The following is a 144179-nucleotide window of genomic DNA, read 5'->3' on the forward strand; positions in this document are numbered from 1 at the left end:
GTTCAGATCTAGAGTCCCGATAGCATTGGGTTTGGCCTTGCCAACACCAAGTGATTTTAAAAAACTCCAAAGCTTAGTGGGAGGACATTCGTCAATAGAGCGATGTATATATTTGCGCCTAGCGTCCCTGCAAGCCCTATTGCAACGGTTACGAAGCGATGTGTAAGCTCGATGATTAAGTTCCGAGGGATCGTGTCTTAGTCTTAGGCGAGCTCTGTTCCTTTTCTTCATTAGGTCCCTAATGTCTGAAGTAAGCCACGGGGCAGGAAAGTGTTTGACACGTGTGGGTTTTAGAGGAGCATGTCTGTCAAAAATCGCAAGCAATACGCTGTTAAAAGTCTCTAACTTCTGGTCAACATCAGCTGCAGAATCCAGCAAATCCTTCCAACACACTCTGCTTAAGTCGGTAGTAAGCGCTTGTTGATCAATATCTGCAAGGTTACGTCTCATAATAATTTTATGACGTCTTTTGGGGGAGCGAATTTTGAAGGAGGCGAAAATTAAGTCATGGTTCGAGAAAGCAGAAGCACTGAATTGACCATGATGTGACACATGCTCAGGAGAAGAAGTAAGGATTAAATCGAGTAGAGAGGGGGGGCCATTATGCGGAAAATGTGTGGGACTAAGTGGTAAAATATGAATATTGAGGGAAGAGGCGAGGGACTGAAGCCTAACTGACCGATGATCATTTTTAACAAGGCAAGTGTTAAAATCACCCATTATTATAAGATGCTCAAACTGCGGGGAAAGATTAAACAAAGTATTTTCGAAAGTGTCAAAGTAGTTAACGTTAGAAGAAGGGCTGTAAAAAACCCCGAGAAGGACTTTAGTGTGATGTAATGAGACATCAAGAAATAAATACTCAGGAGAATTGGAATAAACTGTGGGAGACTGAGCTGCGATCTGGCAAGGAATGTCACCTTTTAAATAAATGGCAACCCCACCGCCTCGCACAATGCTGTTTCCGCCATCCCTACTACCCGTTCTGTCATTCCGAATCAAACGAAAACCGGGCAAAGGATAGTGGGTAGATGGAAGTGACGGTTTTAACCACGTCTCGGAAATCAAAATGGCGTGAATATTTTTACTGTCAAAAGTAGCCAGAAGATCTGGATAGTGGGCCGGTATGCTCTGCGCGTTAATGTGTACGACATTAAAGTTTTTCGAGGCGGCTTTGAAAGTGCAATGTAAGCGATCGGATAAATCAGGCGCATCAGACTCATCGCTCAAGGAGTCGTAAAAGCTGGTGGATGACAAAGAGAAAAACTCGCTATCAATGCTTGCGTTAAGTACATCTGACATGGTAAGTGCTGATAATTGTTTCGGTTAAAATAATGTGTAAAATGTGTAAATAAATACAGATATAAAAAAAAGGATTTCTAATTGTGTAAATAAAAAGTGCTGATTTTATATAATCGGTTGTATATATAAACTTGCTATCACCTCATTTACTCGCCAGCAGCTGTAAAAACAATAAAAATAAACTTTAAAATTGACAATACGAAAATCGTTACTCATATAACTAACATATTTAAGTATACCATCACTTAAACCGGCACAACTATAATTACTAAAAAGTTACACATTGTTAAAAGAAAAATACGCCTTTACTTCAGCAATAACAAAACGTACTGTCAAACTGACACATGCCAAAGTGATATTATCATGATATTATCGTGCTGAATTTGACGTTTGTCTATAGTTGGCAATTGGGTTGGGTATAAATAAAATAATTATCAATTAAAAATAAGGAATGTCGGTAGAAGATGAGATTAAACTGTACATAATATAAAACAGGATACATTGAAGTTTATACGGTAACTAAAAGTAAAGTAATACAACTAAACATAAACAACTATCGGGACCATGGGTCAACGGGCTTCTTCCTTGCGGCCCGGTTTGGGCGAGGGACTACCTGCGCCGACGCACCGCCAGCTGGAGTCGCGCCTGCGCCTGCGGCAGACGATTGCGGAGTCACTCCAGGTTGCTCCTGAGACTGCTCGGAGCTGGCCGCTACCCCTGAAGGCGTTGGCAATGCCTGCAACTCCGCCAGCGTAGTAATTTTACGCCGCGAACCATCCGGGCACACCACAACTATCCTACCATCACTGGTCCAGCTGCCCTTGACCCCATAAACTCGCCTGGCTTCGACAAAGACTGCATGCCGGGCACTAGTGAGGAACTCAGAGGCTGTGTAGCCCGACCCCTTGAGCAGTTTCTTTGCTGACCACACAGCATTCCGGGTGCGCAGACAGACAAATTTAATCAAAATTGCCCTGGGTTTCTTTTTGGACGTACTCTTCCCAAGACGATGGCAGACTATAAAGGAAGACTCTGATATACCTCGCAATTGAAGTTTATCCCAGCAAATACTTGTCACTTTTTCGACTACTACCTCATCCTGAGCCTCCGGGACTCCATGCAACAGCAGGATGTTGGATCGTGACCGGGTCTCCATGTCCTCAAGGGTGTGCAAAACAAGGTCCATCTGAGCCTGCAAGCCCGTTACAGCTTTCCAAATAAAACTTTTGAAATCATCAAATTGGTCCGTCACTGCCTCCGGGGCGCCTGAATCTTGTGCGGGGATGGATTTCTCAAAGTTGGCCATCCGGGTTTCAAAGAGCTTCTTCAGCTCCTCCATGTTTTTTTGCAACTTTGACAAGTGATCCATTTGCTAACTGTAACACTATGACTTGCACAAACAGGAAATGAAATTTAAGTTTAGTTCTTCAATAAAGAGTGGTGAAAATAACTGTGGGCGTGCTGAGGTGATTATTAACACATATGTAATATTGTCAAGAATTAGAAAAACAGTTAAGTATTTTTTATCTCAAAATAAAAATCCGTAAATAAATTTGACGTTTGCTTCTTCTGCCTACCCTTTTTTTAGCTTAAAGGTCTAGAATCCAAGCAAAAAAAAACTGGAATTCAACACTATTACATAGTACAACTTGACTGAGGAAACCCTATGCTGGCGCTATCTGTAAATTGGAGAAGTAATGTGACTCACCGACGGCGGGGTGTGGCGGGGGCGGGGGCTGGTGGGGCTGCGGGGGCGGGGGCGGGGGCGCGGCGTCGAACACGTCGTCGCTGCCTGCGCTGCAGTTCAGGAGGGAGCCCGTTGACGCTTGCTACAGAAACAATGTAATTATTGGCTTTGCACCACAGATTTAATATATACGCTGACGCAAATACCACGATTTGTATTGAAACCAAGCGTGCCGACTTTTTCATACAAAATTTACACATAATATAATTTTAAAATTACTTATCGGTGATAGGAAATATGTTCTTGCCTTTGGGTGCTCGCAATTATTGGGCTGTTGCAGTTAATTATCATGCAAGCATATTTTAAGTTTTCACGGACGTCCGGCTGCAACAACCGGCGGCGTGGACTGTAAATAGCGACGGTCAACCTCGACGCTTGGTCGGGGTTCAAACACGCAAAGTAGATGCATTTACGTCTTCTATGGTATATTTATTGCTGTGCTTTGCACCTACTCAGCAGGTGACAAAGTATAGAACAATGTGACGCATGTAAGTATTATACGTTGGCACGAAACATATAAAGGGTCGATCGATGCTTTTTCTGTGAGAATGAAATGGGAAACCTTTACCTATGGGAGCGATGGCATTAAAATACCTAAACAAGAATATATTACACAGGGTTATATAGGACTTATAGGAGTCAAAGCACGTATTCATAGAGCACCCGAAACTTCTGACGAAACAATATTATTTTCTGTAAAATATTATGTTTGAATATGAGTCATATGCAGTGTGGCAAAAAAATAAGTACATTCCCGTTGCCAGGGAGGCTTTGGGATCATACTGAACCACTTTTACTATGGGACCGACCACGAAATCGCGAAAAAAAAAAATTTACCCTCCCATAGAAAATGGACCAGCCAAAATGAATGAAACAGCTTAATCTTTTTTCGCGATTTCAGGGTTGGTCCCATAGCAAAAGTTGCTCGGTATAATCCCAAAACCTCCCTGGCAACGAGAATGCACTTATTTTTTAGCGACCGTGTAGAAGCAAAGTCAGCAACATATACTAGTGGATGTTGCTGACTGTTTTATGACATATGCTTTGGCTGCTTTTTATGTAGGATATAGTATAAGGGACACCCACCTGCAGACTGTCCTTGCTCTCGTGGCTGAGATACGTCGACACGGTGTCGACACTGTGTCGCCGGCCGCCGAGAGAGAGCGACGCACGGGGTTCTTCCGAGTCGGTACTGTGTTGACTTTCTAGACCTGGTTTGCTGCTGTTGTGACCTGTTCAAATAAGAGGTATTAGCAATTCTTTTTTTGGGTGTAGGGCTGAAGGAAGCTTGACTCCGAGCTCTATCTAATTGAATTGTTTTGTTTGGTATCAAATTAGACATACGTATGTGACTTATTGAATATATTCAAATTGTGTAGGATTTGTCTCGCTTAGCCAGGTGTTCCTTGCTTGGCAAGGCGCTGCGGCCGCTTCGAACCATACTTTGGGGCGGGGCGGAACGAACGGACATTGTGAAGGCTACAGACGCTAGACAAGCTGTGGAGTGCACTGGACCCTGTGTGTTGTTGCAGGATGTGTGTGTGTGTACGGGTTTACTGATGTTTCGGCGAAAATTAATTAACAAACTTGCAGTTCCCAAACTATTTATCCCATATTATTAGTGGGGCCGCCCGCTTGGGCGAAATTTCATTTCCCAACTTTACATAATCCAACCTAACCTAACCCAACCTAGAACGTCATTTTCATTTCCCAACTATGGGGTTGGGAAATGAAATGATTGCGAAGTAAGGTTATGCCAACGATTGGTTTATCATATGAAACTTTGGCGAAAAGTTGGTTGAAAAGTGAAATTCGGCGAAATAAATTTCGCCAAAAAGGGAGTACACCGTGTGTACGATAGAGAGAGACAGTACTCACTGAATATATTCAAATTGTGTAGAATTTGTCTCGCTAAGCCAGGTTTGCGCTCCTTGCTCGGCGAGGCGCTGCGGCCGCTTCGAAGCATGGTCTGGGGCGGCGCGGAGCGAACGGACATCGTGGAGGCTCGGGACGCCAGAGAAGCGGTCGAGTGCACGCTGGAACCGGTGTGTTGCTGCGGGATGTGTGTGCGGGGCGCCGGTACTGCGGAAAAAACAATCAATAATACACCAATGTTTTGTGTAATGTAATCATCATATTTGCCAGGTAATGCGGTCCGTAAATCCTAGCGTGAGATTAAGCAGAAGTTTTATCTTTTCCCCTTTTTTCCTTACAAGTGTGATAAAAAACGTGTGTGCCACAGGCGGGACAGGGATTTCGCAGCCATTTGGCAAATCCTTAATTCGTCAAGTTAGCCATTCGTCTAATCCTTGATTCGTCAAGTTAGACATTCGTCAATTCTTTGATTTGTCAAGTTAGACATTCGTCAAATCTTTGATTTGTCAAGTTAGACATTCGTCGAATCCTTACACCACCCTTCATACACATATACACAATGCACTTTAGTAATAATACCACCATCTGACCTGCCCTAGGCGGAACGGCGGGCTGCTAGCGGGACTTGCGGCGCGCGATATAGGACCCGCAGGGCTCCGCTGAAATAGTACCACCATTACTGACCTGCCCTCGGCGGCACGGCGGGCTGCGAGCGTGCGAGGGGGTAGGAGGGCTGCGGGGCGCGGTGCAGGATGCGCAGGGCTCCGCTGAAATAGTACCACCATTACTGACCTGCCCTCGGCGGCACGGCGGGCTGCGAGCGTGCGAGGGGGTAGGAGGGCTGCGGGGCGCGGTGCAGGATGCGCAGGGCTCCGCTGAAATAGTACCACCATTACTGACCTGCCCTCGGCGGCACGGCGGGCTGCGAGCGTGCGAGGGGGTAGGAGGGCTGCGGGGCGCGGTGCAGGATGCGCAGGGCTCCGCTGTAATAGTACCACCATTACTGACCTGCCCTCGGCGGCACGGCGGGCTGCGAGCGTGCGAGGGGGTAGGGGGGCTGCGGGGCGCGGTGCAGGATGCGCAGGGCTCCGCTGTAATAGTACCACCATTACTGACCTGCCCTCGGCGGCACGGCGGGCTGCGAGCGTGCGAGGGGGTAGGGGGGCTGCGGGGCGCGGTGCAGGATGCGCAGGGCTCCGCTGTAATAGTACCACCATTACTGACCTGCCCTCGGCGGCACGGCGGGCTGCGTGCGTGCGAGGGGGTAGGGGGGCTGCGGGGCGCGGTGCAGGATGCGCAGGGCTCCGCTGTAATAGTACCACCATTACTGACCTGCCCTCGGCGGCACGGCGGGCTGCGAGCGTGCGAGGGGGTAGGGGGGCTGCGGGGCGCGGTGCAGGATGCGCAGGGCTCCGCTGTAATAGTACCACCATTACTGACCTGCCCTCGGCGGCACGGCGGGCTGCGAGCGTGCGAGGGGGTAGGGGGGCTGCGGGGCGCGGTGCAGGATGCGCAGGGCTCCGCTGTAATAGTACCACCATTACTGACCTGCCCTCGGCGGCACGGCGGGCTGCGAGCGTGCGAGGGGGTAGGGGGGCTGCGGGGCGCGGTGCAGGATGCGCAGGGCTCCGCTGTAATAGTACCGCCATTACTGACCTGCCCTCGGCGGCACGGCGGGCTGCGAGCGTGCGAGGGGGTAGGGGGGCTGCGGGGCGCGGTGCAGGATGCGCAGGGCTCCGCTGTAATAGTACCACCATTACTGACCTGCCCTCGGCGGCACGGCGGGCTGCGAGCGTGCGAGGGGGTAGGGGGGCTGCGGGGCGCGGTGCAGGATGCGCAGGGCTCCGCTGTAATAGTACCACCATTACTGACCTGCCCTCGGCGGCACGGCGGGCTGCGAGCGTGCGAGGGGGTAGGGGGGCTGCGGGGCGCGGTGCAGGATGCGCAGGGCTCCGCTGTAATAGTACCACCATTACTGACCTGCCCTCGGCGGCACGGCGGGCTGCGAGCGTGCGAGGGGGTAGGGGGGCTGCGGGGCGCGGTGCAGGATGCGCAGGGCTCCGCTGTAATAGTACCGCCATTACTGACCTGCCCTCGGCGGCACGGCGGGCTGCGAGCGTGCGAGGGGGTAGGGGGGCTGCGGGGCGCGGTGCAGGATGCGCAGGGCTCCGCTGTAATAGTACCACCATTACTGACCTGCCCTCGGCGGCACGGCGGGCTGCGAGCGTGCGAGCGGGTAGGGGGGCTGCGGGGCGCGGTGCAGGATGCGCAGGGCTCCACTGTAATAGTACCGCCATTACTGATCTGCCCTCGGCGGCACGGCGGGCTGCGAGCGTGCGAGGGGGTAGGGGGGCTGCGGGGCGCGGTGCAGGATGCGCAGGGCTCCGCTGTAATAGTACCACCATTACTGACCTGCCCTCGGCGGCACGGCGGGCTGCGAGCGTGCGAGGGGGTAGGGGGGCTGCGGGGCGCGGTGCAGGATGCGCAGGGCTCCGCTGTAATAGTACCACCAGTTCGGTGCTCGCACTCGCCGCGAACGCACATGCGCACAATATTACTTCACTTTATTTGAATTCTTGCCAGTGGTTCTCAATCTTTTATAATTTATATCATTAAATATGCAGTGTGCCTTTTGTAAGGAAGTCATTAGTGACGGCGCTCAGTGTGTGAGCTGTCGTAACGAAATAGGTTTTTGCTGTGCTCAAATTACGGAGGCGGGATATAGAAAGCTTGGAGCTGACCGCAGATCGGCATGGAAATGTCATAAATGTCGAAGGGATGCATCCCCGGCTCAGGTTAAACCAGCTGACAAGAAGGAGGCGTTACCAGTTCCAGCCAAAGCAACTGACCTGGATGACGTCATGAATAAACTGCTAAGCATGGAACGGCATCTCTCCAGTATTCCTGGACTGGCTCGAGATGTTGGAATCCTCAAAACTGAATTGTCTGAGGTCAAAGACTCCCTCAACTTTGCAAGTGCGAAGTTAGACGAATTTTCCGAACGTCTGGTTGAAGTGGAGCAAAGAATACCTGAATTGGAAGAAGTCGGTGGCAGATTCCAGGCGCAGGACAAAGAGATACTTCTAATGAAAGAGGAACGCGCGTTAATTAATCAGCAGATGCGTCTAAATAATATTGAAATAAAAGGAGTCCCATTAAAGAAGAACGAAAATCTTTTCTCAATCATGATGGATATTTGTACGGCTGTGAACTTTCGTGTGGACAAGAGCCATATTAACCACATATCCAGAGTTCCTATTCACAACTCCAGTGATAAGCTTATAATTGTGAGCTTTATTAATCGGCATATCAAAGAAGATTTAGTAGCGGCAGCCAGACTTAAGAAGACCCTCGCGGCGGAGGAAATCGGCTTCCAGGGAAACACCCAGAGAATCTACATTAATGACCACCTTACACCCGAGAACAAGAAACTATTGTCACTAGTTAAATCGTCACTAAAGCAGAAGGGATACCTCTACGTGTGGGTCAGATACTCTAAAATTCACGTACGGAAAGACGACAATTCTAAAGTGCACATAATTAATACCGAACGAGATTTAAACAAATTGCTTTAAATTGGTGTATTTTCAATTTATCGTCTAATTATGTCACTTGCTTGACGTTTTTGCTTTTGTTATTATTGTTTAATATTAACATTAAGCGAACTTGCCCAAGTTTGACGATCACTGACCGGCCCACCTGGGCAGTCTTTTGTTTTGCGCTCGGTCTTATCGCCATCTGCATTTGCTACCTCTTGTTTACGCCTCGCTCACTGTTCACTACCTACCTCTTTTCTTTATATTCATTGAATATTGCCTTTAATCATTTATTCTTTCGCGCTTATTACAACGTCCTTATGGCTTATTATAACTGTATGATTGACTCGCAAGCATCTAGTATTTTTTTCATAATGATAATACCGTTGTTTTGTCAATGTTGGGTGATGCAGTATTATATTTACTTCTATTTTTACTCAATTTTAGTCATTAAATTAATCTCAAATGGGTAGTTCAGTAATAGATAAACATCCTTGTATTTATTATCAGAACGTTAGGGGGTTGAGGTCTAAAACTTTTACATTTTACCGTAATCTTAGTACGGCATCTTTTGACATAATAATTCTAACGGAGACGTGGCTGGTGGACGGTGTGTTGGACTCGGAATTGTTCGACGACCGGTATGTGGTCTGGCGGCGGGACCGGGATCTCGCCCTGACCGGTCAAAGCCGCGGGGGCGGTGTGCTCATCGCCACCCGTCGGGAACTACCTGTGACCCCGCAGCCGACGTTCCAGTCGTCTGCTGAGGATTTGTGGGTTACACTTTCGCTTAAGGACACCTCCAATAGGTTAGTAAAAGTTCATTTGTGCGTACTATATTTGTGTAATCAAAATAATGGTAACTCATTTTCACAACAATTAGCTAACTTCTTAAATAAATTAAGTGAGTTGATGTTACATCGTCCAGATGACAAGTTTATAATAATTGGTGATTTTAATATGAGCGGTATCCGGTGGATAGGTCGAGACTCGGTGATGGTTCCGTCTTCCTATGCTAGTAATGATGAATGTAGCCTAATCGATGAAATTCATACTCTGAATCTAAATCAATATAACGGTATTTTAAACCGGTTCGGTAAGTTACTGGACTTAGTATTATCTAATGATTTTGTATGCGTTAGTAGTTGTGATGTACCCCTAGTTCCTATTGACCCGTATCATGACCCCTTAACTATTCGAATTAAGTTAACCACTGTCCTCCCGCTTCATACAGCCCCTCGGGTTAAATATTTTTACAACAAAGGTGACTACACGTCTATTAATAACGAGCTAGCTACCATCAATTGGGAGACTGAGTTTTCCGACCGTACTTTAGACCAAGCTTTGGATTTCTTTTACGTAACTTTTAAGAAACTTAGGGATAAATTTATACCCAGTAAAATAATTAAAAAGGATAACTATCCGGTATGGTATTCCGTTTCCTTGAAGAAAGTAATTAAAGAAAAATACAAATATTTCAGGAAATATAAAATATACAAGAATCTATCAGACTTAATTTCATATAACGTTCTTAGGGAAAGAGTACGTAAATTAGAAGATACATGCTTTACTTCGTATATACACCGGGTAGAAAATAATATTGCCACTAACCCTAAACAATTTTGGTCTTTTGTGAAGTCTCGTTCATCCTCTCAGAGTTTACCCAGCAGCCTTAAGTATGGAAACAGAATATTTAATTCAGGCTTAGATATTTGCAATGCTTTCTCAGATTATTTTTCTACCACCTTCAGAGCCTCAAATAATAATAATACCGATCATTCACCCTATCCCAGGTATGACTCAGTGGCTAGTTTAAATAGCATTGAAATTAATCCGGACGTTGTCTCTAATATACTACTAAAATTAGATCCTTCTAAGTCAGCGGGTCCTGATGAGCTACCTGCCCAGTTCCTAATTAACTGTGCTAAGAGCTTGGTGTGTCCCATTGTTTTACTCTTTCGGCGTTCATTCGCCGAGTGCTCAATTCCCTCAATATGGAAGTCGGCTTTTATCACCCCCGTTCACAAAAAGGGTCCGAAGACGGAAATAACTAACTATAGACCAATATCGAAATTATGTATACTTTCAAAAGTGCTAGAAAAAATTGTGTTTCAACAAGTATACGATACTTTTAAACTTTCTTTTAGTGATTATCAGCACGGTTTTTTGCAACGAAGGTCAACTGTATCCAATCTTGTTTTACTTAATGATTATGTCACTGAAGCTATGGATAGTGGGCTTCAGGTTGACGTCATATATACTGACTACAGCAAGTGTTTCGATAGAATTGATCATAGGTTGCTTATATCAAAGTTATATGACATGGGAATACATGGGGATTTACTGAGGTGGTTCTCCTCTTATATCAATAATAGGTCTCAGGCTGTCGTGGTCAACAACTATATATCTGGATGGGTATCAGTCCCAAGCGGCGTCCCGCAAGGGTCACTGCTCGGTCCGTTATTATTCAACATTTTTGTTAACGATATAGGCAAGTGTTTTTTGCACTCTAAACTTCTCTGCTTTGCAGATGACATGAAGATCATTAACGAGATAAAATGCAACCATGACTCAATATTATTGCAGTCCGATCTTGAACGTCTCGATGAGTACTGTGAAGTGAATAAGTTAGAGCTTAATCCCTCAAAGTGCTTTTCAATTACATTTTCCCGTCAACGCAATGTAACCTCTACATCATATACAATAAAGGGTCACCCGCTTGAGAAAGTAACTTATATGAAGGATTTGGGTATTATTCACGATTCTAAACTTATATTTGACAAGCACATAGATAGTATTATTAGTGGAGCACTAAAAGCGCTAGGCTTTATAATGAGAAATTCTATATACTTCACCCAAGCTAAAACCCTGAAAGTGCTTTATTGCGCATATGTGCGGAGTAAACTGGAGTACGCGTCACAGGTCTGGAACCCCTGCTATAATACTTACGTTGACCGAATCGAACGCGTTCAAAAAAAAATTATAAAATATTTATGCTTTAAACTGAAATATCCCTATAGCTCATCCAATTATTTAAGTATTTGTAAGAAACACCATCTAGTCCCATTGCAAAAAAGACGTGACATATCTGATATTACCTTTCTCCTGAACATCACCAGTGGTGTAACTGACTGTTCCGAGCTACTTAGTAAACTTTCTTTTATTACCCCCTATCGCTCTAAAAGGTACCATCCCCCAATATCTGTTAAGACTGCATCCTCCAAATATAGACAGAACAGCTTCCTGGTTCGCGCGAGTCGAAGGCTAAATGAGCTATCGAAAGAACTTGATATCGATATATTCAACTGTAAAGTTCCTAATGTGAGGCATAGTTTGGTTGAGCGGTGTTTTATGTGAGCGACATTTCTATTAATGTAATGTTACTCGTAGATGTAATCTTTTTTTCTTTTTTTTTTTGTTTCGTTTTCATTACGCGATGAAATGCATGGAATTTATCAACTTAGTGTATTGGCGCCTTGTCACTAAATATGTATTCTTCATTTGAATCTGATCAATTTTACTTTAGTGTTTTTTATCTGGAACTATGTGACCTCTGTTGTTATTGAATAAGTATACCTATAAGTAGAAGCCCCTAGAGGGGCTAATGAACTAAGTGTTCAAAACTTAGGATTATTGTAAGGCTTCCATCGCCATTAATTTTCAATTTGTATTGTTTTTTATTTTATGTTATTTTTTCTCTCTCTTTTGTACGCATGTGTGTGTGCGTAAGTGTTAGCATTAGTTTAAAATTGAATATTTTGTTACTACCTGTGAGTTCCTGTAATTGGCTTCCTGTTTTAATCTTGTTGTTTATTGTAAGTGTATAGCTGTTGGTTCTCCTTAACATAAATAAATAAATAAATAAATAAATTACTGACCTGCCCTCGGCGGCACGGCGGGCTGCGAGCGAGCGAGGGGGTAGGGGGGCTGCGGGGCGCGGTGCAGGATGCGCAGGGCTCCGCTGTAATAGTACCACCATTACTGACCTGCCCTCGGCGGCACGGCGGGCTGCGAGCGTGCGAGGGGGTAGGGGGGCTGCGGGGCGCGGTGCAGGATGCGCAGGGCTCCGCTGTAATAGTACCACCATTACTGACCTGCCCTCGGCGGCACGGCGGGCTGCGAGCGTGCGAGGGGGTAGGGGGGCTGCGGGGCGCGGTGCAGGATGCGCAGGGCTCCGCTGTAATAGTACCACCATTACTGACCTGCCCTCGGCGGCACGGCGGGCTGCGAGCGTACGAGGGGGTAGGGGGGCTGCGGGGCGCGGTGCAGGATGCGCAGGGCTCCGCTGTAATAGTACCACCATTACTGACCTGCCCTCGGCGGCACGGCGGGCTGCGAGCGTGCGAGGGGGTAGGGGGGCTGCGGGGCGCGGTGCAGGATGCGCAGGGCTCCGCTGTAATAGTACCACCATTACTGACCTGCCCTCGGCGGCACGGCGGGCTGCGAGCGTGCGAGGGGGTAGGGGGGCTGCGGGGCGCGGTGCAGGATGCGCAGGGCTCCGCTGTAATAGTACCACCATTACTGACCTGCCCTCGGCGGCACGGCGGGCTGCGAGCGTGCGAGGGGGTAGGGGGGCTGCGGGGCGCGGTGCAGGATGCGCAGGGCTCCGCTGTAATAGTACCACCATTACTGACCTGCCCTCGGCGGCACGGCGGGCTGCGAGCGTGCGAGGGGGTAGGGGGGCTGCGGGGCGCGGTGCAGGATGCGCAGGGCTCCGCTGTAATAGTACCACCATTACTGACCTGCCCTCGGCGGCACGGCGGGCTGCGAGCGTGCGAGGGGGTAGGGGGGCTGCGGGGCGCGGTGCAGGATGCGCAGGGCTCCGCTGTAATAGTACCACCATTACTGACCTGCCCTCGGCGGCACGGCGGGCTGCGAGCGTGCGAGGGGGTAGGGGGGCTGCGGGGCGCGGTGCAGGATGCGCAGGGCTCCGCTGTAATAGTACCACCATTACTGACCTGCCCTCGGCGGCACGGCGGGCTGCGAGCGTGCGAGGGGGTAGGGGGGCTGCGGGGCGCGGTGCAGGATGCGCAGGGCTCCGCTGTAATAGTACCACCATTACTGACCTGCCCTCGGCGGCACGGCGGGCTGCGAGCGTGCGAGGGGGTAGGGGGGCTGCGGGGCGCGGTGCAGGATGCGCAGGGCTCCGCTGTAATAGTACCACCATTACTGACCTGCCCTCGGCGGCACGGCGGGCTGCGAGCGTGCGAGGGGGTAGGGGGGCTGCGGGGCGCGGTGCAGGATGCGCAGGGCTCCGCTGTAATAGTACCACCATTACTGACCTGCCCTCGGCGGCACGGCGGGCTGCGAGCGTGCGAGGGGGTAGGGGGGCTGCGGGGCGCGGTGCAGGATGCGCAGGGCTCCGCTGTAATAGTACCACCATTACTGACCTGCCCTCGGCGGCACGGCGGGCTGCGAGCGTGCGAGGGGGTAGGGGGGCTGCGGGGCGCGGTGCAGGATGCGCAGGGCTCCGCTGTAATAGTACCACCATTACTGACCTGCCCTCGGCGGCACGGCGGGCTGCGAGCGTGCGAGGGGGTAGGGGGGCTGCGGGGCGCGGTGCAGGATGCGCAGGGCTCCGCTGTAATAGTACCACCATTACTGACCTGCCCTCGGCGGCACGGCGGGCTGCGAGCGAGCGAGGGGGTATGGGGGCTGCGGGGCGCGGTGCAGGATGCGCAGGGCTCCGCTGTAATAGTACCACCATTACTGACCTGCCCTCGGCGGCACGGCGGGCTGCGAGCGTGCGAGGGGGTAGGGGGGCTGCGGGGCGCGGTGCAGGATGCGCAGGGCTCCGCTGTAATAGTACCACCATTACTGACCTGCCCTCGGCGGCACGGCGGGCTGCGAGCGTGCGAGGGGGTAGGGGGGCTGCGGGGCGCGGTGCAGGATGCGCAGGGCTCCGCTGTAATAGTACCACCATTACTGACCTGCCCTCGGCGGCACGGCGGGCTGCGAGCGTGCGAGGGGGTAGGGGGGCTGCGGGGCGCGGTGCAGGATGCGCAGGGCTCCGCTGTAATAGTACCACCATTACTGACCTGCCCTCGGCGGCACGGCGGGCTGCGAGCGTGCGAGCGGGTAGGGGGGCTGCGGGGCGCGGTGCAGGATGCGCAGGGCTCCGCTGTAATAGTACCACCATTACTGACCTGCCCTCGGCGGCACGGCGGGCTGCGAGCGTGCGAGGGGGTAGGGGGGCTGCGGGGCGCGGTGCAGGATGCGCAGGGCTCCGCTGTAATAGTACCACCATTACTGACCTGCCCTCGGCGGCACGGCGGGCTGCGAGCGTGCGAGGGGGTAGGGGGGCTGCGGGGCGCGGTGCAGGATGCGCAGGGCTCCGCTGTAATAGTACCACCATTACTGACCTGCCCTCGGCGGCACGGCGGGCTGCGAGCGTGCGAGGGGGTAGGGGGGCTGCGGGGCGCGGTGCAGGATGCGCAGGGCTCCGCTGTAATAGTACCACCATTACTGACCTGCCCTCGGCGGCACGGCGGGCTGCGAGCGTGCGAGGGGGTAGGGGGGCTGCGGGGCGCGGTGCAGGATGCGCAGGGCTCCGCTGTAATAGTACCACCATTACTGACCTGCCCTCGGCGGCACGGCGGGCTGCGAGCGTGCGAGGGGGTAGGGGGGCTGCGGGGCGCGGTGCAGGATGCGCAGGGCTCCGCTGTAATAGTACCACCATTACTGACCTGCCCTCGGCGGCACGGCGGGCTGCGAGCGTGCGAGGGGGTAGGGGGGCTGCGGGGCGCGGTGCAGGATGCGCAGGGCTCCGCTGTAATAGTACCACCATTACTGACCTGCCCTCGGCGGCACGGCGGGCTGCGAGCGTGCGAGGGGGTAGGGGGGCTGCGGGGCGCGGTGCAGGATGCGCAGGGCTCCGCTGTAATAGTACCACCATTACTGACCTGCCCTCGGCGGCACGGCGGGCTGCGAGCGTGCGAGGGGGTAGGGGGGCTGCGGGGCGCGGTGCAGGATGCGCAGGGCTCCGCTGTAATAGTACCACCATTACTGACCTGCCCTCGGCGGCACGGCGGGCTGCGAGCGTGCGAGGGGGTAGGGGGGCTGCGGGGCGCGGTGCAGGATGCGCAGGGCTCCGCTGTAATAGTACCACCATTACTGACCTGCCCTCGGCGGCACGGCGGGCTGCGAGCGTGCGAGGGGGTAGGGGGGCTGCGGGGCGCGGTGCAGGATGCGCAGGGCTCCGCTGGGGCCGCGCGCCGACATGTGCCGCGGCCGCACCGCCCAGCCGCACCACCAAACTACTTCTACGCCCGAAGTCCAGGCTTCTTCCAGTTGGCATTGAAACTGAAACAAAAAAAGCATGTCGTACCCTGAATCAGACCCCAAAAGAAAACAATCGCGTCAACGCTTTCCCGCACATACTATTGCTCCTACTCATGTTGTTGCCCGAGCTGACCGTCAAGTCAAACAGAATAGTAACAGAAGTCGAGGGACCTGCAACGTTAGCAGCGGCAGCGGGCAGAAAGTAAGTGTTTATGCTTTTCTTTTAGTGACACCTCGTATGAGGGTCAGCCGCATTCGAGGGAAGCCAGTACTGTCAATCTGGTTTAATTTGGCAGACATTCAGATGTACTCTATGAGTAACCACAATTGAAATGAAACAGTAAAGACGCAGTCCCTTCCTGGCACAGGTATGAGTAAAATGTACAAACGCTTCCTACCATTCACCAATGATTTTATGTCAACACACTGGCACCGCAGGGGCATGAGTGGAATGTAGGCCCCCGCATAGCGATAAAATTACCGCGCGTAGCGACTCGGTCTGTGAAGACGTGCCGCGTCCGAAGCATTGCAAGGTACGTCTATACGAACCGAGCTGCTGCGCGCGATAAATTTCTTGCTAGTAGATACTCACTGTTGATAGCCAATACGTAATCCTTATCACAAAGACATAAGGCTCACCGCACCGATGGCGAGTTAAGTGTGTTGCTATTATTACCCCCACAAAAAATAAATATACCATGGAAGACGCAAATGCATCTACTTCGCGTGTCCGAACCCCGACCAAGCGTCGAGGTTGACCGTCGCTCTTTACAGTCCACGCGCGTCAGTTGTTGCAGCCGGACGTCCGTGCGTCGTTGCATGATAATTAACTGCAACTGCCCAAAAACTGCTAGCACCCAAAGGCAAGAACATATTTCCTATCGCAGATAGTTAATTTTAAAATTATATTATGCGTAAATTTTGTATTAAAAAAGTCGGCACGCTTGGTGTCAATACAAATCGTGGTATTTGCTTCATCTAGCGTATATATTAAATCTGTGATTACCTCCATAGGCAGTGCGGTGTAGTAACCCTCATGAGCGGCCCACTCCCAGCGCACGCCGCGCCCGCCCGCCGACGTGACGCTGTAGCACGCGCGCCGCACGCGGCATGTGGCCTCCGTGCCGCCTTCACCTTCTACAACAAAATAATGCCTTTAATCTTCTCCTCTGGGCACTCTTCTCTAAATTTATTAAACAATTTGCGGTCAGTACATACTGGTACAATCGATCACCTTAATGGTTATTCCCACTAGGTACCACCAAGTTGTTACCAGTGTTAACAACTGGGAATTTTTTTGGGAAAAAGAAACCTTTTATTACTTACTATTGTTTCTAATCAACTCAGTATCTATCAAAGCAAACAGTATTGGCTATACGGAATATTATGCGAAAATCTGCGCAGAGGGCGCCACTACCACAATCTGAGGGTCTATCGCGATCTCGAAAATCAAAATCTCTGTCATATCTGAGCAATAAAGAGGCAGATAGCGAAATTTCGGATTCGCGTTTCCCGGTAGATACTCTGTAAACAAACCGCCTTGATGCATCAATGTCATATTTTATTATCTCTGAAAACTTGTCAAAAAACTGTTAAAGGCACAGTATGTATAAGTTACTCTATGGTTTACTAAACGGGCTAGTGATACCCTCTGGTGGCAGGACATTGCAGTAATATTGTTTGAGTCAGGAAAGGTCAGTTGAACATTATGTGGGGATTAATTTATTTGTCCTACTTTCTGATCAATTACTTAGGCTGATAGTGTATAACACAACAGGCTTGTAATAGATCCATTTAATTTTATTATTTTAAGATAAAAATGCTATTCAATTATATTATTAACATATATAGTAATAAGGGTGTTAAATTTAGAAACAAATAATATAAAAAATACAAGGCCTTAGAACTATCTTTCTCCTTACATGAATTTTGTTCTCTTTGTACATTATTATTTGTACGTATTTTTATTTTTATTTTATTTATTTAAAAAAAAGTTACTATAAAAAAAAAAAAGTTTTTTTTATGCAACAGGCCGGGTCAAAGTTATATCTGAGTGACTTCTGCTAGAAAATATAGAATGACAGTTCTATTTCTTAATTAGCCATATTTGTCCAATCCAACTGTGATTTTAGTAAAAATTCAGATTAATTGAGTAGTAGTTTGGTCAATTATTGTCATTTTAGTATTTGGGATATAAAAACAGTTTAAATAAAATAAGTTATAATATTCACTAGTATCATCGTCCTCAAAGTAGACCCCAGATGCGTTGGGACGACGACATTAAGAAGACTGCGGGGAAACAGTGGCTCCAAGTAGCACAGAACCGCGACGAATGGCGCAAAATGAAGGAGGCCCACACCCAAAGGGTAGAAAAAGGCTAAAGAGAGAGAGAGAGAGAGAGAGATTCACTAGTATATGTACATTTAATAAGTTCCACTACATAAAGGTGGAAGAGTTCGCATTTTAGCGATAAGAGTACCTGTTTCTTTCTGTATTATTTTCTTTTATTGAGGTGTGCAGTAGAGTATTTGCATTGTATTATCTGAACAAAATAAATATCATATACAAAGCAAAAAATGACTAAGGCCTCCAGTGCCCGGGGCGCGAATTGAACCAGCATCCTCCGTTTATGCAACAGATGCCTCAACCGCTCGGCCACCCGGGCGGGTTGTATTAGCTGTTGTAGTAAGTACTCACCACTAGCATCAGAGCTCTGTGTAAGTGTCCTCAAGTTGACATAATGCCCCTTGAGCTCCGGGTCTGCATCGGCCAGCACCACTCGGGTCAGCTTCTTGGCATGTGCCCGTTCTAATGTCCGTGCCACACTCGGTGTGTGTGGGATCCACTGGTCCTCGCACTGCCATTCCCACACCACCACACAGTGCACGGAAGACATTGTTAGCTTGGCATGTCCTGAAAATAAAATAGGAATAAGCTTACTTTTTTATTGGTAACATTTAAACTAGCTACTGGTTTTTATATCCTACCAAAACTTGGTAAATGAGTTGAGACTGAGGGTTTCTAAAGAAAGGAAGAGGAAGGGGAATGATTAACATAAAAATATTTAGATTTATCAACTAGTCACACTGGTTACCTATTTAATAATTGGGAGTAACATTTTATGATTAAATATCAAGTTTTCTCATTTACAGAAGTTGGGTGACTACTGCTATAGTTATTGGCCACTCTTAACAAATCAGAAAGATACAAGCCCATTGAAATCTTAATGTTAAGAGTGGCCACTTACTATGTAGTGGCCATTGGCATAGCAGTCAGCAGTCACCCTATGCATGTTAGACAGAAACTTGGATAGGAATAGAAATAGATCCCATAAACTTTAAGCTAAAGACGGTTACACTAAGTAAGCAAGGTAAATTATGTAGTCAGAAACTGGTATGACAAGCCGCCAAACGAGTCTTGTTTCTTATTTGACGAGATCATCTTCGCACCATTTTACCCACTTGCCAATTCCCTTAGTACCTCAAAAGCCTTCTCAAGTTAATTCAAACAGCCAAAACGACTAGTAAAACACCCAGATTGATTCACTTGTACGATTTCCTGACTAACGACACACCTACACCACAAGTTCACTAGGTTTAAGAATGTTTACAAAACACGATAAGTTAAGTCAATACTCACTAGTCTTGTGTAAATACTCGATTCTTTGGTTAAACACTGGCTCTAGAGGGCTCGATTACTAATGCATCACATTTTTTAATAACAAATTCAACTAGTACACGCTACTGGTTACAACCAGCGTATGTATTGTAAACAACACAGATCGACAGCATCTTCACAGTCACAAAACACCGACATCACTATTTAGAAGTTATTACAAAACGAACTTTATCAATTATCATTGTTTAAAGCTTAATATTTGAGTGTAAAATGACAATTCTTTCAATAAAATAATTGAACTTACAACCAGTATATTGAAGTTACTAAAGTAACTTTAGTAACTCTTGTGCTCTATGCTTACAACGAAACACTTTTTTCAATAAACAAAATTGTTTTCTCTGTTCATGTTCATTCCTGCCTGTGAATTTGTTTGTATAGTTTGTCAAAGGACTGTCTCATTTCAAACATAGGCAGTGAGAATCATACTATCTTTGTCTTACACTAGTACTAGCACCCAAAAGAAAAGGATGAGTATAGTTTTTTTCATTCTTATTTATTGATAAGATTTGCTTGACCAACTATAATACGAGTAGTGTTCATTGGTGGTTTTTAGTTTTTTTTTATACTGAAATCATAGAGAAAATTCAAAAATATCAAAATAAAAGCCGTAACGTGAGCGAGAAAGTGATATCTCTTTCTCGCTCTTACTTATGAGTGCGTCGCACAATGACCTTGGTGCGGTGCGATGGTGTGTTATGAAAAGTGAAGTGACATATAGCCGAGTTTATCAGTAGAAAAAGGCGCGAATTTCAAATTTTCTATGGGATGGACGATAACCCTTAGCGCCTACATTTTTAGGGTTTTTTAAATTTGCCGCTCTTCGCTACGGAAATTGCTTGACAGAGTATAGGTAGTTTTTTAAATTAAATTTTACATTTAATTTCAGTGTTGGCAACACGGCCACGGCCAATACCGGCAACACTGAACAACGCCATTTTCTCAAATTCCAGAAATTCCTGTCAATGAACTGATCCGGTCCGCCGCTCGGTTTATATTCTTGCAGAATTTTTAAAAAAATATTTAAGATATCAACGATTCTGTACTTGATTTCTTCTTATCCATTCACCGTCTGTTAGTGCTGTTCAAATCCGAGATGTCCTACAACAAATGTAAGTTTATTTTGTTGAAAAAGAATGCGTCATGGCACTCATGGCTACTTTCTAAGAAACCATTTGCCGATTGGCATTTGCTAACTAAAACTAAATTATTCGTTTCGTGGCAATTGACTGTAACAAACAATGCCAATTTTGTTTAGTTATTACTTTTAGCATAGTAATTGGTTTTTTGTTACCGGCCGCTATTGCCCGGCTTTGTATCGATTTTCTCTGGTAGCTGCAGCAAAAATGGCGGCCCATTATCCTTAAACTAAGCCATTGTAATGATTTGCCACCAGATAACACGCGCACTTCCGGCCGTTTCAACACCCCGGGTCAGTTCGTGCCTGCTGGAGAGGTAATTATCGTAAACTACGAGATATTCTTGGAAACAATAATGTATAATAACCTCATTCATAAAATAACTATTAATAAACTGCTGTATGTATGTATATGCTAACGACAGCATCTGTTGCCAGCGCAAAGTGGAGCCTCCAAAGCCCTGGTACTGGCCTCACAAAGTCAACAGCCACTCTCTGACTGAGCTCCAACCTTGAGCATCTGTCTGCCATCATTGTGTGAGATGAGAACTAACACTCTTTAATTTCTCGCAATGATGCCCCCACCAATGGCACACCAAGGGTTTACCGAGTCACTAGGCCTGTGGTGAGACACTTAAGATGTAGGCGGGGGCCTCTCCGAGGGTGGCTAGGGGTTGAGAATGCATTATGATCACGAGACAAAATCTCGTGCACATACAGGGTTCTCTAGACTTAAGTAGACAAGCTAACCCAGATTCCTAGCATCTTGATAGCCCCCTGAAATTGTAGTTGACAACTTTGATTGAAAACATCAACAGATGAGTTGAATTTTCAATATTAAATGCAAAAAAACTGCTGCAATTTCATTGGGTAAGAGACATGATAGGAATATGGAAGGTTTGGGCGATGCAAGTTCACCCTTTGGTATGATTGTGGATGTATGAAATTTCACATTATTCTTACCTTCCTCGCTCCTTTTTAAAGGTGAAATGACATCTTTATCATCCCCTTTGCCAATTTTCATTTCATAACTTGATGAGACAAATGCTGTAAAGGGTTCGAAACGTCGAGATGATTTATAAATTCAATATATGCGATAATCCATTTTCATAGTTTTATTTCATGAGTAACTATCGCAGTAACCGAAGACAATATTAACTTTACAACACATTATTTGTTTAAAATTAGTATGTTACGTAGTGTGTCTGGCACTAAGTATGGTAAGAGTGAAATGTACATTAAACTGAACATAATTAGTAGCTCTAAATGTAATGAAACTAATAAAGCTAGTAATGCTAGTATTAGAAAGAGCAGCAGCTTGCAAAAACTTAGTAATTTGTTCATGAAAATATTTATAACGAGTTGAACCATGAAAATAATAGTAACTAACTCAATAGAAAGCAATTTGTAATATAATGTGATAATTTCATTAAATACATGTCAATAGATGTCAAATTACTCTTTGTTAATATCAAAGAGACCCCCACACTAGCGTCTCCCGAGCATGGTCTAGTCAACTCTATTGGCTGCTGCTCGACGCAACGTTGGCGCAACTGCGCAGCGATATTTACCATAGCGCTGACTAGACGCCGACGCTTAAAAAACGCTAGTGTGGGGGGTCTCACAGTGGCATATAAGGGCTGGACATCAAACATTTATTCAGCAATTACCCCACAGGGGCACTTTAACATGTCAATTTTTACAAGCAATACAAAACCAAAATTTACAAAAAACAATTACAAATATGGAATCAATAAAATATTAGATACTTTGTCAGAGATGTATCCAGTCTAAATGTCGAATTACACAAAAAAAAGAAAACTAATAAAAAATATACAAACAACAGGCAATTACTAAAATTATTTAGAGATGTAAAAGTCTCTAGGTGTCAGAGATAAAATATGTATAATTAATTAAAAAAAAGATCATCAAATTATCCTTAGAGGTGTAAAAGGTCTCCAAGAATTGTTATGTAAGTAATTAATTGGAGATTAGTTACTGTACCTGACAGTCATACATGTGTGCAGCATGTGTGTATGTGTGTGTGAATGTGTGAGGGTGGACGGCATCGCCTGACGGCTGTGTGTGCCAGCTGGCGGGAGGCGCGGCGCCGGGCGGCGGAGCCCAGCGGCAGCAGCACAACAACCCCAATCTCGCTGTCGGAGTAAGTAGCTTTTTTTTTACCATTAGCTATGACATCCACCAAAAGGTAGGATGATTCATGTCAAATATTGTCATAGTACAATAAAATATTTTTCCTGTAATATTTATGTTAATGTTGTTATTATGTAAAAATTTCATAATTTTTCGTCGGTAAACTTCGGAGAAAAGGGGGAATCGTATATATTTTTTTCACATTTTCCTTCATAACTCCATTTTTTTTACTACGAAAAAAAAAATGGTTTGTAATGTTCAATTTGAGCTCTTTCAAACGATATCCCACTTGACCTGGTAACTAGAGTTTGAAATTTTGCCCCCTCTTTAAATTGGGTATTTTACATAATTAATAAAAATAATTTTAAAAAATACACTTCCAAGATGTCTGGGTTAGCATTGTTCATAACTATTTCAAATTTCAAACCGATAGCTTAAATAGTTCTCGAGATATTTAGCAATGTGACAGACAGACATACAGAGCTTCACCATGTTTGTACCTTTTTGTTACGAAACCCTAAAAAATATACCTAAGTAAACATTTCAGAAGAAAGGCCAACCATAGTAGAAATCAACTGTTTGAGGAATCTCATTGAGTCATAAAAGTTAATTTGATTGGTTTATGTACTAGAAGATAATTTTTTAATGAGTATAACTCGTTATACTTGTTCATTCAATAAGACGTCCAAAGCGACGCATGCGGCGGTGTGCCGACCCCTGACCTACCTAAATACCGACGTACTACGTACCGATTTTGTACATCACAATTCGGTTGCCAAAAATATAATTTTAACAATTTTGAGGATTTACTCTAGATTGTTAATTAGATGTTCGCACTTCTTGCCCGCAATGGCGTCAGTAAGCAAGGGCAAAAGTGATTATTCTGCCTTGGCCAATGTTTGGTCTAACATATTCATGTGTGGTGTGCAGCAACCCTTCAAGCAGACGTTCACGCCGGCGCCGCAGCCGCCGCTGCCGCCGCAGCCGCCCCGACAAGTTCAACAGCAGAACTTGCAGAATGTCCCGATTCAGGTCCGTACTTGCAGCAACACTCTTATCTTAACTGACCATCAGTGGACCACTGAGATGGGGAATTACTACAAAATCTGCTAATGCTATTGGTTGATTCGACTTGAACGAGATGACGCTCCGCTTCGAGCCTCCACTCAGGCCTTACACTAAACCTAGGGCCACGAAACGCATGCTCCTGACGCCCTGTGCGTGGCCGAGGCTTACGTCTTGCAATAATTCTTAGATATTATCAGTTAACAGTGTGGGCAAATCCAATGGGTTAAAACCGTCTTTCAAGCACAAACTGACTTTGCTGTACTTATTGCCAATTTATACACCTATAAATATGTTACGATTAAAGTAAAGTCATCATGTTATAAACGCAGAACTCGGACGTGGAGATGAAGACTGAACCAGGGACTGAGGAAAACAATGAGGGCGGCAACGGCGGGGGTAGCGGCCGCCCCCACTGGATGAAGAACAAGTTGGGAGGAGGTAAGGATTTTTTGACATCCGCGGACGCGGATGCCGATTTTGCGGATGTCGAGATTAGGCACATAAAAACGTCAAATATTACACTTTAGTATTTTTTATTAAAAAAAAAACGAAACTTATTATTTGAACAAGAATATAGGTGCCCCACAATCGCGTTACTATACTAAAGTCCAAATAAAACAAACTTTTCACTTCTTGTCGCTGTCCGTCATAGGCTAAAGTGCTCGATCGACGAATCATAAAAACGAAACGAGATTCCTATTGGCTAATGACGAAATTACCTAGCACTTACGCCGCCGCTATGACGATCCCACATCCGCATTAAGCTCCGCATCGATTTTATGCGGATGCGGATGCGGATGTTGAAAATAATGCGGAAGTTCCGCGGTTGCGGATGCCGATGCGAATATTCGCAACATCCCTGGTTTATATACACAACCGTGTAGGCACCATAAAAGGCTCTGCTCCACTGGTGCGTTGCATCGCGTCGCGTCATCGCAACGCATTTAATCATAACATATTTTGTTTATTTACCTTTATTTCGACGCGCGAAACGTTTTAACCGTGGCAGTTGGAAGGCGACCGATGTACTCAATGAAATGTTAACGATTGTTTGTTTGTGTTGAACAGTGAAGAAGGTGTCGAACAAGGAGCGCCGTCGCCGCCAGAACGAGACTCTGCGCAAGCTGCTCACGCCCAAGAACGCGCTCATGGTGCTCAACGAGATGATGCCCAACGAGCAACTCGCCACGGTAATATATTGTACATTTATTTAACTCTTATTCACCACCATAGAGTAACTTATACTAGAGCGGTACTGTCATAGTAAATTTTGTAACCCCAGTAAATTCACTGCCATCTGTCGACACACTTTAAAATTAAAAATGAAGATTTATAAAAATACGATAGAATGTATTTAAATATAGATAAATGTTTTTTTTTATTTGCATTAATTATTTTTATGATTTTGACCCATATTCTTTCACTGATATGCGTTAAAATTGTTAAATAACAAACGAAACCGTCAACGCCATCTATACGACTGTAGGCCAAAACTAGTAGCGCCCTCTGAACGAGAATCAAATTTTCTTGATTTTCGAGGCACGTTTTTTCCTTAGACTGTATCCATCTATTACGGAGTTATATCTATCTTTGTTCACCACCAATCACCTGGATGCAAACCCTAAAAAACGATATGAAGGAAAGCAGTACAACAGAGGAGACAACCCACGATCGTGCGATGTGGCGCAGGATTACTAGGACGCCAATGACGGATATATCTAGGATACAATAAAGTAGAAGTTAGAAGGGAGCTGGGGCTAGCTTCATATATATTTAAGTTGGTGCGGGGCAAGTTGTGCAACCCTGGAGTCCTGGCAGAGGTGCGTTTGAACGTACCAGATCGGTATGTGTGGCGGCGGCCGAGCCTGCTGCACGCTGGCCGAGCCGCTCGCTCGCACGCAACTCCTTCGCCAGGCGTCCTGCACCGCGCGCATACAGGACCCTTAATAGAGTAGCGATCGAGTTTGATTTGTTCTCTTGTTCTCTGAACGAATTCACAAGGGCTACGCTTTACGTATTGTGCTACTGTAATCTGTAAGCTAATGTATTGTACCTATTTTTTGTGTCAATTTCCATACTGTCGAATTAGGATTTCCTGTAATTGATGGTTGTGTGTATGTAAATAAATAATAATAATATCGGCACCGCAGGTCCAACGCCAAAGACGGATTAATCGGTCAAAGACCACAGAGCAACATAGACCTACGTGCATGTGCATAAAGTTCAATTTCAGTTTTGACATTTCGGTGACGTGGCGTCCGAGTGACAGCTTTTGTGTTCGACACGGCGTCGAAAAGGTTAAAGAAGAGTTGATATTTTACTTTAAGGAATGACGAGTTTCCAAATAAGGTTTGGGGATTTGGTCGATAAATCACTCTGTACCTGGAAACGCAGAACATTTCGTCGAATTTCTAAAGTTAATTATTACAGAACTGCCTATTTTATGAAGCTCATTATCTATATAGGTTTCTAAGTAGGTTAGTAAGTGCTGTACGATTGACTGATAGAAATCTGAAGTATGCTAATTTCTTTCTGGATTTTTTCGCTATGCTTGTAACATTGAGGTGAACTGCTATTTTTTGTCATTAGCAATTCAAAGTGGAAGCTGCGGGCAACCAATTCTACAAGCCGGCCAACCAGCAGAGCTTCTGCGCGGACCTTACGCTTGATGGCAATGTCTACAAGGGATATGGTCAGTAATGCATTGTTTCATGAATTTTTAAGCTGTTTGGGCATAACATTTTGTTTTTAATAAGGAAAGCTATTTTGTATCAAAATTTCAAGACCAACATCCATCGGTCGTCACAATAGATCACTCATTGGTCGGAGTGACACTCAAAGGCCCATAACAACCCAATAATAATAATCACTCAATGGGGTTGGCAACTGTCAAAGGTTTGCAGAGTGGCGCCATCATAGCTTGCCCCTTTTTCTATGAGATTTGGCTTAAAGGGCTGGCATCCGGGGCATTAAAAAAACCAAAAAAATTACACATTTCTAGGGATTGACAGGGCGAGCTATGCTGGCGCCATCTGCTAAATATTTCGACCGGCCAACCCAATTGTTTTGTAACTAAATGTGTATACTGTGTACAGGTGAGAACAAGTTGTCTGCGCGTAACGCGGCCGCCGAGAAGGCCATCCGGGATCTCATTATCAAGCGCATGTCCAAGGTGTTTGCCAACGATGCCACCAATGCCGCCAATGCCGCCAATGCTGCCAATGCTGGTAACTATACAAGAAAATTTTTATAATGTTATTTATTACGTGCTACGGAGCAAACCATTTTTATCATCATTAATTTCATTTAATGTAAATTCCTGATTTATACCTAAACTTGACATTAATAGCGCCAATAACCCTATGGCAAATTCCCGCAGCGTGGAATACTTCTATTTGAAATTAAAATAATTTATTATTTATTTATTATTTATTTACATACACATAACCATCAATTACAGGAAATCCTAATTCGACAGTATGGAAATTGACACAAAAAATAAGTACAATACATTAGCTTACAGATTACAGTAGCACAATACGTAAAGCGTAGCCCTTGTGAATTCGTTCAGAGAACAAGAGAACAAATCAAACTCGATCGCTACTCTATTAAGGGTCCTGTATGCGCGCGGTGCAGGACGCCTGGCGAAGGAGTTGCGTGCGAGCGAGCGGCTCGGCCAGCAGGCTCGTTTATTGGAGACATTGGAGAACTCTCACCTATATGATCTGTCTGTATGACCTACCAATAGAGCGATTTTTGAGGAAGGTTTAGGTATATAATTTATTAAGGTTTACCCGTGCGAAGCCGGGGTGGGTCGCTGTTTTATTATAGTCTGTATCTTTAGGTATTTAAAAGAATGTAAACATACCACAATTAGGTATTTTATTGGGCAAGAAAAATCTTCAAGTCAATTAATTTAACTCAAAATGCCAAAACTTGTAGAAGTTTTACTATGATATATTCAGCCGTTCGCGCGCTCCAGTACTTGCGCAGTACTTTTTGGGATCAGAGCCTATAAATCGTGTGTTTTCTGTTAAGGATCTAGGCGTGGTCTTCGATACTCGTCTCACATTCCACGAGCACATAGTGTCACTTGCGACCGACTGCTATCGAAGACTGGGCTTTGTAATCCGTAACTTGCGTAACTTTAACGATCCACTGGCTATTAAGCTAGTTTATAACGCCTTGGTGAGAAGCAAGTTAGAGGCTTCGTCGATCGCATGGTTACCGTATGAATCAACTTACGCGTTACTGCTGGAGAAAGTGCAAAAAGCTTTCCTAAGGTTTTTGTACAAGAAGATTTATGGGTACTACCCGTTCCTGTATCCAACCAAGTATCTCTTGGGAACCCTTGGATACAATTCATTAGAAGTCAGACGGACCTTTAGTTTGCTATCTACTGCGTGTCGAACACTGCGCGGAGAGTCAGATTGTCCGGAACTTGTGAGCCGCCTCGTGCGACTGTTTGTTCCAGATGTCTCCAGAATAAATCTCAGGCCGCGGAGACGCGTTCTTTTAGCTGTGCCGGCTGCGCGAACTGTGTCGCGAAGAAACTCGCCACTGCCGCGCGCTCTCTCTCTACTTAATGCGCTCTTGGCGTCAGCACCGGAATGCGATTTGATTGCATGGCGATGGGTGGCTGTGAGAAACGAATGCTTGAGGTTCTGTGAGGTGATGGACGCTAGGCCCTCGAGTGTAACGTAATGTTTGTTATCCGTGTGTGAAATGTAATGTAATACTTAATGTAATGATTCTATGTTGTTATGTGTTAGTTTCATGACGTATTGGTTTACTGTAAAGTCGTGTAAACGTATTTATAAAATAATAATAAATAATAATAATAATATTACTTACTCAATGTAACAACGAAGCTGCTGTAATCGTACTATTTTGTTAATAGGAATATATCAGAATGATTGGATTAATCAATAGTAATTTAGTTTTGTAATATACACTGTTATTTCGCCCTAGGAAAGAACCTAAAACGAGATCTGACATTCATTTAAAAATGAAATAGGTTAAAGCAAAATGCTGAGATGTTTTTTTTTTTTTTGTTTTTTTTTTAAATGATGGATTGACTGTTATAACCAAATTGATTCTTAATAAACTAGCATTTAACGATCAAAAAAAATGATGAGGAACAGATCCAGGCAGTTTTTTATTTGGTTGGTTAACTGATAAATGTTTCAGGTACCCAAAAATGTAAAAACATATTTATTAGGGTTCCGTACCCAAAGGGTAATAACGGGACCCTATTACTAAGACTCCGCTGTCCGTCTGTCCGTCTTTCTTTCTTTTAGAATAATATAAATATTTAAATGGGGCTCCCATACGACAAACGTGATTTTTTGCTGTTTTTTTTTTCCGTAATGGTACGGAACCCTTCGTGCGTGAGTCCGACTCGCACTTGGCCGGTTTTTTTTTAACTACTTAAAGATGCAGACTATAGTTTTAAGTCTGACTTTACTATAGGTACAGATAATGCTGATTCTGCAGAGGGTGACAACGCGAACGGTGACACCGAGGAGACTCTGCCCATGATCCAGCTGGCATCGTTCGCTCTTCACAAACTGTTCTCCGAGTGGGAGTATGAGGGGGTTAAGGTGCCGCAGCTGAAGCCTACTGGCCAGCAGGGTAACAGCGTGAGTAGATATTTTATGGAATTTTTATATCAAAAAGGATATAATAAGATAGAGCATAGAGCGGTCCTGTCATAGTAAATTTTGTAACCGCTGTAAATTCACTGCCATCTATCGACATACTTTAAAACTAAAAAGAAGATTTATAAAAATACTTTAAAATGTATTTAAATATGGATAATTGATTTTTTTATTTGCATTAATTATTTTTATATGATTTTGACCCATGTTCTTTCACTGATATGCCTTAAAATTATAAATAACAAACGAAACTGTCAACGCCCTCTATACGAGAGTAGGCCAAAACTAGTGGCGCCGAATCGAGAATCAAATTTTCGTGATTTTCGAGGCACGTTTTTTCCTTAGACTGTATCCATCTATTACGGAGTTATATCTATCTTTGTTTATATGAAAATTTTTGCTATTTGGAAAGCTAAAATGATCATTATTTTTGGTATTTGACACTAAAAACTTTGGAAGACTCGTGTATAATTTTATTTAAAATATGAGAATGTGCATGGCCGCGCGCGCATGACTTGACGTCTTTGGCGGTCAACGTTAACCGGTCCTCCATACAAAAGTAGTTACGTTCTCATTTTAAAACGACTAGCTAGATTGCTTCGAAACTTTTTACTAAATACGATAAGGTATATCAAAGATAGATATAACTCCGTAATAGATAGATACAGTCTAAGGAAAAAACGTGCCTCGAAAATCAAGAAAATTTGATTCTCGTTCAGAGGGCGCTACTAGTTTTGGCCTACAGTCGTATAGATGGCGTTGACGGTTTCGTTTGTTATTTAACAATTTTAACGCATATCAGTGAAAGAACATGGGTCAAAATCATAAAAATAATTAATGCAAATAAAAAAAATCATTTATCTATATTTAAATACATTCTATCGTATTTTTATAAATCTTCATTTTTAGTTTTAAAGTGTGTCTACAGATGGCAGTGTATTTACTGGGGTTACAAAATTTACTATGACAGTACCGCTCTAGTATAAGTTACTCTATGGGTATATCTAGGTCTGTAATTAGTTTGTTGTCCATAGGCTACGGTGACTGCTTACCATCAGGCGGGCCGTATGCTTGTTGGCCACCGATGTGGTATAATAAAAAATGAAGCTTCAGATACCATAGTAAAAAAATTACAGCGAATTCATACAAAACTTGTTTTTGCTCTATTTCGTTTGTTTTATATACTAGAGCCATATAAACTAATTTCAGACCTAGATTATTATATACTAATTTAAACTAACACGATTTTCACTCATAATTTAAAACTAGTACGGGTCTGTCATGGTATTGCTGCGAAACTGCTTGGAGGGAAGCTACTTTTTTATCTCCAGATTGATGGGAGTTGATATGGGTAGCCCTGTGGCACCGGTTCTTTAAAAGAGCGGTATTTAGGTTTGTAAACAAACTATATAGGCTTATTTTGACGACCGGTCTGGCCTAGTGGGTAGTGACCCTGCCTGTGAAGCCGATGGTCCTGGGTTCGAATCCCGGTAAGGGCATTTATTTGTGTGACAAGCACAGATATTTGTTCCTGAGTCTTGGGTGTTTTCTATGTATTTATGTATTTGTATATTATATATATCATTGTCTAAGTACCCACAACACAAGCCTTCTTGAGCTTACTGTGGAACTTAGTCAATCTGTGTAAGAATGTCCTATAATATTTATTTATTTATTTATTTTGACCTGAAATAAATATCTTTATTGATTGAAAAGGTTGAAAACGCGCATATAAACCCGTGCTGGAGCTACGGCGGGCGCTGTATTATTTGCCATTGATGTGGCATACTACAATACAAACCGAAATCGGATTAAATTAACTATCCGAAAAATCTAGAAAACGACTTCCATGGCAAGATTAGAAATCTATCGTTAAACCAAGATTTTTGGTTATTAATTTCTCTCAATATATTTGTCCTCGCAGACATCTGAATCTATGGAGGTCATCGCCCCCCCTCCACCTAAGCCGAAGCCGCCAATGAAGCGCAAGGAGCTGCCCCCCAACGCTGCAACACTGCACCCCTGCATGCTGCTCACCTACATGCGGCCCGGACTCGAGTACCGCGAGCTGGCTATCAGTGGCGACAAGCCGCAGACCATGATGTTCACTATGGGCGTAGATGTAGATGGCGCCACGTACATCGGTAAAGGTGAGTACGATTGAAAACAGTGGCTGATAATAGATAGGTTATATTGCAATTGAAAACGCTTTATGCGTTTCTTTAGTAATTTATTTTCTGGCGATAAGTCGTTAAATGACTCGGGGGTATGATGACGTCATATGTTCGTAAACGTCAGCTGCCGCTCCGTCGGTAGGTTGATTTTTGTTTTGTGTTAGACTAGTTTTGACGATACGATTCTCTTAACTCCCGGCCCGAGTAAAACTTAAATCATGAAAATCCGCTTTGTCATATTAAAATATTAGAATGCGTCAGTTCATTTCCTGCAATATTTTCGGACCGAAACCACCTTCAAACTATTAAGAAAACAGTGTACTCTCTCATCTTAAAGGCCGGCAACGCGCTTACGACCCCTTCGGTGTTGCGGGTGTCCGTGGGCGACGGTAATCGCTTATTTATCAGGCGATACGTCTACTCGTTCGTCTCCTACGTTATAAAGTCTCGTCACCAAGTTTAGCGCGAGAATAGTAGATTTTAGACTCTATTGACGAATGCCGTCGCATGCTTTATGTCTAATATACAGAGAATTGTAAGCCACACGATTAATAAAATTATCTGCCTCCTATGTTATAAATACAAGGTGGCTAAAAAATTAGTGTATTCCCGTTGCTAGGGAGGTTATGGGATTATACTGAGCAACTTTTATTAAGGTACCAACCTCGAAATCGTAAAAAAAAATTGCGCTGTTTCATACCTTTTTACCATTTTCTATGGGAGGGTAATTTTTTTTTTCTATTTCGTGTTCGGTCCCATAGTAAAAGTTGCTCAGTATAATTCCAAAACCTCCCTGGCAACGGGAATGCACTTATTTTTTAGCCACCCTGTATACAGTTTTGCCCTATGGGAAGCATAACCCCTCGGGCGGCAAGCTACCTCGAATGGGACGCTCTCTGACAACCGCGCGTGCGGCGGGCCGCCATTTTTAATATGGAAAACACGCCCCCTGGCGGCTGCGCGCCGCACGGCGCAAAAATTTAAAATATTGTTTTGCCGCTCGAGGGGCTATGGAGTTGAGTGCATGTTGACAGTGTGCATGTTGTTTCAGCGTCCAACAAGAAGGAAGCCCGCCGCGCGGCCGCGCGCGCCGCCTGCGCCGCGCTCTTCAGCGTCACCTTCCCCGACCCCCCCGCACCCGCACCCGCACCCGCCACCACCACCACCACCCCCGCCCCGCCCATGCAGCAGTAGGCTACACCACCACACCACCCCACCCCACCCCACCCCACCCCCTCGAGGGCCGCTAACATTCTAACGATCCACTTACGAAATGGACTTCCGGTTCGAACGCCATCTTGATAGTAGCCTCGTGATTAATTCCTTTGTTTTTTGCTCATTAATATTGTTTAAGGTGTAATATCGATAGCTTTATTATACAATAATCTAATGTGGTAGTGTGCAGTGAATGGAGAATTAATCTCAAAGCGTGTTTAACCACCATTTTGGAGTCAACGGCCGGTAGTCCACGTGCTTCTCGTAAAATCCAGCTATCGGTTTTACGAGACAAATACAACAACCACCGAACAGCGTTGTGCTCTAAGAGCATTTATTTTGGTCCTACCCTTTTACGTGACATTGGCTACGGGCAACACCGCCCTCAAGTCCATCAAGAAAAGAATCACTTACGAAATATTCCTTTGAAAAGAGCACACGTTTGTGAGTAACGTTCACAATATATGCGTATTGCGTTATTGTTTCCGTTTATGCCGCAGAGTATTAAACCTCGTAAGAACATAGAGTACTAAAAAAAATTGAAATAATTCATAGAAGTCTGTATAATTTGAATAAATAGTCCCTGTAGTCTGGAGCGGCGACGTTGCCATCGTACTTGAAACAAAAACGCATCTTCTACAAGAATTACGGTTCGGAATCGAATGACCGGAAAGGAATGTCAAATGCTTAGGGTTAAATAAAATGTGAGCAACTATTTTGTAAATTGGATCATTTTTACGCCCGACCCGTGAAGCCCACATATATTTTTAAATTAATTATCTCTGTATATCTGTGTATAGAAAAACTTAGTTACATTTAGTAATTATGAATATTAATATTCATATTCACACCTAATGACCCAGAGTATGAATCTCGTGAGTTTTCATTAGTTGTTAACAAGATTTTTCAACTATCATATATCTAATTTAAATCATTTTACGGTTTAGACTCACTTAAAAAAGGAAAGGAAACCTAGGCTCGCCGAAACATGTCGCGCGAGTGACTAAAACAAGTGAGTCTAAACCGTAAAATGATTTAATGTTAGTATGTCTCACAACAGTTTAAATTCGATTATCCAATTTAAATATTAAATTGCACGGTACACAGTACTATATGTAGCATAATAACGCGAGAGAGGATTTAAAGAAAATATAATTTAAAATGTGATGAAAAAAGTGAATGAGTATATTGAGTATTCAGTATTCGTGTTCTACAATCGATGTCTTTAAATTAAATATACAGAATAGGGATAAATTAACATTTTCGTAGCGCTACGCTCGTAGCCGATCCCAGCGTTTTCCCGCTTTGTAGAGCAAAGCGATTACGAACAGAGAAGTTCCCATCACTCAATGTGTTTAGTAAATCCTTTTATCAAACTATGTTTTAAAATGGCATGAGACCTCTATATTTTATATTTAAATGACTTTAAATTATTGATGATCAGTTTTATGTATTATTTTTTTAACCTGATTAGACCAAATATATATTAATCAACTAATTTTAAAAAAAATTAATTATCTGTGGACTTCAATTGATTTTGATATAGCTATAAGTAGTTATTAAGAGTATTGGTTAAGGTAGACATAGTGAGTCTACGTGAAACCGTTAGAAAGCTATTTTAGACTAGCTAGTTCATCTTCCCGAATGTAGCTGTATACTTATTATAACACATTGTGGGCAAATGACGCGTATTTCTTAACCTTTTCATAACCATTTGACATAAAATGTCACTATACAACTTTAAGCCTTACTCAAAAGAATTAAAAGTTGAAACTTGCGACTTAGCATGCTTGGTTTTGAAAGGGTTAAAACTTGTAATGAGTACATGAAAATAAATTAATGTATTCAAAACCTTGTTTCACTTTGCACCCACTTACTATCTGTACCCCACGGATTTATAGTATTTTTCAAACTGCAAGGGTAGGATACTGATAGATTTCAATGGGGTTGGCCTGTCGAAATAATTAGCAGATGGCGCCAGCATAGCTTGCCGTTGGCTTGCCGTGTCAATGCTTAGAATTGTGTCAAATTTTTGTTTTTTTAATGCCCTTTAAGCCAAATATAATAGAAAAAGGGGCAAGCTATGATGGCGCCATCTCTGCAAATCTTTGACAGTTACCAACCCCATTCAAAAAAAAATTTTGCGACATTGGCATTTTTCCTACAGTCTGGCAAAAAAGAGTAGAAATTAAAAAGTAGCAACACTGTAGTGTCGTCTCTTTCAAATCAATCTAAAGCTCGCTCCAGACTACGCAGCGCGAAGCCGGGAACGCGAGTGTGGAGTCGATTTCGCTGATTAGCGATCTAGGCTCCACACTCGCGTTCGCGGCTTCGCGCCGCGATTCACGCACGAGTATGGAGGGCCCTTAAGAAAAACTGGACGACACTAAAGTGTTGCCACTTTTTAATTTCTACTCTTTTTTGCCAGATTGTGAAGATGAGGATTGTACACATAGGTACACATAAATTCTTGATGACCGACAGTAATTCCTTTCCGGCAATAAAAAGTAGAAATTGTATAGAAAGTAAGGAACTAAAATATTGTATGTCGGAGAACCAAATTTTATTTCTCAAAACATTTGCCAAGATTGATATCACATTTACTTGCTGGCGAAAACCAACGTAATTTTACACAACACATGAGTTGTGGTGTGTTTAAAGCCGCATTTACATTTTCACCTCAGCAGCTCGAACAAGCCTACTTTCGTCACTCCCTTGAGTGAGGAAAGTGCGACTTTCCACACTCCAGGGAGTGAAACAATGTAGCTTTTTAATTTAGTAGACCGATAGTGGGACCATATTTTTGACCTTAAAGTTATGATAATTCTAAAGAAGGAAAAGTGATGCTTATATGGCAGGGGACATGTTTTTAAGTATATTTGTAATTTAAGACGAAAAGTTAGAACGAGCGTTAGGTATAAATTAGGTATTTATATATTTTGATTGATGCTTTTTGAATATTGAATTAAAGTGCAAAGTTTAAGCTTCATCGTTTAAATTATGTATGACTCTTTAAACTGTTACATTTTTAGAAAAAAATTTAACGTGCTTCTTTGTCAAACTAAAATTAGCTTATTATTTTGTCGATATTGAATTAAAGTTTTAAAAATCCACAATAATATCTCTAAATTCTTAAGTTAATAGACAAAGCCGAAAAATTAGAAAAATAGGATTGCTGCTTAAATTTTAATATGCGTTTTTTGTTCCTGTAAGGTCCAATATTGAATTAAAGTCTATAAAGATAAGTTTCATACTATAAAATAATATATGCAACCATATTATGAAAAGTAAGAAATTTCTGTGTGTAGCTTCCATTGTTATAGCCAAATCTATTTAAAAAGGCGCGAAATTCATACATACGCCGCGCTGGTCCGTCAAGGTGCCGGCGCGGCACGCGGGAGCCTATCGTAGCATTCGTATCTATCTATACCTATAGGTACCTCGCCCGGTCGCCCCACCCCCCGCTCAGCTTCGTAAGCGCTGCTTGACTTTTCTTGTCATTCATTAGTTTGTTTACCGTGCACATAAATTAGATGCCGATATTACGTGAAATTAATGTAATTATGACTTCAAAATGAGTACAAAATGTTTGTTATGTGGGCTGATTATTTGTAGTTACTTAGTGGTCCGAGAGCTGGTAGACATTTTGGAGTAGGTCCTTGAGGCAAGCTGAAAATTTGCCTGATACTTCTCCTATCATACCCTAACTCAGCACTGGAGGTCTGGCTGCAGGGTAGCGGGGCTAAATCAACCCTTATATTTTTAGAGATTTTTTAGGGCTCCAAAAAAGTTCGTGAGGCAATCTGTAATTTTTACAGGTTGAAGTTAAGTATCTAAATAGTCACAAAAAAATAAGCCTGAACATTTGGTCGGGTCTTTGACCTTGCCAGAAGATCTAAAAAGTAACGTATGGCACTTACTCGTACGTAAAATTAAGTTTGTCTACTATAGTAATTGTATGCATTACAAAGTTATTTTTGTAGTACAGTAAATTAAAGACTACTAGGTAGGATGTACAGTCAGCAATACTATTCGCTTAGCACCGTTGCATACAAACTTCTTTACAGGGGTGGTATCTTTTCTCTGCAGCTGACTGTACAATGTGATTGTAACTATGACGATGGTGTATATTTATGATGTATGTTATTTATTGTGTTTTTTGTATGTTACTTAAGGGCTTCTGTTAAGGGAACGAAAATTTGATTATTTAAGCCCTGTAAATATTTTTTTCTGTTTTTTTTTTCTATTTGTTTTTTTTTTTAATGTTTATTAAGGGTCCACTGCAGGCGAACGAAAATGTTTATTATTTTGCGCTACGGCACACGGTTTAGGAGATACAGAATTATAAAGGTTTTTTGTGTTTTTTTTTTAATATATTAATTAAGGGTTTCTTAGTGGAACGAAAATTTGATTATCTTTGCGCTCCGTCGCACGGTTTAGGAGATACCAGCCCTCTAAAAAAAAATTGTTTTTTTTTCCTTTTCTTTTTAAATGTTAATTAAGTTGAACGAAAATTTTATTATTTTACGCTACGACGCTATTATTAAATTATGTTAGATTTTGAAATTTTTATATTAAATATATCTACTTATATATAAAGTTGAAGTTTGGTTATTGAATTTTATATTAAATAAATATACAAAAAAAGAAATATAGGGCTGTATCTCCTAACCCGTCCGTCGTAGCGCAAAAATAATAAAATTTTCGTTCCCCTTTAAAAACACTTTAAATATACAAAAAACACAATGAAACACAATAAGAAAAAAAAACTCTACACGGCTGTATCTCCTAAGCCGAGCGTCGTAATATTAAAAAAAAAAATACCAAAAAAAAATATTTATAAGGCTGTATCTCTGAACCGTGGGTCGTAGAGTAAAATAATAAAATTTTCGTTCAACTTAATTAACATTTAAAAAGAAAAAAAAAACAGAAAATTTTTTTTTTAGAGGGCTGTATCTCCTAAACCGTGCGTTGTAGCGCAAAAATAATCTAATTTTCGTTCCCCTTTGTACCCCTAAGTAACATACAGAAAACACAATGAAAAACTAAAAAGAAAAACAAAGAAAAAAATCTTTATAGGGTTGTATCTCCTAAACCGTGCGACGGAGCGCAAAAATAATCAAATTTTCGTTCCATTGCAGTGGACCCTTAGTTAACATTAAAAAAAAAGAAAAAAAAAAACAGAAATAGTACATTTCGATGCTAGTGCGGAAAGTATGTCATACTTTACATACTTTCGAGGAATGACATTTCCGCACGTGTATCGAACAACGTTTTTTAATACCGTTGCGAAAAAATAAGAAAAACAACAAGTAAGGAATTCGAAACTTTTATATTATTAATTCTGTGACATTATTGACATTAGACTTATATTGACCGGGATATAGACCGTGATTACCTTTTGTATTATTTGTAAGCTCCCGATATTTCAAAACCACCGTGAATCATTCAAAACTCTAATTATTGACATTGACATTATGAAGAGGTGTTTTTATAGCTTTTATTCGACTAGAATGGATTTTGTTATTATTATTGAACCCACTTCATACAACATTATACACATTGTATTGTTTTACAAATATAAAACATTGTACTATTATTACCTAAATATCGTTATTAACGATTATTTCAATACTCAATACTCAGTAATCAACATAAAAACCTACTGTTAAAGTAAGAATACGAAAAATATAAATATTTTATATTTTATTACTTACCTCTTCATCATTATAACACGTCTATTTTTTTATATATTGAATATTGAAAAACCGTTCTTAATAAGTTGTCTGAATAGAACGGAACGCCTGTCAAAGGAGAGGCGTTTTTTATTTCTGCTTTAAATTTCCAAAGGCAACATTCGATATTGTTTTTATAAATGTACGATACACAAATAATCGTAATTAACGATATTTGGGTAATAATAGTACAATGTTTTATATGTACAATTGTCTTATAGAACATGCATTTAAAAAAAATCTTTCATTGAAGTGGGTTCGATAATAATAACACCCAGCTAAAAAAACACCTCTTCATAATGTCAATTATGTCACAGAATTAATAATATAAAAGTTTCGAATTCCTTACTTGTTGTTTTTCTTATTTTTTCGCAACTGTATTGAAAAACACACTATAAAGATGTTTTAATTTTTTGTTTTCTTTTTTGTTTTTCATTGTATTTTTTGAATGTTACTTACGGGTTTCTCAAACGAGAACGAAAATTAAATTATTTTTGCGCCTCAACGCACGGTTTAGGAGAGACAGCCCTGTAAAGATATTTTTCTGTTTTTTTTTGTTTTTTTTTTAATGTTAACTAAGGGTCCACTGCAATGGAACAAAAATTTTATTATTTTGCGCTACGATGCACGGTTTAGGAGATACAGCCTTATAAAGATTTTTTTTTAAATATAAATTAAGGGTTTCTTAAAGTGGAATGAAATTTTGATTATTTTTGCGCTACGACGCACGGTTTAGGAGTTACAGCCGTGTAAATATTTTTTTCGTTTTTTTTTGTTTTTTCTCATATTAAAAAAGGGTTTCTTAGAGGCAAAGAGGATATAATAAGATAGAGTGGTACTGTCATAGTAAATTTTGTAACCGCTTTAAATTCACTGCCATCTATCGACATACTTTAAAACTAAAAATGAAGATTTATAAAAATACGTTAAAATGTATTTAAATATGGATAAATGATTTTTTTATTTGCATTAATTATTTTTATATGATTTTGACCCATGTTCTTTCACTGATATGCGTTAAAATTATAAATAACAAACGAAACCGTCAACGCCATCTATACGAGAGTAAGCCAAAACTAGTGGCGCCCTCTGATCGAGAATAAAATTTTCGTGATTTTCGAGGCACGTTTTTTCCTTAGACTGTATCCATCTATTACGGAGTTATATCTATCTTTGTTAGAGGGGAACGAACATTTTACTTTTTTTGCGCTCCGACGCACGGTTTAGGAGATACAGCCAAAGATTGTTTTCTTTGTTTTTTTCTTTTATGTTTTCATTGTGATTTTTGTATGTTACTTAGGGGCTTCTGATAGGGGAACGAAAATTTGATTATTTTTGCGCTATAACGAACGGTTTAGGAGATACAGCCCTGTAAATATTTTTTCTGTTTTTTTTTCTTTGATTTTTTTTTAATGTTTATTAAGGGTCCACTGCAGGCGGACGAAAATGTTATTATTTTGCGCTACGGCGCACGGTTTAGGAGATTAAGCCTTATACGGATTTTTTGTGGTTTTTTTATACCTATATTAATTAAGGGTTTCTTAAAGTGGAACGAAAATTTGATTATTTTTGCGCTCCGTCGCACGATTTAGGAGATTCAACCCTATAAAGATTTTTTCTTTGTTTTTCATTGTGTTTTTTGTATGTTAATTAGAGGTTTCTCAAAGGGGAACGAAAACTAGATTATTTTTGCGCTACGACGCACGGTTCAGGAGATACAGCCTTATAAAGATTTTTTCGTTTCTTTTTTGTTTTTTTTTTTAAATATTAATTGAGGGTTTCTTAAAGTGGATCGAAAATTTGATGATTGTTTTTGTGCTACGACGCGCGGTTTAGGAGATACAGCCGTGTAAAGATTTTTTTTTTTGTGTGTCATTGTACGACCGGTCTGGCCTAGTGGGTGACCCTGCCTGTGAAGCCGATGGTCCTGGGTTCGAATTCCGGTAAGGGCATTTATTTGTGTGATGAACACAGATATTTGTTCCTGAGTCATGGGTGTTTTCTATGTATTTGTATATTATATATATCGTTGTCTGAGTACCCATAACACAAGCCTTCTTGAGCTTACTGTGGGACTGTCAATCTGTGTAAGAATGTCCTATAATATTTATTTATTTATTTATTGTGTTTTTTGTATATTGAAAGAGGGGAACGAATTTTTTTTTATTTTTGCGCTGCGACGGACGGTTTAGGAGATACAGCCCTATATATATTTTTTTGTTTATTGTTGTTTTTTTTTTGTATGTTATATAATATAAAATTCCATAACCAAAATTCAAATTTTTATATAAGTAGATATACTCAATATAAAAATTTCAAAATCTAACATAACTTTTAATAGAAATGTCCTCATACATCATAAATATACACCATCCTCATAGTTACAATCACATTGTACAGTTAGCTGCAAAGAAAAGAGACCACCCCTGTATAGGTTTGTATGCAAAGGTGCTAAGCGAATAGTATTGCTGACTGTACATCCTACCTAGTGGTCTTTAATTTACTACAAAAATAACTTTGTAATGCATACACTTTGTTTAGTAGACAAACATAATTTTGCGTGCAAAAATAACTGCGATGCATACGCTTTGTATAGTAGAGAAACTTAATTTTGTGTGCAAAGATAACTTTGTAATGCATACAATTTGTATAGTAAACAAACTTAATTTTGCGTGCAAGTAAGTGCCATACTTTTTAGATCGCCTGGCAAGGTTAAAGACACGACACGACCAAATGTTCTGGTTTATTATTTTTATGACTATTTAGATACTTAATTTTAACCTGTTAAAAATACAGATTGCTTTTAGAACATTTTTTGAATTTTGTGAAATATTATTTTGCACGCGTCTAGCAAGGTTAGGTTACCCGCTAGCCCGTTGATCTATATACCGTTGATCTACCTATATATCAATACCGTTTGATCGCTGCCTCGGCGGCGCACAGCGCGGCGCGCGCGAACATGCCGCGCGTTTGAAATGTAACGTAAATATAAGCACGGAATGCATACGTATCAGTATTTAGTGACGCACAATTTTTATATTTCTAATCTTTTGTGTGGGAACTAAGATCATTGTCATGACCGTTTAATATTAACTCTACAAACTTTAATTCAATATTGGCTATACTGCTTAACCAGAAATCAATATCTAGAGAAGCACATTGTCTACATTTCTAATTTTTTACAAGTATAATAAGCTGATCCATAATATCGTAATTTTGCAATATCAGCTACTCTAATTATTTATTTACAAAATAATTCATGTTTTTAAGTTCACCAGAAAGCACACGTTCCAGATTTCTAAAAACCGAATATTGTGTATAAATTAAAGTGGTATTGAATATGTTAAAGTTTTTTGTAACTTTAATTCTATATTTACAAAGTTATTAGCAGAAATTAAAATATTTCAATATATCCGAACGCTCACCCTAAAAATTTCTAACTTTTTACGAAAGTCTTATTTAACATGCTAACAATGACATATCGAAAAAGAAAAAACTTTAATATTATCTAAACCCATTTTTGTTCTACCGCTGGTCTATAGTGAAGGCCATAAACTTCATACTTTTATTACATTTTTTCTTATGGTATGGTACGGTACGGTACGGTACGGTCCGGTCCGGTACGGTCCGGTACGGTCCGGTCCGGTCCGGTCCGGTCCCGTCTCGTATCGTATCTTATCGTATCGTACATATTATAATACTTTTTTTTTCTGTTTATTCTGTGTAATTCGAAATACATTTTAACCTTTAATATGTTCTCACTACTGAGGTGAAAAATTATGTGTGCAACACGAGAGCAAAGTTATTTTACATCTCGTGTTTTTGAGTCCCTCGCTACGCTCAAGATTCTACCTTAGAATCACTCGCTTCGCTCGTGATTCAATTATAGAATCTTTCGCTTTCTCGGGACTCATAATAAACACTCGCAAGAAAAACCAACTTTCCTCTCTTGTTGCACAAATAACTATTGTCTGTCGTGTTGTGTTGTGACGGGTATCGGTTTCATTTAATATGGTTGCGTTCACATTTCTCTGTATGAAACCGATACCCGTCACAACACAACACGACAGACAAATGTGAATGCGGCTTTAGACGAACTTTTATCAATGATATTGTACTTTTATTATTTACAACGACGGGACTTAATCGCGTAAGATCGATTGCAGTTGTGGTAGTTCCTACATCGGGGAAACGAAACGTACCATTGCGGAGCGAGTTAAGGAACATATCGCAGCTGTCAAGCCACGCTGGCACTCGCGCACCTTTGCACCGTATTTGTGATGAGTACAATAAGTTCTGGGTTTCAGTCGATATCTTTAATAACAGTAAACTGCAATTCAAGAAAAAAATACTGAAATTGGCAATGGATAGTTAATAAGAGATCATAGGCATAATACCTACATAGTAGCTATTATTGTGAAATAGTATTGTTAGTCGTTACTGCTTTGTTTATTTTTGTTTTTGTTTCTGGTTTTTTTTTTTTTCTTTACTTTGGCTCTTTCTCCCTTAATAGTCATAATTTTGTTTGATGAGCTTGCACCTAGTGTTAGTAAATTGGTAACTGTATTTAGTACCCTAAGAGTAGTTTAAGTGTAGTATATTTCCATTACATGTTTTAGTGAGAGCTGTTAAGGGAATAAGTGAATGTCCTTAATGTGTATTTGTAAACTCATCTCCTGCTCACTTATTTCTGTTTGCTTTCCAAATAAATAAATAAAATAAGAACCGTCAGGTGAACAAGTCTGCCGTTGCTGAGCATTTACTAGAGTCAGGGCCAAACCACTGGATTGAGCTTCACAACCCTAGAATACTTTCTACAGATCGTGGGTTTTATAGTAGAAAAATCCGTGAAGCCATTGAAATCAAGAAACATAGATATTTCAATCGAGACGAAGGTTTTAAGATCTCATCCACATGGAACCCAGTCATTAGTAAGTGTAAGCGAAACCAAATATCGAAAGTTGAAAAATCGAATATTGTGAGTGTTGTTTGTCGACCTGGTAACATCCCTAGTGCGCAAAACGTTTAAGTTAATAAACAAGACCAAGTGCGGGTAGTTCGAAAAACTCGCGCGCCTAGAAGATGTTGATGTCAACTTTAGCCATTCTCCGAGACCACGGGGACAACGCCGTCCTCGAAACGTCGGAGGTAAATTTAAAACTTATTTTACGCGATTAAGTCCCGTCGTTGTAAATAATAATGAGTAAAAATCGTGAAAGTTTAAATCAGTGTGATACTGTACTTTGCAAAGTTATGTGAAAGCAGAACTCGCTGGCGCCTCGTATCATTTCTTTTTTTTTTATTGTTGGACTGTACTGCTATGTCAGTAGCCGAAGGTGGAATCATTAAAACCAAAGTGTGGACATCATACGTTTAATAACCTCAAATTGTACTTAATGGACAAGTAATCACAAATGTGGATACATCTAAGTACGGAACAAAACAAACTCGACATAGCCATACATCTTAGACCATGCACGAGCTTCGAGTAGTCGAAAGGAATTTCTTGGACCGCGTCCGGTGTACTGAACAGTCGCCATCAGATATATTGGAGCGGCCAAGGCGCTCATAAATATGTTAACATTAACTCGCCTCTATTTTTCAAGGCGAAAGCGCTTGTTTAGATATTTTTGAGCACCTTGGCTGCTCTAATACAGGGTGAAATTTTAAGCACCAGCAATACTCTGCCAACGCCGAAATCGCGAAAAAAAATTTGGCTGTTTCATACATTGCGGCTGATGTGATGCCGCTGATTTATATGGGACAGCCAAATTATTTTTCGCGATTTCGGCATTAGTCCCATAATAAAAGTGGTCCATTATGACCTGTAAAGTCAATACGCAGCGTATGGCTGGTGATTAAAATTTCAACCCATATAATCCCATGTCGACTGTACCCCTCCCATAGACATAGTATATACAAGTAGTTATAGACGCGCCACCGAGCGGCCGGGGGTAAGAGAAAGAATATTCATATAAATTTGGGCAGCATAGGATTTTTTCTCTTTCACTCTTATGAATTTAGGTATTTCGCCATCGCCTCCTACCTATGATGCCACCCGGTCGGTGATAAGGACAAAGCATGGCACTATTTTCTCTTTCCTCTTATAGGAATCGCAATAAGACTATCTTTCTCTTTCAAAGAGTGTCAGGCCCTTGACCCCTCCAGCCAACAAGGTGGATATCGCAGCCTATGGATCCTCGAAGCTCGTGTACGAACTTTAAGTACGGATAATATAACAGACGAAACAGTACCACACTTTGCATTACGCTATCAGTCTTGCGGTTGACGTGCGGCCACCTTTAGTCTAGTCAACGAGGGTGCTGAGGCTGAGACTGACAATAATTCTCCCGTTTCGAAATTGGCAAAATAGGTACGTATAGAGTTAGACCATGAAAAGTCTGCAACGATTTTGATATCATACGCAGTGCAAGTGTTTTTATACGTCATAAATTCGAAGTTTGACGTCTAAAATAACACTTGCACTGCGTGTGCTATCAAAATCGTTGCACACTTATCTTGGTCTAACTCTAGAAAGTTTTGTAGGGTAGATCGCTTTGTGTCTATCATATGGATGGTATAAAAGGACGCCAATCTCTTATGGCAGAATTGTTGCAAAAGTGACCGCTTTCAGCTTTAAATAATAGTTCCTAATCTCTCCGGTGGCGCTAGTTAGGCTCTGGGACATGAGTATAACATGAACCATATAAGGCAACCAATAACTCGACCAAATTACGTAGGTTGTTTTTGGTAGTATTTCGGTGTATGGTGGCGCCGCCTAATTACTGTTTTTTGATGGACACATCATACATAGAGATTTGGCTCCTTTATATAGTCTCCATGCTCTAATCACTCTTCCATATTAGTGTGACAGTGACAGTTGCGTTTCGTTCGCTACGTAGCGATTGGCATGTTGTCTACGGGGCCAGTAAGTCTATACCTACTACCTAGTTTATTTTGCGACAGACCCACTGTTAAGCGCCCTCCACACTCATGCGCGAATCACGGCGTGAAGCCGCGAACGTGAGTCTAGAGTCTAGTTCGCTAATCAGCGAAATCGACTCCACACTCGCGTTCGCGGCTTCGCGCCGCGTAGTCTGGAGCGAGCTTTTGTAGAAAAAGGCGCGAAATTCAAATTTACTATTTTTTAAATTTGCCGCCTTTACCTATACTGGCAAAGTGGGCGTGCCAGTGTATGTTACCTGCTTATTTTTTTCCAAAACTGACAAAAAGAGCAAGAAAATAATTGTCAGATCTCTGCTTCATGTTGACTGCATACATATAAATATTAAAACATAGTCAAGCTTACTTACCGAGTAAAAACAATATTGATCTACAAATAAAACAGTATAAAAACAACGGAAACAACGAACAACTTAATGTACAGAGGTATTCCTTAATAATACTTAAGTTGGCTACGCCTTAGCGTATTGTCGAGGAGCTTATAATAAGTGGAGTTTTGTACTTACAACCTCTTCTTCTTCTTCTTCTTTTAAAATTATGGCTTCAGCCCAGTGGGACTATTTCGCCAGTATCAAGGTATTGAGAGGTTTACAAACGACAAAAATTGTACGGTTGTACAAGACAGTGTACGGTGATTTGTTAGCTCTTGTAAATCGATAGCTAGACTTTACAAGAAGCACGTGGACTACCGGCCGTTGACTCCAAGATGGTGGTTAAACGCGCTTCAAAATTAATTCTCCATTCACTGCACACTACCACATTAGTTTACTGTATAATAAGCTATCGATATTACACTTTAAACAATATTAATAAGCAAAAAACAAAGTAATTAATCACGATGCTAACTATCAAGATGGCGCTCGAACCGGAAGTCCTACTTACAACCTCAACGTGACCACGACCGCTCTGTCAAGAGCGATACGACAGAGAAGAAGAGTACTTACAAACTAATTTGAGGCAAAGAAATACGACTCATATATTTTCCAGTGATTCTTTTAAAGGGCCCTCCACACTCGTGCGCGAATCGCGGCGCAAAGCCGCGAACGCGAGTGTGGAGTCTAGTTCGCTAATCAGTGAAATCGACTCCACACTCGCGTTCGCGGCTTCGCGCCGCGTAGTCTGGAGCGCCCTTAACCTTTAGACCGGTATAAGGGTATCAGAAATTACACAAAATTGAAGCTCGCTTTGAACCATTATGGGAAATATAAGCAAGGGAATGTCCCACACAAGAGACAACATAAAACCCATATTACACAGTCTTTGGCAACCAAGCCTCTGACGGTCCAAGGTTAGGCCCAAGGTCAATCTGACCTTCGTAGGGAAATAGGTTTGGTCATCAACCATCTTCTACACGGTCGAAAAGTAACAAGATTGCAGTGGTCGGAAGCCTCATTGCCGACATTAAAACATGTCACAAAATCATTAAAAATTTCACTTTACGTTTTCGTGAAAACTCCAGTGTTAATATAAGCTTCTTGAGTGTAATTAATCGATAGGAGAATGGACGTTACAGATCCCTAAGTTATCCTACGAGGCTTAATAGTGCCGCTAGAAGTAGGTACTCAAGAGCGTAAAACGCATTCAAATACCTTTCACCTTTGACAGTTAATAGTCTGGACATGGAACAGTACGTCAAGGAAAACGCGTTTTACGCTTTGGAGTCGCTAGAAGTACCTATATTACAGTGCTTTTGCACAGGAGTTGCTTTTTGACGGCTAGGTAAAATGGCTTTAGTTTTTTTGGAAACCATGAAACCGGAGTTCATCTTATATTTTAAAATACCTATTATTAAGTTAGTATCAATAATGACGCAGCAGTGGACAGCAACTCCAATGCTTCATGCACCTCGATACATCTCAAAAACTTCACTTATATATATACGAGAAAAATATATTTAAGTCTAGAACGACAAAGAACGGACGAATCTACAACAGCCTGTACGTCCAAAGGGACAACGGGCTTTGGAGTCGAGCTACGTGGGGGGGTTCTCGACCCCCAACCAGTAGTAAATGTAGTTGGGAATCTCCACCATTGCGTTGAGCGCTCCGCGCACGACGTTCCCCTAAATCGTGCAGCTCAATATCCCCCGCGCCTACTCCCGAGTCTGGTGTCAATGCTGCTAACGCTCGAACATCAGGACCTAAATAGTGAGGATTACAAAATCCAAGCGATGCCCCTGAGAGCCTATTCACGCGTTCAGCACTAGCGTAATCCGACGTCGACAATTCACCTTCCTCCTCTTCTGTAGTAGTCACGTCTTTACTGAACCTGACCGATGCAGACTTCGGAATCGCCACGACTTTCGGCGTATCGAGTCGTCGCATTTGCACGTCATCTTTCTTGCGCATACTCTCGATTTCCCGCTTCATATCCTCCTCTTCATCGGAGTCCAGATAGACTAGCTTAGCTGCCTCGATCGGGGATAAGACCGGGGTCGGGAGAACCATGTCAGCGAAATCTGGGACCGAGATAGGTTCCCGGGAGATGTCGGAACGGAAGCGTTCGGCCTCATCAGCTTCTTTAGGGCCGGCGTCGCTCGAGCGTTCTATGACGTACGAGGAGTGGGATTTCGATAGCTGGGAGTTAGCTAAACTTTCCGTGGAATCTTGGCCTAGGGCGGAATAGCTGCAGCGGGCGGCTCGTCTCATATGTATGGAAGATAGTCGGGAAAGTTCCTTGAGAAGACTTGCGGGGGGGTCGGGTCGGACGGCGACGGGGGTGGGGGTGGGGGCGGGGGCGGGGCGGGCGCGCCGCGGGGCGCCAGGGACGAGGAGTGCGCAGCAGTCTACGCGAGGCGAGGGCCAGTTTACGCTCTGGACGATGCGCTCCCATGTCTCCGTCGCTGGAAAATGAGAATGATAAGTTAGTTATCATTGGAAACTTGTCATGACGATCTTCTATTGTTTGCGATTAATATGCAATGACAGAAAAATAAGGGCTAACGTATTAAACAGCAGCAGCTCTGGCCTCTGTAGCTGATTCTCTATATATTGGCACTATTACGGAAAGTTCTGAGCTCAAGTTTTTATCCCGTTGAACCCTGGAATTGTCCTGCCAATTTATGATTCATACCTACAGTATATATCGGAGAATTTACTAGGAGAATTGTACCTATAATACATATTTCTGACCTAGACTGGAAGTATACGACATACCAAACTGGTATCTTAGTCTACTGTCCTCGCGCGAATTCAGTGCACGGCTGAGGAATGTTAGGAATGTTGGGCGTCATGACGGAGTAGTGTCATTATGTACGTACTGGCGCGGCGCACACCCTCCCACTTCCTCGACCTCCGAATGCACGGAATTGGCGCGCGGACAGTATAGGTCTTAAAGAAAAGAAGTTTGTTTGTTTTTATACCACGTCGGTGGCAATCAAGCCGTATGGCCGGCCTGATGGTAAGCAGTTACCGTAGCCTATGGACGCCCGCAACACCGGAGATATCACACGCGCGTTGCCGACCCTAACACTCCTCTCCCTCGTTGAGCTCTGGCAACCTTACTCACCGGCAGGAACACAACACTATGAGTAGGGTCTAGTGATATTTGGCTGCGGTTTTCTGTAAGGTGGAGGTACTTCCCCAGTTGGGCTCTGCTCTAGATCTGGAACGACATACGCTGTCCAGTGCTACGTGCTACCACACAAAGCGAGATGTCATTCACAGTGCCCATACATCTCTTTTGGACGTAGTTTAAGGACATATCCGGGTCCGGACGCAGTTTAAGGACATACCCGGGTCCAAAGCTTATTCTATGGTGAGTAAGTACGTGTACTACATACCAAAGTGAAACCTCCACAGCTCATTACAAGCATGTCCGTCGGCTTCCCCTCCGAAGATGTAGAGATGAGCCCCGGCGCGCAGCCCCGCGTGGCCGACGCGCGCGCCCGGCCAGCCGCGGGCGCCGCGCAAGGGCCGCACTGCTGTCCACACTCGGGACACTGAAAAATAAATACTTTCTAAAATAGTATTTTATACAATCGTGATATAATAGAGAGCTTTTCAGTCGAGTACCGTGTTTAAGCAACGAAGCTTGCTGAGTATACAATACTTTTTCTATGAGACAAAAAAATAATACTTTCAACTAGTAGAATCATATACTTAAGTAAACAAACCAAAAGTATAGTTAAAATACGCGAGCTGCCGCGACCCGCGATACCTTCATACTCGTACGCGCACCGGCCGCCGGGCCCGGCGCCCCCGGCGGGTTGGTCAACGACACCTCCTCGTAACTCATGAGACCCTGGTACCTCCGCGCTAAATTCAATTTTAAGACGGTTTTTTTCTCGATTTTGGCCACCGTAGCCTATGGAGACTAACAAGCAACGCTAAGCGGTTTTCGTAGGATATGGATGTTGCTATATGAAGGGTGTCACATGCGCGTTTATGACTTATGAAGCAATTGTTGGCCAACCATTCACAAAGCAGATACGACGCAGCAGCGTGTTTAAGTAGACTAATTTGCATTGAATCGAGTCTCCTTAAACAAGAAATATTTTACTGAAATGTATGAAGTTCTATTTTCAAAATTTTTATACTTGACTAAACCGTATCGATAAAATTCTTATGCTTGAGTCGGAAGTGCCATAGACTATCCAACGTTGAAAAGAGTAACGTTGTAGTGTTGCATGTGATGTCGTAATACACAGATTATACTCGACGAGTAGAAAAAAAACTTTATCAGTTTTATATGGTTTTATTTACCGGAGGAAAGCGAAGCGTAAGTAAAGCGTCTCTGTTTCAATTTGAAAAAAAAAAATGTTTTCTATTGTGCGACTGTTCACCTCTATATTACTCGTCGCATTTATCTACCGATTCTGGTGAAATATTGCGAACAGGTTCGAAAATTAATATAGATGGGGAATAACTATAGACTTTATAAAAAGGATGCCGAAGACCGTGCCGATTAAAGCAGGAATTCGGAACCAACCCTGGGATCCAAAAGCAGTACCTAACTGAGGGTAGGTTCGAAATAAACGCCAAGACGAAAAAACAGATATAGATATATAATAAAAAAAATATTACATATTATAAAAAAAACAAAAACCCGACTAAAAAGAGGAAAACAAGCCCCACAAGAAATATTGTTTAAACAAATGCTAAAACCAAGCTATGGAATACCGTTTAAACAATATAGAATGCACTATGAAATTTGTTCGTAATCGATAGTTAAATAAAAAAAAAACTTATCCTAAATACTAACTAAATATAATTTATAAATGTTGATGGTAAGTATCGCAGGCGGGGACCAACAGAGGGTTACTCATAGTCATTTTGGTTGGTGGTTGTTAAGTTCACTATTTAGCAGAATGTTACTTAGGTAGGTATTTTCGTTGGTGGCGGTCAAGTTGGTAGTTCCTCCTCCTTTGGCAATCGGGTAAAAAGGAGAGGTAGATGCTCTTACTAGTGTCATAGTGCCACAAATCAGCACAAGCTCTCAAATCGCTCTGTCCTCCATGCACGTAGAGCCTTGCATCATGCAGGGCAGCCGCATGCCGGTGCCGAGCCGGGCCCGCATTGGCTGTTCGTACTTGGTGCCAGGATTCCGATTCTGAAAAAAAAGGTGAATACAATACACTGTTCCCCCGTAAATTAACTAAAGTTTTTTTCCAGCTATGCTTGTGTATAGAATGTGAGACGAAAGTGAGGCATTGTTATCTTTAGCACCAAATTTCTATGAAATAGTTATTTGTGCAACAAGAGAGGAAAATTGGTTTTTCTTGCGAGTGTTTATTTTGAGTCCCAAGAAAGCGAAAGATTATAGAGTTAGAATCTTGAGCGTAGCGAGGGACTCAAAAACACGTGATGTAAAATAACTTTGCTCTCGTGTTGCATATATAATTTTTCACCTCAGTAGTGACAACATATTAAAGGTTAAAATGTATTTCGAATTACACAGAATAATACAAAAAAGAATTGTAATAGAAGTATAAACTAAATTAAAAAGCTACTTTGTTTCACTCCCTGGAGTGAGGAAAGTCGCACTTTCCTCACTCCAGGGAGTGACGAAAGTAGGCTTGTTCGAGCTGCTGAGGTGAAAATATTATTGTTATAATGACACTCCCATCCCCCACACTTGTTCTGTTCATGTCGGTGCATAGTTAGCTCAGCTTACCAATCTTACCATAGATCCTTCCAAATCCTTATAACCCCCGAACCTCCGAATCCTTATAACCCTTCAACGCATGCGCAGAATGGCCGCGCCGTCCTCTAGGACCGGCTTCGCTGCCGCGAGCTCTTGTGTTTCATAGTGATGACCTGTGTTGGCCATGAAGTACTTAGGTACCTACTTATCCCATCTACTTACCATAATGAAAAGCCCACAGCTCATTCGTGGACCCTCTCAAATCCTTATAACCTCCAAAGACCAGCAGGCAATCCTTTAGAGCATGCGCGGTATGCCCACGTCGTCCTCGAGGGCCGGCTCCGCCGCCACGGGCTCGCGGTCCGCGTCGCCCGGGTGGTGCAGGCTGGCCAGGCAGCTTTCGCCACGAGCCAAGCTGGAATGGCAAAACATATTATTATTTCGACATTTTTAGAAAGGCACTATGCCTCGATCACCGTACATTTAACCAATGTATAGCGGTCGACGTAAGCGTCGAGTGTGCGTTCATGGTACTCTGTTACATTTACGGGTCGAGGAAGTGGTGTCGTGCGCTGCGCCCTGAGATAAGCATCATAGTAGGCGATACATAAGCAGACGGAGTGTCGTGTGCCTTTGTATGACAAGTGTATGATCGGAGTGACTGTGTAGGTTTTTTTTATACTACGTCGGTGGCAAACAAGCATACGGCCCGCGTGATGTTAAGCAGTCTCCGTAGCCTATGTACGCCTGCAACTCCAGGTCTATTGAATATGAATTCTAACCTCAAGAGCTCAGTCTACGGCAGTTTTCCAACAATTCCCTACTAATACCCTACTAGTTTGCCCGAGTCAGTGATCAGTGCACCCTCGATAAACTCCTTTAAAACAAACTCGATGAACACTTTCGAAGACTACAAAACACAAGTGCATATTGATGTGCACGTATCAGCTTTAAGCTGCCTGTGCATTCACACATAATAATAATGTATTAGGAAGGAATTTAATTGTACTCTGTAAATGATGTACTAGATAGTTACCTCAGTATCATACACCCAGAGTGGCGTATCACCGAGCGAACCAGCTTCGCCACCGAAAACATAAAGTTTGTTCCCGTGTGCGGTACAAGAGTGTTCCTGTAAAGATGGCGGCGGTTCGCCGCGGCACGCTAGACGCTCCCATTCTCCCGTGGCTGTAACAAAAGGACAATAATATAATGTGTAGTAATAATATTGTTTCCTCCACTCGACCCTGTCGTTTGTAGTGTGTGTGTGTGTGGAGGAAACGAGGGGAGGCCTTTGCCCAGCAGTGGGACACTAAATTAGGCTAGTAAAAATAATAATAATAATAATATTGTATTATATCTCTTATACTTATTTTCGGACCTCTTAAAACACACGCGCACAAATAGTCAAAATAAAATCGACCAAGTGCGAGTCGGACTCGCGCACGAAGGGTTCCGTACCATAACGGTAAAAAACAGCAAAAAAAATCACGTTTGTTGTATGGGAGCCCCATTTAAATATTTATATTATTCTGTTTTTAGTATTTGTTTTTATAGCGGCAACAGAAATACATCATCTGTGAAAATTTCAACTGTCTAGCTATCACGGTTCATGATATACAGCCTGGTGACAGACGGACAGCGGAGTCTTAGTAATAGGGTCCCGTTTTTACCCTTTGGGTACGGAACCCTAAAAATTGCTATTAAAGACCACCCGAAATCACCCGGCTTTCTTTAAAGAGGCAGATAGTTTCGGATTCGTGTTTCCCCGTGGGTCCTCTGTAAGCAAACCGCCTTGATGCATCAATGTCACATTTTTTTATCCCTGAAAACTTATTAAACATTAATAACGGGTCACTCACGTATTTTAAGTCGAAAACGCTCGACATGTGATACGTGAGTGACCCGTTATTAATATGTTTAATATGTCTGTGTCTCACGGAAGTTTTGTTATTAAACTCTGAAAACTTGTCAAAAAATGTGTTAAAACTGTATGTATAAATTACTCTAAGGTTTACTAAAGGGGGTAGTGCTGCACTCTGGTGGCAGAACACTGCTACCCCTATTAATACTTCCTCTTCTAGCAGTTATACTAAATAGACTTTTATCTTATCCACTGAAACTCTCAAATACAATAGACACACAAACAGGCAGCGCAAAGCTAAACTGAGTCAAGAATTTCAAGAAGACACGTTTCTAGATGGCAACCGCAGATAAATTCTGCCGAGTCGTCAGAAAAGCTGCTGATTGGAGCTCGGCAGGCGCTCTCGACCTTATAGGCTCACAGACTACACACAAAGATACCGCATGAAGAATTTAGGAACATCGCAACGTAAAATACTCTACATTGAAACTCATTCCATGCGGTATAGACATACAAATAGGTAACGTAGTGAACTGAGTCAAGTTGCCAGTGTTGCCACGTTTAAGATGGCAACCGCCGATTAATTCTGCCAAGCCGTCAGAATAGCTGCTGATTCGAGCTCGGCAACCACTTGACCTGAGTGCCTACCGCAAACCACGTTCGACGTGGTGCCTCTCTGTCGTACTTGTAAATTCGTAATAAGTGTGACAGGGAGGCAACACGTTGAACGTGGTTCGAAGTAGGCCTACTGATTGCTTGATTAGGCTCACAGACTACACAGACACCGTTTACTAACGTTTTTGAAACGTTTACTAACACCGCAAGATTACACAAATATGTTATTTTATAATTTATTTGACTAAGTACCTTTTGTAAATTCAATCCGGAGGTCGCGAGTTCAAATACTCGCTCGTACCAATGAGTTTTTCGGAACTTATGTACAAAATATCTTTAATAGTAACCACAAGTATTAGTTGAAGGAAAATATCGTGAGGAAACCTGCGTGCATCCGCCAATAATGTATGTGAAATACCCAACAAGCATTGGGCCAACGTGGGGACTATATGTACGGTTTATCCGCACGTCCTTTATTTTCGTAGTAAGCCTAAAATGATCGCTCGTGTTCTCATATTAAATAATTGTAGTGCTAATCAAACCGTGATGATCGCGAGTAGTTTTCGGTCAAGGGCCTGACACTGTTTGATAGAGAAAGATAGTCTTATTGCGATTCCTATAACAGGAAAGAGAAAATAGTGCCATGCTTTGTCCTTATCACTGACCGGGTTTTTTTTCATGGTCGGGTTATGGCAGTATAGGCAGGCGATGGCGAAATACCGAAATTTATAAGGGTGAAAGAGAAAAAGGATTATGCTGCCATACATTAACCTGTCAATACATGAATATGTCTTTCTCTTACCCCTGGTCGCTCGGTTTCATGTCTATAACTACTATACTATGTCAAATGTTTATTATCGGATTAACAATTATTATTATTCAATTAAAAGTAAAACTAAAAGTAACTAAGAATAACAACTTATGAATAAAAAAAATTAAAAATCAAAACTACTCTTAATTAAAAAACATCTAAATAAGGCCCCCGCAGCATTGTGTCAAAGATGCTGGCAGCATTCCCTCGCTGAATGGCAATACTTATGCGCTGCGAGAGAAAGCCGCCAGCTCTCTGGTCACCGGTTGCGTCGACGAGCTTTTTGCTAAGTTCTTTAAAAAGAACTTTTGCGCTTGGGCCCCACGGCCCCAGTGTCTATACTATGTCTATGTTTTCGATGCTCCATCTAAGGTTACCGATCTGTGAACTTACGTCAATGAGCGAAGGGATGAATGGCTTTCGATAGTCTATGGCTCTTTAACTAAACGGGAACAGTCGGGAAGAGTCAGTCGATTATTGGGAAAACATTTTTTTATAGGATATATTGACCAAGCCCCACAGCAAGCTCGCAGCAAGGGCGTTCGCTAGCGTCGTAGAAAATAATAGTTATAGAGCCCGGTGGTGCATTTATAAAGACCGGTTCACATTTGTCTGACGTGACGTGTTGTGTTGTGTCGTGACGCATATTGGTTTCATACATTTAATATGGTTGTGTTCACATTTGTCTGATACACGACACAACACAACACGACATGTCAGACAAACTGTGAACCGGCCTTAAGGTTTACCTTTGTGTTGTCGACGATTATTCTGTAGATTTTTGTTTCACAGATTTTTTTTCTAGTAATTTCAAATTGCAAAAATAGTCTGCACAGAATATTTAGGTACTTCAAATAACTTTAGTTTAAATTACTATTTTACCAAGATTAAAAAACATACTTTCGTTTCAAGGACAATTTGTTCCTGTAATTTCATTTCACAGAATTATCGATCTGTAGAAAAGTTACTTCTTATAATTTTAAATACAGAACAGTTATTTATTCGAATTTTAGTTATTGAGTCGTTAATTGTTACAAAAATGTAGGATTCGATTATTCTATGAATCATTTTCTGTAAAACAAAATTCGCCAGAAAGTTTGACCGTAAAATAAGTGTAAGTACACCGGTTTATAATAAAAAACAACATGATGTCTCATCTCAAAGCGTGTCACAAATATGGGTTAAATATATTACCCCGAATGTATTGTGACTTGAGCGACACATTCGTAAATGGGTTAAGTCGGCTTCAGATAATTGTATTGTTTTAGGTTGACTGATGTCTGGAGGCGGGCTTTACTTATTGTCATGCTTCGCTAGCGAGTACGCAATTTAATATCTTATTTAAAGTTGTAAAAATCAAATCAATAAATACAACACATACCCAACTACATTTACATAGTACATCTGCTGAATTTTATCCGCATACAAATCCGTTAAGTAGTTTTTGAGTTTATCGCAAACATACATGCATACAAACACACAGACGCGGCGGGGGACTTTGTTTTATAAGGTGGTGTGATACAATCGTGGTGGGTTACTTCCTAACATGGACGTTAACGATAGGGTGTCCAGATTTTTTTGAGATAGTATTTGGCGGTTTAAAGGATAAAAAAAACCGGACAAGTGCGAGTCGGACTCGCCCACAGAGGGTTCCATACTTTTTAGTATTTCTTGTTATAGCGGCAACAGAAATACATCATTTGTAAAAAATTCAACTGTCTAGCTATCACGGTTGATGAGATACAGCTTGCTGACAGACAGACGGACAGCGGAGTCTTAGTAATGGGGTCCCGTTTTTACCCTTTGGGTACGGAACCTTAAAAATAAAATACACACAGAAAAAATAAAGTATTTCTCCATTTCTTACATATTTTTAGTTTCAAATAAAGTATTTTAGCATACTTTATGTGTTTCGTATTTCATAAAGTCAATGGAGATCAAATATAGTAAAATACAATACATATATACAAGATATATACAGTGGTACTACGTAAACGAAATTAATAACAAGCTTAAATCTAAAATAGGCCCTTGAGGCATTCAAGTTGGGTGGCAAAGTCTAGAAAAGGTTTCCGAAACAGAACGTCCAGCGGGCTTAGCACGGTTATTGTCATATTGCGCGTGAAATGGTTATTATCATATTGCGCGTGATAGGACTGCTGTCTTCTAACGTTATCGTAAAAAACTGTCATTTTGCGAGCATGGTACCGGGCTACGATAACAATATCCCGTCGATAATGCAAGTAATCGACAATCTTTTTTTTTTCCTTTTCTTGATGGACTTGAGGGCGGTGTTGCCCGTAGCCAATGTCACGTAAAAGGGTAGGAACAAAATAAATGCTCTTAGAGCACGACGCTGTTCGGTGGTTGTTGTAGTTGTCTCGTAAAACCGATAGCTGGATTTTACGAGAAGCACGTGGACTACCGGCCGTTGACTCCAAAATGGTGGTTAAACACGCTTTGAGATTAATTCTCCATTCACTGCATACTACCACATTAGATTATTGTATAATAAAGCTATCGATATTACACTTTAAACAATATTAATGAGCAAAAAACAAAGGAATTAATCACGAGGCTACTATCAAGATGGCGTTAGAACCGGAAGTCTCTAATCGACAATCATTCGTTAGTGACCACGATTGTCTATGCCTAGAGTTTTTGAAAGATCCATTCAATAGGTGGCCTTATTCAATTGTCGGACATGTGTCAGATGAAGTTTGAACGCGAATAGCTAGATTTATTATTACACTTCGAAATTATAGGCCATAACACACCATCGTACCGCACCGTGACCTTGGAGCAATTCTAGAGGGTCCTTTACGCTCATGCGCAAATCACGGCGCGAAGCCGCGAACGCGAGTGTGGAGTCTAGTTCGCTATTCAGCGAAATCGAATCCACACTTGCGTTCGCGGCTTCGCGCCGCGTAGTCTGGAGCGGGCTAAACATGAATCTAGACGAATCTAAACAGAAATGACCGAACGGGATAGATAAGACTATCTTTAAGTAGTAGTGACAGAGAGCAATATATTACTTTTTGTCTTTGTCATAGTTTCACTTTTCCACCGCTGCCACAACCGAAATTGTGGCAAACAAATAAGTACGTGACATGTCATGCTTGTTCGTTGCTTGTTTAATTATTGTTGTTTTCTATGAAATTGTGCTTTCTCTTATAAAACATAGTGATGGTTAGCGTTTTGAATTGATAAAATAATGGTGAATTGTTCTGTAATGGGCTGTCATAGCCGCTCTGAGCAAAAATATGAGAACATAACCTTTCACACGTAAGTACGGTATTTTACACCTTCCTCTTAACGCAATATGTGAGAATAACATCGTAAAATTACGTTACACTCAAAGCAATGTAGAATCAAACGATTTCAATAAAAATATCACAATTATTTACGCAAATTAAAAAATATTATTTGTAAAATTATCCGCCCAAATTACGTAGGTTGTTTGTGGTAATCTGTCAGCTACTCAGACAAGTCTGAGGTCAGCCGTTTTTAATCTTCTTCTTAATTTAGCTGCATAACAATCATGTTAGGGATACCAGATGAGAATATCATAATTTTATGGGTAATTTTGACCTCGAAGTTTTTTCGTATTTCTAATTCTAAAAAATAAAATAAACAAATGTTGTGAAGATTAAATGTGGTGTACATTAATTGGTGTGAATAATGTGATTGTGAAGTGTGATTTCATAAAATTTTAACTCATAATACATTTTATTTTACGTTTTATTTACTAAACATGTTTAGTTTTGTACCACCTGCGCGAATTATAGGAGGTATTTCATTGTTCATACGCCTAAATAGAACGGCCCATTGACATTTTATTCAACAATTTTAATACCGTCAAACTTTGCCTCCAGGGTAATCGCCCCAACGTAATTTTTACCAATATGGTATCCCCACGTTTATGACGTCATCTATGTCTATCCCTTACGGGCGCACGCGGTAGGCCGCATCTATGTAATGCTACTCGTAGGTCTATGGGGCTGAAGGACCATCTTATTTCAAACATAGACATTTCAAACAAGAGAGAGAATCATACTATCTTTGTCTTACACTAGTACTAGCACCCAAAAGAAAAGGATGAGTCTAGTTTTTTTTGTTCTTATTTACTGATAAGATTTGCTTGACCAACTATAAGGCCCCATACGCACGAGAGCTTAAAAAGCGTTGCGTGTGGGACGCACCCATAAGTAAGAGCGAGAAAGCGATATCTCTTTCTATAAGCTCTCGTGCGAATGGGTGGGGCCTAACATGCACGGATAATTGTGTTCTCTCAACTTAAAGCACACTCGAGCGCGAATCGCGGCGCGAAGCCGCGAACGCAAGTTAATCTAAAGCGAAATCGACTCACGCTCGCGTTCGCGGCTTCGCACCGCGTAGTCTGTAGCGGGCTTAACGTTTTGACAATTGACAATATTGACATTGACAAGCACGCGTGCGCGTCTGAAGAAAATACAAACTGACTAGAAAAAAATATATACTGATTTGATCAAGAACGTAGTGATTATATGCTCTTTGGATTTGATGTGAAAACTAAAGAAAATGCCACCGATAATGTAAGTTTCTCTAAAGAACAATAATTTATTTATAGAAAAAGTTATAGTTCGTGTAGATTGTTTGACCAATAATCAATAACTGACTTTATCATGAATTTGTTTTTCAGTCGATGACGATGCTTAGGCGCAGAAGAAAATGCTAGCGAAATATATATATATATATACTCCCTGTTTAGACACGTGGAAAGAATGAGTGGAAAAAGGCTAACAAAGAGAGTGTATAAGGGAGAGGTAGAAACGGGAGTTGGGAAGGGGCAGACCTCGGCGGACTTTTTCTGATCAGATCGGGGAAATCCTGAAGAAAGGCCAGGTAGAGCACCCTAAACCGGCGAGCGTGTATGAGGAACGTTATGAAAGTGAAGGTAGCGAAAGAGGTATGACAGGATCGTAACAAGTGGAAATCCGTGGTCTCTGCCTACCCCTCCGGGAAATAGGCGTGATTATATGTATGTATGTAAGTTTGTTAAACTATCACTAACTGAACGTGAACTTCCAATATTACTTGGAACTCCGGTGGCCGTTTAAGAAGTGTAACACTCTTACGGTAGATATCGCTAGGGTCCCCTAGACCCATATAGTGGGAAGATTTGCTGACTATGGATGAGGTCTTGGTGGCTCAATTGGCAGAGCGCTGGAGTATAGATCCAGAGGCCGTGAGTTCAAGTCTCACCCAAGGCAGTAATTTTTCCACTTTTAAATTTATTCTAAGCTTAATAGCATCGATCGCAGACGTTTCTGCTTGTTAAAAACTACGTAATTATTCATACATTTACTCACACTATAGAAAAAGTGCATAAGGATTCTAACAAATATTAAAAACTTTGAAACCCGTCGACCTCACTCAAAACTTCAAAAACATTTTTTTCTTACCCTGTCTGTACCTATATTCTAGAACCTGGTTTTGTATGCAAGAATCCAAGTTTATTGACAAAAAAGACCACCACACTTTGTGCCATAAATTATGTAGGGCTCCGTGGCTCAGTTGGCAGAAGCGATTGGACCGATGTTCCAATGGTCGCAGGTTCGAGTCCTGCCGGAGGTGTAAATTATTCCATTTTTCCTTTAATTTAAAAATCTGGAGTAACGCTCGCATATGTTTCTGCTTTAAAAAAAAGTTAAGTATGGGTATTAGCACATTGTGTGTGTGTGTGTGTGTGTGTGTGTGTGTGTGTGTGTGTGTGTTTGTTAAGATCATTTCTTACAGGTAGATGTTGCTGAATACTGAGAAACAAAAAAATCCCCCTGACTTAAAAACGAGAGCTTTCTAAAAGTGACATTATTTTCTCATAATTTGCCAATGAACCGCCATACTAGCCTGCACCACTATACAACTCATGACCTCATCTAATCTATTTTGTTTCTGTTTCAGTCATAACATATTAGAGGACACTCAAATTATCGAGGACATGGAAGACTTATTTAGAAAAGGGATAGTCATAAAATTTAGCTATCGAACGAAAGAAGAAAAGTTCTTACATTCCGCCTGGAACAAACCTCTCAGCAAGTGGCATGTCCATGCATTTCGAATAGTCAATAGTCAGTGTTTATTTGTAAAACATATGTAGGTGAATCTATTACAGTGTAAAGGATTTTTTTTTACAAACTTAAGTTGCAACGTTGCAATGTATGTATCAAGTCCTGCAAGATAAATTAGACCACACTTCCCTGTATTCGATTGAGCTAAAACTTCACATACACTCTTTAAGTTGGGTGATAACATAATACATTATATAAGTTGGGTGATAACGCAATATTATGGTACAGTCAGCTGCAGAGAAAAGGCACCCCCTGCATACAAATTTAAATTTGCATGAACGTGGGGTACCTTTTCCCTGCAGTACCATCGAATATCTGATGATGGACGCAGGAAGTGGTCATATAGGAGGTCATAGAAGGAGATAAAATAACGCAACCGAATTTGTGTCTGGATTTGTTAGAATTGTCTTGATAAGTATTAGCATAGAGTAACTTATACTAGAGCGGTACTGTCATATTAAATTTTGTAACCCCAGTAAATTCACTGCCATCTGTCGACACACTTTAAAACTAAAAATGAAGATTTATAAAAACACGATAAAATGTATTTAGATATAGATAAATGATTTTTTTTATTTGCATTAATTATTTTTATGATTTTGACCCATGTTCTTTCACTGATATGCGTTAAAATTGTTAAATAATAAACGAAACCGTCAACGCCATCTATACGACTGTAGGCCAAAACTAGTAGCGCCCTCTGAACGATAATCAAATTTTCTTGATTTTCGAGGCACGTTTTTTCCTTAGACTGTATCCATCTATTGGTATTAGTGAGGGCTAACGCGTATGAATTCGCCGCTAGGGGCGCTAGTGTAGATGGTGGTCTTTTCCATAGTTCGAAATGTCAAATGTCACTTGTCACTTTAATGACTGACAGCTGTTCTTTAGTGTTTTGGACCACCATCAACAGAGGCGCCAACTGGTGAGCAAAAAAACGATAGTCCTCTTTGCCTGTTAAAAGAATCGGCAATAAAAACTTGTATCAAAAATATCAGTTTTAACAAAATCCTTATTTCATTTCATTTATTTAACATTAAAAGTCATGTGCATTACAGAAGATGTTAGTAAAATGTAGTCAGTACATTGACACCCGGGTAGGGCACATAATGTTAGTACTTGTGAGGTACCTACAGAGGGCTACAGTTTTTGTGCTCACCAGTTGGCGCCACTGTAGATGTAAATTCTTCTATGCTTATTTTTATAAAATCAATACGACCACACTTCCCTGTATTCGATTGAGCTAAAACTTCACATACATTCTTTAAGTTGGGTGATAACATAATACATTATATAAGTTGGGTGATAACGCAATATTATGGTACAGTCAGCTGCAGAGAAAAGGCACCCCCCTGCATACAAATTTAAATTTGTATGAACGTAGGGTACCTTTTCCCTGCAGTACGATCGAATATCTGATGATGGACGCAGGAAGTGGTCATATAGGAGGTCATAGAAGGAGATAAAATAACGCAACCTAATTTGTGTCTGGATTTGTTAGAATTGTCTTGATAAGTATTAGTGAGGGCTAACGCGTATGAATTCGCCGCTAGGGGCGCTAGTGTAGATGGTGGTCTTTTCCATAGTTCGAAATGTCAAATGTCACTTCAATGACTGACAGCTGTTCTTTAGTGTTTTGGACCACCATCAACAGAGGTGCCGGACTTCCGGTTCGAGCGCCATCTTGATAGTTAGCATCGTGATTAATTACTTTGTTTTTTGCTCATTAATATTGTTTAAAGTGTAATATCGATAGCTTATTATACAGTAAACTAATGTGGTAGTGTGCAGTAAATGGTTTAACCACCATCTTGGAGTCAACGGCCGGTAGTCCACGTGCTTCTTGTAAAGTCTAGCTATCGATTTACAAGAGCTAACAAATCACCGTACACTGTCTTGTACAACCGTACAATTTTTGTCGTTTTTAAACCTCTTAATACCTTGATACTGGCGAAATAGTCCCACTGGGCTGAAGCCATAATTTTAAAAGAAGAAGAAGAACAGAGGCGCCAACTGGTGAGCAAAAAAACGATAGTCCTCCTTGCCTGTTAAAAGAATCGGCAATAAAAACTTGTATCAATAATATCAGTTTGAACAAAATCCTTATTTCATTTCATTTATTTAACATTAAAAGTCATGTGCATTACAGAAGATGTTAGTAAAATGTAGTCATTACATTGACACCCGGGTAGGGCACATAATGTTAGTACTTATGAGGTACCTACAGAGGGCTAAAGTTTTTGTGCTCACCAGTTGGCGCCACTGTAGATGTAAATTCTTCTATGCTTATTTTTATAAAATCAATACGTTCTAATATACACAAAGGTATTTTAACGTCTAAATGTGCCATTTTTTTAACTTGTTTAATTTTGCATATATTTTAGTTGGCAGTTTTTATAAACCACTAACATTTATTGAGCTATATCATGTTTACCATGATTAATCAAAGACGAACAAAGATTTACCACAATTATGAATAAGGAAGGAGTTAAGTAAATTCCCGATAAAAAAGCTTGAAGCCCCTAAAACTTCTTTGCATTGGACATTTTGAAAGACCTCCATCTACACTCGCGCCCCTAGCGGCGGAATTAAACGCGGTAGCCCTCATTACCTACACTAGAGCGGTACTGTCATAGTAAATCTTGTAACCACAGTAAATTCACTGCCATCTATCGACACACTTTAAAACTAAAAATGAAGATTTATAAAAATACGATAAAATGTATTTAAATATGGATAAATGAGTTTTTTTATTTGCATTAATTATTATTATGATTTTGACCCATGTTCTTTCACTGATATGCGTTAAAACTGTTTTAATGACAAACGAAACCGTCAACGCCATCTATACGACAGTAGGCCAAAGCTAGTAGCGCCCTCTGAACGAGAATCAAATTTTCTTGATTTTCGAAGCACTTTTTCCTTAGACTGTATTCATCTATTACGGAGTTATATCTATCTTTGTTACCTACTTATACTTATATTATAATCTATTGCTTGTACCAATTATAATGCCTGCATATCTAATTTAATTTAACATTTTTATAATATGTCAAGAAGCTAATAATTATAACAATAATTTGGAACCCTTTTCAAACTCAAACATATTTATTGCTCATAGTATTACAAATTACAAGAATACAGACCCTGTAAGGGCACAGCAATTTTGTTTTGCTGCAACGCACACAGCAATCCTACGGTTTTTTTTGTTTTGTTTTTATATTTTTCTTTTGTTTCTTTTATATGTGTGTATTGTGGCAAAAGGTTAGGTTAGGTTTGTGTAAATAAACTTCGTTTATTTTCTTGGCAATGGTTGTATTATTTACTCATTTATAATATTCTCTCCAGCAGCACAGAGCCGACAATCCGACATTGTTACATATCTGTATCAGAGTTTACATTAGTAAACATAGAAGACTGACAACGCCGCGAGAATTGTCATTGTTGTAAATGGAATTTAAGTTACTTATAGCAAAGACATAATCATGTAACTCCGTATAAGCAAGATAAATAGTGTAAGGAAAAAATGTGCCTCGGAAAGCAAGAAAAAGTTATACTCGAATAGATGGCGCCACACCTTTAGCCTATACTCATCTCATCAAGGGGGGGCAATATTTCTCACTTATAAGAAACTAGTTATAAGAAACATGTACAGTTTGTGCCCAAATAAACATTAAAACATTATGTCCTGTCTTTGTTTGTAACATGTATTTTTCTTTGTAGTGCACAATAAAGAATTTTATTATTATTATTCCACCTACCCAGGGTCTCAGCCAGGTATAAGTAAATTTCTGTCTCATTTACAGAGGGTTCCATTTATAGAGATGAGACTTGAGGTTATTTCAGTTATAGAGGCTTGTTTTGTCTCAGCACTAACAGAGATAATTCAGTGCTAAAGTATCGGGACCGCGCTATGAGTCAGCTATAATAGAGGTACTAAGTACCTAACAGTGACAGATTTATTACGTATAAAGCTAAAATAAAAAATAGGAATAAGCGAAACCTATTCACCTATGTCGAGTCCATTAAAGTTGCGGGGAATGCTGTTTTGTATGAAGATTGTCCGTCTTGAATGTTTACTAGTCTCTACTTGTATAGAAACATAGGTAAATAGTTTAGGTAGGTATTCGTGTGATAGTAAAACATAAGCGACATAAGTATGTATTTATTAAGCTCGCTAGCAACTCGCAAGCGCACACTCTTAGTAACAGCCGGTTTTGTGCATGATGCTAAGGAAGTCCTTGAGGAGCGCCTTCCTTAATTTCTCCCTTGATCCAAGAGAAGTTTTCTGGAAGAAATAGAAGGAAATAAGTAAAAGTAGGTTCATGTGGCAGCAACGGAGGAAATATTTTCACATGAGAACAGTATATTTGCACCCAAGATATACTAACTAATCGCCGGGAACAATCATTTGTCTTTATGTCTGTAAACAAGGCGCAGATTAGATTAGAACTGGGTGCCTTATTTAAACCTAATATTGCATTCCCAGATTATGTATCTCAGAGGTACCTAACTATCAAATAATAGGTACCTATCTCATTGCACAATACAGCCACACTCATACTTATTCAAAAGAGTAAAAGTTACCTACTAAGACAGACCTAGTGGAGCGTTACAGTTTTTTTTATGTCTAGTACTTAATTCGGTACTCAAAAGAACCTACCTTCTATTTACAGCTATTACAAATTGCTTCAATAGCTACTGGCTCACAGTAGTCTGACCAATGGACTAGTTGCCATCAGCAAGCAGCAAAGCAGCAGCAAGGTGTTATTACACCTGTTAGAACCTAAAACAAAAAAGTATCTACCTAGATGTAAGTTTTTCAAGTAGATTTTCCCCCTTAGGTTAGGATTTGAATGTTGAGGTAAAAAGTATCTTAGTAATGTAACCTAACCTAGGTTAATAGCATAAGTAAGAGATTGTGCAACAGATATCTTATCATACTAACTTTTACATTTATAATGTGAGGTAGTATTTAAGAGTTTAGGAGCATTGTTATCGAGACGTTTGTTTGACAGACATGTAAACTTTACGAGAAACACTGCAATTTTATAGCTTTACCTTTAGGTGTTTTAGTAATCCATCACCGTTTTGACTTTTGAGGCTCGGCGTTAAGTTCGGCATATAACTGTAAATATGCGAAATGCCCGAAATTCTTCGTCTGGCATATCAGACGGGTTGTAAGAGTGTCTTGATAAAGCTATGCACGAGATTTTTAGACGCTCTTTTTCTTTAACAGCATCCGCGAGTAGGAATAATAAAATTTGACTTTCCTGCAAAGAAAACATTGACAATATATATACAGCGGAACATTGTAACTAATAACTCAATATCATAGAAAAACTGATATTTACCCGTAATTTATACCTTAAAATTGGTTTATTCAATAATTTTGCTTTCACGACAAGGCTTATCGTCACCTAAGAAGCACGTAGATAGAATTAACGAAGTTGAACTGTCAAAATGGGACAATGTGTCAAATTATCCACCGACGGCAACGACTATGTTATGCAAATTGTCGTCTGTCAAGCTCCTGTCATCTACCGCTGTCATTCTGTCATCTACCGCTGTCATTCTGTCATCTACCGCTGTCATTCTGTCGTCTATCGCCGTCATTCTGTCATCTACCGCTGTCATTCTGTCATCTACCGCTGTCATTCTGTCATCTACCGCTGTCATTCTGTCGTCTATCGCCGTCATTCTGTCATCTACCGCTGTCATTCTGTCATCTACCGCTGTCATTCTGTCATCTACCGCTGTCAGATGTGGATAACTATCACGATTTCGCCCTATCACGGCCTTGTCACGCTACCATGCTAAGCCCGCAGATCTAGCTAATGCTCCGTGAAAAGTATGAGAGGATCGCAAATCGCAAACTGAATTCTCAATCAATATATATATTATGAAAAAGAATACAGAAAAAGAACACACATTACATTAGGTAACAACATTGGTATAGTATGTCATGGGCAACCGTAGTTAACGAGCCAGCGAGCGGAGCGCTCGGCCCAGTCGGCTCTCGTCGGCTCGAGCCTCGTTAAACTCGATCGACTCGCACGGCCTGAGCCCAAGTGCTGCTTGTTATCTTGTTGGAGAATGTAGGCTTGAGAAATTATAAATTTCCTGTAAAATAACCCTGCCTTTCATTCTTACCTAACTGTTTTCTCGACATCACGGAAGCCCCTTTACTTTTAATTTACTACCTTTTAATCTTTTGGACGTTAATGACCGATATATACGCCCCGTAGGTTAAACGCCAAAGACCGATTAATCGGTCATAGACCACGGAGCAACATAGACCTACGTGCATATGCATAAAGTTCAATTTCAAATTTGACTCTTCGGTGACGTGGCGTCTGGATGACAGATTTTGTGTTTGACCACAGATTAATAAATAGTTACTAGTTTGACACAGCGTCGAAAAGGTTAATTTATCATAGCATGAAAACATTCCTTCCAGCTAAGTGTTTCCTTTAGTTACCTTAGTGTACTGGCGCATTGCATCTACTGACTTAAGAGGATACTCGCCTAAGCAATATCTCCAAAAGTCCTCCATCACGGAGCCCCCGCTCCTTCTACCCCCCTGAACGTATACTAGTCTCTAAGGAGAGTGGCAGAGTGCTTACCATACTCCTTGCCCACAGATTTCAAGCACCCACCAAAATCCTGTTTTATGTGGACAGTCACCTAAGCAATACAGAGCTGCCTTCCCTCTTCCTTCGAGCTCACACACGTAGGCTCCGAGCAATGATGTCACATTGCTTGCCTTACTCCTGCTTATGACCACAGATTCCAAGCACGCAAACATTCCTCCCAGGCAGCAGGCCTCCCTAAATCCTGGTTTGTAAGCACATTCACCTAAGCAGTATCTCCAAAAGTCCCTTAACGGTACAGAGCCCCCTCCACCCCTTCCATCAAGCACGTAAACGTGGCCTCCGAGCAACGTGGCAGAATGCTTGCCGCGCGCGCACGGCGCGGCGCCGGCGCTCCCGCTGCCGTCCACTGAACTCCACATCTCATCTGCAACAAATTAATTAACAATTAGACACGATAAACTACATCCAGACAAACCCAGCAAAGACAAAGCTGGGTCGCAAAGTCTAGAGAAAGTTTCCGAAGCAGAACGTCCAGATCTAGCTAATGCTCCGTGAAAAGTATGAGAGGATCGCAAATCGCAAACTGAATTCTCAATTAATATATTTGTACGAGTACTACGATGTGTAGCGCGTGTGCGGTGCGGGAGCGCTACACGAATATAAATACATAGTACCTACACTAGCGATAATAATAGTAGCGATAGCGATGCATTTCTTAGATCTGAAGGGACCTTTAAACTTACATCTGTCACGGGACTTTTAGCGCCAATAGACAACGTAATGAGTAAACAAAACCGTATGAAACTATTTAATGCAACCAATAGAAAATACAGAAAGTAGAAACCGATTATTTATTTGTAATTCTAGAGCAATGGTCTTTTCTGTTCTCCGCTGTCAACTTTTGGATCGCTGCTCTAAACGAAGTTGCCGCGACAGCCGGGCTAGCACATGATTGGCGCGACAGTATCTCGCCGCGAGATACACTACCCGTCCCCTTTAATTCATAGTTAGTAAAAGACGGGTAGTCTATCTCGCGGCGAGATACTGTCATGCCAATCATTTGCTAGGCCTACAGTCGAACAGAAAAGTAGCATACACATTACACACTTTGGCCAGTAAATAAGAAAGCCTCAAATCACATGTGTGATGTGAGACATTTCGTACTTTACTGCCCTAGGTAACTTAATAGCACCGACCTGAAAGCCTTTTTTTATCTGGTTTTTATTGAGGCTTTGGACACTCTAGGTGAACATGCCAGCCTCATGGGTGCTTTCATAGTTCCCTACTCAAGGGAGAGGTCATTAAAGTGGTCATTAAATTGCTTTGTCCGACATAGGCTCGGCCAACCAACAATTGATCTGACCATTGTGCATGGAGCCCAGACTACCAAAAATTATTTTTCTTAAGTCCGAATTCCGGACGCATTCCAACAACACGTGAGACAAGTCATCAGTCTTCTGACAGTTTGCACATAGTGGTGACGATTTAACACCCATCATGCACAGAAACTTGTTTGTAGGGATGTGTCCGGACCGGACTCGGAAAGCTGAAACTAATACTTTTCTAGCGAGGTTGTAAAAGTCTTGCTTACAGTAATACAGTAGCGCTCAAAGAAACGCTCTAGTTATTATGTCGAGTCGTAGGTCATAGTCATAAACAAGAAAGGCTTTGAAGAGCCATAACGTAACACTTTAGTGAAGTAAAGCAAACTACTCTAAGTATAGTGGCCAGCTCGGTAAAGCCTTGAAACTAAAGTGGGCCATAACTAAGTTAGGACATAGGCTACGTACAGGCTACATGTATCATGTGAAGTTATAATATCTCGTTACACTCGGTCGTCCGCTTTGATGTAGAGGTCTACCTCTCTCTAGACGGCAAAGTTTGGGCACTATATTTTTTACACTTTCTGTTGGATTTTTTTTTTCGAAGAGAGGCTTCTACTTAGCAGTGTGTGATAGAAGGCTGATATGATGATATGGTGCTACTTTCTCGCACTAGTGCGTGAAGTGCACTTTTTGTGCATATTTCGAAAGTTTAAAGGGCCATATGTACTGTAAAACGTTGTCGATACAGGTGCGAATAGGTAATTCGCAACTCGTGTCGATTTAAAACACTCCCTGCGGTCGTGTTTTAATTTATCGCCACTCGTTTCGAATTTCCTCTTTTCCGCACTTGTATCGAAAATAACTATTTAAGCAAATAGAAAAATTAGTTATTTAGTTATGCTTGGAAATGTTACATTTAGACGAAATACTCGGTCAGCTAGAGATGTTTCAGATTATTCTTAACCATATTAATAATTTTTTTGGTTTTAATACTAAAAATACCTATGGTTTAATTATCTTCAGCGAAACATGCAAAAATGCACAATAGTTATTTGTGCAACAAGAGAGGAAAGTTGGTTTTTCTTGCGAGTGTTTATTTTGAGTCCCGAGATAGCGGAAGATTCTAAGGTAGAATCTTGAGCGTAGCGAGGGACTCAAAAACACGAGATGTAAAATAACTTTGCTCTTGTGTTGCACACATAATTTTTCACCTCAGTAGTGAGAACATACCGTACCGTACCGTACCGTACCGTACCGTACCGTAGTACGGTACGGTAGTATGAAGTTCATGGCCTTCACTAAATTAAAAAGCTACATTGTTTCACTCCCTGGAGTGAGGAAAGTCGCACTTTCCTCACTCCAGGGAGTGACGAAAGTAGGCTTGTTCGAGCTGCTGAGGTGAAAAAAATATATCACATTCGCAGACACATAAAAGCGGGTGAAGGTGGTGGTATTTATTACAGTTTTACAAGCAATAATAGGTATATAGAAACTTGTAGTTTTCACACCAATAAGTTTCGGAAATCCCCGTGCTGCTTCAATTTAAAACTACTTATTCTGCTCTGTGGGTTCGCATAAATTCAGCCGTAAGCTGAACACGAGAGTTTTATCCCGGTTATGAAATGGGGCCTTTGTTAGATTTATACAAAGGGCACCGTAAGGGAACGATAATACCTACTATATTATGTAGATTGTAGAATAACTTATTATATTCCAGAATCATAATCCTCAATGATGGCTATCATTCATTTACTTTCGCAGATACTACTGTAGATTGAACTACAATTGTTAATAAAAAAATGACGGTAATATCTCAGGTAATATTAATTTACTAATTAATTCATTAATTAATTAATTTAGTAGTTAACATAGTTTATAGGATTTTTATACTAACACCTACCGTTATGGATCAATGCAGATCTGAAATAAACGATTTTTATTTATTTTATTTAATATCTTATGTAGCTGTAAATGAACGACAATTATGAGTACGAGTAGACAGAGCAATTAGTGTTTTTTTTTTAATTAATTTCTATATCCCAGGTAGCAAAGTGACGTCAGAGACGTCATTTTAACGTAATAATGACGTCATTATGACGCCATAATGACGTCGCTGACGTCATAATGACGTATACATGCTACCTGGTATGGATGCTACCTGGGATATGGGGCTAAAAGTAATCTAAGCACCTATAACGAGAAAATAAAGTCAATTTTCAAAGCAATTAAACTTGTTAAACTCAATTCTCGCTTGGAAATTAACTACGACGCCACTTGTCAAACTTAAAAAGTCTTTGCCTTGGGAGATAAACATATGAACCGTAGGTAAACGGGTTGTATCATCCTGCCGTTTATATTATTACGATTTTGCTGCACGGTACTTTTCTTGCATTCCTATAAATCGATACCAAAACGCATTCTCAATATCAGCAGAAAAATAAAAAATATCTCCACATAAAGCGCAATGCAATGCAACCCCAGCAATATTCTACGAATTCCCGGCATCAAAGGCATTTTCTTGCACCCCTGGGGTGCACGTCCGCGAGGGGGCAAATGAAATGCTCCCCATGCTCCCTTAACTACTGCTTATGGGGTTCCTTCCCTCTTGTCGTGTTATCGCTTACAACATGTAAATATTGGTCGTAGCTTCAGTAATAAGTAATGAGTAGTGATGATTTGGAAGACGTTGTTTATGGTGTGTTCGATTGTCATTATTGTCAATGGGGTATGTGAGCGTTAAATATAGATATAACTATAAGATAGTTTTTATATCCTCTTTGGTGAGTATAGTGTTTGTTAAATTGGTAATTATACAACACCTATTGTAAACACCGGCTCGACAATGCCCTCGCAGGCTCGCATACACATTAAGTTCACTTCCACAACAGTAATCCAATAGCCTGCGGCCATCGTACCATAGACAGTGACACTTACTTCTTTACGGCTTTGCCGCCAACACAAGGACACACGAGACGACTTCCGGTTCGAGCGCCATCTTAATAGTTAGCATCGTGATTAATTACTTTGTTTTTTGCTCATTAATATTTTTTAAAGTGTAATATCGATAGCTTATTATACAGTAAACTAATGTGGTAGTGTGCAGTGAATGGAGAATTAATTTTGAAGCGCGTTTAACCACCATCTTGGAGTCAACGGCCGGTAGTCCACGTGCTTCTTGTAAAGTCTAGCTATCGATTTACAAGAGCTAACAAATCACCGTACACTGTCTTGTACAACGTACAACCGTACAATTTTTGTTGTTTTTAAACCTCTTAATACCTTGATACTGGCGAAATAGTCCCACTGGGCTGAAGCCATAATTTTAAAAGAAGAAGAAGAAGAAGAAGACACACGAGACGGCGTATGTATGCTACTTAAGCCACTCGCATAATCGCATACACTACAGTGAGCATTAAAGGAGGAGAAGAAGGAGGCTGCGGTCCGAGGCATTCGGCATTTAGATAAAAGATAAAAAAAGATAAAATATATTTATTCGTGACGATCACAAGTACGAACAAGTACAGACAACAACAGCAAGTAAAGAAGAAATCATCAAGTGTGCATCACGAAATGGAGCCAACTCAGCATAATGCTAGCTATAAAGCCAGCGCTGGTCTTCCGTAGGGCCCATTCGGTGATGCCACGACAGATAACACACAAAAATTATCTTATCTTATATTATCTTATCTTACCCGTCATAGAAAACAAAGTGTCGGTCGCCTCGGCCCGGTTTTTCTAGCGTGAGTTAATGCGTTTTAGGGATAATAACGCAGGTACGGTCGAGCAAATCCACCTACACCACCTGCCTTCCCTGCCACCTGCCTGCGTTATCCATTCATAAGTAAGTGCGATACGATATTACGTACCTGTCTGTGGTGACGCGGTGCGTCAAAAATATTCGCAGGCAAGGCAGAAGAAGGGACGGACCAAATGTTTTATTTTCATATATATACATATAGCTTTAGAAAAAAACAGGCAAGTCGATGTCATCATTGATATCCCGCCATCGCCATAGCCATTAATTGCAACAAGTGAAATATAAAGAACATTAAACGTAGCTAGTTTCTAAAACTTTGGTTTCGTGAAAGTAGTACTTTGCTTGAGGAGCTCGAAACGCCTGAATATTATGCTAAAATTCAGAAATATTACAAATTGAGCTTATTTTTGGTTAAACTAAACATTTGGCGGTCTACGGGAAAACTTTGTATAAGAAAAGACTTGGAAAAGTTGCACAGGATGCAGACAGAAGCCTCAACTTCAGACATTAACCAACGTGTCCATCTATTTTTAACTGTTGCAACCGCACTTTTAAAACTCCAGCACGAATTGAAGTTGTGAAATATGAAGAGTGGCTCAAAGTTAGATGCTTTAGGTATTACTGTTGGCTCGTGGCCAGAAGCAGCATTCGAACCAAAAAATTGTATCACTAATCGTATTTAAATATCGTAGCTGTAAAGTGCCCGAATTTTGGAAAAATATAATATATTAGGTATTTGAAGTCGACAATAAGCCAAGCGTAAGCCACTTAAATATTGTGATGATGATGGATACATTAATAATTCTGGATAAGACTTAAACTAGTGGCTCTGTGAGCTGTAGACCTCGCGAGCTTAATTTAAAATGGTGAAGACCATTTTGAAAAAAGTCGAAATTATGAATCGTCAAAAAAACAATTTTATCATCAAACATTGCTCACAAAATTTCACGAGAATTGGTTGAGAATTGCGACCTGTAGAGGATAACATCAGGACATACGAAAGCATTTTTGTCCATGCTGAAGAGGAAACCTACAAGGAGAAATATTTAGAGGCTTAGCTTTCTGTCACTAGTCCTTATACTGTGCTAGTCAAATAACAAGATTGATCTTGTTATATTGTTTCGAGCAGGTGATAGAATAGAAGTAGTACAGTGAAACACCTTAAGTGTAATAGTATAAGAACGTATATTCTCTAAATGCCTGCCTATACATACATGTATATACATGTTAGGTTGCGCTGACACAATTAAAATATGCGTTTATGTCGCAGTAAACCAAATCGTTACTGCTAAACACGGAAAGTGGACATTTGCCACATTACACTAGTACGATCAATATCGGCAGGTATGCCCGGCCGAGGTTTATGAAATTTTCGGCTTGGGATATTGGGCCGGAAGGTCTTGGGATAACTTCGTTTGACAAAGCGTCTACCTATATGCTTCCGACCATCCAATTTTACCTATAATGGGGTTCGGTCATGAATTTTCAATGGGCACATGCATACTCTAAGATAATAAGTTATAATTTAAGTTAGAGAATCGGTGAAGAAGTACATCGAATAGTGAGGAAACCTGTATATTCGTATTTTTTTTTCTAAAAGAAGAAAGAAGAAGTTTATCCCGTATTTCCCTTCCCCCCCTCCCGTAAGTCCCTTCAAAAAAGGAGTCTAAATAAGTTTTTAAAGGGTCGGCAACGCGCATGTAATATCTCTGGTGTTGCAGGCGTCCATAGGCTACGGTGACTGCTCATCATCATACAGGCCGTATGCTTGTTTGCCACCGACGTGGTATTAAAAAAAAGAAAAACAAGAAGAAAAATAATCTGTGGTGTCTGTAATGAGTAAGGACTACTTTAGACCTAAAATCATAATAGGCATTTTTATAGTCAAGTAAAAATACAGTAACAAATATTTTAATATAATAAATGCGAAAGTAACACTGTCTGTCTGTTACCTCTTCACACTTAAACCTCTGAACTGATTTAGACGAAATTTGGTACATATCCCAGGTAGCAAAGTGACGTCACCGACGTCATAATGACGTAATAATGACCTAATAATGGCATCATAATGACGTCGCTGACGTCATTATGACGTATAAATGCTGTTAGGGATGGAGATAGTTTGAGGCCCGAAGAAGGACATATGGTAGTTTTTATGAATCATCATCATTATCATTCCAAGCAGACGATGTTGCGGGCAGAAGCTACTACACTATAATTTGGCAATAATTGCTTGCCACTGTAAACACAGAAATAATCACGCTATCTTTTTCTTCTTATTTTCTGTTACTTACAAAACTGGATAGTAAAACTATAATATTATGAGCACAGGCATAAAAAGCAGTTTTCTCTCGGTCCAGCGATCTAGTGTCATCAATCAAGAGGATTATCCGACCCAGTTACGAGCTACAAACACGACGTATTTAATCACACAGCTCGCATATCTGCGCCATTTTTAGTAGAAAAAGCTTTCTAAGCTTTTTGCTGGCACTAGCATTTAAAATTGGATCCCCAAATAAATAAATAAAAATATAATAATAAAAAAATAAAACAACAAACAATTACAACAAACAACAACAACAACTAAAACAAGTGAGTCTAAACCGTGAAATTATTTAATGTGAGTATGTCTCACAACAGTTTAAATTCGAAAATAAAATAAAATAAAAATATTACGCGTAGAATGGAGTTTTTAACATTAATCGAAGTGTGAGATGGAAGTAAAACGCTTATCAATCTGGATAAGAGCATATCGAGCCATGCTTAGTGGTAGGGTTCCGTTATTCCGCGTCCGTCACAATCACAATATAGGAAAAATAACTTACTGGGGGTCTCAATAATATTTTCAAGTTTTATATTTTACGATATCTCGTTGTGATTGATATTTATACACATACTAAATTACAGCACTACCACAACACACAACAACAGAATATAAGGATACAAATTACAGGATAAGGATTACAGAGCTAAGGATGACTCACGCTAGACCGGACCGGGCCCGGGCCTAGGCGTCCGACATATCAATTTTCTATGACGGCTGATCGGTGATCACGTGGTGCTTTCCATAGAAAACGAAGCGCCGGAAGCTTCGGCCCGGCCCCGGCCCGGTCTAGCGTGAGTCACCTAAACAGCCGACGGACAAAAGACACGGCGAAACTAAAACGTTTCCTAGTTGACCCGGAATCCTAAAAATGGTAAACAACTTGTCCTACGCGGGGTTCGAAGTTTAGAAATCGATCTCACTTTGACATTACCTTATCTCTTCGTATATTTTTCCGAATTTCCAGCATCATTCTTCCTGACCTGATTGATTTGGCCCGTCCCGTGCGCAACACCGACAAATGCCCCGAATTTATGACTCGTTTATACGCTTCCTATCTTTATTATTAATGCCCCCATTAGGGAAGGGAACATACATATTTAGCTTGCAGGATCCACTGTGCTAAAAAAAGCACAAAAAGTTGAGTTTGTAAAAGCTCAGAGTCATCGCACTAAGCCACCTTTTATACTAATTTTAACTGCATGTTTCAAGAGCATTGCATTTTTACTTGATTACTAACTGAATCTCGTCCTTTTCTCATCTCAACAGACGGGGAAAAGTGACAAGGTTGAAATGACATCGTACCCAAGGGCCTGACACTCTTTGATAGAGAAAGATAGTCTTATTGCGATTCCTATAAGAGGAAAGAGAAAATAGTGCCATGCTTTGTTTTTATCACCGACCGGGCATTTTTTCATGGTCGGGTTATGGCATCATAGCAAGGAGGACGATGGCGAAATACCGAAATTTATAAGAGTGAAAGAGAAAAAGGATTATGCTGCCATACATTAAACTGTCAATACATGATTATGTCTTTCTCTTACCCCTGGTCGCTCGTTTTCATGTCTATAACTACTTTTATACTATGTCTATGAACGTACCTATTGTACATACACTTGTACATAATATATGGCCAGGATTACACTCGTAAGTTTTACTTACGTAAGTAGGGACAAAGCTATTTGCTAGAATGAGATAACGATATTCATATCTCATTCTGTAGTATAGCTGTGTCCCTACTTACGTAAGTAAAACTTACGAGTGTAATCCTGGCCTAAGTAGGGACACAGCTATACTACAGAATGAGATATGAATATCGTTATCTCATTCTAGCAAATAGCTTTGTCCCTACTTACGTAAGTAAAACTTACGAGTGTAATCCTGGCCTTACGTAAGTACAACTTATGAGTGTAATCCTGGTCTATGTATGTGTTCGATATTGCCAAGGAAATGTTTTTGGCTAAAGGGGGTGACGAGATGATAGTGCAGCGTGTTTTTATACCTGACCTGCGTTTGTACGCTGCTGTACTTCTGTTGTCTGCCCAAAATAAGACATAAAAAAAATTGCGCTTGAAATAGAGTTCAAAATCGTGCCAAAAAATCTCATTGAAAACTTATTAAATAATTAGGATTACGGTACAGAGAGTACCCTTCATTCGTCGACCAACCCTTCGTTTGCTGACCTGACGGACCAATTATCTCAGTCGTGTTTAAGCGTCACTCATTGTGCGGGTTGACTTTTATTATTAGTGTGGGGCGAAGGGTTATGGATTTGGTTCATGTCATAATAAAGGATTTAGCTTTGGTAGATTGGACTGGAAATATTTGTCAATATCAAATGATATAATTGAAGGTTAAAATTAGAACCCACGTTAGTGATGAGATTAGATGAACATCGATCGTTGTGGCGAGAATTGTCTCTCATTACAGTACACCTGGCAATGCTTATTAAACATTTAATTAGAAAAATGTATATTTACTACTAGGTGACATTTAGGTTTAGTAGGAAACGCTTTTTCTCTAAAACCGAAATTTTAAATGCATTTTAAAAGAATCTGAATAATGTGTAGCTTTTGAAGAATATCTGCGAAATGAAATATTCTTCTCCGAAATAGTAAGAAGTGATCCAAACGCAAATTAGGATCGGTTAAAAAAAACCCAAAAGAGGTTTTTGTGTTTCTAAAATCAGGCTATTCGTTGTAACCAGAAAACTACTTTTCCCCTTCGCTAGACAGACTCAAATTGAAACCTAGATTGGCGACAAAAAGCGCAAAGAATTCACCCCTTTCAGATCCAGGCCCTGAATGGATGAATTCAACGGGGATCGTCAGAGCAGAGGGTAGTTCGCGAAGCTTACCGACCTAGTGGTCGGTAAGGTTCAGTACACACCAAAGAATGCTACTAGCTATGTATTAAGTAGGTTGGCTGGCCTACAACACACGGCTACATAATACACACGACTTGTAGCCGTGTGTTGTAGACCAGCCAACCTAATATACCAACCAACCAACCAACCAACCCACTTACCACCAACCAGCCAACTTAATATAGCTAGTAGAAGTTTTTTGGTGTTACTCGTAATTTTATAAGTGTAGTAAAGCCACAAACTATACCTACGACAGTTAAAGTATCGCTATTTTCCTCCATTACGTCAGTAAACAGAGGTACAGCCGGTTCATAAGTATTTATAAGTTGGTTTTATAAATTGGTTTTATGAATAAAATGATTATCCACTTTTCTATACAATTAGTATGGCGACGTGCGTACTTAAGTTGGGGCACCGACCGTACATAGGTCAGTTATAATAGTTTCTAGGCTTAAATACTCTGAGGTCTTAGTTCATTCATGGCTTAGTTTTAATGTCTCTATGGGATCAACTCAATAAGCGCCACGCACCATCCCACTAACCCGGGGTTAACCGGTTAAACCTGGCGTTACCATGGTTACCAGTACAATTTGACGCTGGGTTAACGGTTTAACCGGTTAACCCCGGATTAGTGGGATGATGCAAGTGCAAAGATAAAGTCAGGATCAAGAGAAGACAAGTGCGGTTATATTCGGTTGTAACTTATCTATTAGGGCTCAAGTGGTTATTATTAGTTATTTAAGTGATTTGATATGAGACGAGTCGCTTCGTGAATATACAAGTGTTGAATAAGGGGGTGTGGGGGGAGCGGGGAGGGAGGGGGGAGGCAGTTATCGTCTCGAAAGACTCGACGCACGAGTGTTTGGTAATTTAGCGTGCTTGTCACTTGACACTGAGGTCTGCTGGCTGTGATGGATCGATTTTAAATCCTTTGGGTATCTAGGGAGTTTAGTCTAAGGTAAGCGCTTAGAATGTGTTCACATTCACATGAGTGTGTTAGGGACCTCGATTTTCTACTACCTGAAGGTTGTCTGGAAGAGATCGCTTTTAAGCGATAAGACCGCCTGTTGCTGCTTAGTTTTTTATGTTAATTTGCTGTATTTAATCATGTTTCATTGTGCACAATAAAGAATATTATTATTATTATTATTATTATTTTGTAAACTAGCCGCTTACTGTCCATACGAGACTATATAAATGAATGAAAATTAAATTAAGTAGGTACCACTATGACCTTACTATGATTACTTGATTAAAATAAAAAATAAAATAAAATAAAATAAAATAAAATTCATTTATTTCGGACAATTCGGAATCCATATACAATTACAATTACAATTATACAATTTAACATATCAAATATTAAAATTAAAATTAAAATTAGAATTAAAATTAAAATACAATTACACATCATTAAATTAAATTAAATTCAATTATATTAAATTAAATTTATTAATGCGGCTAACGTGCATGGCGGACCAGTGCTTCAGAAGGCCACTGTCCCACCTGCTAGCCACGACGGCCAGGAGGCTGTGGCGGCTGTCACGCACCCTACCGAGCATCGCGGCGCAACGCTTGCGGAGCGTGGCGTGGAAACCGTCAACGCTCGCGTCCGCAAACATCCCGGACGCGCTGCAGTATCGCGGCAGCCGCAACAGCACCCTGAAAGCGTCGTTGTACTGGACCCGCAGAGCATTAAGCGATCGTTGTGTATATCTGGTCCATAGGCTGCAGGTATACAGCGATGTACAGTACGCTCTGAACAGAGTTATTTTTACTTGCGCTGTACAACGGTGAAACCTGCGCGCTATCATATTAGCTCTCATCGCTAATGCTCTGCGTTCCCTTTCTATGTCTGCGTCATCGCGCAGATCTTCGGTTACCAAATGCCCTAGGTATTTGAAGGTCGTCACCCTCTTCAGTACCTGACCATTCAAGTGAATGGGAGGTACATACTCTGGGCACTTGTTTCCCGCTTTAAACACCATGTACTCACTTTTGAGTGCGTTATATTTTAAATTGTGATGGCGAGCGTACGATTCGCAAATGTCCAAAAGGATCCTCAATCCGCCCACCGATGGGCTCAGCAACACCATATCATCAGCGTAACTTATATTATTAAAACAGACCCTGTCAATATGGCATCCGACATGCGTGTTGCTGAGCTCACCGATTAAGTCGTTTACATAAAGATTAAATAATTTTGGAGAGGTAAGCCCCCCCTGCCTCACACCGCACTGCAGTCCATATTCGTCCGAGAATACATCGCCCCAGCGGACGCTATTTCTCTGGCCCCCATACCAGTACCTAAATATGCGTGTAAGTTCCTTTGGAAACTCTATCCTGTCCAGCTTTTTCCATAATAAGTCATAATTTACGAGGTCAAAAGCCTTCGAGAGATCCAAAAAGCACGCATAAATAGGAGTTTTTCTGCGGGTATAGTACTCGACAGCCTGCTTTAGACAAATTATTGCGCTCTCGGTTGACAGACCAGCACGGAAGCCGAACTGCGCGTCATGTATTTGCAAGCACTTGTCCAGTTGCAAATTGAGCATGCTGTCAAGCACCCTAGCCACAATGGTTGCCAGAGAAATAGGTCTGTAGTTCGTCTTGTCAGATATATCACCTGTTTTATTTTTAACGATCGGAACCACTAGTGTTTTGATCATACTCTCGGGCAAATACGAATGACTAATGCAGAGGTTAAAGAGCATTGCCAATAATCTAGGCAAGTGAGGACCAGCAAACTGCAAATGCTCGACGCTTAAGCGGTCATGACCGGGAGATTTACCTCTCTTCATACTCCTTAGTACTTTAGCAACATCTTTGGCACTAAAACGAACTTGAAGATCACTTCCGCTTTGAGCGTCAAGCACCCGCAGGTCCCCGTCCCCACCGAGAGTCGACTTCACACTAAAATGCTCCTTAAACATGTTTGCCACCTCCTTCGGATTTGAGGTGCCGTCAACACAGACAGAGAGTCCAGGCCTTGCCTCCATCCGCTTGGTGAGCTTCCAAAAACTACGAAAGTCATTTTTACCGTGATGCACAGCGAGCAAATCCATTTTTATTTGTTCCTGGTGGTTTTGTACCCATCTAAGTTTAGATTTAAATATTTTACGACTGGAACACATCGCAGCAAAAATATGACCTGACCTTGGTCTGCCACACGCGACCCAGTTCTGGAAGCAAAGCCTGGCCTCCCTGTGGGCCTCGCTAACATGCTTGTTCCACCCTATGACCCTACCCGACCCAGATCTGGTTGAGACCTCTTTACTATGTATAGATGCCTCACAAAGTGCGGTAATTATTTTGTGATACAGATTATCTAGAATCTTGTGATGGTCTAGGTCGTTACAGCAGGTATTGCAACAGGCTCTAAGGTCGGCAGGAAAGTCGATTTGACTTAACAAAGTATTACATTTATTAGTGTAACTTTCAGTTTCGATAGGCGTACGCTCGCCCCAAACCGTTTGTTTACCTTCTGAATTAAGAGAAATATTACACAGCTTAGGCTTTACTATGCTAGTGTTACACTGCACTATTAAAGGGTAATGGTCAGAACAGAACACGCTGTGATTGATAGAAATATCAATAATCGTTTGAAAACCGGCTTTTGTTGTTACGCAGTGGTCTAACCAACGCTCACACCCATGCGCTTCACTTAGATACGTAAATGAGTCGGAGTCCATACCTAACTTATTGAGGTCCGCACATATCCAGTCCTGTTCCGCGCAAAAACTTAACAACTCATTACAAAACAACTCGCCAGGGTGCGCGTTAAAATCACCTAATACGAAAACCGTTTCTACGTCATACTCTTTCACTATAGTGTTAATAGTACTCACGCATTGAACAAACTCGGGCAGGTTGTCCACACAGTTGATTAGGTACGAAAATTATAACATGTAGTCGCACTTTAGGCGATAGTTTCGTAGTAAAATCCTTTCCTGTTCCTATTTCTATATAGTTGTTCATTGCTTATATGTAGCCTACCTACCACCTATCTTATTATTCATTCATTTTCCGGCAATATCCCAATAATTAATAAGGCCTAATAATTGAATAAGAAAGTAGTAAGCCCCTATTTTAAATTGTGATCATGTAGGTAGATAGATGGCGGGTAGGTACGGGGTAGGGGAACTATTCTCTGAGGTATAACCATCTCATTTCCCCACAGCATAATAATGAAGTCAAACGAACCGTCATTACGGAGACGTGGCGTATGATTGCTGAAGCTCCGTTATGCATACTTATGCTTTGGCCGCTTAAATGCAAATTTCGTGGCTAGAATACTGCCGAACTACAAGTACGATGAATGTAAGATAGATTACTGTTAGTAGAAGTGGCTAAACAGGCCAGGGATACAAAGTTATGAATCTTACTTATTACGTAAATATTGTTTGGCAAACCATTTCCGTCAGTAAATAAGGCGCCAATAAATAAATTTTGGCGCGAAGGGTTGCCTCATTTAAATATTTATATTATTCTGTTTTTAGTATTTGTTGTTTAGCGGCAACAGAAATACATTATCTGTGAAAATTTCAACTGTCTATCACGGTTCATGAGATACAGCCTGGTGACAGACGGACAGACAGACGGACAGCGGAGTCTTAGTAATAGGATCCCGTTTTTACCCTTTGGGTACGGAACCCTAAAAAGTACCCTGAATATCCCATTATACCCCGCCATATCTTTGCAGACCTCCCTAATGGCGAGCCGGCTTGCATAAATTGCATAAAGTCGGCATTGCATGCAAATCGACCGTCTTCACTGGGCTTACATTTGCCGTCAAGCCTGTGGTGGTCGCCAAGCGATTCCAGCTTTTTTGAGTTATACATCCGTTGTACTATAGCGATTCAATAAAAAATAATTCAATTGGAATGGTCGCTCCTTATAACTTGTGACTGTTTCGATATCGCTTGTGTTATTTGTCATATGAAATTGTATGAAAGAACCCATGCAAATTCTGATTTTGTAACGTCGAGCAAGATCATCGCATTTAGTTTCAGACTACGCGTTACGCGTTCCATTCGTTTTACCTACAAATACTGCTGAGCAATGACGCAATACTACGCGTACACGTAGTGCTACGAGTACGTCGTAGCGCGTAGCAAATATTTCTTACAGCAAGAAATTACATGCTACGATTTAATACATTCATAATCTTATTGAAGGAATAAAATTTATTATCCCCTTATTAATAAACAATCTTCGTCTTCAAGTGAAGTTCACCGCTGAGCTACGGTCGCAGCGCTACGTCGTAGCCGATAACATGGGTTTCCTGGTATGTAGCGAAAATGCTTCTTAGAGGCAAAACGACAATGTCTCGTGATTAGCGCTGAAAGGGTTAACGCTACATACGCGAAACTAAATTGCTCAAAGTGCTATACAAATCCAAATGAAGAAAGATTAGAAAAACCGGCCAAGTGCGAGTCGGACTCGCGCACCGAGGGTTCCGTGCTTTTTAGTGTTTGTTGTTATAGCGGCAACAGAAATACATTATCTGCGAAAATTTCAACTGTCTAGCTATCACGGTTCATGAGATACAGCCTGATGGTGACAAACAGACGGACAGACGGACAGCGGAGTCTTAGTAATAGGGTCCCGTTTTACCCTTTGAGTACGGAACCCTAAAAACCAGAGGATAAAAAAATAATTTACTTATAATTTTAAATTTAGAATTCATGGCTACACATTTTTAACTGTAGCCGACTTGGAGGATATAATCAACGGAGACTCATTGTCTGTACTTTGCTGTACAAAAAAGTCTGCCAATTGCGGGGGAAGTGAACGTCAAAATAGCCATGTCAGATAAACGTCAGTCCATACATTGTGTATGACCATTGGTCGACTACTCTAAGGTACCAGAGGCTACTAAATTTGCTGTTTGATCTAAAGCCTGACCAGTAATATATGATCATTGTCAAGAGGGCGCTGTTTATTCTCATGTATAGGGTGACAGTTCAGTATAGTATGAAAAACACCACCATTACCACCACCACCACCACCAGTCACCAGCTTGGGATCCTGTAAACCATCTGATAAAAGAGCAAGCGAGACATAGACTGTGAGACCTTAGTGTTGGATGATGCTGGACATTCTGATGTTTTGAAAAGATGTGTCCCGCCGAATTTGTTGCCGGTCCCATATTGGGATACCCTCCTACACTATAGGAGGGAATTAAATCTTCTCGGGTCCGTGGTGTAGGGTTGGAGCCGGCGTAGTTTTTATCGCGTATATATATATATCTTTACTTGAAAATAATTGTAGTGTATAACTAGCCTTATGAACCGATTTTGCATGTACAACCAGCCTTAAAGTTTGTAGTCTATGATTGTTCATTATTTTAGTATGTGGGTATTTTTGCACTTTGTAATTTTTCCTCAGTCACCCGTTGACCACGAACGCTGTAAAGAGTTCGAAACGTCGGGATGTATTATAAATTCAATATACGCGATATAATCCGTTTTCATAGTTTTATTTCATGAGTAACTATCGCGGTAACCGAAGACAATATTATAGTATGAAAAAATTAGTTCCAGTCAAATTCCGCAACATGGCTCGTGATCATATATTCCTCAGGCTTTAACAGCAACGGTAATATATTGATAGATTTTTCAAGTATTTTCGACTTCACCCCTAGGGACTTCGCTCCTGTCTCACCATGCATCTTAGGTTGCAAATTGTACATGATTCTAAATTCAATACATACGGGGATAGGCGAGGGGAGCAAATTGAATTCAATTCGCGACTTGCTCGAACACAGTTTTTTCAACATCTCCATTTTGTAACATTGAAGTCAGTAAAGTTGCAATCGTCTGTAGGCCACATGAACTTAAAAGACTTGTGAACCCGACACCAAAAAGGCGCTTCCATACAATCGATGTTACGCTTTCATTTTAAAATATGCTCGAATTAAGTACATAAAACTTGGCATAAAAATTTACGTAACGTATAAGAACGAGTATACTTTTGCATAAATTACCTACATGAGTTATACTTGGTCTATTATCTTTGTATAACAATTTTTACATAATAATAAAAGTTCTTTATTTAGATAACGAAATCCACATTTTGTTAGTTACATATTTTATGTTTTACTTATAGGTTTACATAAATTACCTACATGAGTTCTACTTGGTCTATTATCTTTGTATAATAATTTTTACATAAATTACCTACATGAGTTCTACTTGGTCTATTATCTTTGTATAACAATTTTTACATAAATTACCTACATGAGTTCTACTTGGTCTATTATCTTTGTATAATAATTTTTACATAAATTGCCTACATGAGTTCTACTTGGTCTATTATCTTTGTATAATATTTTTTACATAAATTACCTACGTGAGTTCTACTTGGTCTATTATCTTTGTATAACAATTTTTACATAAATTACCTACATGAGTTCTACTTGGTCTATTATCTTTGTATAACAATTTTTACATAAATTACCTACATGAGTTCTACTTGGTCTATTATCTTTGTATAACAGTTTTTACATAAATTACCTACATGAGTTATACTTGGTCTATTATCTTTGTATAACAATTTTTACATAAATTACCTACATGAGTTATACTTGGTCTATTATCTTTGTATAACAATTTTTACATAAATTACCTACATGAGTTAGACTTGGTCTATTATTTTTGTTACACAAAATTACACTGAAGAAGATATTTACGAGCTACTTAGAGAGCAAAAGATGTCTAGATGATTACTGAAGATTCCAAGATTTAAACAGGCAATAAGCCGTGAAGGATTCGTTTATTTCCAAATGGTAAAGATTCAACTGAAATGGGAGTTGTCGAGTTTTAACAACATAATCACCAATCAAAACTTTCAAATGTTTCTTTTATTGCTTCTTTTTAGTTTTTTATGTAAGTTTCATATAAATATGAGATTTTCTTTTATACGTACTTATAAATCTTATAATAAAAGAACTTTCGTTCAATTTTTGTGAACGACAATGAAAACTTGGAACTGTTATTTGTGTCCTTGGTGCTTTTAAAGTGGCGTTTACACAAACGTAGAAAAGAAGATATTTGGGGCCATTTTCTATGAAAAGGGACCTTATTGTCGATGGCGCTTACGCCGCACAGCGTCGCGCGGCATTGTATTTATATCGGAGCATCGTTTATAATGGCGTAAGCGCCATCGACAATAAGGTCCCTTTTTATAGAAAATACCACATTTATATTCCACTCACGTTTGTGGCAATCCTCGGCCCGTCGGCGTGTAGGTTAGACGTGAATAATGTCTGTAAAAAGGGAAAAATGCGAATAGATCGTCGCTGAAACAAATAATTCATGTTTTATTTTGATGTAAAGTGTTTTGTTGAATACACAAAGCTGGATTTATTTAATTTACAATATTCCTACATTGTGGGATATCAGTCACGTAATGGCAAATAAAATATGTAAGTATAGTAATATCAAGCAGATGTAAATTCCAGACAAAAAAAAAATATTGAGCTTAAAATAGTATTCTATACAATCGTGATATAATAGTTTTTTTTTTAATTTTTTTGGTTAAAAGGTGAAGGCCGAGTACCGAGTAGATACAAGGTAACCGGCAATGCGTCATGCTCAGTTGCTCAACCATTTAAATATTTGTATCATATTTTACACGTTTTATTGTCCGGTCCATTTTTGCTTACAAAGCAGTTTGTTAAAATGGCAGCCTAGTACAATGGCCACGCAACTTTCCACAACAAACACCGACCAGCCCCTGTATATCAAACTTTTCCATCCACCACCCTGAAACCATCCCTCAAACGAAACTCCCCTACAGGGTTTATTCAAACATGCTTGATTACTGGCTACAGGGGAAACTATGCTTTATTATTGACCATTTAAGAGGGGGCTCCAGCAAAATTGCAGTTGTTATACGAAATTTTTACACCTTAATCAAGGGTAAATGCCATGAAAAAAAATCATTCGAAAACTAGATTATATTTGCGAGAACATACTCTAAGAAAAACCTTAAAAGGTTGGGTGGACAGAAAAAATCACGAAAACATTTCTAATTTTAGAAGAAGAAGAAGAAGAAAGACATTTATTCCATAAAGCACACATACACAGGACAATATGATGAAAAAAAAAGATGTTTATTAAAGGGAATATAAAAAATAATAGTAAAAACAAAAACAAAGATAATTTTTATTCATTTTCAATTGTACCTACCTAGGTATATCGTTACTTATATTTGCATACCATAGCAATAGTTTAGTATAGTTAGTTTAGCATAGTTTAGTTTTATAATAAAATAGCTAATGATATAGCCGAGGGATTTGACCAGCAAAATTTAAAACGCAAGTATACTTTTAGAGATATTGAGAAAAACGTTAAAATCCGCGCGATCGTCAAAGCTTCCGTCGCAAGTTTCGACTGGAGGGCCATATTTTTGTTCCTTTCTAATTTCCTCTAAAAAAGAGTATAGAACTGGCCCCTCGTCTATACTAACAGCAATTGTTAACTAGCCATCGACGAATCTTTTAACTTTGCAATAAGGTCTCTTTTCAGTTACACTCTAAATGGTACAGGGGAAAGTATGCTTTATTAATAGTATTTAAAAGTATATTATTGTGTGTAGGGGAGGGGGTGAACGACCCTCGGTGCAGTCGACAAGCCAGGGTGCTAATGGGTTTGACTGTAATTGGACATTTGCTGTATTTATTGGCTACAGGTATGAAGTTGAGGTTTTTGTTAGGGCCGATGACATTCAAAATGTTGCCCCAATCAATAAAACATCGGAAGATTAAGAATACCTATACTGTAGAGTTCAATATACGAGTAAAATCAAAGCAGTAAAAATAATCCGACAACCTCTTTTTCGGGTCAAACGTTCGACGTAAGTAATTGCTGAAGACATTGATTAACTACTGACTAGACTAGCAATGTGCAAGTTGCACAACATTCTAAAAATTTCCGAAAATTTCTGGAAACTTTAATGAGAAAATTCTCATGCAAGTTTCTACTTAGAACGTTCCTGGATCAGGGTTTATTACTTAAGTACTTATTACTAATTCAAATGTTCCTAACATGTTGATATTAACATTTTTGTAACTCATTGGTGTCTATTTCAAGTGTCATAGAAATCTAATCTAACTGTAAAGTTTGGCAATAAACGTGGAGAAAAAAAAAACCGAGAACGTTTTATGGGAACTTGGAATTTTTGAAAATTCTGTTGACACATTGCCTAGACCTAGAGGCGTTTTAAATCTCCGTACCTAGTGTAGATATTAAGGGAGGCCCTAACTTTATTCAGATATATTTAAAAACAATCTCTTTATCGTTTGATACACAAACGCAAAAGTTTGTTAAAATTTCGCATCCACCAATCAGCAGCAAGAAGAGTGAGTGAAAGAAGAGCTATTCTGAACACTATTGCAAATAGACGCGGGAAAATGATTGGGCACTTAATACGACACGACTACTTCTTTAAAACTATCCTGGAGGGGCGGATAGGAAGGAAGCGGGGTAGAGGAAAACCCAGACGCAGCTTTTTAGATGAAGTGAAAGAAAAAGTAGGGGTCGTGTCGTATCAAAAAGTCAAAGAGCTGGCGCGGGATAGGGAAAGCTGGAAGATACTCCACCGACAAGAGAATAACTCTTAAGTTAATGATGATGATGATGAATCAGCAGCATTAGCAGTCATCAGCGTGAGCGATCCTCAAGGTGGTATCAAAATAAGATCAAAACCGTAACGAGTTATTCAATCTGAATCGGGCTCTCATGTGCCGACAGTTGGACAAGCTTGAGTTTCATACAATTGAGATTATTTGATTTAATATTTATTATTTGATTTGATTTGATTTATTATTTGTAAAAAATACATAAGCATCATATCCAAGTCGCTTACATACTATAACAACAAATAACACCAACAAACAAAACCAAGATTGAGTTCGGTATCTAGTTCAATTATTAGTCTGTGACTGTAGACTTGTATTGTATTGGTTAGAGGTTCAAAAACCCGATATTTTGCGAGAATGGTTCCGTTGTAGGGAATTAGCTTGGCAGACGATCAGACGACCCAGTTTTGCATAGATTTAGATTTATATATTTCGGGGATCTCGGAAACGGCTCTAACGATTTCAATGAAATTTGCTAAGTATATCTAAAATATAATTTAAAAGATGATGTAGATGTAGAACGGGAGCGCAGAGCGCTGGCGGTTCGGGCGAACATGCTCGCCCGCAGATTTGCGCGGTGTACACCTGCAGTCAAAACTACGCTCTTTAGAGCATACTGCACTTCGCTGTACTCGGCTGCGCTGTGGGTGGACTGTACGCAACGGTCGCTCAGCTCTCTGCGCGTCCAGTATAATAATGCTTTCAGGGCGCTGCTGGGGTTGTCACGTTTCTGCAGTGCATCGACCATGTTCGCGGAAGCACGCGTAGACAGTTTCAATGCTCTGCTGCGGAAAAAGATGGCATCGCTTCTGAACAGAATACGTGACAGCCCAAACAGCCTCCTGAACACAATAGCTGTAAGGAATGAGTGCTCAATAATGCAACACTTAATTAAAAATACGTTGTCATTAGTGAGGTACGAATACTAACATAGTTTTTAGGTTTAGTTTGTAGATTACTAACAAAAATGGATCTTGTTATCTAAATAAATAAACGTTTTATTATTATTATATCTGCAAAACGCGCATTTTTGAGCTTTTATATATTTTCCAAGCAAAGTTCGGTCTCGCAGATATTAGTGATTATACGTAACGTAAGTTTTTTTCTTTATTTTTTAATCTGGCCAAGTCATTATTATATGTGTTTAAAAAAATAAAGGTATCTAATATTGACACGGTTTTAAAAATAGGCAATTAGGTGGAAATCGAGTTCTCTGGACATCCCCAGGTACTGACTAAAATAACCGACTAGGTTTAACATTGTAACTCAAAACATTTTTGTAGTTAGTAGAAGAATAGAAGAACTGTGTTGCGATGCGAGACTTGCATCTTTTTACATCGCATTGTTTTGTATGGGACCAAATGTTAACGCGCTTATCAGGCGTTACCTATATTGTATAATTCTTGACTTTTGTAAGTATATTGTAGAACAATAAAAACTTGTTATAATAAATTAGAAGATTATTTATTGTAACTTCACATGAAAATATTTGACATTAATTGTTTTTTAGGCGAATAACATATTTTAATTTATAGTTTTTTACGTAGCATCCACGCTAGACAAGGGTAGGATCTCTTACATCCTGCCCCTCCTTGAAATCCTGACTTTTAAGAGGCTCATATGAGCTTAATTGTGAATTACACGAAATTATGTTAACTATTTCTCTGGATTATAATACGATAGATCCTTCGAGTTAATCAATAAATAGATAATCAAAAAATGTGATATGTATTACCTGTAATGAAAAAACTTGTTACGATTTTTATATAATTGTTAAGTAATATTACTGGACATTTGAGACATTTGAGTTAATTGCTTGTTTGATATACACACTGCTTGTAAATATTAATTTAGTGCATGGTGCATGCTAATTGCTATTAGCAAAGATAGATATAACTCCGTAATAGATGGATACAGTCTAAGGAAAAAACGTGCCTCGAAAATCAAGAAAATTTGATTCTCGTTTAGAGGGCGCTACTAGTTTTGGCCTACAGTCGTATAGATGGCGTTGACGGTTTCGTTTGTTATTTAACAATTTTAACGCATATCAGTGAAAGAACATGGGTCAAAATCATAAAATAATTAATGCAAATAATAAAAATCATTTATCTATATTTAAATACATTCTATCGTATTTTTATAAATCTTCATTTTTAGTTTAAAGTGTGTCGACAGATGGCAGTGAATTTACTGGGGTTACAAAATTTACTATGACAGTAACGCTCTAGTATCAGTTACTCTATGCTATTAGCAAACAAACTGAATTTCGTATGCCCTTGGGTACGACATAGTGGAGTTTTTCTTTTTTACCATCATATCAAAAATGTTTATAGCTGTTGGTTTTCCATGTATGAAATAAAAAAAAAAAATAAAAAAAAAAAAAATATGCAATATCATGTTGTGTACACCTATGATCGACGAATAAATAATTTGTTTGTTTGTTTGTTTGTTAAAAATTCTCGTAAATATTATTGACATGCTATATAATTGTATGCCCAGACCAGACAGGTTAAGGTCGCACTCAGATTATATTTAAAAAAAAAAACCATTTAAGTATTCTGGCGAAATAAATCCTATTTTACATTTACTTATTCTGCCACACTGCAAGAGACAGTATATAGGACGGAGGCTGGATTATTCCAGTGGCTTGTCTAACGCGCGATGAAGCGGTCACTGATGCCCGTCACAGACGGAGCGAAAATATATACTAATATACTAAGATACGGAAATATATCTAATAGTATAGCTAAGCACCACACACGACAACGATACCAAAATATAAACTTTTGCCGTCAATAAACCTCGCCGCAGTCTGTCTAGCACTGCCATTGTGAGTGAGACGAAACATACCAAAATATATCGTAATATACCGAGCTTTCACACATAAAACCTTGTAGTTTCACTCACAATGGCGGTGCTAGACAGACTGCGGCGAGGTTTATTGACGGCAAAAGTTTATATTTTGGTATCGTTGTCGTGTGTGGTGTTTAGCTATACTATATTTCCGTATCTTAGTATATTAGTATATATTTTCGCTCCGTCAGTGACGGGCATCAGTGACCGCTTCATCGCGCGTTAGACAAGCCACTGGAATAATCCAGCCTCCTTCCTATTCCTATATAAATATAATCTGAGTACGACCTTAACCTGTCTGATCTGGCCATACAATCTATAGATATAGCATGTCAATATATTTACGAGAATTTAGTAATTATCTCGAAGGATTTATAGTATTATAATCCAGAAATAGTACACATGAGCCTAAGTAAGTGTCCAGTGGTGTGGAACCTACTTTATAGCTTGAATCGCCTCCTGCGTGTGGCAACACTGTTCTCTCTTCCTAGCCGCCATTCTTAGCGTTCACATCAAAATGTAAGAAAATTTTATATTAAAATAATAAATGCAGTAAAAAGTAAAGAAAGTTTTTATCTCATCTCCATCCATCATTCATCATCATCATTCATTTCATCGTATTGTCCTGTGTATGTGTGCTTTATGGAATAAATGTCTTTCTTCTTTTCTTTCTTCTTCATTTATATCAAGTCTCTCCATCCTCCAACATTTACAGGGTGCCGAAACCAGGGACCTTTAGATTGTTAGATGCCAGATGCTATGAAAAGTGACTATTTCCACTACTTGGCTAGCAAACTAGATCTCGTTTAGCAATGATAATACGCGGCCTGATTAGAGTAGAGGCAATCAGGCGTGAGCCACAATGGCGGACAATCATGGCTGCCGTCTGTTCATAAAACGTTGAACAGTAGTTGCCAATGTCGTAGTGACCCTGTCTACGAAGCAGAGGGCCTACCGCGAACGATGTTAGGTAGCTGGTTACAGTCCAGGGGCCTAGCCAAAATGACAATTGGTTGCCGTAAACGAAACGATACGCTATAATTTCCATACATTAATTACGTTTATCGTAGCGTTTCGTTTTTTTTTTTTTTTTTTTTTTTATTCTCGGGGTAGCCTCATTCCCTAGAGAACGCGTCCCCAGGTGGCGGATAGGGGGATGCTCACTGAGCTAGCCACGCTAGCTCAGGGGGTAGGAGGGAAATTAAATACCTCCCGCGGACCACAAGGCCGGAGATGGCAACTTCGATATCAAACCCCACCTGCGAGCTTCTTGGACATATTCGAAGTAGAGGTCGTAGGTGTGCTGGGCATCCAGGTTGGGATGCCGAGTAGGGATGGCGGCGGAAGAACCCAAGGGTCAACGGCGGCTCCCAAGTCCTCCAAGAGGGTCACAACCTTGGCGTCAGGTGGTAACCGGCCGTAAAACACAAACCAAAAACACACTTCTCCTAATTATGAAAGTCAAAGAAAAGAATAAGGGTATAAATGCTAGGGCGTACCCCGTAAGCGACGTGAAGATTGCGAATGCGAAAAATGCTAGGGCGTACCCCCAAAGCGACGATTTCACTGACAAGAATAAGAAAAATTCGCAAGCTACACAAAAACTTCGGTTAGCGACGTGGAACTTGGGCTCCCTAACTGGACGTAGTCAAGAACTGGCAGAAACACTTAAACGTCGAAACATAAACGTGTGCTGCATTCAGGAGACGCGTTGGAAGGGATCGAAGTCCAGGGACCTAGGCTTAGGGTACCAGCTGGTCTATTATGGAACGGATAATAAACACAACGGAGTCGGCATTGTGCTCGATCATGATCTAAAAGACAGAATCGTAAACATAGACAGGATAACAGACCGCCTTATTGCTGTTAAGTTAGCACTGGACCATCAGCCAATTATGAACATCATTTGTGCGTATGCGCCTCAGATTGGTTGTAATGACCGGGAGAAAGAGGTCTTCTGGGATGACCTAGATGACATGCTACTAAAGATACCATCAGAGGAGAAAAAATTTGTCATGGGGGATCTGAACGGTCACGTAGGAAGTTCTACCTTAACATATAGACTGGCTCATGGAGGTTTTGGATATGGGCATCCTAACAAGGAAGGAGAACAAATTCTTGGTTTTGCCTCAAGACATAGCATGTTCATAGTCAACACGAGCTTCCAAAAGAAACCGGATCACTTGATAACCTACAGTAGTGGAGGGAAAAAGACACAAATAGACTTTATCTTAGCTGACAGCAAATTAAAAAAGGGTTTCAAAGACTGCAAAGTAATACCAGGAGAAGCTTTAACCTCTCAGCATAGGATTCTAGTGGGAGTCTACTCATTGCCTAAGCCTATTAAGGAAACAAGAGACAAAACACCTAGAATCAAATGGAAAGAACTAACTGGCTTGAAAGGAAACGCACTCATAGAAGATCTGAGTAACTACTTGACAAAGGATATGAGTAATACATACAACAACGCTGAACAAATGTGGTCAAGCTTTGAACATCTCTGCCAGAGTCAGGCACGCAGCCGTCTAGGAGTTGCTAAAGGAGGTTTGAGCATACAAAAGGATCCATCCTGGTGGAACCAAGAAGTCAAGGCAAGAATTGTGGACAAAAAGAACTTGTTTAAAAAGTGGCAGGAAACACAGTGTGAGGGCGATCTAAATAAGTATAAGGAGGCAAAAATGAAGGCAAAGAAAACTGTGGCACAGGCAAGAGCTAACACAAGAGAAAAATTGTACACCAAACTGGAAAAAGCGGATTCAGATGCAGAAATTTTCAAAATTGCTAAATCGAGACACAAATCAACGCAAGACATTAAAAGGAATAAGTTTATTAGAAACAATGAAAAAATGTTACTAACATCTAATAAGGACATAACAAAAAGGTGGTATGAATACTATAAGGATTTAATGAATCAAGAGTTCCCGAGCCAATCAATAATACACCCCCTCCTACCAACCCAAGGACCTATACAGAAGATTGGTATCAATGAAGTTAAAGTGCAGGTAAGAAAGATGAAGAAGAATAAAGCTACTGGCCCAGATGAGATCCCGGCAGAAATATGGAAGTTACTGGGGCCTATAGGATTGGGCTGGCTTACTAGACTCTTCAATCTCATCCTTAAAACCAAAATGATACCAAACTCGTGGCGTCTTAGTCACTTAATCCCCTTCTATAAAAACAAGGGTGACGCAACGGAGTGCGGAAATTACAGGGGCATTAAATTGACATCTCATACATTCAAGATCTGGGAACGCATTTTAAATAACCGTATTCAATCGCTTACGTCAATATCACCGAACCAGTTTGGATTCACACCCTCAAAATCCACCACCGACGCCATACAAGCTGTCCGAATAATAACCGATAAGTACCGCTTAAACAAAGAAGATCTGCATTTTATATTTATCGACCTGGAAAAGGCGTTCGACCGGGTACCGCGTAGACTTGTATGGCAGGCGCTTAGGGCTCAACACCTGCCTGAAATTTACATACAGCTTATACAGGACATGTATCACAATTCACATACGAGAGTAAAAAGTCCAGCAGGCCTCAGCGAAGCGTTCGAGGTAGGAGTGGGAGTTCACCAAGGTTCGGCAATTAGTCCACTACTCTTCAACTTGGTCATGGATCTTATAACCAGAGAAATCCAAGCTCCATTGCCGATGAATCTCCTGTACGCGGACGACATAGTACTCATGGCTAACACAGCAAGCAAAATGCAGGATACTCTACATCTCTGGGTTAACGCCCTAGAACAAGCGGGCCTCAAAGTCAGTCGAACCAAAACCGAACACTTGCAATGCAGGTTCACTGGCAGAAACCAACAAGCAACTGTCTGCTACCCCGACTTGACACCGGTGCCTAAAGTTACACATTTCAAGTACCTGGGATCGGTTATCTCAGAAGATGGCAAAATAGAGGAAGATGTGGCGCACCGAGTAAATGTTGGCTGGCAAAAGTGGCGCACGCTGTCTGGAGTACTGTGTGACACTCACATGCCCGTGCGAACTAAAGGAAAGGTCTACAAGATGGCTGTTAGGCCAGCGCTGCTTTATGGATCGGAGTGCTGGCCTATCAAGGAAACTAACGTGCAAAAACTCCATACAGCCGAAATGAAGATGCTTAGGTGGTCCGGAGGTGTTACACGGCTTGATAAAGTCAGAAACGAGTACATTCGTGGCAGCTTCAAGGTAGCCCCTATACCTGAAAAACTCACAGAGAACCGACTCAGGTGGTACGGACACGTGATGCGAAGGGGCGAAGAGTACGTTGCCAAAAAAGCTCTGAACCTGCCGGAGAAAAAGAGAGGCCAGGGACGCCCGCCGTCAACATGGTGGACCAGCATGACCCAATTACTTAAGAGAAACAATTTACCCGATCCGACAACCCTCGACAGAATTTCGTGGCGCAAAATAATTAGGAGAGCCGACCCCACCTGAAGTGGGATGGAGCAAGGAAGAAGAAGAAGTAGCGTTTCGTTTTTTGCTGTCATCTTAGCTATATTCCCCCGGTAAAGCATTCATTCGAGGCGAATCGAATCGAATCGCAATAATTCGCCTTCTATACATTTACTATGAATGGTAAATTCGATTTGACGCGCCGCGGCTTTTCGTCAATAGACGCAGTTTCATAGTAAATGTATAGAAAGCGAATTATTGCGATCCGCCTCGGCGAGCCTAGTGGACGCCAGCCTTTATACTATTTACGCATCTATGAGCGTTGAAGGATAAAGAGGTCGTTTTTGAGAATATTTGAAGTTTCGGGTGAATCTTCATCCTTGGATCATAAAGAAACCCGGGATCTACTAAAATCGGCTTTTAGAAATAGGTTAGTGTCAATTTTTTTGCTCAGTCGAGCATGTTTTTTCTAAGTATTAGGTAAGTATGTTGGAACAACTGTATTAAAGTAAAGTGCTACCCTTATTTTTTTAAAGTTAATCTTCTATTTTAATTTATAAATAGGAAGGTTTTGGATAATGATTGAAAAATGGAATTATTGTTAGAGCTCTACTGAGACGGGATTTTTACAAATTCTAACCCATGACGTGTAAAATGTAAAAACGGCGTTGTAAATATTTAATAACTCGCAGTGAAGCAGCTAGTGATAAATTAAGTCTAATATCCGTGATGTTTGCATATACTTGTACCTTATACTTTTTGAACAATACCCTAACAATTGGAGTGATTGCTACGCACCCTACCAATGAATCAAGCTGGAGATGATTCTCGGAATCTACGAGTGTTAATCAGAGTAAGAGACTCCCCGTTGGGATTACCAGTATTGACCGTGTCAAACAATCACTTAACAGGATTTAGTGATTGCTTGTTTTCGATACTGGCAATACTGGTTATATTTTGATGTCAATCTATTTAATCTGTGGCTTGTTTTGGCCCCACGTTTGGGCGCCAGTTTAATACAATTTTCCAGTCCAATAATTCATTGATAATCGTAAGTAGGTAGGTATTATTAAATTGTGTCCTTTTATAGCATGAGGTTATTTTAGCGCACAACGAATTAGATAAATTGCACTAAACCGGCCCCACGTTTGGGCGCCAGTTTAATACAATTTTCCAGTCCAATAATTCATTGATAATCGTAAGTAGGTAGGTATTATTCAATTGTGTCCTTTTATAGCATGAGGTTATTTTAGCGCACAACGAATTAGATAAATTGCACTAAACCTTAAATTAAATAAGCGGGAATACAATTTTACGTTTTAACATTAACGTACGCTGCTTGATTTCTACTTTTACGTTTCCGAGAGATAGGTGACATGAACTCATACTCGTAAAAACTATAGTAGTCATCAAAACAACACCCAGAAGCGTTTTACCACAACGTGAAACCAACATATCCAAGCCATTAGCACAAGAAACGATTAGTAGGTAAACAGGAATCACCCCTGTTTTTCTAAATTCGTTGACAGCTCCCAAACCCCGGCACGTGCCGACCCCTTACTTCCACCCTCTATTTGCCAACACACCACCAAAACTAAAACACTCGTTCACTGAACTCACCGTATGCAAAAGCACAGTAACTATTGTTTTGAGCAAGTGCGTTGAACCGGGTAGTGTGACGGACGCATGCGGCTTGCGCGGCGGTCGGAAGCGTACTGAGCGTGATGCGTTCGGAACGATCCCCACGCGTTCAGTTACGTAAATTTTGCTGCTGAAATTTATGGCGTCTGCTTCGCAAATCGTACTACTATTATCGGAAAACGACTTGACAGAACCGGCCAAGTGCGAGTCGAACTCGCGTTCCAAGGGTTCCGTACATTATGCAATTTTTAAAAATGTATTTGTTATGTGAAACGTGACTCGTGAGTGAAATGTCTTTAAAAAACCCGTATGGATCGGATTAAAAACTAAGAAATTAAGTCCAACTCGCGCTTGACTGCACGTTTCTAATAAGTATAGATAGGTTTTCCTATCAAATCTATCCAATTATAAAAAATATATGTACCTATTTGAGATTCTCACAATAATAAGCTCTTTCATTTGATATGTAACACTTTATAGTTTGACAAACTTTATTTTTTTAATTTTCTAATTAAGGCCTAGCAACAAGCACTTTTAAATTGTCACATGTCCGTCTTTGGGTCTCCAACTTACATACATATGTGTACCAAATTTTAACTTAATTGGACCATTCGCTTTGGAGAAAATATGCTGTGACAGACAGACAGACAGATACGCACCAGTGATCCTATAAGGGTTCAATTTTTTTCCTTTTGAGGTACGGAACCCTAATCAATTGAAGGCGTCACTAAAACTAAAACACGAATAATATGACGTGTTTTCATCTGTGTAAAAAAAAACATATTAAAAAGTCTAGACAATTGAACAGCGCTTACGTAATAAAAAGGTCGCGGCCATCGCGCGGTCAACGAACTGTAGATAATTATGCTCTAAAACCCGTTGTTTCTTCGCGAAATGACGCTGCCATGTGAATATTAATTAATTAATTTATTGTTTTATCTTAAAATTTAATTCAGGCAAGGAAACAAGGCCCATATATTACACTAGCTTTTGCCCGCGACTTCGTCTGCGTGGACTTAGTAACAGCAGCTAAAGTAAGTATAGCGCCTGGAAAAATTCTAATAGCAATCATTCAATTTGAGCATATTATGCACACAAATTAGCAGGCACTTCATTAATTATCTCAATTCCACCCCGCTTTTTACTTTCTTAAGGGATGATTTTCGGGATAATAACTATCCTATGTCTTTCTCAGGGACTTAACCTATCTCTATGCCAAATTTCATCTAAATCGATTCAGCGGTTTAAGCGTGAAGAGGTAACACACACACAGACAGGCAGACAGACTTTCGCATTTATAATATTAGTATGGATATACCTTTATAGACTAACATATAGTCTGCATCTTCTCAAATGATTTTTACGCCTAAGACGGTAATCTGTTAAACAAAAGCCATTGTTCCTTTTGTGCGAGCGGTCGGCCATTGTGTGCCATTGAGTCAGAGCGCGTGCTACGGCGCGTGCCATTGTTAGACTATCTGGCTTGTCGAAGGTCACTGTTGGATTTTCTATTGTTTGCGTCGTGCAACGAGTACATAGTTAAACTTCTTAGATATTAGTTAATGCCATCATTTCTAGTTTAATGATAAGGAATTGGTAGAGAACCCATTTCTAGTAGAAAATATGTTTATTTATGTTCCTCGGACCATTAAGTTGCGATTTAAAGTTTATTTGCTCAGTGTTTATTGTAAAATCATCACCGCTATTATATTGTAATATAAATTTATTTCATTAACTTATTAAAATTAGAAACATTGTAGTAGGAAGTAATACAACACAAATCCTGGGATTCCCGCGGCATAATCCGTATTAGCATAATGATTGTGGTCATTAACCCCGTGTGGTACCGACTTTGCCGACTAATGTATCGGGGATGACTGCTACGAAAAGTCGTGTGAAAATTTCCCTAGTATTTATTCTATTCATGTTTCGATTGGCGTGTTTTATCAACGAGTGTCATCTTGGCGAGGCCCCTGCTAAGTAAAAAAATAAATGGATGTTTCCGTACCGATATATCTATATCCCGAGCACAAAGCGCTGGAGCGGGTTTCGGAACGCGCCCCGGTATCGATCGAAAAGCGCGGGAACCGGGAAAGCGGGAAGCCGGGGCGTCGCCATGGCGACGGGCAAGCCTCCATTACGCACTAATTGCAAGTTAATTTACATATGTTCGAACAGGCTTTGACTGGACTGGATGCAATATTCAATTGCTCATTATTATTATTATTAGGTATATTATTAAAATTGTTATATTTCATTGCTTATTAATGAGCTATGAAATATAGGTAGCTAATATTATATAATATCTGGGGGCACGGCCGTGCCCCCGCCATGACGAGACAAAGGGCAAAAGGCAGTGCATATCTTTTCTCGGCACATTTCGCCGTATTTTCGAACTCTCGTAGCTTCGTCTTGGACAATGCTAGAGAAATATTAAATCACATTTAGAAACGGGTCTATCGCGAATTTATTTTGTTACCTTTATTTACCGACGTTTCGACACAGGTTTCACTGGTCGTGGTCGCGGCTAAATGCTAGAGAGCTGTAATTTTTTGTATTTTATATTACACACACGTACATTTTTAAGAAAATTTTAAGTTGCATGTGGAATTCAGAATATGGCGGTTTGCTACGAGATGGATAGAGAGACATCTAACTAGGTTTCTTTGTACAATTTTTTTTTATAATTGTCACAGTATATACACGAACTTTTTAAATTATTGACTACACAATAGCTACCGGTTTTATAACCCGTAAGTATGTGCATTATTTTTTATATAAGTAAGTCAATTGTAAATTATTTTAACATCTTATTGTAAATTGTTTTATTATAACCATGTCTGCGACCTGGTGAAGGTCGCGGGAATTCGGTGGTTGCGAGCGGCACAGGATCGGTCGGAGTGACGAGCCTTGGGGGAGGCCTATGTCCAGCAGTGGACGTCTATCGGCTGACATGATGATGATGATGATGAACCATGTCTCTTGCAAATAAATTTATTCATTCATAAGATCATTTTAAAGCAGCTGCCCCACCACCGACAATTAACGATATACCTAATTCTTGTCTAAGTTTTCTTCGTCAACGGTCGTCAGACGTATTCTCAAATCGAAAATTTATCTACCTAACTTCTACACATTTCAAGGGTACGTGCATTCCTGATTGTGAGATTAAATTAAGTAACTTTCTCAAAGAAACCGGTATTCTAATTAACTCCGTTCTGGAGATAATCTAATGATTTATTTTTATTTGATAAGGTCCTGAGCGTGTATATTGATTAGTGTTTTGTATGAGTTTATTTATGTATTTGCTAATAACGCTACTTTGCTATTTCGGACGATCGATATTCGAAATGGACGTAGTTACGCGAAAACGTTCCAACCCACAAGTCACTCGAAAATGAGTTACCATAACCAGGGTACTATTTTTGACATATTACATCATGTGCACACAAAGATGCTAGTATTTTTAGGTTAGTTTCATCAATAAAGTTTGACCCAAATGTTCCAACCCACCATTATGCCAAGGACGTGTACTCAAAATAAAGTAAAAACATTACATGCATACTGAAACATATTGTTAAAAACTCTTTATAGAATAACATATCGTTATAATGTTCCACTTGTCTTGGAACATTATACTAAATTCATAAAACGCACATTTAATTGTTTCTTAAATGATCCATGTGGGTTGGAACGTTTTTGCAAAATCTTTATACATTTTTTATTCCTGCAAAAATGTTCCATGTAATTTGAAACCTTTTAGATTAATCCATACTGTTTTTTTAAGCTGCGAAGACTGTTCTAAATAAATTGGAACGTTTTATTATAATATATTATTTTCTAATTTTTTGCTATAAACGATCCACATATACTTGATCCATTTTTGCTATTAAATATGTTCGAGAGAAAAAAATATTTTTTACCAAAACTAATAACTATGGTATATTTAAGTTTATGTATTTAGTCAAAAGAATCAATGGACTATTTACGATAAAGGTGGCAACATTATTACTCTTTGCTCCCGTAAAATGACAGCACCAACGAAACGCACATGTGAAACGAAACGCCGCCGCGGACCTACTTGTCATCGTAGTGTGAAAACAAATGCCGACAAAGTAAGACGTGCTACCGTGTTGTCTTCTTTTGTTAATATAATAAGTTTAAGTAAATTGAACGTAGTTACGCGAAAACGTTCCCACCCACAGCGACCCCATTTTGAGATAAACGCAATTTTGTGTTTTAGTGGTACACTTTTTCCCTATAATTATTTCAGGCAAATACTATTGGTTTTACTGTGGAATGCCAAACTGGTTATTGAATGATATGCATATTTTTTGTAAATACATAATACAAGGGGCATATAAATAGGTAAAACGAGTTTGAAACGTTTTTGCTAAATTTAATTTTGTATGAACCTTGTTAAATAGCAATTATGCATAAACGTTCCAAAACGAATTTAAGTGTATTATTTTATAAATATATCTAAAATAAATTTAATATGTAAAATAATAAATAACAATGAGGAACATACAAAAACAAAAAAAAATGAAAATGTATTACAAAAAAAATAGGACATGATCTTTTGAGCTTAGAACCTATGCCAAAAATTAGCTGATATGGTTCCAAAAGTTATCAAAAACTTATATTAAACATTCAATCATCATCGTATTCTATGATCTCGAAGTCCGGAACTCCACCAAACCCATCAACATCATCAGTAGCTTCTTCATAACATCAATATTATTAAAACCTGTAAAAAAGTTAAACCTCTTCAAGTTTACAAAATGACAAAGACTGATTCTTTTAGTTCAACTAAACTGGAAAAGAAGATTATCAATAGGAAGAAGTTTACAGACTCATCTAAAATTAGTTGGCTACATACAAAAGAAATTAAGTTGGATAAAGATAAAATGTTTTCTATTTTTATGCGGTCTACGATGGATTTCATACATAAATACATAAATACATACATACATACATACATATAATCACGCCTATTTCCCGGAGGGGTAGGCAGAGAGCACGGATTTCCACTTGCTACGATCCTGACATACCTCTTTCGCTTCCTTCACTTTCATAACATTCCTCATGCACGCTCGCCGGTTTAGGGTGCTCTTGACCTGGCCTTTCTTCAGGATTTCCCCGATCTGATCAGAGAAAGTCCGCCGAGGTCTGCCCCTTCCAACTTCCGTTTCTACCTCTCCCTTATACACTCTCTTTGTTAGCCTTCTTTCACTCATTCTTTCCACGTGTCCAAACCATCTCAACATACCTTTCTCAATTTTTGTCACTACATCTTCGCTCAGTCCACACTTTTCCCTTATCACACTGTTCCTAATTCTATCTTGTAATCTCACACCACACACACTTCTCAACGCTCTCATTTCCACTGCATTCACTTGGCTCTGATGCCTCTTCTGCCATACCCAACTTTCGCTACCATACATAAGTGTAGGCACCAGCACCCCTCTATGCACAGCCAACCGTGCCTTTTGCGACACCTTCGTTGTCGACCAATGAGTTGAAAATTGATAAAAGAATAAAGCGAGAACTGCAATACATAAAAGAATCTGATTTTTGTTTATTGTGGCCTAATGGCAAAACGAGCGATGGAAAGGAGCATGCTAAAGCTAAGGAAAATACATAAAGTCAGAAGTGAACGCATAAGAAACAAAACGAAAATCACAGATGCACTAAAATATGCACTTAAAATAAAATGGCGATGGGCCGGCCATGTAGCAAGATACACAGATGAACGGTGGACAAAAGAAGCGACTCTATGGAAAGGTCCCGACGTAAAAAGAAAGGCAGGACGACCACGAAAGCGATGGAGCGACGACATAGTAGCCACGGCCGGTCTAAGATGGCTAAATAAGGCAAAAAACAGAGACGAGTGGAACAAATTGGAGGAGGCCTTCTTTACCCAATAAAGTGGGGTTTCTATCAACTTTTAGTTTTAAATACATAAACATAAAAATAAGTAAAATAATTATACTAACCGAGTAAAATAAGTTTTAAAAAGCAAACATATATATATTAATTAATATAAATTAACAATATTAAGTGTTACCAAGTTTGTAAGTAGTTGATAAGAAAATAAAAAAGGCTTTTTATTATTATTATATAATGGCAAACCGATTGCTCCAGCGAAATTAGTGGACTTACAATCCATGTACCACTACATACCTGAGGATTGCCTTCAATTTTATAGAACGCTTCAAAGTTCTGAAGAAGCTACTGATGATGTTGATGGGTTTGGTGGAGTTCCGGACTATGAGATCATAGAATACGATGATGATTGAATGTTTAATATAAGTTTTTGACAACTTTTGGAACCATATCAGCTAATTTTTGGCATAGGTTCTAAGCTCAAAAGATCACATCCTATTTTTTTTGTAATACATTTTCAATTTTTTTTTTGTTTTTGTATGTTCCTCATTGTTATTTATTATTTTACATATTAAATTTATTTTAGATATATATTTATAAAATAATACACTTAAATTCGTTTTGGAACGTTTATGCATAATTGCTATTTAACAAGGTTCATACAAAATTAAATTTAGCGAAAACGTTTCAAACTCGTTTTACCTATTTATATGCCCCTTGTATTATGTATTTACAAAAAATATGCATATCATTCAATAACCAGTTTGGCATTCCACAGTAAAACCAATAGTATTTGCCTGAAATAATTACAGGGAAAAAGTGTACCGCTAAAACACAAAATTGCGTTTATCTCAAAATGGGGTCGCTGTGGGTTGGAACGTTTTCGCGTAACTACGTCCAAATGTCATTGATATTATGTCAAAGTTTTCAATTGTTCCGTGGATTTAAATATAATGCCCGTGTTCCAAAAACGCTATTAATTACTTTTTACAAAAAAAAGCCATGTTTCCATGTAACAGCCATGCCATGTCAAACACCGTGTATAGCTGCGAAAATTCGCGCCACATAGATTTCCAATTCGCTATCACGTGAGCACTTAATCTTTGCTTGTTCCCTATGGAACGATAAATAATAAAAAAAAAATGTTTATTGAGTTCGCACAAACAAACGTAATTATAACTGGGCAGGTGCCTCTTTTTAAGCGTACAATGACACTTGTGTCAAGAGAACCGCTCTCCCGTAGGTGGTAACAGAATTTATATAAAAGCAATAGCTGTGGCTTAAAACTAATGTTTCTTCAAAATAACTAAAAATAGAAAGAAATTAAGTAAAAGAAAGAAATTAAGTAATAGAAAGAAATTAAGTAAACCGTGTATAGCTGCGAAAGTTCGCGCCACATAGATTTCCAATTCGCTATCACGTGAGCACTTAATCTTTGCTTGTTCCCTATGGAACGATCCAATATTAATGTTGCACCTCACACGACACGTGTTCTGTTTAACGTATTTCCCAGATCACGTGCCTGACAGAATTAAGGGGCCCACTGCTGATTACTAGTCAATCAATCAATCTTTAGGTAGTATGGCTCCATCGATACTGTCGATGATTTCGCCAACGTCAAAGTGGGATCCACGTGGGATCGAATTAATATTTCAGCCAGTGTACGGTAAATAATAAAATAATGGGCCTCTAGGGCTCTAGCCAGACTCGGTTAGTGGTAGAAATACCAAATGCTCTTAGGCACGACGTTGTTCGGTAGTTATTATTTGTAGTTGACTCGTAAAACCGATGGCTGGATTTTACGAGAAGCACGTGGACTACCGGCCGTTGACTCCAAAATGGTGATTAAACACGCTTTGAGATTAATTCTCCATTCACTGCACACTATATACTACATTAGATTACTGTATAATAAAGCTATCGATATTACACTTTAAACAATATTAATGAGCAAAAAACAAAGTAATTAATCACGAGGCTACTATCAAGATGGCGTTCGAACCGGAAGTCCTGATTAGTAGTCTGTTGGACGATATCGGCCTGTCAGTTATTCGGAACTGTCAATTTTTTGTTCTAACTGACAGGCTGACATCGTCACGCTTCGGCAGTCGGGCGCGCTTTAGGCGCTCCAAAAATGTTGAAATTGTGCGTCGCGGTGAATGGGGATGGGGATGCGGCATCACGGCATTGTATCCAGCCAAGCTCAAGGCGTGTACTTATATATACAAGACGATTCTATCAGGTCAATTAGAAATACTATTTAATAAGAATATTAGTTTGCAGGGTGCAGCTCGCGTAGTACCGTAGTACCGCCTAATAATGCCATATATCTATTAAATAACAGGTAGGAGTAATTTGTCTATGAATGAAAAGCTTTTTTTTTTCTCCTTGATGGACTTGAGGGCGGTGTTGCCCGTAGCCAATGTCATGTAAAAGGGTAGGAACAAATGCTCTTAGAGCACGACGTTGTTCGGTGGTTGTTATAGTTGTGGACTACCGGCCGTTGACTCCAAAATGGTGGTTAAACACGCTTTGAGATTAATTCTCCATTCACTGCACACTACCACATGCTACCACTTTAGATTACTGTATATTAAAACTATCGATATTAATGAGCAAAAAACAAAGGAATTTACGAGGCTACTATCAAGATGGCGTTCGAACCGGAAGTCAAATGAAAAGCTTATGTGTGGCGAGATGAGACTAGTGAGGTGACCTCGTAGTTTATGTAAACACTTTATAAAGCGGCATCTATGAGGGGAAGTCGTGACCCTCTCTTGATTTAGTGCGTACCTGTAAGTATTCCGGTTAGTACCTGCCGCCTGGCGCCTAGGGGATCGTCTTGTGGGGCGTCACTTTAGGTGATGAGATGCATGATGAATTGGTGATCTTTATAAGATTTGTGAAACAGGCTGTATGAATTGAGAATAACATAATATTTCCTATTTAGGTTATTTTTTGTGTTAATAAACTAACTTTAAGAACCATTATTCCGAAACACTACTCGTTTGAAACAGTCTACGAGGAAGAGTCATGCCCCTCTTGATTTAGTGCGTAGGTACCTGTACGTAAGTATTCCGGTTAGTTTAGCTGTTTAGTACAGTTTTTATCAATTATCATTATCATTCCAATCCACTTAGACGATGTCGCGGGCAGTAGCTAGTAATTATCTATGTAGGTTATTTTGGTAAGTAGAATTTAATTATAAATACCTTTTGGTATTAATAAACTGCATATAAGAGACAGTATATACTACAGTCAAGTTCATCGCTTGACCGCCGTCTATTAATACAATCATTAGAATCGGAAAGCCCGAATAGCTTGAGGTGAATGACACAGACTGGTCAATACAATAACACAACTACAACCATACCCATTCGCGATTGCTTGCTCTTTCTAACAGCTGATGCTGAAAGAGGTGGTTGCGTAATAAGGCCAGGTTAGGGATTAGAGCTTAAAAATACGAGCTTGATTTGACATTTTCTCATGACAATATACTATTGGGCACAAGAGAAATGCACATGCAAATAATAATAATATAGCGAATATTATATAATATAAAATAATCTTTACATATTAGGTAGGTACCTATTTTGTTAACATTAATTAGACCACGCTGAAGAAAGACATCGCGATTAAACCGGACTAAGTAGTCGCAATAATGTCTTGTTTCCCCTTAGGTACTAATGCCTGTGCCATTCTTGGGGTTGATTAGCCGAACGAACCCCAGGCGCCCTAAGTGAGCCGTGGCAAAAATGCCGGGAAACGCTAGGAAGATGATGATGTTATGATTACTTGATTAGACTTTGAATTTCCCATTTCAAGACTCATATCAAATCAAAATAAGATGTTTAAAGTCCGAATGCCTCCGGAAACGGAAGTGATGGTGGAATTGATAAGCAGCACGCAGAATGGAAGGTGCGGCCCTTAGCATATTTATGTGTAGGAAAGTAACTCGGGCCATGAGTGTTGCTTCTGATTAGTCTTCCAAGTCTTGAACTAGAACTAGTCTTAACTTAAGTCATTATTATAACTAATATAAACTAGCTACGAATAGTACGAATATATAGGTTCATAGTGAAAACTTGCTACCCTTCGTCCATCCAGTTTCCCGGTTTGACGGGACTAAATATTAAGTACTTAGTAGGTAAGTAGCCCTTGGTTTTTTTATTCCTGGGTCATACACATTTTATTGTATGCTTAAGGCCGTTCCATCGGTTTGCCGCTGTCACTGTCACATTTCGCAAGAAAGAACGGGAAAGATCATGCGCGACAAGTGTCAATTTTGATCGATTTTTATTTATTTTAAAAACGTTAACTTACAATATCGAAATTCGAAAGCTATAAAATTACTATTTAAGTTAAGATGTTTTTTCTTCTTTTTATTGTTTATAGTATCACATAATAAATAACCGAGTAAAGTTTGATTAAAAGTCCGAGTTAGAGGTTATTTTGGGAATTAATTGTATCGAGCGAAGTGTCATAATTCGTGTATCGGAAGGTATGTTATTAAAGTTAATATAGTCAAGAACTACATATATTTTTTCCACGTCTACTAATATCAACGCCTCTTAGAAAAACATGATCATATAAGGAGATTTTTTGCCTTCTGACTCAGTTCCCGTCTTTCCTGTTGACATCGCAAGAGAATATTAAAAGCTAATTTCTACGCTGCGCCCTTGCAGGTGAGATACATTTTTTCAGTAGGTAATTGAGACTCAAATAAGAATATAAAAAAACACTGTTCAATTGGCCAATTTACTACCTAATCAATCTAAAGGTCAGTGAAGAGTTGCTGTTCGTACAAACATGTAGGTAGTAGCAATGAGGATATAATAAGATAGAGCGGTACTGTCATAGTAAATTTTGTAACCACTGTAAATTCACTGCCATCTATCGACATACTTTAAAACTAAAAATGAAGATTTATAAAAATACTTTAAAATGTATTTAAATATGGATAAATGATTTTTTTATTTGCATTAATTATTTTTATATGATTTTGAGTATTTTGACCCATGTTCTTTCACTGGTATGCGTTAAAATTATAAATAACAAACGAAACAGTCAACGCCCTCTATACGAGAGTAGGCCAAAACTAGTGGCGCCATCTGATCGAGAATCAAATTTTCGTGATTTTCGAGGCACGTTTTTTCCTTAGACTGTATCCATCTATTACGGAGTTATATTTATCTTTGGTAGTAGTTATGTGTATGTGCAAATACTGTAAATGGGTCAGCTGGGGAGCCAGTGTGAATCAATTAACTAAACCCCCCTGTTTTGTTCGCCGTTTTATTAATGAACATTTTAGATTGCAACGCTATACAGGGTGGAAAAAAATATGTGCATTCCCGTTGCCAGGGAGGTTTTGGGATTATACTGAGCAACTTTTACTATGGGACCAACCACGAAATCGCGAAAAAAAAAATTTCCTTCCCATAGAAAATGGACCAGCCTAATGTATGAAACAGCCTATTTTTTTTCGCGATTTCGGGGTTGGTCTCATAGTAAAAGTTGCTCAGTATAATCCCAAAATCTCCCTGGCAACGGGAATGCACATATTTTTTGGCCATCCTGTATAGTGTATGTATAGGATCGTAAAATTTACTACTTACTAAAGTTGATAGTGCGAACAGAGGGCTTTACCGCCAACATCGAAAAATTATATCGCATGAATATGCAAGAGGATAGAGAAAGCACATAAAGATTTTTCGAAGTTGGCGATAGGATCCCCCAAGTCACAAACTAGAATCTCGGCGGTGGATATTATTTTTTAATTTTCATTTAGGTATTGGAAACTAAATCGTATCTAAATCGTAATTGTTCAATTATCCAGTAGGTATTCGACGGTTCTCTAATCCTACTCGTAATTATTACGTAAGTAGTTCAGTTCCACAATAAATGCTTAAAGTAGTTTTAAACATTTTGTGAGTAAAAAATGACTCACGTTAGACCGGGCCGTGTCCGGGCCGGAGCTTCCGGCGCTTCGTTTTCTATGGAAAGCATCACGTGATCACCTGTCATGTCATAGAAAAATAAGCGCCGGAAGCTCCGGTCCGGATACGGCCCGGTCTAACGTGAGTGGCTAGCTGAACTACTAAGTATTATCGAGTAGATAATAATATGCAAGCACTAGAACGGCGGGCCCTTTGATCTAGCGAAATCATTCGCTTGTATGATTTGCTGGACTTAATTGACTGAACTGTGAGTGCTGAATGATAATGGCCAGTTTTAATTCATCGTCAGCGGTGAGACCATGATGGAATAAAAGTTATTCAGGAGCAACAAGCAAAAACGAAGGCAAGTTGACGTAAAAATTATAATTACGAGTACTATCAGTTTTAATAATTATCACCTACGGAGAAGTTTTAATTCCAATAAAATAATTATTTATTTATTCTAATAATTTAACTACTTATGCTTAATAAATAAATAGTAAACAAATCATGCTGCTAAGAAGGACAAGTAGGTATAAAAGAAATACCTTCACTGGCCCTCTCAGAAGGAACTGTCCCGAAAAATTAATATAGACTGAATAACCCCTTAGGATTATATTAATCTGACCTTCCAATTAAGACATTTACCTTAAATTTTGAATATATATTTTTCTTACATTTTGAAATTGTCTACTTTATTCAATACCAATACTCAATTGCTACTATTTTTTATTCCTGATACGTAGACAGTAGATAGACAGATACACCGGTATTTATTCTGAAATCGCTCCAAACTAAAGCATACACCGTGCAATTTGTTCCAGCCCCTCGTGATGGATGGAGCGCGCTCATAAATTCACACCTAAGTCCCAAAGTCCCTAGCTGAGTACCGGAGTACCCAAGGGGAGGTTGCTGTGACAGCTGTGTGTGACAGGTAAGGTAAGTTATGGGCGTGATCTGAGATTGATGCTAGATTTTGTAGGGAGGAAATGCAACTGAGATAAAAAGGTGTTTAATATTCAAAAGGTTTATGGTGTTAAAATATAATGATCAATCCGGATAAAAATATCAGAAACTTGGGTTAAATACACTATTAATATTCATAATGCTGAATTTGGATTAAAACTAGGGTTAAAAACAAAAATCAAACTTTGATAGTTTCAAATAGTTTCACCCCGTAGGTAGTATCTATATATACTCTGCCAAACCCATTTTTTAAATTGGCCGCCTATTTTTACTGACGGAAATGAGTTGCCGAGTTGTTGGTCAAACAAATCTTGTCAGTAGAAAAAGGCGTAGTCAGTAGAATATCGTCCGATAGAAAATTTGAATTTCGCGCCTCTTTCTACTGACAAGACTTGGTTGACCAACTATATGTTTATATATTTTCCTTACTTGACAAGATAAAAAAGGAAAGTTAACAATTTATTGTAATATGCCGACTGTTATCACTATCACGTTTAAAGTTTTAAACTCAATTCATTCAATCAAAAGATATGCTTCCTCAATATTTATTTTATTACATAATAAATTTAATAAATGGCCGTCTCACACACAACATGCAGGGGAATCCCCTGCAAACATGCAAGCATTGAAAGTCGAAATAAAATCCAGCTTTTTAAGATATGACTTGAACAGACTCATCACGATACTGACAGCTGTCAATGTCAAAAAGCCTGCCAACTTCGTTTGATGTTTGATATGATATCGATCTGTCAGTGTACGGGGAAGGAAAAATGGAAAAACAGCTTTACCTTTTGCGCTGACTTCAGTTACGTTATCCCCATTACCGGCACCACTTATAATTCCATCCGCGCGCACATCAAAAGCTTTTAGCAACAATGAGGTGATTAGTTTATAATTTAAACTGAAAACACGTCACGGGCGGGACCCGTGCTTGGGCCACGGGCGTGGGGTCACTGCGAGTTGCCATAGGAAATAGTTGCTTATACCGTGGTGCGTTTCAGATAATATCCCATGAGCATCGGAATCGGAGGCTGGGATCGGAGGCGCGCGCTCGACCATGACGCGTCCAGGTCCTCCCAATGAGAACTTGCCCACGGTACGTAGCGCTTATTATTATTTAATAACGAAAATCGGACGCTATAATATTTTCTATGATCAGTTTATGCGTCGGACAAAAACAACGCTATCTTATCTCTAATAGATAATATTCTACTTGCAATTCTCGTCTAAAAGTCTGTATTTGTCTATTTGACCATGTTGCGTGTTGACACGACAGCTTGAAGACAGTAGCAAGTACTGAAGAAATAAATAAATGAGAAATATTCAATTTCCTCTTGATGATTAATGGGTATTCCTATTTATGACAGCAAAAAGATTAAGAATTAACAGTATATGTATTAGGTGTGTTATTGTTTATTACAGTTTTTACTACAGTTTTCTTGTAAAACTAAATTGTATCATTCTCTGACTGCATTAACCTTTGGTATGATTAGTAGCAGATCTGCTCCATATATGTTCAACATGAAGTTGTCTAGATTGCTATTTAAATAGCAATTTTTTGACATCGCATACGATATGTTAAATCTCATAGAGATGGCACAGAAACAACTATTTTAATGGAAGTAATATAGAAATGACACTTAAAATCCATTTCTATTTGCTTGTATGATTGGACACTTAATACAACACAACCACTTCTTTAAAACTATCCTGGAGGGGCGGATATACCACCGACGAGAGAATAACTCTTAAGTTAATGATGATGATGTTGCTTGTATTCATTGAAATAAGTTTAAATTGACACTAACAATATTGAAAAAGTTAAAAATCACTGTTCTATGGTGTTCTGTATTAATTCACTCTTGGGCATTTATCAAAAAAAATCATGTGGGGAAAAGAAAGTAGATATTATTAATCTTTTTCATACATTATACAGTTCTATTATGTAAATTGTATCTTCTGTTGGTGATCCTAATAAACAAATAACCTGCTTAACAAATTCTCCATGGAACACTCAAAAACATGTCTAAAGCAGTGGTTCCTAAAGCTGACTGGGCTCCGACCCACCTAACAAAAACTGCCATTTATGGGACCCAACTCTTGGTCGTCTTGGCAACGCTCAGATTTCCTAGTAGCTTCAGGGCCCACTTAATATTCGCTTGCAACCCACCAATGGGTTGCGACCCATAGTTTGGGAAATGCTGGTCATACTCATACTCATACTCATTTATTTATAATAATATTTCATATTACAAAAAAAAAGGTCTAAAGTGTAAAAGCATGTTAATACATGGGTTGTAAAAGAAGTTTCAGGAAATACTGTAAGATTGCATATTACACGGGAAAATATATTAAGCAGATTTGACTGTACTTAGACCACCTACATTTAGAAACTACAACTATACAAAATGTCACCACAATGCTTATTCTCACTTTTGTTTCTATATTTGGTTATCAATATCATTATTATTCAACATTAACAATCAAGCCACAACACAAAGGACAATAATTTATAAATAAAACAATATCAACGTGAATCACCGAGTGATCGGTGACAGTTGGCTGTTAGCTGCAGTATGTCGTCTGTTTTCAGAGCTCATAGGCCATGTCGATATTCCTGGGAAGTGACAGTGTATGTGGATTATTAATATGTTAGTGTGGGGGTCTTTCTTGACGGATGTGATAATAAAAAAAAACATAGTCTGTATTGCATGTGTGTTAGTTTACATTAAAGCTTAATTATAATAAATTACTATCAATTATCATTGGATTATTATTCACAACGACGGGACTTAATCGCGTAAAGTAAGTTTTAAATTTACCCGACGTTTCGAGGATGGTGTTGTCCCTGTTATATTTAAAACTTAACGTTAAATTTGTGAATAATAATGAGTAAAAATCGTGAAAGTTTAAATCAGTGTTTATCATTGAATGTTGGTGTCAATTAAATAATCAATCTTTGGGTATAATGCTTTGTGCTTTGGATTACTGTTATGCTGTGAAATATGATGAATAAAAAAGTCATGGCTCCAACCATAATGAATGTTGGTGTCAAAAGTTGACAGTTGTCTCTGGAACCATAAGATCAATCTGAATTATTATTCACAACGACGGGACTTAATCGCGTATAATGAGTAAAAATCGTGAAAGTTTAAATCAATCTGAATGTCAAAAAATTGAAAGTAATTTACAAGCTTATTGACATGCAATTATATCTGTTTAGTTAATAAGAACATGGAATATAAATCAGAATGCTTTGATAGCACATGCAATGGGGGCTTTAACTTCTTTACCTATATTCTCTAGCCACCCAGACATCAAAACTTGCCAACCCCAATGTAATTTTGATATGTCAAAATAAGAGATTAAAGTTAAAATAGAATGGGAGACCATTTCATAGGTCTCTGGGCGGCTAGAGAATGTATAATGTGTTATTTTAAAAACTTATGTTTTAAATTTACTAGTCAAATTCTTCAGGAAATGGCCCTCACTAATGTAGAATTTTAAATGTAGTAGCCTGCGAAGTCTCAAGTCTGAAAATAAACCTTACCACACTATCTAGAATTATTATCAAAATAATGGTGACTTGTCAGTGACCTTGTAATTTAAACTTATCTTTCTAGATAATTGTTTTAATTTGAAAGTCGAACACTCACTACTTAAGTTATAGTGTTGACGTAAAAATTTAAAACCTCTCCTAAATTTAGATTCAACAACCCTAATCTCAAAGGACACTACACATAGGACATTAGATGCTGTCACATTCGCATGAAAACAGTATATAAAACTATTATGAATGATTTGACTGCTAAGGAATGGAATGTGCTCCTGTCATCTGTATTCCCTGACAAATATATGATCTTGGTCTCTGAAGCAAGACAGGATAGGCTATTACTGAACCAGTGAGCTCCATCTTAGGTTCTGTCTTTACTTTCCATCAGGTGTGACTAGTGTCTCCATCGTCTGAAATCCCTTTAGGCTTTAGAGTTTAGACTTTAGATTCACTGAGAACTAAGAATTGTCGCCCTGCTTCATAGTAAACACTTTTTGAAAAACCAAATGTGTACTATCCATATAAAAATATATATTGTGGCTTTCCAAGAGAGAAGGGTCCTTATGCTTCATGTGCAATAAGAACCATTCTATCAGAATTTCTGTTGTAATTTCAGATAAAAAAGACCCTTCTGTGATTGAAAGTCACGATTACTCTATGCTTAGGCGTAGTTATCGGTCGTAATAAAATTGTGGTTGTCCTTAACGATGAAGCAGGAAAGTCAAAATCTTTGTATGGCCTAATTACTGACGGAAATACTAGAGTTGCACCAAACCGTCTGTTACCGTTACAGCGTTCGCTAAGGCTGCCTGTCCACTAGAACGGAGTGAGGCAACGGAGCTGTGAGCGAGGTAAAATCCACCAAAAGCACAAAGAGGGGCAGAGATTTTATGCAAGACTATTGGTTGATTTTTACCTCGCCCACCGGTCCACTGCCTCGCCTCGCTCCAGTGGATTTAATGGGAAGTTTAATAGTTGATTGCTGATGAGCGACGTTGATCGGTCCGCTGTGTTTGGCGCAACTGGCCCTTCATCATCATCATCATTCTAACCTTTAGTCGCCCACTGCTGAGCATAGGCCTCTCTTCGTGTACGCCACTTATCCCGAAATATAGCCATTTTTTGAACGTCATCCACCCAACGAGCCAACGGACGCCAGGCGCTTCTTTCATCCGAATGCGGCCACCAATCCGTCAACATTTTGCTCCACCTGCCATCACTCTGCCTGGCAACATATCCCGCCCAACTCCATTTAAGCTTGGTAATGACGTCCCTGCGTCTGGTCGTGGCGAATGAGTAACTGGTCCTTAAGTGGTAGTAGACTTTTCCTCTTTACCATAAGTATAAAACATTAGTCAACTGTTATAATGCAACTTTGTTTTTAATTATGTATTTAATTTTCCAGGTAAAATTGGTGGTGGTAGGTGATGGTGGTGTGGGCAAGAGTGCCATCACCATCCAGTTCTTCCAGAAGCTATTCGTGACGGATTATGACCCTACGATCGAGGATTCTTACATACAACATACGGAGGTCGACGGGCAATGGTGCATCCTCGATGGTGAGATCACAACTTCTTTTTTTTAGTAACAAAACAGGTAAATCGCGTGTAAATAAACCGGACATCGTGGTCTGTGCCGACCGAGTCACATCGAGGTGTTGAACGAAACGAAAGTGTTATTCAAGTCCGTCTAAGCTAATTCTGCAGCGAGTTTGTCGTAACAAAAAGTGGAAGAAATTGAAGTTTATGGTGACAATTCCACACTTTATCATTGCAAAGTCTGTGTAGAGTTAACTTAGTCCGACTCTATCTTTGTATCAGGTAATATTTATGTTGCGACAAGAAATATAATGTTATGGGCCATTTAAACAGGACAATGTCCAAGATGTAGTCTGGCAAACCAAATTTGTCAGTAAATAAGAACAAAAAAAAACTCTTTCCTTTTTTTGGGTGCTACTAGCGCTAGTACTAGCGTAATTCAAAGGCAATGTGATTATCTCTGTCTATGTTTGAAATGAGATAATCTGGCCAAACTATACAATATAACTTCATTATTTTCCAGTACTGGACACAGCGGGCCAAGAGGAGTTCAGCGCGATGCGCGAGCAGTACATGCGGAAGGGCGACGGCTTCCTCCTCGTGTATTCAGTCACGGATCCGCAGTCCTTCCGTAATCTACGGCGATTCCACACACAGATCCTGCGCGTCAAGGACAGGTAACAATACTTTAAAGCCTATTGAAAAATTCTGGTCACGGCACGAAATTGTAATATCCACCCTTAGAACTCTTTAATATTTGTACACTGCGGTCACTGAATTCGACCATTATTGCTTTAAAAAAGGTTTATGTATATAAAGGTATACGAAATGCTTCTATAATTTACGACGGTTCCACGCGCAGATTCTGCGCTTCAAACACAGGCAATACTTACAGTACTGGAGCATGTAACTTTAAGCCCTCGAGTCCCGCAGACGTTTAATCGGCTTAGCGATGACAATAAAATTTAAACTTAAATTTTCAAGGTCTTTTTTTGGCTAGAAAATTTAAATTAAAGGCTACTGAAAAATCGTGGTCACGGCACCAGAATGTTCACAATTCTTTTAAATTCGTACACTGCGATCATTGAATAAAACTGAGGCCTTGTTATAGTCTAATGTCATCGTAGCATCTAATGTTCCTGTTCCTAGATTCAAGTCACGTCATATGCATCTTATGGCGCATATATGGAAGTGCGTCAGTGGGGCCGATAACGACACTATTGTTAGTGTACATTGTACATTATATTAATTTCAGGGACTCGTACCCGATGCTGCTGGCCGCCAACAAGGTGGACCTGGTGCACGTGCGCGCCGTCAGCGAGGAGGCCGGGCGCGACCTCGCGCGCGCGCTCAACGTGCCCTACATCGAGACCAGCGCCAAGGAACCGCCGCTGAACATCGAGCGCGCCTTCCACGAGGTATACTTTACTAAAACGTTCACTAGATGTCACCGTACTGGCCGTGACGTTTTCTACATCGCGCTAACGGTGTGTCGACGAAACACCTATAAGTAGTGGCGAGTTGGTGTTGGTAGATTGCGCGGTCTGTTAAGAAATAGTGAGATCTCGCTCTCTCGACGTGTCGTACATTGAGACCAGCGCTAAGGAGCCGCCATTGAACATTGAGCGGGCCTTTCATGGGAAAAAAAAGTGTGAAAATATGTCTGGTAGAAATATTGGCTCCGACGACGACTGCATCTAATTACTAGAAGAAATATCCGATTAGTAGAAGAGAAATATTATGATTAGTACACGTTCGAACACCCCTTTAACCTCTTAGGCTCAGCCATACAAGAAACAAACCCAAAAACTGGAAATATAATTGAATATGGTTAGGATGAGAATTGTACGAAACAAAGCAAATGAAACTATTTTAATTAGAAATGATTTCAATTTTATTGAAATTAATAAGTACCTACTTGCGGTAGGACCTTGATCCTTACCAGATTATGATGGTTCTTGACAAATTGTGACGTTTTCAATCAAAAGGTACCACATTCTCGCTTTCCATAAGGACGAAAATTGATTGTATCTTTATACGAAAAACCTGTCAGAGCGTCCTTATAGCAAGCGACAATGTGGTGCCTTTTGCTTGAAAAGGACACAAATATTTGTGAGTTAAAGAGAACAATATTGTCCACAGCTCGTGCGAATAATCCGCAAGCACCCGCAGCAGGAGGAGAAGGACCGCCGCCGCCGCAAGTTCGGCAAGTGTGCGCTACTCTGAGGTACACACTACACACTACACACGTGGCTAACTTCAAGCATATAACATTCGCTGCTACTTTCAAGCCGAGTCGCGTTTGAACATTTGAAAGTAGAGGGAAGTTTTCGGAAATGTTCGGAAACATGCACAATGAATTAAGTAAGTTTCCATTTTGGAAAAGGAAATTTTCGTTTCCCACACAAAAATATTAGAATTTTCCGAAGTTGTTCCATGTGAAATTTTCGCAATTTTGGAAACATTTCGACGGTACTTCGGATCGGATGTGGGCGTAATATCATTTATTTATTATTTGTACCCAGTGTCTATACTATCTATAGTGTCGGTATAGAGATGTATACTTATCGCCAGTATATGATATATACGTAAATTCCTGGGTTCTTGCTGGGTTAGTGAACTTGACATTAATGAAAATATATAACTGCCCTTTAAGGCACATCTTCTTCTTCCTCGCGTTATCCCGGCATTTTACCACGGCTCCTGGGAGCCTGGGGTCCGCTTGACAACTAATCCTAAGAATCGGCGTAGGCACTAGTTTTTACGAAAGCGACTGCCATCTGACCTTTCAACCCAGAGGGGGAACTAGGCCTTGTTAGGATCAGTCCGGTTTCCTCACGATGTTTTCCTTCACCGAAAAGCGACTGGTAAATATCAAATGATATTTCGTACATAAGTTCCGAAAAACTCATTGGTACGAGCTGGGGTTTGAACCCGCGACCTCCGGATTGAAAGTCGCACGCTCTTACCGCTAGGCCACCAGCGCTTTTTTATGTCCTTTTAAGGCACATACGGGCTCAAATACACCGAATTCTCTATGGTCTAGATCAGTGGTTCCTAACCTTTTCAGTACTGTCACCCCTTTGACCAACTAGGGAACTCGATTTTACCCCTCCTCCATAATAATTAATATTATTTCTTATAGATAGGTCCTTGTTATCTTTGATCCCCCGTAAAATACCAGTTTTACCCCCGTAAGATGCCAGTTTTTCCCCGCGGGGGTAATTACCCCCAGGTTAGGAACCGCTGGTCTAGATTCTAGAAATAAATTAAGATATTGTCTGTGGCACTTAGTTTTTTGTATAGATAAGCCTGATGATAGACAAAAAACCTACCTATCTAAACAATATCTGAATTTATTCCGTGAGATTCCGGGGCTTATTAGTTCGTCTTTTATGGTTTCTAAAAGTTACAAAAATCAGAGCTGTGCTATTAAAAAACCAAAATAAGACCTAATCTGCTAAGGCTTAAGGTCGTTTTTTCAAATGAACAAAGAAACGAGACCCCTTATAATGAACAGTTTTGAAAGTGAAACTGCACAAAAATAAGGATTTGTTAAATATGTGTATGTATTAAATCACATTTAGAAACGGGTCTATCGCGAATTTATTTTGTTACCTTTATTCGTGTTTGTCGTGGGGTAGTCACACAAATCTCTGTTCTGACATTTTGCTGGGACGTCAGTTAGCCGCGACCACGACCAGTGAAACCTGTGTCGAAACGTCGGTAAATAAAGGTAACAAAATAAATTCGCGATAGACCCGTTTCTAAATGTGATTTAATATGTGTTTAAACCGCGAAAGTTTTAAATGTTATATGTGTATGTATATTTTATGTAAGCGAGTCGGAGAGACGTAAAACCGTTGTAGTTATATTTGTTGGTTATCGTAGTCACAAATGCCAAGCATTTATTTATCCAAAGCAAAGACCGGTAAAGAATAATGATTGCCAATCTCCGTATAGTTGCGCTGCTTGCAAATCTGGCAATGTACACCAAGCCGCAAAATTGTATGACCACTTTATGAATGGATTTTATTAACTACGTGTCCATGCACTTTTGCAGCTCAAGAAATTGAAAAAAAAAACTTCGAAGACGCTAAAATATTGTAGACATAAATTTTACGGCTCAAATAGATAGCGCTGTACATTATGACTGAGTTAAAATAACTTGTCAAGCGTCAACTGTTAAATTTGCCGCTACAATATTTTACACCACTTTATTTACGTGTTTTAATAGTGGTTTGTCTACGTCTATGAGTATATTGAATTATTGATAGATACAAAATAAATGGAAACAATGGAAAAGAACTGCGCAACTTCATATGGCGACTACCAATCCTTATTTTTTACTTGTCTCTGTCCAAAGTTTAGTCCGTAAGCTATATAAAGGATTTATTGAAAATGTATTTTTAGATAGGTATTTATTGCATTTATAGTTTCTTTCGTATAATTTATTATTAATGTATAAGAACAAATCTTACTTGAATGCCTAGTTTTTATTTCCATATACTAATATAATCGCGAGTCGATCGTCCGAATGAGGGCTTCGTTTTTGTGCTCACCAGTTGGCGCCACTGTAGATGTAGGTCCAGAAAAACAGATCTCAAAATTCTTCTATGCTTATTTTTATAAAATCAATACGTTATAATATACACAAAGGTATTTTAACGTCTAAATGTGCCATTTTTTTTCAATGTTTAATTTTGCATATATTTTAGTTGGCACTTGTTTTAAACGACTAACATTTATTGGTCTATATCTATTGTTTACCATGATTAATCAAAGATGGACAAATATTTGCCACAATTATGAATAAGGAGTGAAAGTTCCCGATAAAAAAAGCTTGAAACCGCCAAAACTTCTGTGAGGGAATATGAGAGGGCAGCTGGAGTTTCAAAATAAAACCACGGAGCACAGGCACAAATGTTTACGAAATCTTTTCTACGAATGACAACACAATAGTTATTTACGATACAAGTGCGGAAAAGAGGAAATTCGAAACGAGTGGCGATAAATTAAAACACGACCGCAGGGAGTGTTTTAAATCGACACGAGTTGCGAATTACTTATTCGCACGTGTATCGTACAACGTTTTACAGTACATATGGCCCTTTAAACTTTCGACATATGCACGAAAAGTGCTCTTTTACGCACTAGTGCGAGAAAGTAGCACCATATGTACTGTAAATGTATTTGAAGTTACATGTCAATGTCCCATGGCCAGTACTCGCACTCCTCTTCACGGCACTGTCGTAGCTATCAGTGGAGCCCCAGGCTGTTCCTCTATTTCATTAGCCGTGGGCCAGGCAAAGCTTTGGTGAGAAGGTCTGCTTCCATATCCTCGGTTTGCAGGTACTTCACCTCTATTTGTCCTTGGATGCAGTCCCTGATGAAGTGCATCTTCATGTCAATGTGCTTCGACTTAGAAGTTACCATTGAATTTTGGCTTAGCTTTAATGCATTTGACATTTTGAAAGACTTCCATCTACACTAGCGCCCCTAGCGGCGACATTAAACGAGGTAGCCCTCATAAGTAAGATTGATCTGTCGCTTTAGAACAATATTGGTGCAATATAACAACAGATAAAAATAAGTGTTAAATATATAGATATATACGTGAAATATGTTACAGATATAGTTTTTTTCGCACAAAGTATCATTGTAAAGCATAATAATATTACAATGCATGCAGGCATGCGAAGCGCTAACGATTGGCACGTTGGCTAAGCACCCTGGTATTAATAATGATTTCCAGATATACTTCAGGATCTAACAAAATGGTAGCCAAATCTGTTGGCTTTGACCTAATTCAAATCTTATTGGTGACTTTCCATATGAAAAGGTATCTAATGCAGTTCTTTTTCTTTTTCTTGATGGACTTGAGGGCGGTGTTGCCCGTAGCCAATGTCACGTAAAAGGGTAGGAACAAAATAAATGCTCTTAGAGCACGACGCTGTTCGGTGGTTGTTGTAGTTGTCTCGTAAAACCGATAGCTGGATTTTACGAGAAGCACGTGGACTACCGGCCGTTGACTCCAAAATGGTGGTTAAACACGCTTTGAGATTAATTCTCCATTCACTGCACACTACCACATTAGATTATTGTATAATAAAGCTATCGATATTACACTTTAAACAATATTAATGAGCAAAAAACAAAGGAATTAATCACGAGGCTACTATCAAGATGGCAATCGAACCGGAAGTCCTCTTATGCTGTTGTTCTGTAGGTACATTTTGATATGGTAATCCACCTTTTGGAATTGGATTGTAAAAAAAAGTAATTATTATACATAACTTATGTATGTATTTAAGTAATTGGTTAAATGACATTACATTTGCAATACTCCAAGGCTGAAATTACCAAAAAAAATTAATTTTGATCTCTGACAAATCATTCGAGTAGTTCGTGTTTGCTCTTTCGCTCTATTGCTTGCAGCCGCGAGAGCGAAAGAGCAAGCAAAACTCAGATGTCTACACATCGTACTGCGAGTATTTATGTTATTTATTTTTTGTTATACACACCATTTTTAGGGTTCCGTACCCAAAGGGTAAAAACGGGACCATATTACTAAGACTCCTCTGTCCGTCTGTCCGTCTGTCACCAGGCTGTATCTCATGAACGGTGATAGCTAAACAGTTGAAATTATCACTGTTGCCGCTATAACAACAAATACTAAAAAGTACGGAACTCTCGGTGGGCGAATCCGACTCGCACTTGTCCGGTTTTTATTAAATAGGAGAACAGACAAAAGAATTTGTAATGTACTTTTGACGATTCAAAAGAGATTGTAAAATCCTACTTGATTAAATGAAATTCTATTCTATTCTAAAAATGTCATACAAAATCTACAAAACATCGAAGTCTATGAAAAAAATCTTAGGACACTAATTCACTTATAAGCGCCACTTGCACCATTCCACTATCGCGGTGTTGAAATTCTGAGTATAAACAAGGTATTTTGTAAATGGTGTGTATAACTAAAAAAATGGCGCCTTCATGCAGCTAATAGCGACATCTAGTGGCGAGTAGCGAGCACTACTTACTAGTAATGTATTGAAGATGAGAAAAACTAACTAAGAATTTCTTTATTTCAGAAGATTTGTAGACATCGAGGTATTTTCTAAGCTTAGAATTAAACTGGGAGCATTATTTAAACGTGCGTGTGTAAAGTAGTACCACGGTACCAATATAATACCATCGTCTTTTGTAAACTGACAATGTAAACCGTAATAGAACGACAAATATGACCGCAAGGTGGCGCAAGCGCAGGCGTCCGTTCCGTAGCGGTGCGCGGCAACTACTGCTAGACACCAAAATTGGTGTGGGCCGCATGTACTTGTAGCGACGCGACGAAATAGCGGAGTGAGCCACGCCTGTCTATGGTAACAAAGGTGTGTTACGGTCAGAGCGCGGCGCGCTCATTATTTTTTCCGTGGTTACGATATATTTGGCCACTGTACAACCACAGAATAAGTACCTAATAGTATTATCATACAGAACGGCCACGCCCCGCCCCGCCCCGACTCGAATTACCTCGCCCCGCGACACCAGATTGACGGCCGTTTGCCGGCCGCTCAGTACTGTTTTTAAGCAACTTACACAATGACGCATGCCGCGTGTACAGACGTGCCGTTCACACAGAAACGCAAGTGATTTTTGCTGTATAGCGTGTCCGCCATGTGGTACAAGTTTAAATAGAAAAACCCACAAATACTGAAAAAAAAAAAGAGATCTTATAAAATATTTTTGCGTTTGATAAAAAAGATGATAAAATATAAAGAAACATTAGAGGTACCTACAACCATAGAGTAACTTATACTAGAGCGGTACTGTCATAGTAAATTTTGTAACTCCAGTAAATTCACTGCCATCTGTCGACACACTTTAAAACTTAAAATAAATATTTATAAAAATACGATAAAATGTATTTAAATATGGATAAATGATTTATTTATTTGCATTAATTATTTTTATGATTTTGACCCATGTTCTTTCACTGATATGCGTTAAAATTGTTAAATAACAAACGAAACCGTCAACGCCATCTATACGACAGTAAGCCAAAGCTAGTAGCGCCCTCTGAACGAGAATCGAATTTTCTTGATTTTCGAGGCACGTTTTTTCCTTAGACTGTATCCATCTATTACGGAGTTATATCTATCTTTGCTACAACCCACGCACGGTAGGTGTAAGTAGCACATAATTTATAACGAAAAGGAATTGAAATTGTTAATAAGTGTTTTAGTTAAGGTTGCCGGTGTGTAGTCAGATATATCGGAGCGATCACCGTGCTCAGAAATATCTGAACGGCGTTAGGACATTCGCAATCATACATCGGAACAGCCAACTTGTCAGCATGGTTAAATTTTTATCACCTGTCACCATCCTGTCACTATGCCTGTCACTTTCGCACTTACATACTTGTTAGAACGTGACAGGCATGGCGACAGGCGATAAAAATGCTACCGTGCTGAGCCCGCTGGGCCGCTTCGATATATCTGATGGTGACTGGAGAAACGTCGGGATAGTAAGTGTTTACATTCGATACGGATCCTCTCCGGTGTGCGAGCGAGACGCTATACGTATCGCTGTCTCGCTCACACACCGAAGCGGACGTATCAGTGTGATAGAGTCGGACCAAGCTAACTCTGCAGTATTTGCAATGACAAAGTGTCATAATCTTATCATTAATCCCTTGAACGCCAAGAACCCTTAAGGTCTCATTCGCAGTGCAAAGTTCGTTCAATGTTCTATTCAATGTGCAAAGTTAGCTTAGACGGACGGTAGAGGCCGCGACACCCCATTGCACATAGCTTTACTAACCTTGAGGCCCAAAGAGTCGGTGACGAGATTCAAAATTCGAATCTAACGTGTAAACTTTAAGGTCGTTTTTTGACTGGCAAGTTTCAAACCCTGTGGGACTCGAGGGCTAAAAGCCATATTGGGCTAACGCTGGCCAATCTAAGGGACGCAACCATACGGAAGAGCGCATAGGGACGCTCTTTGTCGCACTTCTAGATTCGTATGTAAGTGTGACAGGGAGGCAACACGTCGAACGTGGTTCGCGGTAGGCCTTCTGAATCGGAAACAAAAACACGTACATTGACACTTCACGTCAAAGCAAGTGCTGCCATCTAGCGTTCTCGTACGTTTTCTTGTGCGTAGTAGGTTCTGCCATCTTGTGGGCTACATTGGAAGCATAAACTTCACATTTACGCCTCGCGCCACAAATCTGACGTCTTCTGTGCTGCCCCCTACAGTTTATGCTCGCTCCCTATACGCATTTTTCTGAAGGCAATGGAAGGATTTTTCGTTTTTTTTTTGTTTTGTGGTAGTGTCGTACCACCAACAGTTTTAACGCATAATTGCGTCCTTTAGATTTGTCAAAGTTAGCTCAAAAGCGGGTTTACTGTACGTACGTTAAGCACAAATGCCATTTGAAGACTTATCCCGTTGTAATAGGGATGTAGTTTGAATGGCAAGCATAACCCCTGTATTTAGGCAAGTAGCGTAGCACACGAGAAATATTGTACATTGTTGTTAATCTATGTTTTATATGTTGTAACATACAATAAATGTAGAAATGTACATGTTGTTTTATTTAATAGTGTTTTATACAATCGTGATATAATAGAGAGCTTTCAGTCAAGTACCGTGTTTAGGCAACGAAGCTTGCTGAGTTGCCTAAGTAAGGTACGAGATTGAAAAACTTGATTGTATCACTATTGTATACAATACAATACTTTTTCTACGAGTTATTTAAAATAATATTTTTTTTACTATACCTACAATCTAAATAATAACTTAATGAAAATTTGTAAGTATCTCAGTAGACTGTGATACTGACTGTGTGTGACTCTGTAGCATCTGTGTAGATGCTGGTGAAATATGTGATACTTATGTATAATATTGTCTGACCACCTTTTGTACCATATTTCATGCAAAATAAAGTTATTTTCTTTCTTTCTTTCTTTTCTAAAATGTAGTACAATAGTAGATTGTTAACCAAGGGATGAAAGGCACTTATTCCTGCCGGCTGAATAATGCCTTTCACCCAAGTTAAACACTACTTTTCATTTCGAATACGAGGAAAGTCAAATGCATGTGTTTTTTTTAAAACATGACCAAGTATAATTTTTTTTTAGTATTTTCTAAGGGTACTTTCAGTTAACAATTTTGGCAAAAGTATCGTTATTTATGGAATGGAGTCAAATATCAGAATGGAAATTGTATAACAAATCCATTAAAACTCAAATTTCAATTTCTTATCGTAAAAAAATTTAAAAAATCGTACTTCGAACGTAAAATGCTCTAGCGCATGTCTGCACACCTTTTAGAACAACAATTCACGAGCATATAAAATAGTTGTCCGTTTATGTCTTCTGTCGTAGCGCGGCGGCACGTTATTGGTAATTTTTTTATAGTTGACAACAGCGTATCGAAGTAAATATTATAAATATTATTACTTTCTAATTCTATAATGTAAGTTTATCACGAAATAAATGATTTATGATTATTATAGTTGAGTTGTGAGCTCATACATGAAAAGTACGCAATTATAGTTTGGTAAACGTATGGGACATGCGTTCGCATCGACGGCCGGGCGCAACTGAGGCGCGCGCAGGCGGCGCGCTTGTATTTATTCAACGGTTGGAGCGAGGTAGAAGATAGGGCGTGCTACTCTCAACAGCAACAGTGAGATGCTCCGCGGAAGGGTAATCCTGAATTGCTGTATTTTCCACTATCCACTTCATGTATCCGGCGATCGAGAGCGGGATAGAAGACATGCCATCGCTGTCGTTAGAAGCGCGATTTACGTAAAAGGGTAGATTAAATTCTACAGTTCTAGGATATCTTTCTGTTTTTAATAAAGTATGGAAATACTATATAAGGCGACAATTTATTACAATAAATATTAAGCACGGTCCTCTAAAGGAGATTGGAACCATCTCATATTGAAGTCTTGGAATTGGCTTGTGTAGTTTAACGGCGTAGCGTGTTTTTTTCGTAGCTAAAACCTCGTAGCGCTTGAAAGCTACTCGGCTGGCTTTGACCAATAGCTTTTGCTACTCGCCCACAGATGGCGTTACTAGTTACATAATTAATTAGTCAATGGCAATAAGTGGTCAGCTATAAGCGACGTTCGGATGGCAACTGCCGCCTTGATGCGGGTGCTGTCACTGTCAATTTCCTTGATAAAATGATTGACGTTCGTAACCGCATTACTGCCGCCATTAGAACGTTCAATCCATCGCCCATTTCATCAAGGAAATTGACAGTGACCTCACCTATGCCGCAATAATAGCAATGCAGTCAATTTGAGTTATTCTGCCGGCACTGGCTAGATTTTACTACTCTCCCATAGATGGCGTCACTTGTTACCTAGATAATTATTGAATGGCAATAAGTGGTCAGATAAAGGTTACACACATATGGCAACTGCAGTTGCATTAATGTTGCGACATTACTGCTGCGGCCTTAACGCGGAAGCTGTCCCTGTCATTTGTTCTCTTTCTCTCTCTTGTTTCTGTAACCTTGATAAAATGAGTGACGTTTAAAGCCGCATTACTGCCACAAATAAAATAGTTCAATCCGTCAGTCATATTATCAAAGAAATTGACAGTGACCGCGTCAATGCCGCAGCAGTAATGCAGCTGCGCTGCAGTTGACTTGAAAGTTATTTTGCCGGCATTGGCTGGCTTTTGCTACTCGCATAGATACAATGTTATAGAGATATATAATCATCGACCAATAACAATATGGCATTTTTAGGTTAGTAGGGCATCGACCGTCCAGTGGCGCCCATATAGGGGATTGTGTTTTTTAATAAAGTATATAACCAATAAGTATATTAAAGTTAAGACAAATTTAGAGGAACGCAAAAAAATAAATTAATTAAAAAATTAAAAACACGACTGCGGAATTTTAAGCGAACTTAAAAGCTAAAAATAATTTTGATGTTACTTACATAACTTTATAAATTTAAATTGGAATATAAATGTACACTTACGGTCATTTATAGTTAATACAAAGGTTTATGCACATTTATGACGTGACTGTCCCTGTGTATTTTATTTCGATTGCAGTCGGGGGACCTTGATGTAGTGCATTTTCCCATTCAAAAGGTCCCCCGACTGCAATCGAAATAAAATACACAGGGACAGTCACGTCATAAATGTGCATAAACCTTTGTATTAACTATAAATGACCGTAAGTGTACATTTATATTCCAATTTAAATTTATAAAGTTATGTAAGTAACATCAAAATTATTTTTAGCTTTTAAGTTCGCTTAAAATTCCGCAGTCGTGTTTTTAATTTTTTAATTATTAAATGTGGATATTAAATTTGACCTTTTAATTAGCTCAACGTTCCGGAATCGAAATATATACGGTCATCTTTTCTGTGGGCAATATGTTCACGGTTTGGGACATTTCACATCTTTATCTTTACATAAGTACAGCTTTTAAGAAGTAGTAGTAGTTTTGAATGTTAGAGGCTCAGGATCAGGAAAGACTCATAGTCTCATAAATTTAATTTTTACTAAAAAAGATTTTTATTAAATTATCTTTGACCGCTTTGACGCGACTTTGGTACGGCCCACGCATGGCCTTCGGCAAAATAGCAGGTTGATAGAGTTAGACAAAGATAAGTATGCAGCGATTTTGATTGTCCAGACTGTGCAAGTATTATTTTAAATGGGAAATTTCTATGAAATTATGACGTATAATTAACACTTGCATACTTGCACAAGTCAGAAGCTCAGCGTAGTGCCGAAGGCCCAAAACGTCCAAGAGAGACGCGCTTCTATGAAAAGCCTAAGGCCAAGCTGCAGGAGGTTAGTGCTGAAACACAAAACCATTGTACAAGTATCGAAATGCGTAAGACTTATAACTATGCAAAAGTCGAAGGCCGAGCTCCACGAGTCCCGCAGCTCGGTCTTTAAGCGCGCCTTCGTTATTAAGATACTAGGGGAAATTGCAGGAAGCGTGTACCTCTTGGACACTCCGGGCCTTCGGCCCTAGGTGGAGCGCGGCCTACGGCCCTCGCAGTTAGACACTTGTAACATTGTTCTGTGTTTGAATACTAAAAGTGCGCTACTCTCGAACACGAACGCTTCGGGCCTGCGGCCTTCGCATTTAGATACTTGTACTATAATAATGTTCTATGTCTGAATACTAAATAAAAGAAAGGCGCGTCTTTCTCGGACTCTTCGGGCGTTCGGCAATGTGCGTAGGATAAATTACAGGAAGCTCGCATAGTCAAGTGGGTTAACTGGGGACAGGTGGGATAACATTACTAACTTACTTACTACTTGCTTGATTGGCGCGATGACCCAAAATGAGTCTTGGCCTCCGACACAAGAGCAAGCTATTTTTGCCCTGTCCTGTGCGGATTCGCTCCAGCTTTCACTGACGCCGAGCTATAACATTAGAGAAAGGAAATATGTCCCAATTATAGTTTACTTTTACATTCTTTAAGTCATTTTTTAACAGTCTCAGGGTAGATTTTTTTATCTAATTCAATTAGAACATATTAATATTGTTTTCGGTTACCGCGATGGTTACTCATGACATGAAATAAAATTATGAAAACGGATTATATCATACATAAAAAAAAATCTACAATAGTTACCCCATCTGTCCTCAGTTACCCTACTTGACGGTACCTGTCGGACGCTCCAGGCTTTCGGCTCTACGTGGAGCTCGGCTTTCGCATTTAGACAATTTTACTATTGTTGTGTTTGAGCACTACACTTGGTCTTCGGCCTTTGCAATTCAGATACTAGGGGCAAGTTGCGGAAAACGCGCACTCCGGGCCTCCGGCCCTACGGGGAATTCAAGCTTCGGCCTTTGAATTTAAACATTTGTACTTAATATCGTTCTGTGTCTGAACATCAAATTATTAGAGGCGCACCTCTCTCGGACGCTTCGGGCCTTCTTTTATTAAGTCAGATTAATACACAGTCGACTTCATGTCGCGAGCTTTCTACAATACATGTTAAATCAACATACACATAGTATAAACATTGTGACTTAAACACTTTTCACAATCATGAAAATTCGGTTAGTACTAAAGCTAATATGAAATGGAGTTAGTAGGTACCTATGCACGAGTTCAAAAAAAACCAGTTTTTTTTTCCTTTACAACCGGGTTAAATCAGTAGACAAGTACAAATTTATAAGCAATACGAATATCATTGTTTAAATCGAAGTTCACACAAATTTTAGATTTCAAATATTTCAATAGCGCGATTTTAAAATCTTAGTGTTTAGTTTCAAAATTTACATTATACCATATTATCTTTTTATGTACGTATATTTTTATGATCAGCGGTAGAATTCTTTGAAATTTAAGACGTCACTAAATAAGATAGAAGGATTTAATTTCTTAACATATTTTAAAAATCCTTATTGTACTAAAGTAAGAATCAAACGCATATGTTGCATATATATTTCGAATCGTCTCTCAAAGCTCTTCATTTTGATACCCCACTCGATAAGTTTGCAAGATTTTTTTTTCAAAATGTCGCGCGTTATTGTGTATTACGTCCGCCATGTTGTTTTTATAATGACGTCACATAGCCTATGTCACCCGGGATGACGTAAGGATTCTAATGATATATCATACATCTAAATCGGTTAAGGCATTCAGAAGTTATGGTGGAATAAAGAAACTCACATACATATATATATACATATATACATACAAACATGAACGCTGAAAACATTACACTCTTTTTTTTTGGGCAGTCGTGTAAAAAAAAGGTTTAATTACTAATTTTGAAATTACTTAAGAATTAAAAACTGTAATAGATGTCATATATTAAAGAAAAAGTGACGAAGCCCTCCAGTGGTGAAGGCTGGATTCGAACCGGTGTTTTTAGCTATCGCGGCTAACGCCATGAACCCCTAGGCCACCCCGCCACGGCGGTGCCCGTCCGAATTTCTCGACTATATGCCATCTTAGTAAGACTAGGCGTCTTTGACCAGCTCTAAGGGCAAGCAGTGCGCGCTTGCACCTCCTAAACGAACTCCTTACGGATTTACGTTGTAGCGAGAGAGTCTGGTGCTGCCATCTATGAACAAGTTTGGGAACAAATCAAATTATTATTAATAATTGGATTTGTTCCCAAACTTGTTTACTTAAGAATTACTAAAATACTTTGAAAATACTAAAGGCAAAGGGTTTCTAAGAGTCGGGCAATTGTTTATAATGAGTGCAGTTATAAGGGTGCATAAAAGTATTGATATATCGCCATTGAAGGATCTCATCATGAATAGCCGTGTATAGAGTCCCTCTACCTCCAGCTAAATCGGCACATGTACAACGCTCTGCTTCTTACATGCATCCATTTGTCTACAATGCTGTATGCAAAAGCTGTGACCTAAAAGGCCACCTTGCACAAAGTTAAAAGGAAGTTAAGAAAATGTGACGTTTTCAATCAAAAGGTACCACATTGTCGCTTACCAAAAGGTACCACGTTGCATACCTTACACACACACATTTTGTATCATTGGGTAAAATGTTTATAATCTATAAATTGTATATACAGATGTCAATCACGATGAAAAAATCAACGATGATCAAACTCTGGTCAACGTGGGACTCGAACCCACATCCTTGGATTGCCGGTCCAATGCGTTACCAATTGCGCCAGCTGACCATCCGTCAATCGACGCGAATTTAATCATTGCAACTGTGACGACGTAACTAGCGACATCTGAATATTAAGGTTCACAACCTTGATTGTGGTACGTCCCACAATAAAAAAAGGAAAAATATATTAACATTTAAAATGTTTATGTTAAACTGGCATGCTGGGTCCCAAGATACAGGCTCAGCCTAGTTTGGGACACACAGGACAACATTTGTGTAACTTCTACCATAGCTAGTAACTTATACTAGAGCGGTACTGTCATAGTAAATTTTGTAACCCCAGTAAATTCACTGCCATCTGTCGACAGTCGACACACTTTAAAACTAAAATTGAAGATTTGTAAAAATACGATAAAATGTATTTAAATATAGATAAATGATTTTTTTTATTTGCATTAATTATTTTGATGATTTTGACCCATGTTCTTTCACTGATATGCGTTAAAATTGTTAAATAACAAACGAAACCGTCAACGCCATCTATACGACTGTAGGCCAAAACTAGTAGCGCCCTCTGAACGAGAATCAAATTTTCTTGATTTTCGAGGCACGTTTTTTCCTTAGACTGTATCCATCTATTACGGAGTTATATCTATCTTTGGTAATAGTAAATTTTGTAACCACAGTAAATTCACTGCCATCTACCGACACACTTTAAAACTAAAAATGAAGATTTATAAAAATACGATAAAATGTATTTAAATATCAACGCCCTCTATACGAGAGTAGGCCAAAGGTAGTGGCGCCATCTGATCGAGAATCAAATTTTCGTGATTTTCGAGGCACGTTTTTTCACTTTTTTCCTTAGACTATCTATTACGGAGTTATATGTATAGTGTAGAGTGTAGAGTTATAGTTTCATCCTGTATACAGACAAGTACGAACGAAATCATCAGTTAGATATCATTCTGATATCAGTGTACGTTCGAATTGGCCTGTACGCTTATACTGCCGATTTTACTATTTTCTATAAAGCTGTGAGGAACCTGTTGCGGTGACAGGAAGGGATCGAGGGATGGACGCGAAAATGGGTATTGACGTCTCAATTTTCGAACGGTCGGGCGATTTTTGATATTAACATATTATTAATATCGCTCGCTTTTATAAATGCACTGCGAATCGTGTCAAGGTCAAATCATAACAATATCAAAAATTTAACAATTTGTAAAATAAAGCTTGTTTAGTAAAAAGTAGGTAGAAATATTGGAAATTAAACAATATAAACTAATAGAGATGTCACTAAAAAAGGGACCAAGCCCTACGGTGGCGGAGGCCTGATCACTGGAGTGCTTGGGCACTTTTTAGGGTTCCGTACCCAAAGGGTAAAAACGGGACCCTATTACTAAGACTCCGCTGTCCGTCTGTCCGTCTGTCACCAGGCTGTATCTCATGAACTGTGATAGCTAGACAGTTGAAATTTTCACAGATGATGTATTTCTGTTGCCGCTATTACAACAAATACTAAAAAGTACGGAACCCACGGTGCGCGAGTCCGACTCGCAGTTGGCCGGTTTTTTTAATACTATATGACATCTATTTCAGTTGATTATTTTATATATAGTCGTGTGACTACTTAAAAAAACCGGCCAAGTGCGAGTCGGACTCGCGCACCGAGGGTTCCGTACTTTTTAGTATTTGTTGTTATAGTTGCAACAGAAATACATCATCTGTGAAAATTTCAACTGTCTAGCTATCACGGTTCATGAGATACAGCCTGGTGACAGATAGACGGACAGCGGAGTCTTAGTAATAGGGACCCTAAAAACACTAAATCAAAATGTTTAATAAAATAATTTTATTTGTTCTCCTAAGTTATATAAAAATACTAGCTTATGCCCGTGACTTCGTCTGCGTGGACTTAGTAACAGCAGCTAAAGTAAGTATGTAGTAGTAGTAGTGGTAGAGCCATTTATTTCAATAAATATTACACTAGTTTACAAAACATGCAGTGGTTTTTGTAAATAGATTTAGTATTAATAATATATTCATAATTTATGCAGTTTAAATTTATACAATTATAAAGATAAGTACTAAATTTCGGTTTAAAATTATTGTTCCATGAATTTTTATAATTTAATTCTATAGAAGTAAGTATAGCGCCTGGAAAAATTCTCATAGCAATTATTCAATTTGAGCGTATTATGCACACAAATTAGCAGGCACTTCATTAATTATCTCAATTCCACCCCGCTTTTTACTTTCTTAAGGGATGATTTTCGGGATGAAAACTATCCTATGTCCTTCTCAGGGACTCAACTCACTCAAGCTATCTGTATGCCAAATTTCATCTAAATCGATTCAGCGGTTTAAGCGTGAAGAGGGAACACATAGACAGAAAGACAGACAGACAGACTTTCGCATTTATAATATTAGTATGAATGATAAAATATACCTTCACATTTTCAGCTTAGCTATCTTGCCGCAGCTTATACCTGTCCGTTAAGTCGAGATTAAGGCATGTCCAGGTTCCGTGACAATTAGTCAGTCAGGTTTACCGGTAATCCGGGGTCTCCTCGTGACCTGCCTACGGTAAGAATGGTGGATAGTGTTGGGCCGAACGAGTCTTTTGAGTCTAAGGAATTGTCTGACAATTTAAAAGTGCTTGTTGCTAGGCCTATTTGAATAAAGAATATTTTGACTCTTGACTCTTAGACGGTTCGAGAACTCGCATGCGAGTTTCATTACATTGCGGTATTTACTGAATCGGCTGAATTTAGGGAATGCTCCCGGTACTGAGTTTGTATGGCGAGAATCGGGAATTCCGTGTTGTATTTGCATAGAAAACCAGTACCGGGAGCACTCCCTAGCTGAATTGGATGTACTTATAATCTCAATAGTCCACAGTGTTACATACATACATATAGTCATGCCTATTTCCCGGAGGGGTAGGCTGAGACCACGGGTTTTCACTTGCTAGGATCCTGACATACCTCTTTCGCTTCCTTCACTTTCATAACATTCGTCATACACGCTTGTCGGTTTACTCTTGACCTGGCCTTTCTTTAGGATTTCCCCGATTTGATCAGAGAAAGTCCGCCGAGGTCCACCCCTTCCAATCCCGCTACTACTTCTCCCTTATACACTCTCTTTGTCAGCCTTCTTTGACTCATTCTGTCCACACAGTGTTACCTAACTGAAATCGCATGCGAGTTCGTGCGCCTTATAAATAAGTCTTAAATTTGAAGAACTTCATTTTACGAGACTTCGCAAAAATTTTTTTTTTACGAAGGATTGCGTCTTATTAATCTTTTCTCAAATTAAAACAAAAGCTACTACCTAACTACTAAGTATTTTAAAATAATTACAAAGAACTTTCTATATCATCACCTTCATGCACCCGTTAAAAGTACTGTACACTTTTCAAGAGAGAGGAGTCTTCGAGTCCTTTATTGAGTCTTTTTAACGTCCTTTATTGACTTTTTAGCGCAACTCAAAAGGACCCAAGGCCCAGGCTACAACCTAACCTAACCCATGAATTTTACACGAAGACAATGCATTTAATTTTTTTCATGAGAATGACCTAAAAAGGACTCTACAAAAGACTTGGGTCTGTAACTAATAGAAAAAAAAAGTAGCTAAAAACAAGTTACAGTATGTACTCTACGCGCTGAGTTTACAATTATCCTAGGCGTATATACTTAATTAACTATAAAAAGTGACAAATTTCGGCATTAACAACTAATCAACGAAAATAACCCGAGATTTGACTTAATTATATGAGTGAAAAACACAGTCAAATCTTAGCAGAGGAGTCAGTTAGGGGACTCAAAGGACTCGGAGTCTTGACCAACACTAGCAAGACTCTTCCGTATCTACACACTACAGCTACCTTACCTCACATAAAAAGCGGAAGTGACATTCTAAAATCATTTGATTGTGTACTGTATTTCCATGTAATAAAGCCCAAATTCAATGCTTTACCAATGTTACTTGGTATGCGTGGGGCAGATGATCCACAACTTAATTAAAGAAATAATTCTGGATACAAAAACGTGTTTAAAATGTAAAGTTTTAAACAAAGGAAGGATTTGTTTACAGGTAGCGGAACTTAATCTTATTTGCATTCTGTGTTTAACGTGGGAAGGATCTCTTATTTAGGCGGTTTTGGCCGGCGCCTTTTAAAAGAATGTAGGAGCAAGAAAACCACCAATTATATACTTGGAAAAGCGCATTGTGTTTGACATACTAAATGGAAGACTTGGCAGTAAGAATGCATAGATAATTATCCCTATAAACTCCTTGCTTGACGCAACACTTGGCATGACAACATAGCGTGGCCCGACTCATGACGCACCGCAACTGCTCAAAACCTATTGGAGACCAATATTTATTTTGGAATAGCCCTTGAAGTATTAACCCTTAAATGCATATTGTTGCCAAATGTATACAAAGCAAAAATGATGCATAATTAATTATAATACGCTTAATGAATTAATTAAATTATTAATTATATTACATTAATTAATTTAATCATGCATTTAAGGGGGTAATCTAAGCAATATTTTTATTTATAAAAATACATTCGTTTTAAGACAAAATGTAGGAAAATTTGAAAAAATCCTGAATTTGATGATTTTTAGTATGTGATTATGGACGTTTTTTTCGGGGTTTGTAATTATTTTATATTTAAAAACTTTATCATAGGTGTATTACAAATAATGTACCTTTCTGATGTGAGTAAGATTTTTCATATATCTCTTGCTGAAAATTATATATTTACATAAATATGATTTAGCCTGCCGGCTGCTTTAGGCCGGGGTTCAGGCAGACCAAAAAGGAGATGGCGGGACGACTTGGACGCATTCTACCCCAAATGGTGGGAAAATGCCGATGACAGGGTCGAGTGGAGAAAACGAGGGGAGGCCTTTGCCCAGCAGTACACCAAAGTAGGCTAATAAAAAAAAAAATGATTTAGCCCGTGCAACTTCTAACACTGATTTTTCAGTGAAAATCGATGTTATATTTTTTTACAATTTTTCCTATTGTAATGTACTGTATTTACCTCAGTATATCATACGATGTAATGTATTTCCAACGATTCGGCAACACGAACATCACGCGGTACGTCCGGCTCTGCTCACGGCATAATATCGACTGGCCCTAACTGTCAGTGACGTCACCATGACGTAAGCGCTCGAAGCGTCAATACACTACATCCCTTCCTTTGTTTATTTTTCGAGAACTAAGTTAATCATAACAATACATAATTACATACCCAACGTTCTATGAATGCGCTGGTACCATTGCCTTGGGTGGACTTCTCCAAGACTCCGAGATCTATGACTTACCCCACTTGGGACTTTTGTAATCTTCAATTTCTCTACTGTATTGTCGATAGCTCCTATAAGTCTGATACCTGAATCCCTTTTCCTTTCCCCCTTTTTCCGTAAAGTCTAAGTGCTTATACTTAATCCCCTTGTTTTTATAATCGTCAAAACCGTTCCTAAAATGTTCGTGATATGGATAGTGGACTACATCATCGGGCAATGCCTAACAAAACAATTCGTAGCCAACTCAGTCTGTGATAATTAACTTATTTAGGTACTGAGTTTATTATCTGTATTAATTTTGAAATGATTTCATGAAGCTCCAACTGCTCCAAGTTAGTAGTTTCCCTCTAGAAACCTCTCATCTAAGTCACTGCATGAGCTAATGAGCTTATCATTTGGGAGTGGTCTGTGTGGAAATACTATGATGCAAGGCCTTTAATTTTTCTTCGCCTAGTTGTCCAAAACAGTTCTACCAAATAAAACTGTGGCCCCAATTCTTTATATTTGATTAGCTAGACAATAAGAGCTGAACAATCATTACAGTATTAATGACATTCTTCAATTTTGGTGACAATGACGGTTCATTTTTTTTTCTATAACCCATGACGATTGAATGCTGACATGATGATCATGTTTTGGTTTATCTCTGGTCCGTTTGTTATTTATTTACATTTCCTATTGTTAAATTTAATTTTTCTACACCTTGTGTAGCTTTCTACGACCCGAAAGTGATTTAACGAATCCTATTTGAGAACTCGATAATGGCTCACTATCTTATCTCATTCTTTTGCTTATTTTCAACTTTCAATACTGTACAAGTGTACTTACAGGTTACAATGCCACTTAAGCTATAAGCTACACTGCCAACCTAAACCAAATTGTTCTTATATACAATGCATTATTATTAATAAAATATACAGAACCCCAACCAACTTTGATTTGACAAGGTAGGGTTGTGGACTAAACAGTATAATTACAAAATTCAAAAGTTCATTTTTTCAAGTGGGCCTCAAGACTTGGAAGTTTTTTTATAAGAAAGGCAAGCAGGCAAGGTCACTCTTATACTTCTGTGTGAGTAAAAGAGGCCTTACAGGACTCCATTTACGCTAGCCACTTCTAGTTTTTATTCTCCTTTTTCTAACTGCATGTTTGAACTTCTGACACAATTAACAGTCTTACAGAAGCGAATGACACATCATCCGAATAAAATATCTAATTATGCTTACACTAATAATATGAGATATTATAACCACATTACAAGATACACAGTACCCACAGTGCAGTGTAATTACCTTGCTACTTTCGTCTTTATAGTGAATACAGAACGGAGCTACGGAGCTGTATCTTTTCTTTCAGTGCTACGGATTAGCTATTTAAATTCCAAATTCCTTGTCTCTCAGAAAATCAAGAACCCATATGTGATTGTTTGTAGCACATCTTTTTTTTTTATACATACAATTAATAATTAATTGGCAACCATCAGTATCACTTACATCAATCTCACACTGATTCTGGTGAAATTCATGTTTACCTTTTTTATTTTGAAACGTGATTGTTTAGTTACATACGCTTTGTGCACGTACATTTTCTGTTTACTTTATTATGTGCAACATTTATACAAATTCACGAAGATAAGCTTCCTATGCAATTTGTGCTGAGTCAGTGATACAGCATGTTATACATTAAATATTGAACCAACATTAGTTTTATTTTTATTATCACTTTCAGAAGGTCAATGATAATTGCTAGCTTGTGCAATTTTCTGTGTATGTTCAAATAACATGTATACCTACATTTTAGACCAATAAAAACTTATTTTATAATATTTATTTATTGTAATCTTATATTTTATACACAAGATGCTTTATAAATCGGTTTTCAAATGTATGTGTCCCGTCCATTAACTACGAGTTATATACATAGTATCTATAGACCTGCAAATGTGTTTATGTATATATATATATATATATATCTACAATACAACGCAACGTCCATCAATCGAGAGCAAATTCGTTAGATACTTGTGGTAATGTGAAACCAGGCAGTTGCTTATTCATTACCCATATTACATACCTATATATGATAATGACTGCACTGTTCGCTATGTTCTTTGTACATACATATAAATATATTGTACATGGTATCGTGTGGTATCGTTCACCACTAAAATGGACTTCATGTTTTCTCTAGAATTCTTTATTTTCCCGCATGTAGTCTAGTATGCGCGTGCAGACGGTTAAAACTACGAACTACATACATACATAAGCTAGCTGCATAGCTTAATTATTTAGTTTTTATTTTATATATTAGTTGGATTTATTTTTATGGCTATCTACTTAAATTTAAACATATATTCACATTTTCAACCTTTGACATACCAACTCGTAGGGTAGCTAACAATATGCCTATGGAACATATCGGACGTAGGTTTACTAATAAAATATTCAATGTTTATTATTTCATAATTTCTTTTTTTTTGTATAGTAGCCGTGTGACATGTGACGTTTGGTCTGAAGTCACAATGTTATTTTAATATCACTGGTACTTATTTACAAGTATCCATTTATGTACCGTAGTTGTGTAATGAAACGTTCACAATTTAGTTTTTTGCTATACACTGTATTCAAAAGTTGACCGAAGCGTTAGCGAAGGTCTCCGTTTTAACTTGAGCCAAATGCTTTCGTTTCTCCTCTACAGGTCACAATTTCCGACCGATTATCATGAAATTTTGTGACCAGATTAAATATATTTTTCCGATCCAGGTTTTGGTAATTTTTCAAACTGCGTAGATTGGCATTAAATAACTAGTGCCAATAGCGTCCATGGCGCTTAAGACCCTTGTGAGTTCACTATGATAATGACAATGACTCAACGAACCAAGTGTTTCACAACATAGCCACTAGTAACTAATTATAGTGATTATTATGAATTTGCTAAATAATCACGACTTCAAGCAGACACCTTCATCCCTTCCTTTTCAAATGAATGCAGTGTCCATGTAAAGTTCTGCGAATTTCGTTTAAATCTTCGAAGCTTATTAGCTATGTAATATAAACGTAACGAATGACCAGTAAGTGTTTTCCTGCAACCGTTTTTTTTATATAATTATTGGATGTCGCTGACTAGCAGCCAAGTTAAAGTATTTGCAATTGATATCCACTAGATTATGGAATAAGCTTACTTAACTCATTGTTTAATTAATTTATATCTTTATATCGGCAATACTCCTTTTTTTATTACATTTTACTGTATAAGGTAGCTGTTTGATTAGCTAACCTCATTTAACACTTTAAACTCTCGCGTTTTGTACACATAATTAATGTCTATACCGGGTCTAACGCGATTAAATTTCATTATTTTACCTTTTTTCCGACGTTTCAACTAGGTTGCACTAGCTGTGGTCACGGAAGACTGACGTCCCAGCAAATGTCAATTGAGATTTGAGATATTGGTAAACAACACTAAACTACCCGACATTAGTTTATATAAATGTTCGGGGTAGACAAATAAATTTTACCTCACCTCATTTATTTAAAAATTTAATCAAAAGTATACTGACTAGATTGTAGACTATCCAGTTTTTTTTAAATCAGTATAACTGGATGGATGGTCATGCCAGTACCTCAAAATCAAATCTATAAATAAGCCAGATACATTTTACTTTATTTGCGTTCGCTGATAATTTATTATATCTGCACAGTTCACTTATATATATATATATATAATTTCGTTTGGATTATAACTTTACCCCGCTCTTGAGGTCTTCAAGCGATTTCTTGCGTCATATTAGAAACGCTTTATTGGAGGACCTATTACAGAGTATACCCATTTATTTTAATACAACGTGTGACCTTGCTGTCAATTGTATGACGATATAATACAACATCAATGTATTAAACAATAGGCCGTACTAAGTACGATGCCGATTTAATGAACCTGTCGATTGACACCAATTTTGCTATACACAGCATGACTATTTAGTCCTGGCTTTAAAACCTGGTGTTTCAGTCTATATTTATATTATTTAATGAGCAGACAAAAGATATGCCTATTTGCATTGACCGATTTAGTAATCAGATTTTAATATACACGTGACAATTTAATGTCTAGGATCGGGAACCTGCTAGGGTACTTAGCACCTATGTCAATTTAATGAACAAATCAATTCATCTGTATTAACCGATTTTGTAATCAGATTTGTTATTTCCGTGACAATTTAATGCACAGGTACGTGAACCTGCTATCTCAATTTAATGGTCAGATCAGTTTATCTGTTCTAACTGATTTTGTTGTCAGATTTGTTATTTACGTGACAATATAATGTCCAGATACGGTAACCCGTATCTTAATTTAATGGCCAGATTAATCTATCTGTCTTAACTGATTTTGTTATCAGATTTGTTGTTCACGTGACAATTTAATGTCAGGTCTGGTAACCCGCTATGTTAATTTCATGACCAGATCAAATTATCTGTCGTGACTGATGTTGTAATCAGATTGGTTATTTAATGTCCAGGTTCGGTAACCCGCCATGTCAATTTCATGACCAGATCAAATTATCTGTCGTGACTGATTTTGTAATCAGATTGGTAATTTAACGTCCAGGTTCGGTAACCCGCCATGTGAATTTCATGACCAGATCAAATTATCTGTCGTAACTGATTTTGTAATCAGATTGGTTATTAACGTGACAATTTAATGTCCAGGTTCGGTAACCCGCCATGTCAATTTCATGACCAGATCAAATTATCTGTCGTAACTGATTTTATCGTAACTGTTATTTGCGTGACAATTTAATGTCCAGATTCGGCAATCTGCTAGCTGCAGCTGTTTTATGTCTATCTAATTACCAGATAAATTTATCTGCTATGATTTCATAAATCATGACAATTTAATGTCCAGATTCGGTAATCTGCTAGCTACAGCTGTTACATGTCAATCGAATAGCAGCGTTTTACCTTACAATAAAACGCTTAGAAGCTTAATGACCAGATAAATCTATCTGCTATGTTTTCATAAATCGGTTTCATTATGCCATCCATAATGTTACGTGTGACAATTTAATGTCCAGATTCTGTAATCTGCTGTTTCAAAATAATCAAGTCACTTGGGCTCCTGATTGGGAATCACCTTACATATTCACATTACTCGTAGCAAAGTAGATATTTTCTTCCTCTCACTACAATAATATTTAAATAAACCAACTATGTATTACATTTGCATCACACAATTGCATTCTGATGGAACTAAGTTGCAATAATAAAGCTCCAGTGTGAACATGTCAACCATGAATGTAGTGTCATTGTACTTACCTACCTACGTTTAAAAGTGGAAGTCAACATTCAATTATTTGCAGTGTTGATGCCTGGCAGGCTATAAGCTTTAAACAGTGCTATTTAACACTGGCTGCCTCCGAGATGTTTTTTTTATTTGTAGGTAGATCTAATTGTTGTTAGTCGACATCCAACTTTAAAGCCTACAATTATAATTGTAACGTTCAACGCTTCAAAGATCATATTGCTAGATGGCGTTACCGAATGGAAATATTGTTTTCTTTGTTTTTTAGAAGTGAGTGTGAAAGGTGTACCACCAGTGCGTACTCTCACTTATCACTTGTTTGAAACAGTGGATTCGATTTTAAACCAATTTTTTGCACACTGACAAAACTTGATAATTAATCGAGATCGACTGACGTGTCTTCCCTTTCCTCTTTTCTTGTTTTCCTCGTCGCCACATGTAATGTACTGTATTTACCTCAGTATATCATACGATGTAATGTATTTCCAACGATTCGGCAACACGAACATCACGCGGTACGTCCGGCTCTGCTCACGGCATAATATCGACTGGCCCTAACTGTCAGTGACGTCACCATGACGTAAGCGCTCGAAGCGTCAATACACTACACCTATAATCAGCAAACAATTAAGTGACACATATAATAATATCGGGCAAAAGGAAAAAACATGCATAAACATGTATATTTAAGAAAATATTAGCTCAACAAAACTGCTTAATGATCTCATTAATTTTAATAACAAACAGAAGACGGCTAAAATGATCTTAAGTATGTACACACAGTTACGTCTCAATTATATTATTCAGAAGGAAATAAAATGTTAAATCCCTCGTCGTTTGTGCCAAGCTCACTCGAGTTGAAGAGATCTGAGAATGGCGTAGGCATGTCACGCATGAAAGTGACGAACTCAGAAAGTGAGGTCCTAAGAAAGTGGCGTTCTCAGAAAGTGACGTACTCAGAATGTGGCGAACTGAGAAAATGACAAACAGAATGTGACGTCCTCAGAACGTGACCTAACTCTAAAGTGACCTACTCCGACTAACCCGATTAGACTCTGCCTTTATAAATATAGGTAAAGCCTGACCAGGAATATATATGATCACGCGCCATGTTGCGGAATTTCACTGGAACTAATTTTTTCATACTATACTGAACTGTCACCCTATATATGAGAATAACAGCGCCCTCTTGACAATGATCATATATTTCTGGTCAGGCTTTAATATAGTTTCCGTGCGATTTTTTTAAAGCATAAAAACTGCAATCTCAGTAAAAAAAAAGTGCGTTACCCCGCGCGGATCATGTGCGTTGCTAGTTCCCAGGTAGCATTTATACGTCATTGTGATGTCCGTTACGTCATTATGACGTCGCTGACGTCACTTTTCTACCTGAGTTATTATGCCGAAAATAGATAAACATATAAAACATTATCCAGTCCTTACGACCTCGAACGCTACACAGCATTCGAACCATTGTTATGTGAAAACAAAATGATTTCGATAGCATCCGTAGAATCGATTCACTTAAATAACAAAAGCTTTTCAATTTCCGTAGGTACTTATTTATTTTATTCCTTATTGGAATGCCGAGTCTCGTATAAAAAAGTTTATCAAGAGCCCTCGTGTTGTGAATAGGTACATTATATTGTGTTATTCTCAATGTACAGTCAGCATTAATGGACCTGGGCTAAGAATATTCATTAATTCATTCAATGGTAGCGTTTAAACGCGCCAGAAGCATCTGCCTCAGTTTTATTTTGATGTTATTATAATTTTTAAAGTTTTTCTTTTCTCGAAAGTAGGTATAATAGTATCCCCCCAGGGGTATCTTTGTTTGACATAATTATTTAAAGTCATAATGTAATGATTGTCATATTATCATTAGTCATAATTCTGAAACCGTTAACTTTTCAGAATTTTCCTCAGGTTATCCTATAGATAGGTTAGGTTAGATGACGCGTTTCTGAGAAAAACCAAATTATGACTAACGAAAATGTGGACAAACAATACATTATGACTTACAACTATATGGGAAACAATAGAGACCCACTTCCCAGTACTTTATTTAATAGTAATTGTATGGATGGCTGCTTGCTTTTATAAAACTTGTATGTTTATTTGTGCATGTTGTGGAAAATGCCCAGCAAAACTAACTAAGATAAAACCATTGATATATTTAATATGTCTGTGTCTCATGGAAGTTTTGTTATTAAGACCATTGATATTTAGATTTAATTCGTGTGAGTCTATATTTAAATCTCTACACGAACCCCAAAACAAAAAACTTTTAAATCCACGGATAAGGTTGTCTCTGTCTAAATCTAGCTCTCACAATCCTAAAATTGTATGCAGAACAGTCGCAATACTTATAGAATCAACATTTGGGGCATTTTCTATGAAAAGGGACCTTATTGTCGATGGCGCTTACGCCGCACAGCGCCGCGCGGCATTGTATTTATATCGGAGCATCGTTAATAATGGCGGAAGCGCCATCGACAATAAGGTCCCTTTTTACAGAAAACACCACATTTAAGGAAACTTAATTAAACTAACAAAGTTCTAATCCCTTACCAGGGCGGCAACTGGCAATCGAAATCCGAAATGTCCATCTCTATTTTACATTACTCGAGTGACTAAGACAGAGATAATTTTCTATT

General features: G+C 39.6%; 3 protein-coding genes and 3 non-coding genes across 9 annotated transcripts; 4 read left to right on the top strand and 2 right to left on the bottom strand.

The window, feature by feature from the left end:
- The first annotated feature begins 20373 nt into the window (after positions 1-20373).
- LOC134746282 (double-stranded RNA-specific editase 1) lies at positions 20374-34669 on the top strand. 4 transcript variants are annotated; one of them, XM_063680634.1, is made up of 11 exons: positions 20374-20528; positions 20813-20871; positions 22647-22718; positions 23639-23740; positions 24106-24214; positions 24845-24966; positions 26366-26468; positions 26872-27003; positions 29255-29418; positions 31361-31586; positions 32662-34665. In XM_063680634.1, exons 1-11 carry the CDS (start codon positions 20513-20515, stop codon positions 32802-32804), a joined length of 1248 nt encoding a protein of 415 aa, XP_063536704.1. In that variant the 5' UTR covers positions 20374-20512; the 3' UTR covers positions 32805-34665. The 4 variants fall into 4 exon arrangements, with proteins under 4 accessions (XP_063536704.1, XP_063536705.1, XP_063536703.1 ...); XM_063680635.1 differs by having other exon boundaries at positions 29273-29418; XM_063680633.1 differs by having other exon boundaries at positions 29249-29418; positions 32662-34664.
- Positions 34670-46954: 12285 nt separating this feature from the next.
- LOC134746326 (uncharacterized) lies at positions 46955-111121 on the bottom strand. Its single transcript, XM_063680722.1, has 7 exons — positions 110990-111121; positions 67866-68027; positions 52644-52795; positions 51830-52022; positions 50927-51073; positions 49305-49463; positions 46955-48365 (listed from the first exon to the last, which is right to left on the bottom strand). Exons 2-7 carry the CDS (start codon positions 68020-68022, stop codon positions 47449-47451), a joined length of 1725 nt encoding a protein of 574 aa, XP_063536792.1. The 5' UTR covers positions 68023-68027; positions 110990-111121; the 3' UTR covers positions 46955-47448.
- On the top strand, positions 60077-60149 carry Trnay-aua (transfer RNA tyrosine (anticodon AUA)). Its single transcript has one exon. It is a non-coding gene; the product is annotated as a tRNA-Tyr (tRNA).
- On the top strand, positions 60439-60513 carry Trnai-gau (transfer RNA isoleucine (anticodon GAU)). The gene has a single exon. It is a non-coding gene; the product is annotated as a tRNA-Ile (tRNA).
- Positions 110958-118844, top strand: LOC134746314 (ras-related protein M-Ras-like). The gene is made up of 6 exons (XM_063680710.1): positions 110958-111081; positions 111203-111297; positions 115160-115313; positions 115816-115969; positions 116548-116710; positions 117435-118844. Exons 2-6 carry the CDS (start codon positions 111259-111261, stop codon positions 117516-117518), a joined length of 594 nt encoding a protein of 197 aa, XP_063536780.1. The 5' UTR covers positions 110958-111081; positions 111203-111258; the 3' UTR covers positions 117519-118844.
- A 12045-nt stretch (positions 118845-130889) lies between these two features.
- Positions 130890-130961, bottom strand: Trnaa-ggc (transfer RNA alanine (anticodon GGC)). Its single transcript has one exon. It is a non-coding gene; the product is annotated as a tRNA-Ala (tRNA).
- Positions 130962-144179: the final 13218 nt, after the last annotated feature.

Source organism: Cydia strobilella, chromosome 12, assembly GCF_947568885.1.
Source record: "Cydia strobilella chromosome 12, ilCydStro3.1, whole genome shotgun sequence".
Lineage (NCBI taxonomy): Eukaryota > Metazoa > Arthropoda > Insecta > Lepidoptera > Tortricidae > Cydia > Cydia strobilella.

What these genes read in the sequence shown, in the direction of transcription:
- LOC134746314 (XM_063680710.1), top strand. Translation starts at nt 111,259, where the DNA reads ATGACGCGTCCAGGTCCTCCCAATGAGAACTTGCCCACG. An exon ending in GCAATGGTGCATCCTCGATG is followed by an intron (nt 115,314 to 115,815) that starts GTGAGATCACAA and finishes ATTATTTTCCAG; the next exon opens with TACTGGACACAGCGGGCCAA. An exon ending in ATCCTGCGCGTCAAGGACAG is followed by an intron (nt 115,970 to 116,547) that starts GTAACAATACTT and finishes TATTAATTTCAG; the next exon opens with GGACTCGTACCCGATGCTGC.
- LOC134746326 (XM_063680722.1), bottom strand. Translation starts at nt 68,022, where the DNA reads ATGTGGAGTTCAGTGGACGGCAGCGGGAGCGCCGGCGCCGCGCCGTGC. An exon ending in GCTGTGGGCTTTTCATTATG is followed by an intron (nt 51,074 to 51,829) that starts GTAAGTAGATGG and finishes CTTTTTTTTCAG; the next exon opens with AATCGGAATCCTGGCACCAA. An exon ending in GCTGTGGAGGTTTCACTTTG is followed by an intron (nt 48,366 to 49,304) that starts GTATGTAGTACA and finishes CTCATTTTCCAG; the next exon opens with CGACGGAGACATGGGAGCGC.
- LOC134746282 (XM_063680633.1), top strand. An exon ending in ACCCCAATCTCGCTGTCGGA is followed by an intron (nt 22,719 to 23,638) that starts GTAAGTAGCTTT and finishes TGTGGTGTGCAG; the next exon opens with CAACCCTTCAAGCAGACGTT. An exon ending in CCAACGAGCAACTCGCCACG is followed by an intron (nt 24,967 to 26,365) that starts GTAATATATTGT and finishes TTTTGTCATTAG; the next exon opens with CAATTCAAAGTGGAAGCTGC.